Below are 144,179 nucleotides of genomic sequence, written 5' to 3'. Positions count from 1 at the left end.
CTCATACCAGCATGGTGCATAAAAATAAAAACGAAAACTAAATGCAAAAGACGCTCCAAGACTTCCACATATCGCATGAACGAAACGAATCCGAAAACATACCGATACTTGTTGAAGAAAGAGGGTATGCCTTCCGGTGCATCCCCAAGCTTAGACGCTTGAGTATCCTTGAATATTTACTTGTGGTTCCTTGAGAATCCCCAAGCTTGATCTCTTGCCTCTCTTCCTTTTCCTCAAATCGAGACCTCTTCGATTAGACACTTCATCCACACAAAACTTCAACAGAAAACTCGGTAAGATCCGTTAGTATAATAAAGCAAATCACTACTACTGTAAAAATAACAATTCATATTTTTTTTGCATTGTGTCTACTGTAACATAACTTTTTCATGGCTTAATCCACTTATAGAAATTGATAGATTCATCAAAACAAGCAAACTATGCATCAAAAACAGAATCTGTCAAAAACAGAACAGTCTGTAGCAATCTGAACATTCACCATACTTCTGTTACCCCAAAATTTCTACCGAAATTACGAAAAATAAACAATTTGTACAGCAATACATTGCAAAAAGAATCAGAACCATTTGACCTTCCAGTTAAAAATGTAAAATCGCGCACTACAGCCAAAGTTTTTGTCCTGCACCGTACAAACCAACAAGTATTGTAAACATCCTAAAGGCAAACCTTGACACATTATTTTTATAATACAATGAAATTGTACAAGGGGATAATTATTTTTGTTGAAAAGTTTCTGTAATCAAGATTCACAAAGTTTCTGTGAGCATGAACAAAGTTCAAGGCTAGCTCCCACTTCAACAATGCTTGTCTTCCTCACTTTCACTTTACTTTTTGAAAAGTTTTAGGGTTCCCCTCTTTATTTTTTTGTTTTTTAACTACATAAAAGCACTCAAGAGAAATAAATGACTCTCTAAAACTTCCGGGTTGTCTTCCTGGCAGCGCTTTCTTTAAAGCCATTAAGCTAGGCATATAGTGCTCAAGTAATGGATCCACACGGATCCCAAGGTATATCAAAGCCAATTTTAATTAACAATGATTTGTAATTTAGTAGTGAGCACAAGGTAACATATATCATGCAACAACAAAGTATAACTCTCTTCCTATGCATCGGCATGTCATAAAAGAATAATTCATGCACACATAGTAAATGCCAATGCATAGTATAAGTAGTTTCTTGCAATTCTATCGTGTTAGAAACATTGAGAGGTGGAGATAAAGTTCCTCTCTCATAATAATTGCAAGTAGGAGCAGCAAGCACATGCATATTACATTCATCAAAATTATCATGTGCAACGGAAAAAAAGCAACCCACCAATATAATCCTTAATAAGCACAAACTTCTCCGATATAGTGTAGTTTGGAGAATTCAAAAAGATAATAGGACTATCATGCGTGGGTGCATTAGCAACAATTTCATGTTTAACATAAGGAAATATCGCAAGTTCATCTCCATAAGCATAATTCATATTGGCATCTTGGCCACAAGCATAGCAAGCATCATCAAAAAGGGAAATTTCAAACAAATTCAAGGGATCATAGCAATCATCCTTCGGTAAGCACGAAGGGGAATTAAACAATGTATGTTGAAGAGTTACTCTCATTAGAAGGTGGGCACGGGTGATCAATCTACTCTTCCTCCTTTTGTTCTTTGCTCTCCTCATCATGTTTTTCATCCAATGAGCTCACAGTTTCATCAATTTCTTCTTCCATAGCTTCCTGCAAAATATTAGTCTCTTCTTGGACAGCGGAGAATTTCTCAATATATAGTTTAACATAGGCATTAGAAGCATAATTATCATAACAATATTCAAGTATGGAAAAAATTTCAGATTTGTAGAGAGTAGCATCATACTTTTCAATCAAAGAAGCAATTTCATAAGCTCCCTTAAAAGCAACAAATTCTTCAATTTGTTGAACATCATAGTAATTATAAACCCCCTTAGCATATGAAGATATGATTCCATTATCAATAAACTCACATTGGTTGGGAAGGTGTTTCTTAGGGTCTTCGGAACAACAAGTAATATCATATATTTCACATAAATTCCAAGCATAGCATTGCAAACAATGAATTTGATCTAGTAAAAGTTTCCCTTTTTCAGATATACGGTGTCGCACATAACAAGCATGCTCATCTAAAGATTTTCCCTCAACTAAGCTAGTTGGGGTTTCAGCACGAGCACAAAGGGATCGAAGATGATCCAGGTAAAAAGCTTCAGGAGTGTGATAGATTTTGAGTGGTTCTTCAACCATTGGTTTAGTAGGTACAACTATTTTTTTGGTATTTTGTTTCCTACCCATAACTAAAGATAGAGAACAACTTAGAACAGCAAATAAAAATTACTTAGTGATAAAGCAAACAAGCATACACGAGAATATTCACCCCACGCTATTGCTCCCCGGCAACGGGGCCAGAAAAAGGTCTTGATGACCCGCAAGTATACGGGATAGTTGTAGCCTCTTTCGATAAGTAAGAGTGTTGAACCCAACGAGGAGATAAAGGTAGAACAAATACTCTCTCATGTCCTACCTGCCACTGATATGACTCTACGCACGCTTGACGTTCGCTTTACCTAGAACAAGTATGAAACTAGAAGTACTTTGTAGGTGTTGTTGGATAGGTTTGCAAGAAAGTAAAGAACGCGTAAATAGAAAATAGGGGCTGTTTAGATAAATAAACAATAAAGTAAATATAGCGAGTGTGGAAAAGTGGTGGTAGGAGTTGCGGAATTCTCCCTAAGCAATTGACTACTTTACTAGACCGATAGCAGGTTTTATGTGGGAGAGGCAACTGCTAGCATGTCATCCCTGACATGGAATTCTATGCACTTATGATTGGAACTATTAGCAAGCATCTGCAACTACTAACGTTCATTAAGGTAAAACCCAACCATAGCATTAAGATATATTGATCCCCCTTCAATCCCGTATGCATCAATTTCTATGCTAGGTTGAAGCTTCTGTCACTCTAGCCCTCCAATACACAGTCCTATCAACATACAATTAACCCTATGGTGTGATCCACGCGCGCGCTCATATTATGGGCACCAAATGACAGCAACATAACCACAAGCAAATTAAATCAATCATAGCAATTCATCAACCACCAATAGGACAACGAAAATCTACTTAGACATCATAGGATGGCAACACATCATTGGATAATAATATGAAGCATAAAGCACCATGTTCAAGTAGAGGGTACAGCGGGTTGCGGTAGAGAGGACCGCTGAATATAGATGGGGGAAGGTGATGGAGATGTTCATGAAGATGGCGGAGGTGTTGGTGTAGGTCGCCGTGATGATGATGGCCCCCGACAGCGTTCCGGCGCCACTGGAAGCAAGGGGGAGAAAGCCCCCCTTCTTCTTCTTCTTCTTCCTTGACCTCCTCCCTAGATGGGAGAAGGGTTTCCCCTCTGGTCCTTGGCTCCCATGGCTTGGGAGGGGCGAGAGCCCCTCCATGATCGGATCTATCTCTCTGTCTCTCTCTCCTTATGCGTTCTCAGATTCTGCCCCTTCACTATTTCTTTTATATCCGGAGATCCGTAACTCTGATTGGGGTGAATCTTTCGCCCAGATTTTTCTCATAAAACTAGCTTTCTTGCGGCAAAAGAAGAGCGTCAACCGCCTTACGGGTGGCCCACGAGGGTGCTAGACGTGCCCTGGGGGGAGGGCACGCCCCCCTGTCTCGTGGCCACCTCGGGCACTGTTTCGTGTTGATTCTTCCTCCGGAAATCCCAAATATTCCAAAATAATTCTCCGTCCGTTTTTATCCCGTTTGGATTCCGTTTGATATTGGGTTTCTGCAAAACATAAACCATGCAACAAACAGGAACTGGCACTGGGCACTGGATCAATATGTTAGTCCCAAAAATAGTATAAAAAGTTGCCAAAAGTATATGAAAGTTGAAGAATATTGGCATGGAACAATCAAAAATTATAGATATGACGGAGACGTATCAACCTCCTTCCATACAAAGCTTCGAAAGGGGCCATCTTCAAACTGGCTTGATAACTGTTATTGTAAGAGAACTCTGCATACGGCAGATTATCGTCCCAACTAGATCCATAATCTAGCGCACAAGCTCTCAACATGTCCTCCAGAATCTGATTAACTCTCTCGGTCTGTCCATCTGTCTGTGGATAGAAGGCTATACTGAACTCTAGCCTGGTCCCCAAAGTCTCCTGCAACTGATTCCAAAACTTTGAGGTAAACTGGGTTCTTTTATCTGATACAATGGTCCTCGGAACTCCATGTAGACATACGATCCTGGTCATATATATCTTTGCCAACTTAGCACTGGTGTAAGTGGTCTTCACTGGGATGAAATGAGCTACTTTCGTCAACCGATGGACTACAACCCATATCGAGTCATACCCTGAACGAGTCCTGGGTAATCCCTAATAACCATGCCTATCTTGTCTCACTTCCATTCGGGTATCGGCAATGGCTGTAGCAAACCTGCTGGCTTCTGATGCTCTGCCTGCACTCTCTGACATACATCACATACGGCTACATACTCCGCAATATCTTTCTTCATTCTGGTCCACCAGAAATTGTCCTTCAAATCCAGATACATCTTGGTATTTCCTGGGTGAATCGAATACGGCAAATCATGGGCCTCCTGCAGAATCAACTTCCTGATCTCTGCGTCATTAGGCACATATACTCGGTCCTCAAACCATAAGGTATCATGCTCATCCACACGAAATCCATTAGCCTTTCCTTTGCTCATCCTTTCCTTTATCTCGGCAATCTCTTTATCAGTCTTCTGAGCTTCTCTGATCTTATCCATCAAAGTAGACTGAATTTCCAATGCTGGTACATAACCTCTGGGAACTATTTCCAAACATATCTCGCGAAGATCCTCTGCTAACTCCTTGGGTAATCTTCCGGTCATGAGCGTATTGACATGACTCGTGTGACTCAACGCATCTGCTACTACGTTAGCCTTTCCGGGATGATAGTGCAACTTCATATCATAATCCTTAATGAGCTCCAACCATCTCCTCTGCCTGAGGTTCAACTCCTTCCGCGTGAAGATATACTTCAAACTCTTGTGATCCGTGTACACCTCACAATAGTTTCCGATGAGAAAATGTCTCCATGTCTTCAACACATGCACTACGGCTGCTAACTCCAAATCATGTGTAGCATAGTTTTCCTCATGAGGTTTGAGCTGTCGTGAGGCATATGAAACAACTCTTCCCTCCTGCATAAGCACTGCTCCAAGTCCTCGACGAGAAGCATTGCAATACACTTGATAATCCTTGCGTTGATCTGGAAGAGTCAACACTGGGGCTGTAACCAAACGTTTCTTCAACTCCAGAAAACTGGCTTCACACTCCTCAGTCCAATTGAACTTGGTGTCCTTCTTCAACAACTCTGTCATGGGCTTTGCAATCTTGGAGAAATTCTCAATGAACCTCCGGTAATACCCTGCGAGTCCAAGAAAACTCCGGATCTCTCCAACTGATGTGGGTGCTACCCATTTAGTCACAGTGACAACCTTGGTGGGGTCTACTGCTATTCCTTCTCCGGATATAACATGTCCGAGGAATCCAACTTCCTTGAACCAAAAGTCACATTTGCTGAACTTGGCATATAACTGATGTTCCCTGAGCTTCTCGAGAACCAAACGCAGATGCTCCTTATGCTTCTCTTCATTCTTCAGGTACACCAATATATCATCAATGAACACCATGACGAACTTATCCAAAAACTCCATAAACACCTTGTTCATCCTGTTCATAAAATATGCAGGCGCGTTAGTCAGACCAAATGACAAAATGGTATACTCATATAGCCCGCCTTGTGGTAAAAGTTGTCTTAGGTATATCCCGCTCTCTAATCTTCAACTGGTGGTATCCTGATCGCAGATCGATCTTGGAAAATACTTTAGCTCCTTGCAACTGGTCAAACAAATCATTGATCATCGGCAGTGGGTGCTTGTTCTTGATCATCACTTTGTTCAACGCACGATAATCTACAACCATCCTTAATGATACATCCTTATTCTCCACTAGAAGTACTGGAGATCCCCAAGGTGACGAACTTGGGCGAATATAACCTTTATCCAGTAACTCCTTAATCTGCTTCTTAATTTCCTCCAAATCCTGGGCGGGCATCCGATACGGTCTCTTTGATATTGGCCCTGTGCCTGGCAAAAGCTCAATCAAAAACTCAATGTCTCTATCCAGTGGCATGCCTGGCAACTCCTCTGGAAATACATCAGGGAAATCCTTCACCACTGGTACTTCCTCATGTACAACTCCTGATAAGGAATTCACTTGAGTCCTCTTTGGCACATGCCGGGATACATATTTAATCCTTCTTCCTTCTGGGGTGGTGAGCAAAATCAACTTATTGGTGCAGTCAATGTTCCCTCCATACTTCGATAACCAATCCATGCCTAATATTACATCATGTCCTTATGACTCCAATACTATTAGGTCTGAGGGGAACATGTAGTTACCAATCCTTAATGGTAACCGATCACACCATAGGTTGGCCATATACTCTGCTCCTAGCGAGGTTACTAACATGGGTGACCTAAGGACTTGGGTTGGCAAGTTATACTTATCCACAAATCCCCTTGATATGTATGAATGCGATGCACCAGTATCAAAAAGAACGATTGCAGTAAATGACTTAACCAAAAACTTACCTATAACTGCATCGGGTTGCGCTTCAACCTCCTCCACGCTAACGTGGTTCACTTGTCCCATGTTGAAAGGGTTGGGCTTCTTCCCAGAGCTTCCGTTGCCATTTCCATTCTTTGCTTTAGAACACTCCGTGGCGTAATGTTCATTCTTCCCTTACTTGAAACAAGTAATGTGACTTAGATCCTTCTTGGCGGGCGTTGCTGGGTTGGAACGGTTCTTGCCGTTGCTTCCTCCATTCCTATTCCCATTCTTGGGGCCACTATGGTTATGCAAACTTCCTCCATTGGTATTATGGCCTCCATGGTTGTGGTGAATGTGTCCTCCCGAGTTCGGGGTAAAACAAGGCATCTGCTGAGCTCCAGAATTGTACTTCCCTTGTCCATACTTCCTCTTGCGGTTGTCAATCTGCTGCTACTTCCCTTCAATCATGAGAGCTCTATCTACCAACTCCTGGTAGTTGTTGAAGGTTGCCACCATCAACTGCATGCTCAGCTCATCATTCAGTCCTTCCAGAAACTTCTTCTGTTTAGCAGCATCTGTAGCAACGTCATCCGGGGCATAACGTGCTAACTTACTGAACTCATCCACATACTGCCCACTGTGCGTCCTTCTTGGCACAAGTTGCGAAACTCGCGCTTCTTCATGTTCATAGCTCCAGCTGAAACATGGCAAGTGCGGAATGCCTGCTAAAACTAGTCCCATGTAACAGTGTCAATGGGATAAGTGGCTGTGAAATTCTCCCACCCTGATGATGCAGGTCCATCAAGCTGGTGTGTGGCAAAATGCACCCTCTCCGCATCTGTGCATCCTGCAGTGGTCAGCTCCCTTCCAATCTTGCGGAGCCAATCATCTGCAACAATTGGCTCGGTGCTACTAGAGAACACCGGCATATTCAGCCTTAGAAAACGGGCTAAATGATCAACAGGTGGTGGTGGTGGTGGGTTGTTGTTGTTGTTGTTGTTCCCTTGGTTCTGATTATGGACTAGTAGCTGCATCAGGGTATTCTGCTGCTGGATCAACTGAGTGAGCTCCGGTGGGAAAGCAAATCCATTGTCACGTCTCAGAGGCATCTGATGGGTTTAGAAAAGGTGAGAAGACAGAATAGAATGAGGTCTAGAGGGAAAACACTACCCATATGCACATGAGACAAACACAATCATATCACTTCAATCAATTCACACAACGGCATACAATCGGTCTATCTATCATTACAAAGGTGCTCAGACTATATTATATACATGGGGGAATACTACTACTGATATGGTGGTCGACTAGAAGTTTTAATCGGTAGAAGACTCCATGATATCCTCTCCAGCTTCATCAACATAGTCATCATCGCTGTCGTCGGGGTCTGAGTCGGTGTCGTCGATGATGATGTAGTCCTCCGAACGAATGTCCTTGTAATCGTCGTCATCTCCTCCTGGCGCGGGGTCTCCCATGAATACTCCTAGCTTCCTTGTCAGATCATCATTCTTCTCCACGAGTATCGTCATTTCCTCCTCATATCCGTCGCGTGTAGACTTGATTTCCTCATCTAGCTTCGTGATCCTGGTCATTGCCTTCTTCAGATCTATCATGCCTGCGCACATCTGGTTCTCCTGGCGACGAATGTGCTGGTTTAACTCCTGGATGAAAGCTGCAATGGACATGTCCCTCCTGGTGCTGATCATCTCCCATTGCTCATCTCGGCTCCCACATATCTGGTAGATAGTATCCTTAAGATCCTTGTGATAAACTTCTCCAATGCGTCCCATGGCGATGTGGGCTGCCATGCTCTTTCCTAGACTCCAGGTTGGTGCATCAAAGGAAAACTCTATGGGCTTAGTGACTGGCATGAACGTCCTTCCTGGAACTTGAACTTGAATCATCCAACGCTCCTCTTCGGGTAAAGTGGCGACGTAGGTCCCGGTGAACCTTGGTATTCCAATGTTCAGGTACCTGGTAACTTCCTTTAAGTGTCGTCCAAAAGGAGTGTCTTCATCCGGTTGTGTAAACTTGTTCCTTGAGTCCGCCATCCTATAGAGTAGAAAAGGGAGAGGAGTCAGAAATGAGTAGAGAAGAGTGACCTATGGTTTTAGCTTAGTGGTCATCTCCTACAGTCAGCGTGTGCTCTGATACCATCTTGTAGCGACCAGACCTCAAACAGTCTAGTCTCTGTGCATCAGTGTCATCCCTGGATCGGTAATGTTGACACACACAATAATCGAGGATTTATAACAGAGTTTCAATCACACACTTATTACATCAAATATCTCAAAAGAGAATTTATTACAATAATATGACTTAAGGCCATCTAAAACGATAACAGTGGAAGGCTTGAAAGATAAAGTGAGTCCATCAACTCCAACGACATAGTTGAGTGCACCTTACTCGTTGTCTGAAAAGTCTGCAACATGACATGTTGCAGCCCAAAAATGGATCAGCACATGGAATATGCTGACAATGTAACACATAGAGTAATGAACAGAATAAATAATATCACTACATGCATATATGGCCGGTGGAAAGCTCTATGGTTACAGTTTTTGCATAAAGCCAATTTTCCCCTACAACAAAGGAATAAATTTTGTTTAACTATCATGGTGGTTGTTAAAAATTGAGAAGGTTCCTGCAACTCAATCCCAATTAAGCATCATCATTAAAACCCAACAAATTAATTTAGAGTGATGAGATCAACATGATAATCCAAGAACCAGATACTCAAGATGTCCATAACTGGGGACACGGCTAATCATGATTAGTTTATACACTCTACAGAGGTTTGTGCACTTTTCCCCATGAGACTCGAACACATCCATGATCGGAGGATCGAGACATAGCCTTTTTGAAGCATTAACTCTCTACTCTTGGTAGACAGTACCACCTACAACCCACTACATCTGCTAGTCTACCTCTTCAAGAGCTCACGCAACTTACTCAACTATGCCAGAGCCCATATTGGCTTGTGGCTGCACACGGAAGTTTCTAGCATGAAAAATCTTATGATCCCTTTGAGCCTGGGTGGTGAACCGTAGGATGATCACATGGGTACTCCGGAATATCCTAGGACAACATTGGATTCTCCAGGTGCCCTAACAACCACTGGGTACTCCAGGGTGCCTCAACCAATCCACCCAGATGTGTATCTAAGTAGCCACCTTAAGTTAACCATTAATTAACAATACTCACATCTGTCATGGAAACACTCAACCAATCCACGTCTACGAGCATAGCATAGCAATCCTGAGCATAACGTAGAAGTGACTCCCAAAGGTTTGATAATAACAGGGCAATATGTTCGACCTCATCATCTACTTCCCAAACCCACATGTTATTCAGATCCTAACCATGCAATGTTTGAGGGTTGAGACTAATGCATAAAAACTGGGTAATAAAGGGGTATGATCAAAGTGTTACTTGCCTTGCCGATGATCCGCAAAATCCAGAGACTCGTAGTAGCACGCTTCACACTCCGGAAATTCAATCGCAAACGAACAATAACATACATAAGCACTCAACTAGAAACACGGGTAAAACTCAAATAAGAGATCTAACCAGAAAGTTCAACTGAAGAACTCCAGTTTGGAAAAAGAATCAAATCAAACGGAGCAACGAAACTCAAACTACTAAAGAAACAAGATTCATTTACTAATCTGGACTAAAGTCAAATTTTACAGTACACAAATCTTGTTCAACTTGGTTAAACGGAAAGAGGGCTTCGAGACGAAGATCTAGGTGCTTGTTTCATCTGAATCGGATAAACGAGCAGAAAGATAAACTAAAACGAAGAACAGGGCAGAAATCGCGATCGAAAATAATCGCGAAAAAACCCTGGAAAAATAAAACGAGAAGAACAGGGTAACGAACGAACGTTCGCTGTCTGCGACTAACTGACGAACAATGTTCATTAAAACAAACGTATGGACGAACGTCCGCTATTTAACTAAACCAAAAAAACCGAACAGATCTGAAAAAAAACTACATCTAGGGTTTTGAAAAAAACCGATGGGTTCTCTCGAGAAAACTGGACGGCGACGGCGGGATCGGCAGCGGCAGGCGACACCGGCGAGGCGGGCGGGGTCGGCGGTGGCGGGGCGACGGGGCGGCGGCGGCTCGCGGCGGCGGCGGGGGGGCGCTGGCTGGCAGCGGCGACGGCTAGGGTTGGTGGGGCGGGGCGGCTGGGCTGGCAAGGCGGGGCCTCGGCTTAAAAGGGCCGGCCGGGCGCAGTGTCCAGATCGGACACGACCCGTTAAGTCGGTTCAATTTTTTTTAATAAATCGTCACGCTGACTTCATAGCGAAAAAGACAAAATTTATTTACTACTATAAGTCATTATTCACGCTATTTTGATCAAAAATTTGTCTTATTTGAAAAGAAGTCAAAGAGAAAATTTCTTTTTGTTGAAATTTTCTCACTAGTACAATGAAAGGTCAAGTTTATTTCAAAAATATTTTCAGAAAATTTCGACATTTTGTTGAATTGCTAAGTTTTTTTTCATATAGGGTATGTACCCAGGAACCAAACGTTTCCTCCTATAGACAGCTTATACAACAGACTGTCTTTCTAGATGTCTGTAACATTCGAAAATGAGAAAAACTCCACAAACTCTGTTACTAATTATTCCAAAGGCAGAATCATCATGCATGTAATTTACAGAGAGTCTTGTGCCACCGCCAACATGTGCAGTGACGGCTTAGAGCAACTCTAGCAGACCCTGTAAAATCCCGATCCGCAAAACGCGTTTGCAGTTCGACGTAAAAGTCATTCGTTGGTCGAGAACGAGCGCGGCCGATCAGAAACCGTAAATGAAACTGCATAATTTGAAAAAGCAAATTCGTGGGAGAAATTGCACCATAGTAGTTCATCATCACATACTACATATATTAGTTCATCACACGATCAAACACAAACATTAGTTCATACTACGTACTACATCAGTACTAGTACTAGAGGTAGTGGGGATCTCACGGCGGCGAGCTCGCAGCCATGGACGACGCCGTGGAGGAGCTCAATCCTCCTCTCCGGAGCTGCCGAGGTCGATGTACTTCTCCCTTTGCTCCTCGCGGATGCGCCACTACTCATCGTCCTTCTCCTTGGCGGCGAGGTTGGCCGAAACCGCCTGCTTGAACACGAGGTCTTCTAGCTCCTCATGGTGGCGCTGGCGCTCCACCTCCTCGCGCAAGCTCTGCTCGGCAATGGCAGCTGATGAAGTCATGTACCTAGGGTAGGGTCATGAACCTGACCAAGGTACCCTCCCCAAGGACATCTTTTAGAAGAAGCCGTCTTCCAGTCGACCAAGAGGAACTCCACTCGACAGACTAGAAGACACTCGACGAACCTAAAGACACTCGACCATGAAGACTCACTCGACCACCAGGAGTTCAGGATCTACTCTGTATCCAAATGGTCTGTAATTAAGTAGTCTTAATGGCCATGATGGCACTTTATGTAAGGCGTTACCTGTAACGCCCGACCTTAATGTACTTTAATCCTTTGCTACGTGGGCTGGCTGGGGTCTTGGCGTCCTCTATATAAGCCACCCCCCTCCACTGGTAGAAGGGTTCGCACCCCTGTAACTCTCACACACGTAATCCAGTCGACCGCCTCCGGGCTCCGAGACGTAGGGCTGTTACTTCCTCTGAGAAGGGCCTGAACTCGTAAAACACTCTTGTGTACAACTGCTCCATAGCTAGGATCTTGCCTCTCCATACCTACCCCCCATTCTACTGTCAGACTTAGAACCACGACAGTTGGAGCCCACCATGGATGACATTGTGGTCAAATCAGTCAGAATGTGGAAGCGTACATGGATGACATTGTGGTCAAGTCACGGAAAGGTTCCGACCTGCTGACTGACCTCGCTGAAACATTTGCCAACCTCAGGAGGTATGATATCAAGCTTAATCCATCAAAATGCACATTCGGAGTTCCTGGCGGAAAGTTACTCGGTTTTCTCGTTTCCGAACGAGGAATCGACGCTAACCCAGAAAAAGTTGGCACTATACTCCGAATGAAACGCCCCGTGCATGTGCACGATGTCCAGAAACTTACTGGATGCTTGGCCGCGTTAAGTCGATTCATCTCTCGCCTCGGTGAAAATGCATTGCCTCTTTACATACTGATGAAGAAGTCAGACAAGTTCGAGTGGACTCCAGAAGCTGATGCAGCGTTTGTAGAGTTAAAAACCCTGCTTTCTGAAGGAAATATGCCCTAGAGGCAATAATAAAGTTATTATTTATTTCCTTATATCATGATAAATGTTTATTATTTATGCTAGAATTGTATTAACCGGAAACATAATACATGTGTGAATACATAGACCAACATAACGTCACTAGTATGCCTCTACTTGACTAGCTCATTAATCAAAGATCGTTATGTTTCCTAACCATAGACATGTGTTGTCATTTGATTAACGGGATCACATCATTAGGAGAATGATGTGATTGACTTGACCCATTCCGTTAGCTTAGCACTTGATCGTTTAGTATGTTGTTGTCGCTTTCTTCATGACTTATACATGTTCCTGTAACTATGAGATTATGCAACTCCCGTTTACCGGAGGAACACTTTGGGTGCTACCAAATGTCACAACGTAACTGGGTGATTATAAAGGAGTACTACAGGTGTCTCCAAAGGTACATGTTGGGTTGGCGTATTCGAGATTAGATTTTGTCACTCCGATTGTCGGAGAGGTATCTCTGGGCCCTCTCGGTAATGCACATCACTATAAGCCTTGCAAGCAATGTAGCTATGTTAGTTACGGAATGATGCATTACATAACAAGTAAAGAGACTTGCCAGTAACGAGATTGAACTAGGTATTGGATACCGACGATCGAAACTCGGGCAAGTAACATACCGATGACAAATGGAATAACGTATGTTATTATGCGGTTTGACCGATAAAGATCTTCGCAGAATATGTAGGAGCCAATATGAGCATCCAAGTTCTGCTATTGGTTATTGACCGAGAATAGTTCTAGGTCATGTCTACATTGTTCTCGAACCCGTAGGGTCCGCACGCTTAAGGTTTCGATGACAGTTATATTATGAGTTTATGACTTTTGATGTATCGAAGGAGTTCGGAATCCCGGATGAGATCGGGGACATGACGAGGAGTCTCGAAATGGTCGAGACGTAAAGATCGATATATTGGACGACTATATTCAAACTTCGGAAAGGTTCCGAGTGATTCGGGTATTTTTCGGAGTACCGGAGAGTTACGGGAATTCGCCGGGGAGTATATGGGCCTTATTGGGCCATACGGGATTAGAGGAGAGAGGCCAAAAGGAAGGAGGCCTGCGCCCCCCCTCTGGTCCGAATTGGACAAGGGGGGCAGCCCCCTTTTCCTTCTCCCTCTCCTCCTCTTTTCTTCTCCAAGAAGGAAAGGAGGAGTCCTACTCCCGGTGGGAGTAGGACTTCCCCCTTGGCGCGCCTCCTCCATAGGCCGGCCGCCTCCCCCCTTGCTCCTATATATACGGGGGCAGGAGGGCACCCCAAAGACACAACAACAATTGATCTCTTGGATCTATTAGCCGTGTGCGGTGCCCCCCTCCACCATATTCCACCTCGGTCATATCGTCGCGGTGCTTAGGCGAAGCCCAGCGACGGTAGAACATCAAGATCGTCACCACGCCGTCGTGCTGACGGAACTCTCCCTCGACACTCGGCTGGATCGGAGTTCGAGGGACGTCATCGAGTTGAACGTGTGCTAGAACTCGGAGGTGCCGTAGTTTCGGTGCTTGATCGGTCGGGCCGTGAAGACGTACGACTACATCAACCGCGTTGTGCTAATGCTTCCGCTTACGGTCTACGAGGGTACGTAGGCAACACTCTCCCCTCTCGTTGCTATGCATCACCATGATCTCGCGTGTGCGTAGGAAATTTTTTGAAATTAGTACGTTCCCCAACAGTGGCATCCGAGCCTAGGTTTTATGCGTAGATGTCATATGCACGAGTAGAACACAAGTGAGTTGTGGGCGATACAAGTCATACTGCTTACCAGCATGTCATACTTTGGCTCAGCGGTATTGTGAGATGAAGCGGCCCGGACCGACATTACGCGTACGCTTACGCGAGACTAGTTTCACCGTTACAAGCACTCGTGCTTAAAGGTGACTGGAGGGTGTCTGTCTCTCTCACTTTAGCTGAACCAAGTGTGGCTACGCCCGGTCCTTGCGAAGGTTAAAACAGCATTAACTTGACGAACTATCGTTGTGGTTTTGATGCGTAGGTAAGAACGGTTCTTGCTAAGCCCGTAGCAGCCACGTAAAATTTGCAACAACAAAGTAGAGGACGTCTAACTTGTTTTTGCAGGGCATGTTGTGATGTGATATGGTCAAGACGTGATGCCATATTTTATTGTATGAGATGATCATGTTTTGTAACCGAAGTTATCGACAACTGGCAGGAGCCATATGGTTGTCACTTTATTGTATGAAATGCAAATGCCCTGTATTTGCTTTACTTTATGACTAAGCGGTAGCGATAGTCGTAGAAGCAATAGATGGCGTAACGACAACGATGCTACGATGGAGATCAAGGTGTCGCGCCGGTGACGATGGTGATCACGACGGTGCTTCGAAGATGGAGATCACAAGCACAAGATGATGATGGCCATATCATATCACTTATATTGATTGCATGTGATGTTTATCTTTTATACATCTTATTCTTGCTTTGTTTGATGGTAGCATTTTAAGATGATCTCTCACTAAATTATCATGAAGTGTTCTCCCTGAGTATGCACCGTTGCGAAAGTTCTTCGTGCTGAGACACCACGTGATGATCGGGTGTGATAGGCTCTACGTTCAAATACAACGGGTGCAAAACAGTTGCACACGCGGAATACTCAGGTTAAACTTGACGAGCCTAGCATATAACAGATATGGCCTCGGAACACGGAGACCAAAAGGTCGAGCATGAATCATATAGTAGATATGATCAAGATATTGATGTTCACTGTTGAAACTACTCCATCTCACGTGACGATCGGACATGGTGTAGTTGATATGGATCACGTAATCACTTAGAGGATTAGAGGGATGTCTATCTAAGTGGGAGTTCTTTAGTAATATGATTAATTGAACTTAAATTTATCATGAAGTTAGTCCTGGTAGTATTTTGCAAATTATGTTGTAGATCAATAGCTTGCATTGTTGCTTTCATATGTTTATTTTGATATGTTCCTAGAGAAAATTGTGTTGAAAGATGTTGGTAGCAATGATGCTGATTAGATCCGTGATATGAGGTTTATCCTCATTGCTGCACAGAAGAATTATGTCCTTAATGCACCACTAGGTGACAGACCTATTGCAGGAGCAGATGCAGATGTTATGAACGTTTGGCTAGCTCAATATGATGACTACTTGACAGTTTAGTGCACCATGCTTAACAACTTAGAATCGGGACTTCAAAGACGTTTTGAACGTCATAGACCATATGAGATGTTCCAGGAGTTTAAGTTAATATTTCAAGCAAATACCCGAGTTGACAGATATGAAGTCTCCAACAAGTTCTATAGCTAAAAAATGGAGGAGAATCGCTCAACTAGTGAGAATGTGCTCAGATTGTCTGGGTACTACAATCGCTTGAATCAAGTGGGAGTTAATCTTCCAGATAAGATAGTGATTGACAGAGTTCTCTAGTCACCATCACCAAGTTAGTAGAACTTTGGGATGAACTATAGTATACAAGGGATGACGAAAACGATTCCCGAGCTCTTCGTGATGTTAAAATCGACGAAGGTAGAAATCAAGAAAAAGCATCAAGTGTTGATGGTTGACAAGATCACTAGTTTCAAGAAAAGGGAAAAGGGAAAGAAAGGGAACTTCAACTAGAATGACAAGCAAGTTTTCACTTCCACGAAGATGCCCAAAGCTGAACCAAAGCCTGAAACTGAGTGCTTACACTGCAAAGGAAATGGTCACTGGAAACGGAAATACCCTGAATATTTGGTGGATAAGAAGGATGGCAAACTGAACAAGGGTATATTTGATATATAGGTTATTGATGTGTACCTTACTAGTGTTTATAGTAACCCCTGAGTATTTGATACTTGTTCGGTTGCTAAGATTAGTAACTCGAAACAGGAGTTACAGAATAAACAGAGACTAGTTGAGGGTGAAGTGACGATGTGTGTTGGAAGTGGTTCCAAGATTGATATGATCATCATCGCACACTCCCTATACTTTCGGGATTAATGTTAAACCTAAATAAATGATATTTGGCATTTGTGTTGAGCATGGATATGATTTGATCATGTTTATTGCGATACGGTTATTCATTTAAAGTCAAAGAATAATTGTTGTTCTATTTACGTGAATAAAACCTTCGATGGTCATACACCCAATGAAAATAGTTTGTTGGATCTCGATCGTAGTAATACACATATTCATAATATTGATGCCAAAAGATGCAAAGTTGATAATGATAGTACAACATATTTATGGCACTGCCGTTTGGGTCATATCGGTGTAAAGCGCATGAAGAAACTCCATAAAGATGGATTTTTGGAATCTCTTGGTTATGAATCATTTGATGCTTGCGAACCGTGCCTTTTGGGAAAGATGACTAAAACTCCGTTCTCCGGAACAATGGAACGAGCTACTGACTTGATGGAAATAATACATACCGATGTATACGGTCCAATGAGTGTTGATGCTCATGGCGGGTATCGTTATTTTCTGACCTTCACAAGATGAATTGAGCAGATATGAGTATATCTACTTAATGAAGCACAAGACTGAAACATTTGAAAAGTTCAAAGAATTTCAGAGTGAAGTGGAGAATGATCGTACCAAGAAAATAAAGTTTCTGCAATTTGATCGCGGAGACAAATATTTGAGTTACGAGTTTGGTCTTCAATTAAAACAATGTGGAATAGTTTCACAAACTCATGCCACCTGGAACACCACAGCGTTATGGTGTGTCCGAATGTCGTAACCACACTTTATTGGATATAGTGCGATCTATGATGTCTCTTATCGATTTACCACTATCATTACGGGGTTATGCATTAGAGACAGCTGCATTCACTTTAAATAGGGCACCATCAAAAATCCGTTGAGACGACGCCTTATGAACTGTGGTTTGGCAAGAAACCAAAGTTGTCGTTTCTTATGCGATGCTTATGTGAAAAAGTTTCAACCTGATAAGCTCGAACCCAAATTGGAGAAGTGCGTCTTCATAGAATACCCAAAGGTAACTATTGGGTACACCTTCTATCACAGATCCGAAAGCAAGATTCGTTGCTAAGATGGATCCTTTCTAGAGAAGGAGTTTCTCTCGAAAGAAGTGAGTGGGAGGAAAGTAGAACTTGATAAGGTAATTGTACCTTCTCCCAAATTGGAAAGTAGTTCATCATAGAAATCAGTTCTAGTGATGCCTACACCGATTAGTGAGGAAGTTAATGATGATGATCATGAAGCTTCAGATCAAGTTACTACCGAACCTCGTAGGTCTTCCAGAATAAGATCCGCATCAAAGTGGTACGGTAATCCCGTACTAGAAGTCATGTTACTAGACCATGATGAACCTACGAACTATGAGGAAGCGATGATGAGCCCAGATTCCGCGAAATGGCTTGAGGCCATGAAATCTGAGATAGGATCCATGTATGAGAACAAAGTATGGACTTTGATTGACTTGCTCGGTGATCAGCAAGCCATGTTAAATAAATGGATCTTCAAGAGGAAGACGAACACTGATAGTAGTGTTACTATCTACAAAGCTTGACTTGTCACAAAAAGGTTTTTCGACAAGTTCAAGGTGTTGACTACAATGAGATTTTCTCAACTGTAGCGATGCTTAAGTATGTCCAAATCATGTTAGCAATTGTCACATGTTATGAAATCTGGCAAATGGATGTCAAAACTACATTCTTTAATGGATTTATTAAAGAAGAGTTGTATATGATGCAACCAGAAGGTTTTGTTAATCCTAAAGGTACTAACAAAATGTGCAAGCTCCAACGATCCATCAATGGACTGGTGCAAGCATCTCGGAGTTGGAATATACGCTTTGATGAGTTGATCGAAGCATATGGTTTTATACAGACTTTTGGAAAGGCCTGTATTTACAAGAAAGTGAGTGGGAGCTCTGTAGCATTTCTGATATTATATGTGCAAGACATATTGTTGATTGCAAATGATATAGAATTTCTGGACACTAGTAGAAAACGGAGCTTTAAAACCGGTTTGTAAGAGCCTTTAGTGCCGGTTATGGAACCGGCACTAAAGTGTGGGCACTAAAGCCCCCCCCCCCCTTTAGTACTGGTTCGGCACGAACCGGCGCTAAAGTGCCACCACGTGGCGTGAGCTCGCGCCCTAGTATGGGGGACCTTTAGTACCGGTTGGTGTTACCAACCGGTACTAAAGGTTTTTTTTTGAATTTTTTTTGAAAATTTTGGAATAAAAATTTGATTTTTTTTCGATTTTTAATTTTTCTGAATTATTTGATGATTTAGTCTCTAATCACCTCTCTTAACTGCTCAAGTGTGGATCATTCATTCCAAATCATCTAACTTCCCCACTGGTCACCCATCCCTCTCACTACTCCAGCCCGAGCACGCTTAACTTTCGGGTTCTATTCTCCTTCGTTTCAAAATCTGCACTTGTTGTTTTCCTGACAATAGTAAGATGTCAATCCTATTAACCCTCAGGAGTTTAGCTTGAGCATGAAGTCACACATTTCACCGTTTGAGTTTGAAACTATTATTCTAAAAAAATAGTAATTATTTAGTAACGCTAATATTTCTTGAATAAGTTTGACCATAGTTTGACCAAAATTCAAAAAATTGAAATAATTATTTAGTAACACTAATATTCTTGAATAATTATGTAGTAACATTAATACTTCTTGGATAAGTAGTTTGACCAAATTTAACCAATTTTTTTTAAAAAAACTGAAATTTGACCATATCTTTTTTTCCTTTTCGAATTTGAGGATTCTAAAAAATTCCAAACAGGCCATAGGCGGTCTCCATCGGATGCGGATTTTCATGCTGAATTTTTTGATATATTGTACGTTTTTTTCCGACATCATATGCAAAAGTTATAGCCGTTTTACATTTTCCCTACACTTTTTGCAAAACATGTCCAAATTTAAGTTTTCAAATTTTCCTAACTATTAGATATAGTAATATAACTACCTCTGGAAGGATTTTATTTTTTGAAGTTTTTATCATTTTCTTTTGATTTTTTGAAAACTGAAATGGCGATACACGGGGGGGGGGGGTAGAGTTTGAAAATTGGCCCCTATAGTACCGGTTCGTGCCACGAACCGGTACTAAAGGCTTGTCCCCTTTAGTACCGGTTCGTGGCACGAACCGGTACTATAGGTTAGACCTTTAGTACCGGTTGGTAACACAAACCGGTACTAAAGGGGCTCGTGGGGACCCGGCCTGACGCCAGCCTACCACTACCCCTTTAGTACCGGTTCGTGGCACGAACCGGTACTAAAGGCTCAACACGAACCGGTACTATTGATCGCAGCCACGAACCGGCACTATTGATCACATTAGTGTCGGTTTTTTTACAAACCGGCACTAATGTGCTTCACATTTGACCCTTTTTCTACCCGTGGGATAGCATAAAAGGATACTTGAATAAAAGGTTTTTCAATGAAAGACCTCGGTGAAGTTGCTTACATATTGAGCATCAAGATCTATCGAGATAGATCAAGATGCTTGATAAGTTTTTCAATAAGTACATACCTTGTCAAGATTTGAAATAGTTCAAAATGGAACAGTCAAAGAAAGAGTTCTTGCCTGTGTTGCAAAGGTGTGAAATTGATTAAGACTCAAGACCCGACCACGGCAGAAAATAGAAAGAGAATGAAAGTCATTCCCTATGCATCAGTCATAGGTTCTATAAAATTATGCCATGCTTTGGACCAGACCTATTGTATACTCTGCCCTGGTTTGGCAAGGGAGTACAATAGTGATCTAGGAGTAGATCACTGGACATTGGTCAAAATTATCCTTAGTAGAATAAGGATATGTTTCTCGATTATGGAGGTGATAAAAGAGTTCGTCGTAGAGTTACATCGATGCAAGCTTTTACACCGATCCAGATGACTCTAAGTCTCAATCTGGATACATATTGAAAGTGGGAGCAATTAGCTAGAGTAGCTCCGTGCAAAGCATTGTAGACATAGAATATTTGCAAAATACATACGACTCTGTAATATGACAGACCCGTTGACTAAACTTCTCTCACAAGCAAAACATGATCATACCTTAGTACTCTTTGGGTGTTAATCACATAGCGATGTGAACTAGATTATTGACTCTAGTAAACCTTTTGGGTGTTGATCACATGACGATGTGAACTATGGGTATTAATCACATACAGATGTGAATATTGGTGTTAAATCACATGATGATGTGAACTACATTATTGACTCTAGTGCAAGTGGGAGACTGAAGGAAATATGCCCTAGAGGCAATAATAAAGTTATTATTTATTTCCTTATATCATGATAAATGTTTATTATTCATGCTAGAATTGTATTAACCGTAAACATAATACATGTGTGAATACATAGACCAACATAACGTCACTAGTATGCCTCTACTTGACTAGCTCATTAATCAAAGATGGTTATGTTTCCTAACCATAGACATGTGTTGTCATTTGATTAACGGGATCACATCATTAGGAGAATGATGTGATTGACTTGACCCATTCCGTTAGCTTAGCACTTGATCGTTTAGTATGTTGTTGTTACTTTCTTCATGACTTATACATGTTCCTGTAACTATGAGATTATGCAACTCCCGTTTACCGGAGGAACACTTTGGGTGCTACCAAACGTCACAACGTAACTGAGTGATTATAAAGGAGTACTACAGGTGTCTCCAAAGGTACATGTTGGGTTGGCGTATTTCGAGATTAGGTTTTGTCACTCCGATTGTCGGAGAGGTATCTCTGGGCCCTCTCGGTAATGCACATAACTATAAGCCTTGCAAGCAATGTAGCTAATGAGTTAGTTACGGAATGATGCATTATGTAACGAGTAAAGAGACTTGCCAGTAATGAGATTGAACTAGGTATTGGATACCGACGATCGAATCTCGGGCAAGTAACATACCGATGACAAAGGGAATAACGTATGTTGTTATGCGGTTTGACCGATAAAGATCTTCGCAGAATATGTAGGAGCCAATATGAGCATCCAGGTTCCGCTATTGGTTATTGACCGAGAATAGTTCTAGGTCATGTCTACATTGTTCTCGAACCCGTAGGGTCTGCACGCTTAAGGTTTCGATGATAGTTATATTATGAGTTTATGAGTTTTTATGTACCGAAGGAGTTCGGAGTCCCGGATGAGATCGGGGACATGAAGAGGAGTCTCTAAATGGTCGAGACGTAAAGATCGATATATTGGACGACTATATTCGGACTTCGGAATGGTTCCGAGTGATTCGGGTATTTTTCGGAGTACCGGAGAGTTACGGGAATTCGCTGGGGAGTATATGGGCTTTATTGGGCCATACGGGAATAGAGGAGAGAGGCCAAAAGGAAGGAGGCCTGCGCCCCCCCCCCCTCAGGTCCGAATTGGACAAGGGGGGCAGCCACCTTTTCCTTCTCCCTCTCCTCCTCTTTTCTTCTCCAACAAGGAAAGGAGGAGTCCTACTCCCGGTGGGAGTAGGACTCCCCCCTTGGCGCGCCTCCTCCATAGGCCGGCCGCCTCCCCCCTTGCTCCTATATATACGGGGGCAGGGGGGCACCCCAAAGACACAACAACAATTGATCCCTTGGATCTATTAGCCGTGTGCAGTGCCCCCCTCCACCATATTCCACCTTGGTCATATCGTCGCGATGCTTAGGCGAAGCCCTGCGACGGTAGAACATCAAGATCGTCACCACGCCGTCGTGCTGACGGAACTCACCCTCGACACTCGGCTGGATCGGAGTTCGAGGGACGTCATCGAGCTGAACGTGTGCTAGAACTTGGAGGTGCCGTAGTTTCGGTGCTTGATCGGTCGGGCCTACATCAACCGCGTTGTGCTAACGCTTCCGCTTACGATCTACGAGGGTACGTAGGCAACACTCTCCCCTCTCGTTGCTGTGCATCACCATGATCTTGCGTGTGCATAGGATTTTTTTTGAAATTACTACGTTCCCCAACACTTTCCACCCGGCCGGTGCTTGCTGCCCCAATCAGCAAAGAGCCTTTGCTGATTTACATTGCAGCCACAGGACAAGTCGTCAGTACTGTACTTACGGTCGAGCGGGAAGAGGAAGGGAAAGCCTTCAAAGTTCAGCGCCCAGTGTATTACATTTCCGAAGTCCTGACCCCATCCAAGCAACGATACCCTCATTATCAGAAGCTTGTATATGGGATTTATATGACCACGAAGAAAGTTGCTCACTACTTCTCTGACCATATTATCACAGTCGTCACCGACGACCCCTTATCAGAGATTCTGCACAACAGAGATGCAACCGGTCGAGTGGCAAAATGGGCGATTGAACTTCTTCCCCTAGATATCAGATTTGATTGAATTTCCTCGCCGAGTGGACTGAACAGCAGTTACCAACCCAAGTTCACTCGGAGCACTGGACTATGTTCTTCGATGGCTCCAAAATGTTGAATGGTTCCGGTGCCGGAGTGGTCTTGGTTTCCCCTCGAGGAGATAAGCTCAAATATGTATTCCAGGTTCACTTTGATTCCTCCAACAATGAAGCAGAATACGAAGCACTCTTGTACAGGTTGCGTATGGCCATTTCACTCGGCATCCGTCGCCTCATGGTCTACGGCGACTCGGACTTAGTGGTCAACCCAGTGATGAAGGAGTGGGACGTCAGAAGCCCAGCAATGACTGGATACTGCAATGCAGTCAGAAAGCTGGAGAAGAAATTTGAGGGATTAGAGCTCCATCACGTTCCCCGACTGAAAAATCAAGCAGCCGATGACTTGGTCAAGATAGGTTCCAAGAGGGAAGCCATTCCAAGTGGCGTGTTTTTGGAGCATGATCACATGCCGTCGGTTCAAGAAGATCCTTTCACTGAGGAAGCCCCGCAGCCAAAAAGTGCCACAGATCCGACTGAAGTCGAGGTCCCAGCTGTGGTCAACTTGATCATGGAAGTTCTGGTCATCACTCCCGACTGGACAGTGCCCTATATCGCTTATATTCTAAGGAAAGAACTCCCCGAGAATGAAGAAGAGGCTCAGGAGATCGTTCGCCGATCCAAAGCCTTCACCGTCATGAGGGGACAGTTATACAGAGAAAGTGCGACTGGAGTCAGCCAGAAATGCATAACACTAGAGGAAGGTCGAATGATTCTCAACGACATCCACTCGGGGACCTGTGGCCATCATGCGTCCTCTCGGACCATCGTGGATAAAGCATACCGAGCGGGTTTTTACTGGCCCAGAGCAAATGAGATGGCGAAAGAGATAGTCGACAAGTGTGAAGGATGTCAATTTTACTCCAACATGTCACACAAACCCGCCTCAGCCTTGAAGACCATTCCACTCGTCTGGCCTTTTGCTGTATGGGGGTTGGATATGGTTGGACCTTTGAGGACAGGCAGAAGGGGCTACACCCATGTGTTGGTAGCAGTCGACAAGTTCACTAAATGGATCGAGGCTAAACCCATCAAGAATCTGGATGCCGGCACCGCCGTCAGCTTCATCAGGGAGTTGGTATTTAGATATGGAGTTCCCCACAGTATCATCATGGACAATGGGTCAAACTTCGATTCCGAAGAGTTCAGAGCCTTCTGTGCATCTCAAGGTACACGAGTCACCCACCCTCAGTCGAATGGGCAAGCAGAACGAGCAAATGGTTTAATTCTCAAAGGGTTGAAACCCCGACTGATGCACGACCTCAAACACGCAGCCGGTGCATGGGTCGACGAACTTCCATCGGTGCTTTGGGGATTAAGGACCACGCCAAATCGGTCGACTGGGAGGACCCCGTTCTTCTTGGTCTACGGAGCTGAAGCAGTCTTGCCGAGTGACCTGCTTCACAACGCACCCCGAGTCAAACTCTACACCGAAGCTGAAGCAGAGCAAGCCCGACCGGACGCAGTCGACCTTCTAGAAGAAGAAAGAGAGATGGCCTTGATCCGATCGACCATTTACCAGCAGGACTTGCGTCGCTTCCATGCCAGAAATGTGAAGAGTCGAGCTTTCCAGGAGGGAGATTTAGTTCTCCGAGTGGGTCAACAGAAACCACACAAGCTTGCTCCTACTTGGGAAGGTCCCTTCAGCATCACCAAGGTTCTCCATAATGGGGCATACCGCCTTTACAATGTCGAGCACCAGATTGACGAGCCGAGAGCATGGAACGCGGACTTACTCCGCCCTTTTCACAGTTAAGTTTTTCACTCGGATGAGTTGTAATAAAAAGTACTCCTGTAGTATATTCATCAAAGACAAGAGTTTCATAATTTTCTTAGTAATTATCATTGCTTTTGCTCTCATAAATCTGTCCCCCAGTGGGTAGCTTAGCTGCGAACCCGGTTCGCCTAAGCTTGTAAAAAAATCCTACCGAGTGGTAATCCAGCCTTCCACTCGGAGGCTTAGCTGCGAATCCGTTTCGCCTAAGTAAACAAAATCCTACCGAGTGGTAAGCCAGTCTTCTACTCGGGGGCTTAGCTGCAGCCCAGTGCTCGCCTAAGTTTTCTAAAATCCTACCGAGTGGTAAGCCAGCCTTCCACTCGGAGGCTTGCCTGCGAATCCGTTTCGCCTAAGTAAAACAAAATCCAACCGAGTGGTAAGCCAGCCTTCCACTCGGGGGCTTAGCTGCAGCCCAGTGCTTGCCTAAGTTTTCTAAAATCATACCGAGTGGTAAGCCAGCCTTCCACTCGGAGGCTTAGCTGCAACCTTGTGTTCGCCTAAGAATAAAACACATCGTACGCTTCGCAAGGAGGACGAGGCGCAGGTCGACCCCTGCTTCCTCCTTCTGAGCTACATCACAAACACAACGTGCGTCCCGCAAGGAGGACGAAGCGCAGGTCGACTGCTACCTTCTCCCCCAAAGCCGAGCCACAAAAATCCTACCGAGTGGAGAGCAAACCTCCCACTCGGGGGCTTAGCTGCAGCCTAGTGCTCACCTAAGTTTCTAAAATCCTACCGAGTGGAGAGCAAACCTCTCACTCGGGGGCTTAGCTGTAGCCCAGTGCTCGCCTAAGATTCTAAAATCCTACCGAGTGGAGAGTAAACCTCTCACTCGGGGGCTTAGCTGCAGCCCAGTGCTTGCCTAAGTTTCCAAAATCCTACCGAGTGGAGAGCAAACCTCCCACTCGGGGGCTTAGCTGCAGCCCAGTGCTCGCCTAAGTTTCCAAAATCCTACCGAGTGGAGAGCAAACCTCCCACTCGGGGGCTTAGCTGCAGCCCAGTGCTCGCCTAAGTTTCTAAAAACCTACCGAGTGGAGAGCAAACCTCCCACTCGGAGGCTTAGCTGCAGCCCAGTGCTCGCCTAAGTTTCTAAAATCCTTCCGAGTGAAGAACAAGTTTCTCACTCGGAGGCCTGGTCGCAACCCAACACTCACCCAGACATGACGAGCACAGGTCGACGACAATTTGTGCTTCACTCCTACCTACAAAAGAGCATTACAGATGCTAGTATATACTCCAACCCAAAGAAGATGGTTGTCCGAAAGAAGCAAACATATTTCAATGGCAAATCAAGTTCGGATAACGTCCTACGGACCCAGAAGTGCTCAGGCATCAAGCATGTTAAAGTTTGGCGGTTACAAAAATCACTCGGCATTCTGAGGCAAATTCAAATCATCAAGCATAATAGTTTTTTACCCCTCCTGCGGAGGGCTGGAGGCGCAACGAACTCGTCCAGGTCAATCCCATCTGCGATTCGAGTGGCAGCCGCGATGAAGGTCTCCATGAAAGAACAGAAGTCATGCTTCCTAGTATTGGCCACCTTGAGAGACACCAGCTTGTCTTCTCTCACTTCTTTGCAGTGGACACGGACCAAGGACAGAGCGACGTCAGCACCGCACCGGGTAGAAGACTTCTTCCATTCTTGCACTCGACTCAGAATTTCATTCAGTTGAGTCATTAGCGACTCAAGGTCGTTCTGAAGCGTTTCTTTTGGCCAGAGCGATGTGTCGATGCACGATGTGGCGGCCTTCAGTCTTGCAAGGTAATTGACCACTGCAGCAATGCGGGACTCGAGGCGGAGCACGTTCATAGCAGTTTCATCCTTCACCGGAGAAATTATGGGATCCAAGCCAGTCTCCACTCGACTAGTCTCCTCTTCAAAATTTTGACAGAATTCTGTGGACACGATTCAAGGATAAGATAATGCCCTTACAGCAAGTCAGAAACTACTAATCGGAGATAAGAGGTTACCTTCGAGCATGAGGAATAGCTTCTTGGCGAGTCCTCCCAGATAAACCTCCAAGTCATTCTTCTTTCCTGCCAGTTCGCCAGCTTTGTCGTCCAGGACCATATTGGCATTCTTCAGTCAAGTGACTTCTTGGTTGGCCACGTCAAGAGCGGCTTTCAGATTAGTGTTTTCTTCTTCAAGTTTGTTGACAAAAGCCAACTTCTCTTCTGCAAGTCTAGTCTTGTCTGCAGCCGTTTTTTGCGCCTCGGCAAGGTCAAGATCCTTCTTCTTCAGAGCATCCCTCAGTTTTTCTGCGAAAATCACAATAAGATCAGATTCGGAGACAAGCAAGAAGCGAGGACAGTCGTCAAGATTCTCACCAACATACCTTTTGCCTCCTCCTTCGCCTTCGTGAAGTTCTCTTGGACAAGCTTCTGGTCAAGCTCAAGCTGGATACACTTGCTCTCCAATTCGGTATAACGAGAAACAAGGTCACAAGATTTCTGCGAAAGTTCAGTCGACAAACATCAACAACAGATCACTTCCGAGTGACTAAAGGAAAAATCGTAGTATTTCTAAGACTACAGCTGAATCCAAACATTCAACTGTAGTCTCTGGGACTACACCCAGTGGGTGCACTCAGCGTGCCCCCAGTAGTTCTATCAGCTAGACTCAGAGCCGATCAGTCGACCGGAAGCAGTTAACTGACTCAGAGTCGATCAGTTGACCGGAAGCAGTTAACTGTCAGCAAAAAAAATCAAATTCAGACCATAGCCGATTGCCAGCAATCGACCACGGTCTCGGGGACTACACCCAGTGGGTGCACTAAGCGTGCCCCCATCAGTTTCATTGTTCCACTCGACCATGCTCGAGAAACAAGTCAAGTGAGAAATTTCAAGACACAAAGACTACAGTCGACTGCCAGCAGTCCACCGTAAAAATTGACACACCCAGTGGGTGCATCACAAACATCAATATTTCCAGTCGATGTTCAACTAACCTGGACATTACTCTGGAGAGCTAAACTTGCATCATAAGCTGCTTGGCTGGCGGTTCGGATCGCCTTCACCTGCTCCATCATAATCCCGGCCTGGCGTATGGCCTCCTTGGCAGCGCTTGCTTGGTCCTCCGGGACGTGGTAGGTGGAGAAGAGAGAAGGCAGGTCAGCACTCGACGATGAAGGGCGGGGAATCGTCAACGGCTCCGCAAAGGACACGGTAGTCTGAGCGACGTTGCTCCCTTCTGGAATCTGTGGTCCGGGCGTTGACACAACCTGAGCAGCCTTGCCAGTAGTCGCCTTCCTGCTCCTCCTCTGCCTCAGGGGCGCTTCATCGTCATCGTCAGGGAGATTGATGACAATGCTAGGTGGATCTGCAGAAGAAGTTCAAAGTCAAAAATAAAAGACCCAATCGACCGGAAGTGAAACCGCGCAGATCATACCAGGATGAGAGGTAGAAGCATCTTCCATTTCTTGGTCCTCATGCCTGGCTGAAGTTTCAGAAGTAGAAGCTCTGCGATTTCAAAAATCAGTCTGTCAACAATTGAGTCGACCAAGAGTGTATCCACGATAAAAGGAAAAGCACGAGTTATGCGGTTACCCAGAAACAGTCGGAATTTCCATCCTCATCTTCGGTAGGGCCTTCGCCGGTTTTGTCGGGGCCGCTCGGGGTTGCTTCGACGCCTTCTCAGTCGGCGCCGGTGAAGTTGTCCGAGGGCGTTTCGTCGACTGCCCAGCAGGCACGACTCCCTTACCACGATCAGTCGTGGGGTCGTGGGCGAGCTTGGACCTCCTTTCAGAACGAGGAGGCTCAACTTCCTCCTTCTCTTCCTCCTCCTCTTCCTCCTCATCAGAACCTGCATCCTCGTCACCCTCATCGGCATCCGACTCCCACTCCTCTTGGCATTCGCCTCCGCTTCCTTCCTCCTCTTCGGCCTGTGCCTGCGCCCCGTTGGGCATCGAGTATACTCGATGGTTTCCTGAAAGACAGCAAGCAAGACAAAAATCAATTGACTGATCTACGACGAAACAGAACAGGCGGAGCATTCGGAGGAAAGTGGTCGTACCTTGTCCGCCTCATAAGATTGGTTGAGTGGAACGATCCTCCTAGCTCCACGAGGGTTGTCCTTGTTCCCTGTGATGGCAGTCATCCACCTCTCTAGTGTAGCATCATCGACCTCCTCTGGGTGGACCCGACTGGTGTCTTTAGTACCAGAATATAGCCACATCGGGTGGCCCCGGTACTGGAGTGGTTGGATGCGCCGCCGGAGGAAAACCTCTAGAAGGTCCATGCCGGTCACACCGTCACGAATCAACTGAACTACTCGCTCCATCAACATTTTTACCTGAGCCTTCTCCTCCGGAACTACTTTCAGAGAGGATGGCTTGTTCACTCGACTCATAGAGAAGGGAGGGAGCCCAGTCGACTGCCCTGGCGTCGACTGGTCTTGGCAGTAGAACCAGGTCGACTGCCACCCTCTGACTGACTCGGGAAGGGTCATAGTTGGGAAAGCGCTCTTACTCCTCATCTGGACCCCGAGACCCCCACACATCTGGATTACCTGAGTTCTCTCGTCATTGGGGCTGGCCCTTTTCACCGTCTGAGAACGTCAAGTGAATATGTGTTTGAAGAGGCCCCAGTGTGGCCGACAACCCAAGAAGTTCTCACACAAAGATACAAAGGCGGAGAGATAGGCGATGGAATTTGGGGTAAAATGGTGAAGCTGAGCTCCAAAGAAATCCAGAAACCCTCGAAAGAAGAGATGCGGTGGCTGAGAGAACCCACGATCTACATGAGTCGCCAAGAGGACACACTCACCCTCTTGAGGCTGCGGCTGCCACTCCATCAACGGGAGACTCGCCGCCCCGTGCGTAATCAGGCCTTCGTCGGCCAGGTCGTCGAGGTCCTTCTGGGTGATGGTCGAGCGGATCCAATCACCCTGGATCCAACCTTGCGGCAAACGGGACCGTGACGAGGATCCCCCTCGGCTGGTCGCTCTTCCCTTCACTTCCGCTGTCGCCGTTGCCTTCTTCGCCCGCTCCAAAGCCGCCGTCTTCAAATTCACCATTGTCGCCGACGGGACCAGAACAGAGCAGCGGCGTCGGGCAGTTGGTGGGCGCAGCAGATGAATCTGGAGGCGAGGGAGGAGAAAATGAGGAGGCACTGTTCAAAAACCTCCGCCGGTTTCCTTATATGGAGTCACTTCCGAGTAGGCCCAGGCGATCCTGTCAAATCCCGAAACAGTCGCACAAGCGATACGTGGCGAAAAAGGCGGTGCGAGAATCGAGGCATCCCTGCCTTATCCCATCCGAGTGTCGTGATCTTCTCCGCTTCGCGCGCTCCCCAAAATTTGGATCCCACTAAATCCGCTAACCGCAGGGCAACTTGTCAGACGGGAGATCTCCTGCGATCCGTCGCTCGGAAATCCCCAAGTTCATAAAGTTCACTCGACAGATATGAAGAATCGATCAAGGCGACTGAATGAAAGTTGACACCCTCACTTGAAAGTCATCGATCTAGAGCAAAACACCTTTACAGCACCAAAAAGCAGGTCGGAAAGATTGCCAACTCCTTCCTCACTCAAACCTCGATCCATTCGGGGGCTACTGATGAAGTCATGTACCTAGGGTAGGGTCATGAACCTGACCAAGGTACCCTCCCCAAGGACATCTTTTAGAAGAAGCCGTCTTCTAGTTGACCAAGAGGAACTCCACTCGACAGACTAGAAGACACTCGACGAACCTGAAGACACTCGACCATGAAGACTCACTCGACCACCAGGAGTTCAGGATCTACTCTGTATCCAAACGGTCTGTAATTAAGTAGTCTTAATGGCCATGATGGCACTTTATGTAAGGCGTTACCTGTAACGCCCGACCTTAATGTACTTTAATCCTCTGCTACGTGGGCTGGCTGGGGTCTTGGCGTCCTCTATATAAGCCACCCCCCTCCACTGGTAGAAGGGTTCGCACCCCTGTAACTCTCACACACGTAATCCAGTCCACCGCCTCCGGGCTCCGAGAGGTAGGGCTGTTACTTCCTCTGAGAAGGGCCTGAACTCGTAAAACACTCGTGTGTACAACTGCTCCATAGCTAGGATCTTGCCTCTCCATACCTAACCCCCATTCTATTGTCAGACTTAGAACCACGACAGCAGCCGCGACCGCGTCGACATTGGCGACGAAGTCCTCCGGCCGATGACTCCGCGGCTGCCGAGCTCCTCGGGCTCCTGCTTGATGGGGACCTCCTCCGGCTCCTCCGACCACTCCCTCTTCACGGGGAGAAGGCCCGCGCCGGAAGAGGAGGAGCTCCCGGCGTAAGAAGAAGATCTCGCCGCCGAGGACGAGCCCGGGGCCGAGGACGGCGTACGGCCGTGCCGACGGTTGTATTCGCCCGTCTCCCGGACGTGGAAGCTCGGCAGCGGCGAGAGGCCGCGGTTGGTCCACTTCCTCGCGCTGCGCTTCCTCGCGCCGTCCGACCGGACGCGCCACTCGCGCTCGGGATCGCTGCCGCCGCCGGATCTACTCCCGGAGCCGCGTCCGGAGCTCCACATGCGGCTCCACATGGCGGATGGAGCGGAAGGGGCTCGCCTGCGGCGAGAAATGTGCGGTGGGGAGTGGGAAATTGCGCAAGGAGGCGCCAGCAGGGGGATAGGATTTCGACCCACAAACGCGTCGCGAACCCGTAGATATACTGGTTGGGCGGGCGGTTTGCGGGCCGCGGTAAATATTTTTACGGGTCGAGCGAGTATACAAGCTCTGTTGGCTAGAAAATCTGGCCGAGTCCGTATACTCGCCGGAATTTTATGGGTCAGGGCCTTTTATGGGGTGTGCTAGAGATGCTCTTAGCTTCACGAGGCTTCCATGAGGAGGAAAATTTGTAAAATTAATCAAGAGGCCAATTTGGAGAGAGATGGATCAGAGAATGGATCGATCCCAATTCATAGCAGTCACATGCATCGCAAGCTGAGCTAAGTGATTTGTCCATCCTTTGAACAAATTGCTAGCTAGATCGGAACGCTGGACAAAAATCTGATATAGGATATTGCAGGTCTGAGGTTTGACGATGAACTCTGACCTACTCATGCTCTGGTGGTGGTGCCGGGTTGGGCCGCCGCGGCCGCCTGTCGCAGCCTTTGCCCCCTAGGATCATCCGCGCCGGTGACATCGCAGCTCCTCATCGACAACACATTAGGCTCGAGCAGCAGCTCGTCCGGCAACGCACAAGGTCTCTTCGTCGCCGCCGGTGAGGATTGGGTGGCTGGATCCTTGCATAGAGGAAAAATCAGACCTGCAGTTGCGGACCTCCTCGTACAACAATAATAAGCCGTCGATAGCGACCGGTTTTTCAGGATTACAGACCGTCTGCATTTCTACCGACGGATTCATTCCCTCTCTTCCTTCTCTCACCTCCACCTCATCTGAAATCATATATGGCTCTCGTTGCAGATAGCTGACTGTATAGCGTTGTACGTACATGCCCTAAGTATAGCCTGCCTGACGAACAAGACTACTGGTGGTCGTGGATCAAGCCCTCTCTGTCAGGGAGCCTACGCACGGCCTTTTTCTTCCTCTTCATTTCTTCAGTCAGTGGAGCATTTCTCTTAGATCAATCACGGGACGGCCGCCCGGCGGGCTAGTGGGCGGCATTTTGGTTGACAATTGCACCTGAAACGAAAAGCAAAATCGAGATTGATTAATTTGCGCGTACACCTGCCGGCCGAGGCGTACCTGCACTTGTTGACAAAAATCTACTCCATCTGTTCCTAAATATTTGTCTTTTTAGAAATTTCAAATGAACTACCAAATATGAATGTATATAAACATATTTTAGAGTGTGATTCACTCATTTTGTTCCGTATGTAGTTACTTGTTAAAATCTCTAAAAAGACAAACATTTAGAAAAGGAGGGAGTAGTACATATGGCCTAATGAAATTTACGCCATGGACCCTGCACCATCAAACAACTATTACAGCCGTCAGAATGAGTCGTCGACATGTCACTATCATCACTTCCCTATTGGAGCCAATTTGAGTTTGTCGATGACACTCGCAAAGTCTTTGTGCATGTACCCCTAAAGAACAACGTCTCATAGCAAAGTCACCGGCGCTCAACTCTTAAATCGTTCCGAAGCGTTGACACCATATCTAGAAATTGCGACAAGAAATCTTAACCTGGCCACGTGGCATTTTTGACCAATTCTTTTGCGAATAAAAAAACAATCCGTTCAAGAAAGAAGAAGATAGGCACGACTGCTGGAAGAGTAAGAGTAAGAGTCCTCCCCTACGCCTGGCGGCTAGGGTTTCTCTCCTCTTAGGCGATCTCCCTCGCCTCTGAGTCCTACCCGGCAATTCCACCACCGATCGACCTTGGTTCACGTCCGCCCTCGCCCCTCCCTGCTCTCGGCGTCTCTACACCGAGATAGCGACGGCGATGGCGTCCCCCTCCGACGCTCACTCCGCCACGGGCGGCAGCGGCGCCGCCGCGGCTGCACGATCGGATCTGGGTGACTTTCTGGAAAAGTTGGATCTGAACGACGATGACTTTGCGGATGTGGAGATCGATGAGGATGATCCTGAGATTCAAGAGAGTGTCCGCTGGCTTGCCCTGGCTAGGGTTCATACTAACAGGAATTTTAGCCCATCAGCCTTCTACAAGGACATGAGGGCGGCATGGAACCCTGCTAAGGAAATAAGATTTAGGCCTGTTGGCCCTAATCGATTCGTCGTCCAAGCATGATGTTTGGGGGATTGGGACCGCATGATGAAGCAAGGTCCCTGGCTCTTTCGTAAGATGGCGGTGCTTCTATGCCCGTACGATGGCTTCAGCAAGACGGAGGAGGTGGAATTCTTCCACATCCCCATCTGGCTGCAGATTCACAAGCTCCCAGACCCTTACTACAAGCAAAACATCATGGAAAAGCTGCTGAAGGATGCGGGAGAAATCATGGAGATGCGGTTGAACGGGAACACCCGCGGTGACTATGTTAGGGTTCGGGTGCGACATGATATCCGCAAGCCCCTCACAAAGTACGTCAACATCCTCCGCGCTAAGGAGCGCCAGATTTACCTGGTTAGATATGAGAAACTTGCTAGATTTTGTAAGTTCTGTGGTTTGATTGGTCATGATCACAAAGATTGCGGTCTGGGTATCCATGAGGAGAAGGATCTCAAGTTTGGTGAATGGATCTATGCAGATGCTCCCAATAAACCCAGGCAAGAGGAGTGTACTACTAAACCTACTGGATATGCGACAATGAAGGCTGATGACAAGGTGCCCGGTAGATCGGAACCTCAGCATGGTCCCTTTGATGCCGAAGTGTTGGACACAGCAACGAGCCCGATCAAGAAAACTAGTGTCAGAACGGATGGGGTTTTAGTCCCAAAAAGGAGGCTGGACTTGGAGGAGGCAGGGAAGCCACTGGGTGACAGTCCTGGAGTCCCAAAAACAATGTTGGCCACCACTGATGGTAAGGAAATTGCTCCGTAGGGGGCTGGCTCTCCTACCGGAAGTAACTCAAGCAGCAAGAGGTTGAAAGTGAATACGGTTAGTGACAACAGCGAGAGATCGGCGGCCTCCCTCGAGGAGGACCGCCGGATGCAATGAATATCCTATCATGGAACTGCCGGGGGGGGGGACCGCCGGACAGTTCGTGAGGTGTTGGCCCTCTCAAAAGCCAATAACCCCAAGCTAGTCTTTCTTTGTGAGACTAGGCAAGAAGCAGCTAAAGTGGAGAAGTTGAAGTGGAGATTAGGCCTAAAAGGCTTTCATGGTGTTAGCAGTGACGAACGAAGTGGTGGCCTTGCTTTGTTCTGGGAGGAGACACTGTCAGTGACAGTGCTCGAATCATGTAACAGATTTATTGATGTTCGAGTTTATGATGTGGGTTCTGGTACTACTTGGAGAGGAACCTTTGTCTATGGGGAACCACGTGTGGAAAATCGTCATCGCATGTGGGATCATCTTTGTCGTCTGAGGGCAGTGTCTCAAGATCCTTGGGTGGTGTGTGGAGATTTCAATGAAGCCTTATGGCAGCATGAACATCTCTCAAGAGCGACTAGATCAGAATCTCAAATGGAATCGTTTAGGGATTGCTTGGTAACATGTGAGCTACAGGACCTAGGGTTCTCGGGGCTCCCCTATACATACAATAATGGCCAGGACGGCCATCGCAATGTCCAAGTGCGTCTTGACAGGGCCTGTGCTGATGAGGCTCTGCGGGATCTTTTTCCGGCGGCCCGAGTTGTGCACTTAGCCACCTCCTGCTCAGATCATAGCCCGCTCTTAATAAACCTCGAGGGGGTGCAGGAGCCGGGATGTAAGCTGACTGTATCGAGGTATGAGATCATGTGGGAGCGTGATGTGAAGCTCCCCTCGATCATCTCTGAGGCGTGGGCGAGGCACCGGCCAGCTGGTGACTTGGGATCAATTGCCATCTCACTGAAACAAGTCATGGGAGATTTGAAGCAATGGAGCAAATCTACCTTCGAGAATGTTTTGAAAGAGATCGAACGGTTGCGGGGCCAGCTCTCTGACCTGCAGCTATCAGGAGCGGACCGAGCTCAACTCCGGTCAAAGATGTTTGAACTTGATGAGTTGCTATACCGGGAGGAGATGCTGCGGCTGCAACGGTCTCGTATCACGTGGTTGAAGGAGGGGGAGCGTAACACTAAATACCTCCACCGTCGGGCAGTGTGGCGGGCGAGGCGAAATCTTATATAGAGACTCCGGAAAGAAGATGGGTCCTGGTGTGTGGCGCCGTCGGAGATGGAAAGGATGGCATGCTCATACTTCAAAGAGGTTTTCACCAAGGATCCGACCCTGGATCCGACCAAGGTTCTGGATACTATCACCCCTAAAGTCTCGCTGGAGATGAATGAGGCCTTATGCAGAGCGTATACGGAGGAGGAGATATCCAATGCGTTGTTTCAGATTGGTCCGTTGAAAGCCCCGGGATGTGATGGTTTCCCGGACAGGTTCTACCAACGGAACTGGGAGACTCTTAAGGTGGAAATCGTGGCAGCGGTACAGGAGTTCTTTACTAGGGGAATCATGCCGGATGGTGTTAATGACACGACTATTGTGTTAATTCCCAAAGTGCAACATCCGCAAGAACTCAAAGATTTTAGACCCATTAGCTTATGCAATGTGGTGTACAAAATTGTCTCCAAGTGCATGGTAAATAGGCTTCGGCCACTGTTGGATGAGCTAATTTCTGAAAATCAGAGTGCCTTCGTCCCTGGTAGACTTATCTCTGACAACTCCACAATTGCTTTTGAATGTATCCACCACATACAAAACGTCAGGCAAAATTCTTCGCCATGGTGTTCTTACAAGCTGGATCTTTCAAAGGCGTATGATCGTGTTGACTGGAACTTTTTGGAGAGGGCTCTGTCCAAGTGGGGTTTCTGTGGTGCTTGGATATCCCGTGTTATGTTATGCGTTACATCTATGAGGTATTCTGTGAAATTCAATGGCAAGTTACTGGAGGCTTTCTCCCCCTCAAGAGGGCTCCGTCAAGGTGACCCCTTATCACCCTTTCTCTTCCTCTTTGTGGCTGATACACTGTCTGCCCTGTTGCATAAATCAGTGAGAGAGGATGGCCTACAAGGGGTCAAGATATGCAGGTCTGCCCCGGTGATTACGCATCTTTTGTTTGCAGACGACTCACTCCTATTTTTTCAAGCCTCGGAACAGCAAGCTAATTTGGTTAAGAGTGTGTTGAACACGTATTCGGCGGCGACTGGACAATTGATTAACCCATCGAAGTGCTCCATCCTCTTTTCAGAAAATTGTTTGCCATCTGTGATACATGAGGTGAAGTCGGTCTTGGAAATAACCCAGGAAGTTTTTGAGCCTAAGTATTTGGGCCTCCCGGTCCCGGAAGGAAGAGTACATAGGGGAAACTTTGAAACCCTCCAGGATCGGTTACGAAAGAAACTTATTGATTGGAGCAAACAATACGTGTCTGCTGGAAATAAGGAAATATTGATCAAGGCAGTCGCACAGGCGATACCTACTTATGTCATGAGCGTCTTTAAGTTACCTACATCGGTATGCGATGAGCTGACTCGCATGATCCGCCAGTATTGGTGGGGCGTTGAGAATGGGAAGAAGAAGATGGCATGGATGAGTTGGGACAAGTTACGACTACCAAAATCTATGGGTGGCATGGGGTTTAAGGATATGCGGGCTTACAATCAAGCTTTACCGGCCAAGCAAGCTTGGAGATTGCTAGATTCACCGGATAGCCTATGTGCATGGCTCTTGAAAGCTTGTTACTACCCGACGGGACAACCTTTGGATACCTCATTCTCTGGTAATGGCTCTTCTGCTTGGAAGGGCATACTTCATGGTCTTGACCTGCTGAAGCAAGGTGTTATCTGGAGGGTAGGCAATGGTGCTACCATACGCACATGGAGGGACCCCTGGATCCCTCGGCCATCGTCGTTTCGTCCTATCACCCCGAAGGGGACTTGTCGACTGAACCGAGTGGCCGATTTCATTGACGAGAACGGTGCTTGGCGTGTCGACCGTCTTCGGGAGTTTTTCTGACCAATGGATGTGGACTTCATATTAAAGATCAGGGCTTCACCACGTAACCGCGAGGATTTCGTTCCATGGTTCCCAGAGAGGTCTGGTCTATTCTCAGTAAGAAGTGCATATAAGCTGGTCACATGCTATCATAATATCGCTTTTGCCAATGGGTTGTCGAGCACGCACCCGGCTGGAGATCGCGTGGTATGGAATTGCGTCTGGGCGGCCAACGTTCCACAGAAAATGAAAATTCATGCGTGGAGAGTGGCGACTGGTACGCTTGCAACACAACAATGTAAAAATCGGAGGCATCTGGCGACCAGATCCCTATGTCCTCTTTGTGGGATTGAGGAGGAGTCTACTTTTCATGCTTTGGTGGCCTGCACACAGGCTAGAACGTTGTGGGTCAACATGCGTCGGAGGTGGCCTCTGCCGGAGGATGACGCTCTGGTTGATAACGGACAGGAATGGCTCTTGACACTCCTCAGCGTTTGCTCAAAGACAGTTGCAGATATGGTACTCCTGTTGATTTGGAGGATTTGGTAGGTTCGGAATGATCTGTATCATGGCAAGGAAGCACCCCCAGTATTGGCCTCTGTTGAGTTCTTGGACAGTTACTACAAATCTATCAACTTGGCTGGCAAGTTCACTGTGGAGGAGATCCTCAAAGGTAAAATGTCCTCGGCAGCCCCGGTGGCACCGCGCCACACAAGGGTGTCTCCTGCCCTACCATGGCCGGCACCACCGCCAGGGTCTGTGGCCCTGTCCGTTGATGGCTCCTTCCAGGCTGAAGACGGCTCTGCGGCGATCGGGGTGATACTCAGGAACCGCGAGGGGGCCGCCCTCTTTGCAGCTTATAGATATATTTTTCACTGCAACGACCCCTTGGAGGCGGAACTACATGCGATGATGCAAGGTATGGCGTTGGCCATTGAGCACTCCGAGACCCCGGTGATCCTTCAATCAGATTCATCCGAAGCTTTATCATGTCTCGCCACGGATGCTCTCCAACGGTCAGCGTATGGTCAGCTAGTAATGGAGATCAAGCACTTATCTGGTATTAGGGAGTTTGTTCCTCAGAAACTTAGTCGTGTTCAGAATAGAGTTGCCGATCGGCTGGCATACTATAGCCGTACGGAGCGTGCCACTGCTGTGTGGCTAGGCTCGATTCCTCCATGTATTGAGGATGTATGGCCTCTCGACTGTAACTCTATGAATTTGCAATAAAAACTCCCTTTACCCTCGCAAAAAAAAAGAAGAAGATCAATTTTGGGTTAAACCGACAACCTGATTGTGTGGCTATTCTGAATACAGATAGAAAGTCTTCGGTCATATTGGAAGCTCACTTCCGGTATTGGCGGGGGCAATTGCAATGTTATTAACCGATCGAAACTTTAATACAAGTTTTTTTGATCCTGCAGGAGGCCACCCAAGGGGAGTTTAGGTGCGACGTTTCCATGCACGTGTGCTGTGCTACACTACTGTATAGTGGACTGGCTGGTGTAACGTCTCCAGCAGAGAATAATCGCCCGAACAATTACATAGACTAGCTCACTAGCAGTAGTTGGCAGTGTGCCATTGACAGGAACTGCGAGTATGTAGTACTTGATGGTTCATTTGTTCCGTATATAAACCCCTTACAGGCACACTCCAACTAACATTTGTCTCGTACGTAGCCACTTAAAATCCGTTGGTGCTCCCGGAAGCGCGCTCCTGCACGCGAAAATTGTATTTCAAAAGTGCGAAAAAACTCCAAACAAAAAATCGGCGCATACATCTCGACATTATATGTGCACACGTCAAGTTTCAAAGAAAACCGACATTTTTTGTGGTTTGTGTAAAAAAGATAAAAGTATGTCTTGTGAAAAGCAATTTTAACATCCGATTTTGTCTTCTTCACACGCATAAGTTATCAGTTTTCGCGAAACGATTTTGTGAGCATGTACAATATCGAGATGTACGCGCCAAGTTTTTGTTTACAAATTTTTAAAGATTTTAAAATATGTTTCAAACACATTTTAAAAACTAGGAGTGCGTGCTCCCATGTTCCAAAACACCACTCTCCTTGAACTGTCGCTGCACTGTGTAGGTTATAAGGTATCGTCTTTTTCTTTCCGCCGGTCGGAATTGTCTCTCTCTGGTCTCTGCTCGTGTTCGCTCGTGCCTTTGCAGTCCAGTCAATGTGCGTACCAAAGTATGGTGGATCAACCACAGCTAAGCGAGCTAGCAGCCGGGGCATTTGAGTTGATAATTGCAAGAATGTAGTTGGGAGTTCGTTCATATATGCACTGCTGACTAATCTCTCATCCATCCTCCGGCCATCCTTTCTCTCTCTCTCTCTCTCTCTCTCTCTCTCTCTCTCTCTCATATCAAAGCATGAAAACAAAGTGTAGGAAACTTCAGCGACCTGTATCGATCAACAGAAAGCAGGTTAATTGCTTGGTTCTTGGCTGCTCGATCCATCCGTAGGGCTGTAGGAGTGTACTATGTCGTTGTAGATGCTCTTACAAAAGAAAGACTACAGCCAGCTTTATGTGAGTTCGTAAAGTAGGGCTGTAGGGCTGTAGGAGTCTACTATGTCGCAAAAATGAGAACTTGGGCGCCAAGAAGGACGTCGTAGGCTGCGAAGCGTTTTTTCCTCTTGGAGGCGATTTGTTGGCGATCTAGGGTTTGACCGCCGCCGCCGGAGGCGGCGGCCGCCAGCCCGACGTCTGCCCTCGCGTGAAGCTGGAAGAATACTCGGCGCGTTTCCTCGCATGCCTCTTGCTTGGCCTTCTGCCTGTCGTCTGATCTCGCGGGTCTATAGGTCCCTAGTGTTTGCGAACCTGCTGGCCTCACGAGAGAAGAGAAACAGCTGATTTAGCCTGGTTATTTGTTCTTGTGGTCTGCTACGTGGTTGCTTTCAAGGATCAGTCACTTGGTTAGCCTCGTGAAGCTGATTGTTTGCTCCGGCGCGCATCTCGCGAAGCCAGTGTTCTGTCCTGACGCAACTCCGCTGCCTTGCAAGGTGTTGTGATCGGTTTTCTGTCCCTCCGTATCATTCAGATTACGGCAGGTTTTGTTAGTCTGCTAAGTCAACTAGTTACGGAAACAATGAAGCTCGTAAGGTGGAATTGTCAGGGTCTCCTCGGTGCCCCGACAGTTCGCTCGCTTCTGGACATCCAAAGGCAAAATAATGCAGATGCGTTTTTTCTGTCTGAGACGCACCTGGACGAGGATAAGGCGGAGGCTCTGATGAGGAGGATGGGAATGGATCACAAGATTGTGGCACCATGTCTCGATGGCAGGAAGGGTGGTTTGCTATTAGTCTGGAAGAAGGAGGTGAGGATCTACTCCCGGACTACTACCTTTAGCTGCATTGATGTGTCGGTGGAGGAAAGTGATGGCAGAATGTGGAGGTTAACGGGAGTGTATGGTGAACCAAACTGGGACAACAAGGAGAGGACGTATCAACTCTTGCGCGATCTTCATGCTTAGTCCACTCTCCCGTGGGTGGCGGTTGGTGATTTTAATGAGATTCTATTCTCGTCGGAAAAGGAGGGAGGAGCCCCTCGGCAACACAGTCGGATGCGAGCTTTTCAGGACGCGCTCATGGACTGTTCCCTCGAGGATATTGGTTACCATGGTGATAAGTTCACCTTCTTCAGAGGAGGACTAAGGGAATGGCTCGACCGAGCGGTGTCGAATGCGGACTGGATGGAGATGCACCCATTATGCGGTTTGAGTAACTTAAAAATGGGTAAGTCGGATCACATACCTATCTTCTTGGATACTGAGTATTTGGCTGGTGTAGCTTCACCGAGCCCTAGCGCCAGTCACAAGTTCGAAGCGAGATGGCTAGCTGAAGAAGCGGTTGAGGAAGTGGTAAAAACTGCATGGCTAAAGGCGGTTACTCGTGGGCTCTGTCCTAAGGCCAGCGATAAACTTGCTGCTGTCCATAAAGAACTTCATACGTGGGATCACAAGGTTCTGAAGGGACCACGCCACAGGTAACGTTCAGCTCAGCGGGAACTAGATATGCTCATGAGAGAGCCATGTAGTTCAGAGGTGAACGCAAAACAACAGGATCTCTCGATGTTGATAGAGAATCTCCTAGAGCAGGAGGAGATATACTGGGCCCAGCGTGGTCATGCGAATTGGTTGCGTCGCGGTGACCGGAACACCAAATTTTTTAACCAGTTTGCTTCGGCCCGTAGACGCCGTAATTTGATCAAGAAGCTGGAAAATATTAATAATAATTGGGTTGAGGGTAATAACCTCAAGCCCTTGGTTTTTGATTACTTTCAGAGTCTCTTTAATACTGACGCTGGGCTGATTGATGATGGCTTATTATCCACTGTCAAGCCGGTGGTTACACCGCAAATGAACGCAATGTTGATTGCACCTTATACAAAGGATGAAGTAAAGAAAGCTCTCTTCCAGATAGGCGATTTGAAGGCCCCGGGACCGGACGGGCTCCATGCGATTTTCTTTAAACGGTTCTGGCATATTGTAGGTGATTAACTTACAAAGGAAGTGCTTGATGCAATCAACAAGAAGAAGATCCCGGATGGGTGGAATTCCATAAATGTGGTGCTAATCCCAAAAGTGGACAGCCCGGAGGTAATAACCCAGTTCAGACCCACCAGTCTATGTAATGTGATTTACAAAATATATAATTTCGAAGATGCTAGCCAACAGACTAAAGAAAATCCTGCCTGAGGTAATTTCCCCCACCCAGAGTGCCTTTGTACCAGGCAGGTTAATCACTGATAATGTTAGCATATGAGTGTTTCTATTCAATAAAAAAGAAAACCCATGGCTCTAATGGAATCTGTGCAGTTAAGTTGGATATGCTAAAAGCTTATGACAGGGTAGAATGGGGTTTTCTGCGACAGATGATGATAAAGTTGGGATTCCATACCCAATGGATAGAACTTATCATGGAGTGTGTTTCCTCGGTAAGCTATAGAATCAGATTCAATGACACTGAAACAGAGGAATTCATACCAAACCAGGGGCTTGAGACAGGGGGACCCTCTGTCCCCTTATCTGTTCTTGATTTGTTCTGAGGGGCTGTCGAGCATGCTATCTTTTGAGGAGGAAACGGGAGGTATTGAAGGTATAAAGGTACGCGGGGATGCCCCGTCTATCTCTCATCTCTTATTTGCAGATGATTCCTTGGTTCTGATGAAAGCCTCTAACCATAATGCAAACACTCTTAAGAAGGTTCTTGACACGTATTGTGCTAGCTCAGGACAGCGGGTTAGTACTCCAAAGTCGAGTATCTTTTTCAGCCCAAATATGAGAGTCAATGACAGAGAAATTGTCTGTGGAATTTTGGACATATTAACTGAAGCCCTGTCACACAAATACGTCGGCTACCAAATATGGTTGGTGTTGATCGTAGTGATTGTTTTCAGCACTTAGTGGACGGGGTATGCCAGAGGCTCAAGGGATGGAAAGAAAAAAATCCTCTCAATACAAGGTAAAGAAATTCTTCTCAAATCAGTAGCACAGGCGATTCCATCATATGCTATGTCTGTGTTCAAGTTACCTAACGCTGCGTTTGGATGTCTGTATTGGAGGCCTCCTTATTGAATTGGTTTCAATACCAATCCAACAAGGAAACTGTAATGGACATTTTCTCGACAAAGGGTGGATTTTATTGACTCAATATGAAGCATCAAGAGGATACAAACACAATGAGTACACACCCGGCCTCTGCATAGCTAGGATGCACACAGCCAATACCAACACACACACGCAAAAACACGTTGGCTAATAGCAAAGTCATACAAGAACAAAGCTATGCCTATGTGTGAAAAAAAACCGAAGCGATCAAATCCGCGATAGACAAACTACGACAATGACCTTATCCACACCAACTATCTCATGACACCACAAGAACGACAAGATTCTTCAACAGCAACGCCTTTATAAAGGGAGAGACGATCAAGCGCCGCCGTCACCGGATCCAACCACCAAAGGCCAGATTCTAGGTTTTCACCCTGAAAAACGGTCTCGGCATGTCCGAGCAATGCCTCCAACAAGGTAATGATGTAAGAACATCGCCATAGCCAGGTATAACCAAACATACCTAAGTTTTCACCTCGGAGCTCGAGACCGGGTGCTCAAGTAGCACCACCATCAAAGTCACCATGCGTTGTCACCACCGCTTTCTCTCTATCCCAACAGCCATGCGATGTGTGACCATCATCTCTGCACAACCATACCCTCTGTGTCAAACCGTTGTTCGTAGATTGCACCTCGCTGTCAGGACAACCACCGGATCTGGAGAAGAAAACTCTCGCGAAGACCTTTTAATGGCCACTGCAATTCGCAGTGAAAACACCGTCACAGGCCGGAGGGGTCACCACACGATCCAATACGGTGGCACCACAATCCGGGGTCGAGAGATCGACCGACGCCGGCACCAGACCGGATCGAGGAAAGGAGCCAGCGCGCCCTGGACCTGACGGAGTGCGTCCTTGTGCGAGACGGCAGACCAAACAACCGAGAGCTAGTGGCTGGATCGAATCCACCTATAGCCCAGGGATGTTGCAGTCACCTAGATCGCATCATCACATGTTGGACGGGCAAACCAGCCCAGCTTGGATCCATTATGTGATGTGTGTTGCCGCTGGGTATTTTGACTCATGTAGAGCACGCCGCACCTGCAACCGTTCGAAGATTTGATCCGTCGCCGGTGATCTGCGGCCTGCTGCTACCCGAGATCTGCACAAGGAACCTCGATCCGCCGTCTAGCCGCAAGAACGGGCCCCGCCGCCGCCACCAACGCACAGGCTTTGCCTGGCGCCGGCCTCCGGCGGTGGCGAGGGGGAAGAGCAGGTGACGGGGGTCGAAGGTGCTGTGGATTTGGGTCGCCGCCCGGGTCGCCTAGGTTAGGCGACGGGGGGGCCTTTTTTTTCCACCTCGACCTGTAATGGACATGAATACGAATTCGCTTGTTTGGATGCTCATTGAATTGGCTCATGGAATCTTAGTGGGGTTTCGATACCAAATCATGTTTGGATGGCAAACTATGGAATTGCATAGTGCTTTTGTTCTATATGCATCAAATAAAAATCTCAGCAATCTCAGTTCAAAAATGGCTGGCACGTGATTGTACTTATAATAAGCATTTACATATATACTACAACAAGAACATATTTGAAACGAGCTGAGTCCAAGAATGATAATATTACTGGTTTCAAAATTTAACAACATCAATTATAACTATAAGCCGGCTTAGTAGTGCAGCCTCCCAGTTCCAGATACTAAAGTTCAGATGCATACAGACCTAATCCCATTACCATCAAACTAGACAAACTCACGGAACGAAAGTTCAGCTCATGGGTACAGAACTAAATAGCCACAAGATCATACTGTTTATAGACCAGAATAACCCTATGCAGCGGCCGTTTAGTGCAGCTGTACTAAGCACAAAATCACATCAAGACTTGACTGCATAGCTTGTCGTCCTTGAGGTAAAGGACCATGCTGGTACCCCTGCCGAGCTGCTCCCCTGACAAAACTGAAGAAAAACAATAGCTAGCTAATTGAAAGATGTGCAGCAGAGGGAGGAAGGCCAGGTCCCAAGCGAGGAGGAGGGGTCCGGTGGCGTGGAGGGATGCCGGAGCATAGGTAGAGGATGAGGAGCGGCGGCGGACGGGTAGGTCCTGGTCGTGGCGGCCATGGACGGAGGACATGAGGCGGCAGATGAGACGGGGCGGCAGAGTAGATGGGGCGCCATGGGAGGAAAGGGGACGAGCTGAGGCGGAAGGGATGTCGGTACTGGCGTAGTAGGAGGAGCAGGAGGGTCGGAGAGAGGAGCTGCCGTGGGTGCCGTCGTCGGTGTGCCGCCATGGATTTGGTCTCGCAGGGGGGAAAGAAGACATGTCTCGCGTGGGGAGGTCGCCCCAATCGTTTTCTTCTGCGGGGGTTAGGCCAATTCGACCCAAATCGGAGCGGTGGAGGTTCGTATTGCGGGAGGCCTCGGCGCATGAGAGTGAATTATTGCTGTATCTGGACTCAATACAGATTGACGATCGGTGCGCATCCAAACAACTGAATTGGTAATAGCACAATACCAAATCCAATTCGAGGCCTCAATACAGACATCCAAACGCAGTGTAAAGGGATATGTAAATCGATCACCGATGAAATTTCCGGGTTTTGGTGGGGTGATGGAGACGAGAAGAAAAGAATGCATTGGTTCGCCTAGTGGAAAATGTGTGTACCGAAGAAAAAAGGTGGCATGGGGTTTAGAGACCTTCATAGTTTTGATCTTGCTATGTTAGCAAAGCAGTGTTGGCGACTACTCGAAAATCCCGATTCTTTGTGTGCATGAGTTCTGAGGGCAAAATATTATCCCAATGGAGATATTCTGAAATCTGGCCCCAAGAAAGGTTCTTCATTCACTTGGCAGAGTATTGAGCTGGTATTCAAACTTTCAGAAGGGGATGCATATGGCGTGTGGGTTCTGGTTCACACATTAACATTTGGGACGACCCGTGGATACCCACTAGTATGAACAGAAAGCCTACTACCCCTAGGGGGGGGGGGGTATTATACTAACAAAAGTGGAAGAGATAATTGACCCCCACACAGGACAATGGGATGAGGCACTTATTTGCAGCATCTTTTTCTCAGTCGATGTGCATAGAATTCTACAAATTCCTCTTCATGTGGAGGCCGTTGAAGATTTTGTAGCTTGGCAACATACAAGGACTGGGACCTTTTCCATGCGTTCGGCATACCATGTTGAATTTGAGCATCAACTCGGACAGCACTTGAATTGGACTAGCCCAAGTAGTGCCTCATTAAATGGAGTTTGGAAAGATCTTTGGAAACTGCGACTACCAGGGAAGATCAAACACTTTGGCTGGAAAGTGTTGAAGGGGGTTCTTCCATGCTATGGTGTCCTTGCTAATAGACATATTCCTCTGATTCCGCAATGTCCGACCTGTTCCATCAGATTAGAAGATATACAACATTGCTTGTTCACTTGTACCGGGGCACACACAATTTGGACGGAGCTAGGACTATCACAGGAGATTGAACGGGTGGTTTGCCAGGACCGATCGGGCTGTATTAACCTTGACAGACTGATCCAGATGCAGTCGTCAATACATAACATTCCTATAGCTGAGCTCGCCCTTGTAGCAATGTGGTTTATTTGGTGGCAAAGGAGAATCCATACAAAAGGTGAGATAGTTCAGATGCCTCAACAAGCAGCTATGACGATCCGGGTACTAGCAAGAATTTTTTTACGAGCAAACACTCCAAACTAGCCTACTCGCAAGCGGGACCATGTATGGAAGAAGCATGTTGTGGGAGCTGTTAAAATAAATTTCGATGCTTCTTTTCATGCGGATAGGTTCACAGGATCTTGTGGTGTCATTGCCCGTGATGACCACGGTGAGTTCCTAGGTGCAGCGACTCATCTATTACCGCATGTGGCGAGTATAGAAGTAGCAGAACTAATAGCTATTCGATGTGGGTTAAATCTTGGAGCAAATCTGGGGTGCACGAATTTGGTAGTCGAGTCTGACTGTCTCAATGCACTTGAGGCCATCTCTGATCCAATCACGTATATGGGAACATGCGTATCAATCATAGCCGAGTGCTCCATCCTGGCACTGGAGTTTGCTAGTATCAGTTTTGATCACTGTAGTAGAGAGGCCAATTCGGTCGCGGATGAGTTAGCAAAACATTGTATTAGTTCTGGCAAGTCTGAAGCATGGGAAACTGTCATCCCTGACTTTATTCTTCACCATTTGTAAACGATCTAGCTATCATTTGATGAATAAAGTTTATGATGGTAAAAAAATGCCGCAATAGAAATCCATACCTATAGAATTTATGTTACAAAATCTGCATTATCTTGCAAAAATTGAGTAATTAAACTAGATTTTATAAAGGCCCATATATAGGGATGTCGTTCCATATGCTACCTCACCCCCAAATCAAAAGGGGAATACACAAACAGGAGAACACACAAGCTTAGGCATTCCACGTGTGGAGTAGAAAACTACTCTATGTTTTCTCATGGTGCTTCTGCTCCTAGGAAATTTTGCTCATGCTGGTATTTGCTTGCTGCCTCTCCCTCTTGTCTCCCCTGTGGTGTTCTCTGTTTTTGCCAAGCCAAATAGCAGCATTAACTCTAGATCTCTGATAGAAAAGCGCATCAACACATCCTGATATATTAACAGTTCCAAGTGGAAACAAATCATGCAATTACAAACAAAACAAACATGATTTTTTAAATCCGTATTGTTCTATTTTACGACCAGGACGTGTATTGTTATTGGAGAAATTGCTATTTCCACACTGGCTTAGTTTCCTTAAAAGGAGCGGTCAAGAGGTTAAGGACTATCTATTTCACCAACCAAGACAATGAGCTTCACGAAGATGATGAGGATACATGACTAGGATGGTGAGGATAGCCAAGATGAAGATAGCGAGGATGATGACGACAATCGGGGTGTGGGGATAATCAAAATGATGAGCATGCCGGGGCGGCGGCCCTGGATGGTGAGGCTGCACGGGTGGCTCGGCGACAGGCAGTGTGGCAGTAGTGGTGGCGCCTTCTCTTGGCTATGTGGGTAGCAAGGGGAGGGGTGGCGGGTGGCCCTGGAGTCGATCGTTATAGCTTCGGCAATGGTGATCCCTTGGTCTGGATCTGGAGGCCTGGCGCGATGGGCCACGGCTCCCCCTCTAGGTGTGGGTCGGCAACCGTGAGTCCGCTAGTGGCACTTGTGTGGGTCTGAGCGAAAGCTCTGCGCTCCGGCGCTCCGGCGCTGATTTATAAATTTACTATGTTAAAAAATGAAAAGTTACCATCTCTTTATTATGAAACTATCATCCTCTTGATAATAAAAATATCATGCTCTCAAATAGTAAAATTGCCATCCTGTTAATAATAAAACTATCATCTTCCTAATAATATACATGCCATGTTATTAATAATAAAAATGCCACACTCTTAATCATAAAAATGGCATCCTCTTGATGATAGGAAATGCCATGTTAGAAATAATAAAAATGTAATTCTCTTATTAGTAAAATTGTGATTCTCTTAATAGTAAAAATGCCATGTTACTAATGATCGAAACAACATATTTTAATAAATATAACTGCCATCCTCTTAATAATAAAATTCCATGTTACAAGTAGCCATGCACTTAATAATAAAAATGGAACCTTTAAATACATTGAAAGTTTAGAAAATAATCTTCTCTAAAAACATGGTGGCTTTTAAATAGTGTGTTCTCTAAAAACATGGCAACTTTTGGGATTTGTAATGGCACATGGCAAAAAATAATAGGGATTTTTGTTCTTCCAAAAAGGGAAATTTGCAATTTTTAGCCAATTTTTTAATGCAAAAAACAAAATGTAAACAATTTAAATTAAAATACATAAAGTTGTTCAAGCACATGTGTTCACAAAACCCACTTTAGTCCAAGTGGTAAGCGAGCCGGCACTTATGCAGGAGGTCGCGAGTTCAGGGCAGTTCCAGCAAACGACTCCAAAATACAAATGTGCCACAAGCCCGGCACCAAGATCTTTGCCGCGTGGTCAAATGGCAAGCATGGCGTTCGCTAGAGTCTGCCCCCCAACGAATGGTCGCTGGATAAGATTTTCATAGATAAATAGATATCGGTATAATGAGACAGTTAATGAGTATAAATAAATAAATCTTGCCAAATCTGCTACCTCGAGGAGACTGCTAATGAGAATAAAGAAAAAATCTGGCTAAATCTACTACCTCGAGGAGACATCTAATGAGAATGTTAATACGGCATTGTACAAATCTGATTGGTCTGGCCAAAATTGAGTGCGTAAATAATAGATGCAATAGAAATCTGTACCTATAGAATTTATGTTACAAAATCTGCATTATCTTGCAAAAGTTGAGTAATTAAAACTAGATTTTGTAAAGGCCCATATATAGGGATGCCATTCCATATGCTACCTCACACCCAAATCGAAAGGAGAATGCACCAACAGGAGCACACACAAGCTTAGGCATTCCACGTGTGGAGGAGAAAACTACTCTATGTTTTCTCATAGTGCTTCTGCTCCTAGGAAATTTTGCTCATGCTGGTATTTGTTTGCCGCCTCTCCCTCTTGTCTCTCCTGTAGTGTTTTGTGTTTTCGCCAAGCCAAATAGCAGCATTAACTCTAGATCTCTGGTATAAAAGCGTATCAAAACATCCTGATATATTAACATTTCCAAGTGGAAACAAATCATGCAATTACAAACAAAACAAACATGATTTTTTAAATCCGTATTGTTCTATTTTATGACCAAGACGTGTAGTGTTATTGGAGAAATTGTTATTTTCACACTGGTTTAGTTTCCTGAAAAGGAGCGGTCAAGAGGTTAAGGACTATCTATTTCACCAACCAAGATGATGAGCTTCACCAAGATGATGAGGATGCATGACCAGGATGGCGAGGATACCCAATATGTAGATAGCGAGGATGATGAGGATAGCCAGGATGGTGACGATAATTGGGGGGGGGGGGGATAATCAAGATGATGAGGATAGCAAAAATGATTACGGTGATGGTCATACAATTCTCCAATTTTCTCTCAAAGAATGGATCCACTTACTAAGGATGAGACCGTCAATCTCATCGCGATCCTCAAGTGTGCACTACTTGGGAGGCCCTTTGTACACCATTCAACTAAGACCAACATCGTCAAACACATCATGGTATGTTTTGTATTATTTCCTCTTTTCTGTTCATAACACTATATGGTGAGATGTCTAACATTGCGTGCTCTATTTGCTTTTAATCACGGGGATATTAGAATTACCTATGAAGATGATTTTCATGCAGAACATCCCGGCCATCGGCAGAGGTGCAGTATGCCTTGGAGCAGCATGGCTTGTCACCACCGTTCACTACAAGACGAAAATAGATGACCGCATATTGTTATATGAGGCCGACTGAAGGGAGTTTCTGACGCAAAAGATTCGACTAAGGGCCGACACACCAGTGGTAATCACGATAAGAAACAACAGCAACAACAACTTGCAAATGATATGTAATCTGATAAACCCTTATTTAGTTTGTTAAGATGGATGTGATATATTAATGTTAGTTTGTTAAGTCAAACAAAATTGAAGTGTTAGTTAGTTTTTTCTTTGTTAAGAGTTATATAACTATGTCAACTATGTCAATTTACCCTGGTGAAGTAATGTGTATCAACGCTGTCGTGGCAGAGCCATGAAAAGTAATATTTTTGCCTGGCCGACTATGTCATTGGCAGGCGCTAGTTTTCAACCGCCACTGCTGCCATGTTACCAGTGGCGGGCCCTGTCTGCCACCACTGGGCTTTGGTGCCCACTGCTGATAGGCATTTCTGCATTAGTAACCTGCACTTGTTAAGAAATATCTAGCATAGCATAATGAAAATCTATTATAGCATAATGAAAGCTACGCCGATGACCCTGCACCATCGAACAATCGTTGTGGTCGTCAGAAAGAACCATCTATGTGCCACCGTCTCAACCCACCTACCACTTGGACCGAACTGGGTGTGGTGAACACATGTTCTTAAATAACATTATGTACTTGAAGTTCCATTGTTTTAAATTTGCTTTTCTCATTTGTAGATTCGGCTGCAAAACTCCATAATTTCTGAATTCTCCCTTTTCCGAAAGAATGAAATCCCTGTTTCTCTGCAATGTGCCATTACAATTCCTAAAAGGTCACATGTATTTAGAGAACACTTTTTTAAAATTTGCCATGTTTGCTAGAGGAGATTTTTTTTAATAACTTGCCATGTTTTTAAGAGTTGCATTTTTATTATTAAGAGCATGGAATTTTTATTATTAATAACATGGCATTTTATTATTAAGATTATTTCAATAAGAGTATGTCATTTTAATAATTACTAACATACCATTTTTATTATTCAGGTTATAAGAGGATGACAAATTTATTAATAAGAGCATGACATTTTTATTATAAGTAACATGTTATTTTTTTATTGTCAAGATGATGGTATTTTTATGATTAAGAGCGTGTCATTGTAATTATTGATAACATGGTATTTTTTACTATTAGGAGGATGGTTGTTTTATTATTAACAGGATGACAACTTTATTATTTGAGAGCATGGCATTATTATTATTGTTGGCATGACTTTTTTTATCAAGATGATGGTGTTTTATTGTTAAGAGGATGGCAATTTTACATTTTTATTGGTGTGGCATTTTGTATCATCATAGTAAATCTATAAATTAGAGAAATGGCAGTTTTATAAAGTAGTTTAGCACTTTTCAAAAAAAAACAGAGTGAAGTGTTTCTACAAATTTATGTGTTTCTCTGTTTTCCATTTGAAAATGTGTATTTTTTTCTAATGGAATTTTCTATCTAGAGATGGCAGTTTTAAAGTTTAGCATTGCAATTTTATTTTTCTAAATCACATTACTTTTTTATCACACTCATTGTAAATTGATAAATAAGAGAAATAGTTGTTTTATAAAGTAGCATGACGTTTTTCATAATTCAGAGCATACATTTTTTAAATTTTAGTTTTCTTTTGTTTTTATAAGGTTTTTTTGTTCATGGCAAGTTTTAATGAAAAAATAGTTAACTGGGCCTCTTAGGACAATCGCGGTTCACCCTAGCCAGCCCCTAGCGAACGAGACGAAAAGTTTGCTGTGAGCTGCTCCCCTGGCGAACAAAATCGCTCGTTGGGACCAACACCCTGGTGACTGGTCGCCAGTTATTCGGGTCCATGGGTGTAATGAGATAGCTAATGACAATAAAGAAAAAATCTGGCCAAATCTACTACCTCGAGGAGACAGCTAATGATAATAAAGAAAAAATAATCAGGCTAAATCTACTACCTCGAGGAGACAGCTAATGAGAATATTAATGTGGACAATTCTCATTGGTCTTACCAAAATTGATTGTGTAAATAATAAACGCAATAGAAATTTGTACCTATGGAATTTACGTGAAAAAATCTGGATGATCTTGAGAAAATTGAGTAATTAAAACTAGATTTTGTAGAGGTCTATATAAGGACGCCGTTACATAGGCTACCTCAAACCCAAACCCAAAGGAGAGAGATACACAAACAAGAGCACGGACAAGTTTAGGCATTTCACCTATGGAGGGGAAAACTACTCTATGCTTTCTCATGGTGCTTCTGCTGCTAGGAAACTACGCACATGCTGGTATTGCTCACGGCCTCCCCCTCTTGTCTCTCTTCTGGTGTTCTCTGTTTTTGCCAAGCCAAATAGCAGCATTGGTTTTAGATCTCTGGCAGAAAAGCGCATCAAAACATCCTGATATATTAACAGTTCCAAGTGGAAACAAATCATGCAATTATAAACAAAACAAGCATGAATTTTTATCCCTATTATTTTATTTTCTGGCAAAGATGCGTATTGTTACCGGCGAAATTGCTATTTTCACACTGTTTTTATTTAAATTTGCAAAGAACAAAGTATATTATGGGGTTTTCTTGCCCTAAAGTGTGCAAGTACTGCACGTATTCCCACAAGCAAGTTTGGGAATTTCTTTAAAGATACTGCAATGTGGAACTGTGTTTCCACGGTCCGTTGTAGCCAGTTTCAAAATTTACATGCTGATAGAATACGCTAGTATACGTCACATAAATTACATGGCGTTTGTATCTTCCTTCATTTCTCTGGTCTTGGCTTGGGTGGGGCTCTGAAAATACATCAGCTTATATGTAGCGTTTGACGACCAATATTTTGTTTCCTTGCAGAGAACAGCTGCAAAGAGCACCGTACATTGGAGACAGGCTGCCTAAGAAAATATTGTAGGGCAGCCTGCAACAGAGACTACGAAGGACATCGTGTCAGGAATGCTTATTGTACCGGCTTTTTCCCCTTCGTCTTTTGTGTCTGCGACGTCTGTGACGGCTAGAAGTATTACACATGTAAGGAGACAATGCAACATTGCATGACGGGGTTCATTTACACAAATGAATCATCAAGTTTGGCAATAATAAATTTTGTCTATGTAAACGTGTGAACATGATACTACCTAGTTAATTTGTAACGTGGTTGTTTTTGCATAATCACCATCATGTTTTATTCACAGATTCCGTGTGCCTCCATCCACAGGCTAGAAACCTTGAAACGAGTTTGACTTGTAGTAGTAGCTACTAACCCTTTCCTCTCACCCCCCAAAAACCCCGGCGGAGGGAGTCCAACTCCAAGCACCAAAAAGTTGCTCCCTCACCTTATTTCCTTAGTTAATTTCCAGCATTGTCTGAAAAAAAGGGTTAATTTCCAGCATTACCCCCAAAAATGTTAATTTCTAATCACATACCATTTGAGGAAGAACGCCCAAAATCAGCTGGTAGTCAATTGCTGCCTGTTTTAGCTTGTACCATGTTAGAAAAAAAATCTCAACGGGACACCTTAGTTTGGGACGTACGTACTCCTCCTATCGGGACATCAGTACAAATTTAGTAACTGATCAAGCTAAATCTAGATGGACAGGAGGCAGTGCAAACATTGACCACCGTATACGTTCACACTAAAGCACCGCCCGGTTATGCCTACAAAATTAGAAAGTTCCAATCTTTCTCTATATTATATCGTTTTAGATACACAAAGATTAATTGGCTTATATATAAAGAATATCTTCTTATTCTTCTGGGATATCTCTCTGAAAAGCTAAAAGATACACTACCAGGTGTCTACGAGACTACGACATATATATGCCAAGCGAATGTTTTTTGGTGGAATTTTGAGGTGGTAGCATATGGCAATTTCTTTCCTTTTTGCAGCAAAATTTTCTTCTTTCTAGAAACTGTCATGCACCTCTAAAGAAATTGCTATGCGTCTCTGAAGAAACTGCCACCAAAGTTCGCAAATGCCACCCTCCCAGCGAATGTCCACTGGGTACTGGGGACCTTCTTTTAGACAAATATTTTTTTGAGACAAAGATAGATAGATAGATATGGCGGCATAGTAAGTCTTGGATGGAAGATAAAGATAGGCGCAGATGCTGAATCCAGGCCATGGACTTCTTTCGTGAACAGGGACTGTATTGGGCCTGCGACAGATCTGCGTGCTTCACTGCACGGAGAGGCAGAGGGTCTCGTCAAAAGGTTGATGCATCACCGGCATCGGGTCTACTGTTCCATGTCATTCTCGTACCACGGGATCCGCACCGCTGGACTCGATCATGTTTGTTGTACTTTCAAACTCCGTCGACGTCCGCTGAGACCTTATCAAATGGACGTAGTTCTTCTTGGCGGTAACATAGGTGTATGTTGCTTTGATTTGGTCTGGGCCTTTGGCCGGTGCATCTTATAGGTACATACGCAACACTACTACGTGGAATAAAACTCGCTGATCAATCAAAAAAATGGATGTGAGAACCAAGTAAAACGTAATTCCATCTATCTAAGTTGAAATGAACAATACAACTAAATTCCACGAGCCACTTTGTTTCGAGTAATGATCCTTTCCGATCCATGAAATGCTATGTTTCCCTAGTATTTCAGAATCCACCAGTGCCCTATTTTTGATCAATTGATTGACCGACTCCACCAATGCCGTTGATTCATCTACTTATGTCAAAATATGGGGTTCACAATATTATTGTAAGCAGTTTCCCACATCTGCATAAAATCAATCTAAAAATGCCCTAAACCAAAACATATTAAACAAATGCTACCCCAAAATAATAAAACAAAATCACATAGCGTGGGAAATAAGTGTGAATACCAAAATTTGAAATTACCTCAAAAGTAGAATAAGCATGGCCCACCATGGGGCTCAAACCCAAGACCACAAGGTTAAGAGCCTTGCGCTCTATCGACTGAGCTTGACGCTCTGCATGTTTCATTTTCTATTTTTTTAAATAAGTAAGTTGTAACGTGATCCGACAGACAATGCAGAGGCATGTCGCGATAAAACGGTTGGATTGATAGCATGTTAGTTATCAAATAGTTCTAGCTTCATTTCATCTAGTATTAATGTGGTGCTACATATGGTGCCTCCAATTAATAAATATATATGGCTACTTAGATTCATAAGAATCCATAGAGTTTTTTCTCCTAAAGGGTTTATGTCCCTTACTTCAAGATGAAAGATAGCCTCGTCTCAGGGGTTTCCCTTAGCTGCCCGACCCAATCGCAGGTTTCTATGAAACTGGTTATAGAACCTTTTCGGCATGTTTTTTTTTCATTTTTCTGTGCTCTCTATTACGTGGATCTCAACTTCTCATGTCACTATATATAGGCAGGGGTGGACCCAGGAAAAAAACTTGAGAGGGGGCAATAATGTATTACCATATTCATGAATCAATAAGGTAAGCATCCATATAAACTAAAACATGGGCATGATCACTTCATTCACCACAAGGCAACCAAGTTCTTTGCAAAGTGAAAGAAAACTAACAATGTGAAAAAAATGACTTACATCAATATGTCAATATTTTATTCTGAAGTTATAAAACACATTCTTTTGATAATATAACTATAACCTGCAAGAAAAATATATTATGAAATCAGGGGAGAATGAAAACATTGAAGGATGTCAATATAACATAAGAAAAGTGCATTCACACATTACCTTTCGTTTCATCGCACGGTGATCTTTCACTTCGGGAAAACATTTAACTGACACTTCATTTGAAATTTTGTTCAACAATTCTTTTTCTACAAAGAGACAATTCTATGGTTCAAAAATCACCACTGGTTTTGTTACGAAGAGCATTCTTCACCATCTTCATAATCATAGATGATAAGTGATAGCTTCATACAGTATAAGTCTATCGACTAAAGATTATAAAATCTGCAATCCTATTCCTTGAGTGGATCCCTTGGAATCTTGTTCAAGTCAACTAGTGCTTGGAGGTCGTTGATTTTTGAAAAAACTCCTACACTAGCTTCCCTGCAGATTTAAGTGCCAACAACTAAAACATTACATGATTTTTAGAATTGCCAAACATCATACATGAAGATAAAGTGTCATGGGAACTATGTACTAGAATACATGATCCTATTAAATTTGAGTGTATCGGTTTGGACTAGCCAATCTTACTTGTAAGTAGAAATAAGCCCACAAAAATTTACAAGTTAAAGAAAAAAAAAGTTTGAACTGGCCTAGTCAATCGCAAATTTTACATACAAATTGATCAGACTAATATGGTTTCTAACATGGAAATTGCATACGGGCAAATTTTTTTAAAACCCTAGATGACATATACGGCTTGACTTACCTTGATGCCAATTAGATTGAGGGAATTGCAGAGTTGGTAAAAGGTTTGTGTTGTGGCATTGTCGTGCAAGGCCACGAAGAACAGAGAATAGCAAGTCATTGATTGCTGGGGGCGAGACAGCTGCACCACGCCGCCATCGCTGAGCGGCGAAGTCAGGTTTTCTGCGTCTCGAGCGTGATGCAAGGCCAAAGGGATGGATCGAGCGGTGAGGTCAATTAAAACATTTGAGTAAATATAAACTAATCCCTCCATTCCCAAATATTTGTATTCTAGAGATTTCAACAAGTGACTACATAAGTAGCAAAATTAATGAATCTACACTCTAAAATATGTCTATATACATCCATATGTTATAGTCCAACTGAAATGTTTAGAAAGACAAATATTTGGGAACGGAGGGAGTAGAATACAGGCTATTTTGAAAATAAACAATAAAGTGGGCTGACTGGGGGCAGCGTAATGGGCCGAGTGGGGGCAGCATAATGGGCCAAGTGGGGGCGCATGGAGCCTAGGTAGAGGATCGATATAGCGTGTGTGTGCCCCCCACAACACTCAACGTGCGTCCGCCCCTGTATGTACTAGATCGGCAACGCGCCTTGGCGCGAGGGTGCCGGTGCCAACGTTATGGTTATGCAAGTAATTATCAAGTTAGTAGTAATTCAGGTTTATCATACTTACTCAAACAGGATATAACAAAATAAAATTAAAAAGAAACATTCACATGTTATAGCCACTTGACAGGAAGTGCGCTTTGCCATGTTATAGCCATTAGAAGCAAGTGGTACATTCTTAATAAGAGAAGTAGCATGACATACGAAAAGAAAGACAATTTCAGTGTTATACAATCAACCAAAAAGGGTAAAATGTTAGTGCCTCTCAGCACATCGTCCAGATCCAGTGTCATGGTGCACACCATGGCTTCGCCATGAACCATATGAATGATGCCAGTTTCGCCATCGATATGATAATATGTACACGATTCACCAAATCCTCACCACCAGTCTAGGACTTTTAATCTCTTACTCCTGTGAATCGCAAGATTGACTGCAGGGATTTTTCTTGTTAGTCTGGATGTTGGAGGAAACACAACAGCCAATTACTTCTCCACATTACCCATATATATCCCCACCAAAAAATTGATGCAAGGACCGACATGACAAGCTAGAAACTAGTAAGTGGCCCATGATAAAAGTGTTATCCACATTCCACACCATAGTCAGTTTTGATGATGAGTCATAAGGAATAAGAGCATCCATCATGTCTATACATTATTCAGGCCTCATCCATGATGATCCAATAGAATTACACAACGAACTAAATATTTGCATCAGAAGAAACTGCATAAAATTCCAAATGATGGGCTTGGAGGTTGTAATAATTAAATGTGCATCCTTATTCTGATACAGGTGACCAAAATATATACTGGAATTCTTGTAAGATACATATGACCAAAATTAAAAGATATCATAGCTACACATAATTCAGTCCTCATCCATAATCTCTCCAATCCATGCATCCTCCAAGTAATGAGAAGTAACCAAGTAGCTCGTGACACAGGTTGAGTTTGAAAAGAATCTCTCCAATTTTGCAGCATATATAATAGAAGTTCATATCATTATGAAATCAGAGAGAGAAAGTGAGAGACTAAAGTAACAGACCTAAAAGATAGAAATATATTTTCATAGCAGCAACAACCCAAGCAATTAAAATTTGCCACTATAATAAGAAATCATAAGTAAAAGGAATTGTAGAACAGATACAGATGAAATGAATGTAACAAACACATGTAAGAAACTTGATAAGAAAGGGTGTGGTACTGGACACTGTTACCCCGGCCTACTCCTATGCAATCAGTGATGGCTTATGACTCAGATCAAGTCATGTCCATCTATTTGAGGATAAAATGCAAATAAAGGCAAAAAAATACAACCTTCATCCGGAAATACTTGTCGGAGAAATGGATGTATCTAGACGTATAATTAAAAGGAGGAAAAGGAGATGGAATACATTATGGATAAAATTGTACTATCTTTTCAGTTCATCTAAGTAAACCCCAAGAACCGAGTTTTAACTAATCCTGTAACAATAGGTATAGTTCAGGTGGAAAAGGCTTGAGCTTTAAGCATAATATGAATACCAATCTCAAAAGAAAGTACGGTAAGAAATAAGGGTCTCCGATATTCACTTGCAACTTACCTATAAACTACACATCTTTCCGACACTTGGGGCCCATAAAGCATCTTAGAGCAATCCTATATATCTCGAAAGATAATCATTCACCTGCATTGGCAAGTGAAAAGGCTTCATTAAGAAAATGTAACATCCATCATAAGTCCTAGACATAACAAACATATGGCTACTACTACTTAACTATCAAGACCTGGAACTTTAGGAGCTGTACCATAAGGTGCTTTTGTTGCAATTGGAGTTTCATTCATAAAGTTACTACCAAGCATATTTTAGAGTGTAGATTCACTCATTTTTCTCTATATGTAGTCCATATTGGAGTCTCTAAAAAGATAGAGGGAGTATAACTGAACAAAGACTAAACCAAATTGCTCTTCCAACCCTTGTACAAAACAGGAAGCAAACTGAGGAGTGTTACCCACCAAAAAAAGTCTTCAGTACCCTTAAAAAGAATATGCAGTAGTTGCACTATGGTATTTATAGTTTTGAAATACACAGCGATAAATTCTGAGAAATATGGCGATATGGAGAAATGATAAATTACAAGGAGTAAAACTGCACCAGACCAATCATGTTAAGGAGGCAGACAGAGGAGTTGAGAAGAATGCATGGTCGCGCAGAGTAGCAAAAAACAACCAAATATGCTGCTGTGTTGTTATTTTGCTATTGGAGAGAAAGATTTTTCAGTATGTGAAAATACAAATGCGTATACACATTTGGATTGCGAAGCTTACATTTGAGCGCGAGCAGCGTCGCATCCCAGCATATAAACAAAATATATATTATTGCGAGAAAAGTTACCGAGAATGGATCAGTTTAATGCATAGAAGCGAAAAATTGCCTTTATAGATAACATGGTTGTGTCCAATACATGACATATGCCCAGACACCACTAAATGGGTAGTGCAATTAGTTACACCAAATGCTCAGCAACATTTTGGCACCAAAAATAAACCAACACAACAGGGCACACATAATATATATTTCAGAGGTAACAAATGGCACACATAATATAAATAACTGAACCGTCATATGAATTTCTAAAAGTAAGATGCTTGTGATAGTAATGGTTCAGTTATGATAGACGATTCAGATGACATGTCTTCCAAATGCCGAGGTCACGAAATTGTAACATGGAGAGAAACGATATGTACCGTCCATCTACGACATATGTCAATAGCAGTGTATCATATAACTTTTTCTGGACATCTCGCTCGCTCGGGTGTTGTGACAAAGGACCTGCTGATGGTGATCACGTGCTCGCCCCGTCTCACCGATGTGGTAGGCCATGGCGAGCAAGCCTTGCCAGACTTGCTCGGGTGTTGTGATGTGAGGACCTGCCGATGGACATATGTTGTCAGCAAAAGAATTCAGTGGGTTTTATTTATAGTGAGAATATAATTCATGCATCGACCTTCTCATAGCTTATTAGTACAGCTCCACATGCCAGCCCAACAATCATCCTCGCCATAAATAAGTGCACCTAGCATCAATTGGCCCAACAGTAGTGCTACAAATAAATTGTGCCACTGTTAGAGCATGCCCCTATTTTTTACTCTAGCCAACAAATGAGAAAATATGGTAGTTCATCTTAGATTAAAGGAGATTTTATTTTGGTACATTACCATAATATGGTAGTTCGTGCCAGAGTCTAATTCAGTCACCCAATGAGAATTGATATTTATAGAGAACCACAATATTTCAATAATATAGTACTTTGACTAACAATGAAAATTACAGTCACAACCATACCATTCTGAAAACCCATATAGACTAAAATATTTTAGTAGTGCGAGCAGCACAAGTGGCAAAAAATCTGGAATGAGATGGCTACATAGTACTCCAATTTTTTTGAGTACTGAATAGAAAAGACCACAGTACATGAAGACAGAGAAGCATGGAAACACATTTGTAAATTGGGAAACAGATCTTAGAGGCATATCCTTAATATTATCAATCAAAAGGTACATGAAACTGAAACTTTACAAGAACATTTATATCCTAAGAGCTAGTTTCAGTTCCTATTAGATCTGAAACTAAACCAAACGTGAGATTGATGTCCAGAACAGCAAGCAGACTAACCAGATGTTTTCCCTGGACCTGCATTTCAATCGTTAAGGGGTAGGTATGCTTTTCTCCTCTCCGGCAGATGGTGATGCGTCCCCCACCATTGCGAGCCTCCTTGTCGCTGGCCTGCGTCGCTGCGAAGGAGTGGTGGCAGCGGTTGTACCTCCTGTTGATTGTCAAGGAGCAGCGGCTGCCAAAGTCCAGCTGCGAGACGACAAACGAATCAGGAAAAGACACACAACAGACAGCTAGGAGATGACCGGACGAGAGCAGAGGAAAGACTACATGCAATTGTGAATAATTATTAAGGTTGTTTCAGCTTCACCGAGACATGAAAAACTGGTACAGTAGTTTCTGATTTTCAGAAGACCTTGGTTATTTTCAGCTTTACATTACCAAGGAAACCTACATGTACCTACTCTATGGGCAACCAATAATAATATATAGTGCTATCTATCCATTTCCATCTTTGTACAGAAACATCAGAACCATTGAATAAATACTGATGCCACATACAAAAAGCATAGAAGATATAATAGACGATTGGAGCATTTTTCATGCTTGCCTTACCCTTGATGCCACAGAAGCAGTCTTAAGCCCGAGCATATCAACAAAGGACTCGCAAAGAAGGTGAGAACCTCACCATGGCAAAGCTATACCATTTCTTCCGCTTCATGGTGATGAACTGATGATTATGAGCTCCATACTCACCGCCGCTCCGCCTTGATAATCTCCAAGTTATCCACAGCATGGCACCTCGCATCAAAGAAATAATTTTAGAACCTGTAAAACCATATTTGGAACTAAGGAGACCTAACATTTTGTAAGATCGGAGTCGTTGAGAGCAAGTTTACTATCATAGCGACTGAAACTATATGCACATGTGCAGGAAAACAGCGGTTGTCTCCTAAATTGGCTAAAGCTAAAGAGGATAATCCATACTTGTCCATGGACTCAACATGCCGGAACTAAATTGGAAAACACTTGATACACACCCTTATTGGGATCGCGCCTTGGCGCGAGGGTGCCAGTCCCAACGTTTTGTCAAGCAGGTATATCTCAGGGAAGGATATCGTTATGATCCAGCGTGATCCATAAAATCATGATTTACGAAATAGCAAAGGATAACTTGCATCAACTGCGTCTCGCCCGCTTATGCAATGGGCCTATCCATCCCGTTGGTGCCAAATCCAAATCTAAGCTCAATTACTCAGTAAATCATCACATATATCCTGGTGGAAGAAATGATATGGTATTTCATCACAAAGCATAAACACCCAATTCATAACATATAATCAAGGGACGGTGATCACCCACAACAAAAAGTTCATTACAGACCCTGTCCCAACTTCATGGCCCAGCATGTAAGATATCAATATAATAAAACATTTGGTACATCACAAATGATAAAGATATATCAAAAGCAAGGTAAGCATTGTATAATCTATCAACATCTTATTTAATCTGCAAGCACGGCTTCGATTTTTATCTCTAATTATTTTGATAAATTATTTTGGACTATGCAAAATAACTATATAACTAAAACATCGTGACTTTGGACCAACCAGGCAAGCAAATAGGCAATTATGCCGAAAAGGCAAGCAAAAAGACTAAGAGAAATGAGGAAAGACACTTCGTACACAACTAAAAGGCACATCTGTCAAAAAGGTAATAGAAAAGACAAAGAGAAATGGGGAAAAATCATTTCTATACAACAAAAATGTACTTGTGCCAATGCCACAGGAAACCCGACACCTCATATATAAAAGAAAAGGCACTTATGCCAAAGGGTGTGTGGGTGCCATTGCGTGCCTAGCTACCACCATGCCTAGAAAATCGCCTCTCAAAAGAAGATCCACTAAAATGTAAACATCTAGTAAGTTGTCGGCGTGGCCACAAGGGACATACAAAGATCTTCGTAGCAGCATCTCTTTTGAAAGACCATCGTATGATTCATATCTCTCTTATCTCTCCCAGGTTGTTGCCCATGAATTTTTTCTACTTACACATTTATATAAATGATCGAGGCACGCATCTGCAACCTCAAATTCAGAACACAAATTGAGAAAAAAAATGTGCAGCCACCTAAGAGAATAACCATGAAAGAACACATACATCTCACCAAACAAAGAACTGGTTGTGAACTTGAGGCCAAGACATAAAACTACAACATAAGAGACACTAGGATCACCTGCGTCAGCTTGTCACTCCTCGCCGATGGTGTTATTACTTCAAGTAAATGACGAGAGTGGTCATGGCCTTCTTTCCTTCAGTTTCACATCACTATCTCATGGTGTTTGCACTTTGGGAGCTTGAAGGGCTGGCAGAAGAATATCGTTAGAAGCTATTTTGAAGGGTTGGCAGAAGAATATTGTTAGAAGTTATTTTCAGGAGTAAAACATAAGGATAGTAAAATCAAATGATCTTCTCTGACATATGGCCAAAACACCCTACAGAAAAATTCATCATGCATTTTGCATTTATTCAGCTAATATGATCCATAAACAAAATTTGCCCCTCCTTCTCTCCTCCACAATACCCACTAATAAGCACAAACAAATGAAAAGAACAAGAACACCAAGCACCCATGTGCAGATGAGAACAAAATCACAACCATAGTACCTAGTAGGATGCAGCCAAGGAAGGAAAAAAGCACCCAACATCAAACAAATAAGGCAGAAAAGAAAACCACAAAAATCCAACAAGAGGATAACACTCTGTCTCCACCAATAAAAGAAACAACAAAGGAACACACATTTGCTAGCGTGCACACCCGCACGGACGACACGCACGATATACCAAGCTCAGCAGCAAATACATACCGGTGCACCGGCACAAAAGCATGTCGCAGCATGCCATCCATTTATTACCGCATTACAATATCAGTATGAACTTGAAACCCCAACACAACTGAATCTATTTTAGCCCTCGTCTCTCACCAGATTCATATACTACAACCCCAATACAACTGAATATATTTTAGCCTTCATCCCTCACAAGATCCATTTATTCATCCAAAAATACAAATCAAATGGGGCACAACTGAAGTAGCAAAGCATCTTCTAACTATCACATGACAAAAATAACTCCAAGACAATTGAATCTATTATACCCCTCGGCTCTCATCTGATCTATATAGCAGAACTACAAGACAGTTGATGCCTTCATCTCTCACAAGATCCATCTATACATCCAAAAAATATGAATCTATCTAATTATCATATGACCCAGCTGTGAGGCCTGAACCCCTCCTCAGTAATAAAGAAATACTTTATAAAAAAATATAGCTAGATCCAATGCTCACCTAGACAACATGGTACCAATAAAACAAGAGAGATCCAAAACTAAATTACAGTCAATTACTTGCTTGGTCACATCGCTGTGGTATTCATCCAATTTAGTATTAGATCATTTAATAGATTCATCGGGTGAGTATTCATACTAAATAAAAATCAATACCACAACTAAATTACAGTCAATAGATCTGAAAAAGGGCGCTCTACTGGACCATGAGACTCTCACAATAATAGAACTACAGCTACTACAGACAACCGTGGAGCATTTTTATACACGGCCCAAAGAATAGTAAGATTCACTCACATGAGCCCTAGATCGACACTACAGAAGTACGGAATTAATAAGAGACCGATGGCTCATGTTTACCTTTCTCATTGGTGGCACCGTGGACTGAATTTTCCCTGTTGCTGTCGCCGACGCGGCAGAGAAGATCTTCCTCTGTGCGCTCTTGGTCCAGTGCATCAAATACAAAACAATGCAGTATGCAGCCAGATCCTCAAAGTAGCGAACAATTTGATAGTAAAAGCAGTGCATCAAATAACTTAACCCATGAGCATCTAGCCAAATAAGCATTATCCAGTAGAACTTAGCATCAAGTTCAGAAAGGCAGTTCTATAGATTAGGATTAGGAATACATTCCACAGCTCGAAAAAACATTCATAATACACCTTAGGGAAGAAGGACCATACGAAATTATAGCAAGGCCTTTATACAAAAGACCAACGATAATCAGGTAGCAGTACACATAAGCGTGCAATGCCCCATTGCTCCTCACAGCGAACAAGTACAGAAATCTTACTGGCATGACTCGTTAACAATAAAATAATATCAGAAATCCTCCTTTGAACTCCTCATGAAGAACCAATAGCATTGCCAAACCATCGTTTATCCCAGAATAACAAAGTGCAACTTACTCTTAACCAGATTAAATCAAGGACCAACAACAAACAATAAAAGATCAAAAACAATTTATATGCAATGAAGGTACGAGAGAGAACAAATCTTGACATAATACGGCTATAAACACTGGAGCATAAATAAGCAAACCCCTTTAAATACAAATAAAAAGGGTTTAGGGTTCATTGCATAGTGGGCTCAGATTTGCCTTTCCTCGATCACATAACCTACGCCCATCATCTCTTATCACCATATCAATCTGTTTATACAGTGGATCTGCCCTGGTTATCACTCGACAAGAATGACCATCCAAGGATAGAACAATAAGTATCACAAGATCAAAAAGGATTTTAGAGACAAGAGGGAGGATCCAACTTAATACCCACAGGTGCCTCGATTGCTCAAAGGCACACTTATTTCAGCCACGGTTAATCATCATCGCCCTAGCAAGAATGACTTCCATCCGGTGGGGCACGTGAATTATAGGTGGTGGCACGAGATATTTCACCGCGGGAGTAACTATTCATTGGTACAGGAGCACGGGCTCGATCTGACAGTCAAGGGTCAAGGACTTCCACGTACGCGATCCGAAGGCCGAAAACGCATCAAGGAAACGCAAACGAAAGACCAGATTCGTCTGAGCTCTGAGGAGGTCGGGGTTCTCCCATGGATCTTGTTTCCGAATCACCAGATCAATATGTTTTTACGAGGGTGAAACTGCCCTGGTTATCACTCATCAGAAATGACCATCCAAGGACAGAGCCACTAAAATAAGAACGTGATCAAAATGGCTCAAAGAAACGAGGGGGGGTCCAAATTAATACCCACAAGTGCCTCGATTGCTCGAGAGCATGCCTATATAATCCATAACTGATCATCATAGCCCTGACCATGTCCCATACAGTAGCCGAAGCAGAGCAGGGGGAAGATGGGGCTCACCGAGGGAGGCTGTAGCTGACACAGTAATCAGTGGGCGCCGGGGTTGCGCCTGAACGCCGTCTAGCCGGCGAGGAACCGCTTCCTACACCGCACATCCACGCCGCTGCATCAGAGTAGCGCCTTGCACCGTCCCATCGATGAGCACGAACACCACAAGCTCTGAAGCGGCAAAGGAGGCGAGGAGGTGATGTATAGCACATCTAGATCCAGGAGCACCACCCGGAGCTCTTGATGGCTGGCTAGCACAAGGGTGGGCCGGCGCGATCCCGCATCAACAACGTGAATTTGCATAACTCCATCCATGTTCTTACCATGTTTTCTGCAAAACACACACATAACTCAATCATGTTAAGAGAGCACAATCATAATCTTCTATCTCATATGAAGATTAAAAGGAACAACAATAAAGGACATATGAAACCAGTGGCCCAAATTTACACACATGATCAAGAAAATGGCAGAGTGGGTAGCATATATATGCAGCAATCCATCTCCATGCTCTTATCATGTTTTCTGCAATCGAGAGTGACGCCTACCGTCAGTAACATAACTTGCATAAAATCACACCTACGATTAGTAATACTGGACTAAACCTCACTATAAATTAGAGCCCGTTGATACTTAGTATAAGAAACTCCTACTTAATGTCGAACAATGATCTCCTCGACCACATCTCCGTCATTTTGTTTGGTCTGGCCATGGCGTAGATGCGTCCATGATGTACCTTTTCCATTTCCTCTTGAGTATTAATATTTTGCCAGACAGAGCCAAGGCCATGTTTCACAGCAAAGCGCTAATAGAAAAACAAATACAAAGAAGAATCTCTTCTTTGGAACCTAGCCAGACCTAAAGATCTTTCTTTGACAGCAAGATACTAACAAAACAATAAAGACCAGAAAATCCCTTCTTTGGAATCTAGCTAGAACTAAGGCTCCTCCACAAGAAGAAACAAATCAAAGAAGAATATCCTCTTTGGAACCTAGCCAGACCTGAACATCTCTCTTTGACAGCAAGGTAACAGAAAAGCAATAAAGATCAAAAAAAATCTCTGAACGTGTAATCAAGTTAGACCTAAGGATCGTCCACAAGAAGAAACTAAAAAATCTACGAGGCTAACAAATGACATTAATAAGAGCACAAGCAAGCACATGCCTGGATAACTGAGAATAGAAGAAGAAAACAGATCAACCTGCAGATTGGCGACCGAAGACGCAACAGGATGAACCGACCAGAGCCACGAGCACCCGCAGCGGACCAACGCCTGCAAGGGAAAAAAAGCAAATTAAGTATGAGCTCCAGGCAACGAGAACTGGGACGCTCGAAAACAGATCCAAGACCTAACTTTATATTGATGAAAATGATCTGTGCAGCAGTTGTTCCTGAAACACATTTATCTGTTCATTTGGTAGGCTTTGGTCCAGAGCTGCACAAAGCGATGGCTCCTGAAAGCAAATTAAGCCTAATAAATGATTTGTGTAGCTCAGGACAAAGCGATGGATGCAACCACACATGACGACTGAGATGAACCTGCAAGGGACCCAGGACCTAACGTTGTGCGTGCGCCTACACGCATCATTATGAGGGAGTGAACCAAGCTTACCAAATCGAAACACATCACGATTGAGAGAGAGAGAGAGAGAGAGAGAGGAGAAGACGAAGAAGAAGAATAGGGGCGGGAGAGGAGACCTTTATATGGTGCATCCATGGCGGCGGCTGTGTGGTCCGAGGTCGATGGTCGCATCCAGCTCGACGACGGCACAGATCCAGAAGCCCCCGCCATGGCCGTGGCCGTGGACCTTGATATGGTGCATCCATGGCGGCGGTGGTGTGGTCCGATGTCGACGGTCACGTCCAGCTCGACGGCGGCGCGGATCCAGAAGCCCCCGCCGTGGCCGTGGCAGAACTGGTCGCCGGCTAGGGAGACGCCAGCGGCATGGGTAGGGAGAGGGAGAAGGCGAAGGTCGCCGGTGGGCTCTGCCGAGAATAGCAGCGTGAGCAACGGCACGCTCCGCCTGGCCTCCTCCCGTCGATGACAGGATGGCGCGCTCTGCCGGGAACAGCAGCGTGGGCTTCCTCTCCTCCCAAGGGGATGTGGCCGCGCGAGCTCGACGGGGATGCGGCAGCGCGAGCGGCATGTCCTTGACGGCGACCGCGACGCGGGCAGAAGAGGCACCGTGCGGCCCCCATCTCTCTAGATGGGCGGCGTGAGGGCCGGGGATGGGTGCCCGGGCGAGCGGCGGCGGCGGCGCTGGCGGCAGGGCAGGGAGGCGGGCGCGGGGTAGGGTTTGGAGGGGGAGAGAGAGGTGAGGGCGCGGCGCGCGTGCGGGAGGAGCGGGCGCGAGTGGGGGAGCGAGCGAGGGAGGCGGCGGCTAGGTCGTCTCCAGAGGAGCCACTGTGATTTGTACCCCACTACGCGAAATGACCAAAATACCCCGACGGGGGCACGGTATTTACATTTTGCTGCCATTACTATTCATTCCAGCAGTGTTTACCTCAGATCCGACAGCCCAGATTCATCCAGATGTTGATCCGACGTTCAGAAACGCATCAAGGAAACCGATCCAACGGCTGAAAGTCACTGAGCTCTAAGGAGGCTGTGTGAGGCCTTCTTCTCTTATTTCTGGATATAGGTGGACTAGTTGAACGCGTGTGGCGATATTGCATGGTGAATATGGAGTTATTTCAGAGGGTTCATAACTGCATGGGTTGTATGTGGCGATTCTTGCACTAAGAAAAATGTGCACTCTCCTTTAATTTGCAGGTGACTCTAGCGCTCCAGCCTCTGTTCAAGCGCTCAACTACGTTCATCGAGCGGGACGCAGATGACCTCGCGGAGCGGGTGCCTGAGTTTGGTTACGAGTGTTAGAAGGGAGAGAGAGGATTGATGGAATAGTCGATGTATTGCTTGAGCCTCGTGGGTATATATATAGGAGTACAATGATCTACTTGGAGTACAAGACAAGCCAGAACAAATCCTAGTCTATCTCATCTTTCCTAATAATCAAGATACTCAACATCCCCCCGCAGTTACAACGGTAGCGACACAGACGGTGAGACTGGAGAAGAATCCGAAGGCAAGCCGACGGACACCCCCCACAGTCGTAACGGTCGATGCATCGCGGAGTCGTGGCTGGAGTGGAAACCGACGAGGTTGCTCAAGCAAGCGGTAGCCCTTTGTGCCGCTTGTCGATGTAGCCGAGAGCGTGGGTGGTGGAGCCGTGGTCGAGGTAGCCGTGCGAAGAATGTCATGGTCGATGTCGAGTCGGGGTGGCCGGTGTCGAGGAAGTCGCCTTGGAGCCGCGGGCGCAACGAGACGCAGAGTTAGTCAAGGGCGCAATGGTGTCGAAGTAGTGGTGCGCCAGGAAGTGAAGATGGTATGGACGAGGCGTCGCGGCGGGTTTGCCAAGCCCGCGGACACGTCATGGACGAAGGCATGCACCAGTGTTGCCAGCACCGGGCATGCGTAGACGGACGAAGGCGAAGTTGACGAAGCGTCGCACCAGGCTTTTCAGGCCCGGGGACACGTCATGGACGAAGGCACACATCGGTGTTGCCAGCACCGGCATGCATAGACGAGAGACCTGCACGAGCTGTACGCCATGTCGAAGAAGTCGAAGGGGCCAGCAGAGAAGAACACGACGACTGTTGTGGCGCCAATCGGCGCGAGGCCGATGTCACCCGCGGTTGTCAGAGTAGACGAAGTGGTCCGGGTAGATGACGGCGATGCTGGCGACAGGCTGGTGCTGGACGAAGATGAAGGAGGTGGAAGGGCGGCGGTGGCGGCTACGGGAGTAGCGGCGGCAGCGGCCAAAGTAGAGCGGCGGCGGCGGCCTGACGACGGCGGCGGCGGCTAGCTTAGGAGCGCGACGGCGGTGCTTGAAGTAGGCGAAGAACCCTGACAGCGTGACGGAGACCGGCGCGGACGGTGGCGTTCCCGCGCCAAAGGAGGCGGCGCGGCACATGCCACGGGAAGTCGACGCGCGGGGACGGCAGTGGACCGTGGGACGCGTCACTATGGCCCGAAGGGGCGATGCAGTGGCGGTGGGCAGGTCGGGGCGACGATGGGAAGACCTCGGGGCGGCGGCGGGAACCGCGGGCCGCGGCGCTACGGCCTAAAGGGGCGATGTAGCGGTGGAGCACGGGTCAGTGCAACCGCAGGGACGGCCTTGGGGCGGCGCGCGGGGACCGCGTATCGAGCACTACGGCCCGAAGCGGCGATGCAGCGGCGACACACGAGTCAATGCAGCCTCAAGAACCACGGGACGGCGACGCTGCGGCCCGTCGGGGTGACGCAACGGCAGCCTGTTGCTCGATCGGTGGAGGGGCGCGCTGAACTCGGGGACGATCTTCACTGGACCTGCGGAGGCGCGCGTAACCGACGGGCCATGTCGGTCGCGCGGTGTAGATGAGGCGGATCGCGATGGCGAGCGGGTGATCAAGCCGATCGCGCGCGAGGTCGGGGACGCCGCTCGGTGGAGGCGAGGTGGCGGCAGAGTCCGAGATGAGGCCGGTGTCGACGGACGGCATGGGACGTCATGCGGACGAGCTTGTCAGCACCGGCACCAGGGCCGCCAAAGCAGCGCCGGCGCCCGGGCAGCGAGGCCCGAGCGACCAACGGAGAAGCGGTTCCTGAGTTGAGGCAGCCGACGAGCCTGACGCAGCCGTCCCGGCATAGCCGAGGACGAGGCCGGTGAGGTAGACCGCCGGGCCGCCGTGCAGACGGGCGGAGGTGGGTGATGTGGATCGATGAGCGGGACGGCGCGCGAGCGACGGCTAAGATTGGTCATCGCGTGGCGTGAGGCCGCCGTATGTAGGCGATGCAGGTGTCCCGGTCGGAGCAGGGCGGTGACGGCCGACGCAGAGCGATAGGCGGGCCGGCGCACGAACGACGGCCTTGAGGGCTGCCCATCGCGCCAGGCCGCCGGGTCGGTGAAGTAGCCGGCCGGTCGCGCCGGTATCGGAGTAGAGGCGCGGGTTGTCAATGGCGGCGGCGGGCGACGCAAACCGATCAAGCATAGATCGGAAAACCAAAAAGAAAAACGGCGATCAAAACGACCGGCGAGAAAGCGAAAAAACCCAGAGCAAGGGCTCGAGAAAAAGACTCTCTAGGGCAGTCGGCCAACACGGCCGGCGAACGAACCGTAGGTACGGGCGGCGCTGCCCCCGGCGGCGGTCATGGAGGCCGACCGTCCTAGGTGCAGCACGCGGGTGCGGAAGCGGCGGCGGCTAGGGTTTAGAATCCAGAAACTGATACCATGTGAGAAGGGAGAGAGAGGATTGGTGGAATAGTCGATGTATTGCTTGAGCCTCATGGGCATATATATATATAGGAGTACAATGATCTATTTGAAGTACAAGACAAGACAGCAAATCTATCTGGTCTTTCATAATAACCAAGATACTCAATGACGAGTATGAATTTGCCGACATTGCCTGGTATCCGGGAGACTAGGACGAGCGGTGTTCCGAAGGATGACATGCTGCCCATGAACGCTTCTGGCGAGGGTGTCGTCGACTTCATCGGCTTCCGCCCCACCTCGACCCTCCTGATTCGAGCTAACTGACTGGCTGAGGAGCTGTCGGAGCAGGCGGGCGACGGCAACAGCAAGTGCCTGACGTCGAGGGTGATCCACACAACGCTCTGTGCGGCCAGGTATGGCCTAGCACGAAGGAGCGGCTGGCCGTTCACGGGGTATCCGGTAGTAGGGTGGCAAGATCGAATGCAGGCGTCAGGTGGCTGCTTGACGGCGCCGGAGGACGGACTCAGCACAACCTGCCCTTGGAACCCCCGCGTGAGGAGCACCGGCTTTTTCCACCAGACCGTCTTTAGCATGCTTGTGAGCCGCGCTAGGGCATTCATCAAGGAGGTCCGGCGGTTGCATGATCTAAACCCCGGGTCTCTCTGTGGCATCGACCTTTACAACGGCATCCTAATGCGCTATGTCAAGTCATCCACCGCGTACCTCGGTAAGTCGGCAGTGCGCGGGCAGTCGGCCGACATGGTGGAGTTCGACATGACCTACTACCGCAGCCGCGACCCAAGGAGGGCGCGCCTCTACGAGGACGTCCTTGAGGCTTTGTTCGATTGCCATGGTTAGATTCCACGAGTGGTTTCCGACCTCCTAGGGATTGGGTGATCCCCTACTTGTCACCCAACCCCCGCTGTTCTCCAATCCACATGAATCCCTATGACCATAATCTGTTCGGTTATTCCCTTTCTAATTCAGATATGAATCATTCCCTGGTCAACATCAGGTCAGAATCAGGAGATGGGAAAGAAGAGGGGGAGAGGAGAAGAAGGAGAAGAGGCTTACCGGATGGGAGAGAAGGGAGGGGTGGGGAAGTATACCGCCATCGTCACCTCTGGATGGCTGCGCCGCCGCCGGCGAATCGCGGGAGAGAGAGAGAGAGAGATCGGGGAGTCAGGGAGAGAGGGCTCGTACTTTTTCTTCTGGCGTACCGTCCCGTCCGTCGGGAGGGATTGGTTCCACGAGTAGAGAGGCGAGGATTATATCTCGGATAGTTCCACGTGGTTTGGGAGGGATTGGGCGGGGGCGTAGCCCCGACCGGGTTTAACCGAACAGACTTATAAAGCAGGCCGGGGTGGAATCCCTGTCGGGCCGAAACCACGGGGTTTGGCGGGGATTGGGCGCCAATCCCGGCGGAGGAGGGGCTAAGCGAACAAGGCCTGAGGAGATCGAGCAGATGGGGCTATTCAAGTACGGCGGGCTGCCACACTGGGGCAAGAATCGCAATGTCGCTTTCGTCGGCGCCTCGCGCAAATACCCCAAAATGCGCGACTTCCTGCTTGTCAAGGACGCCTACGACCGGGATGACCTCTTCTCCAGCGATTGGAGTGACATGATGCTCGGCATTGGTGGTGACACACCGACGAACATCGCACCTGGGTGCGCGCCAGAAGGAATGTGCGTGTGCTCGCAGGATGTGCACTGCGCGCTGGAACAAGGGTACGTCTGCAGGCCCGGCAGGGTCTACATGAATGCCAGAGTCTGCACCAAAGTGTAGTCTATTACTATCTTCATATCACAAGTAAGTAATGTTTTAAATAAGATCATTTATGTACATCTTGCCTAGAACTTTGCTACTCCCTCCATTCCTTGATATAAGGTTACAGTTTTTTGAGAAAAAAATTGAAATGTAAGGTGCATTGTGTTGCACCACTCGTTTGGATAAAAAAAAATTAGGATTCGATTACATTACCTTATGTTAGGCAAGCTCCTCTATTTTCTCATATCAATTAGTAAGATTTAATCCCGCCCAAAACTTGTGAAATTCTCCCTCCACGTGCGTTCTTTAATTTCCGTGCCAAAAACTATACACCCTATATTTAGGAATGGAGGGAGTATGTTTCAGTCACCTTTGTTGCGCCTGTTGGATTTGGACCAAGTCCACTGATTGATTCTATAATTGGAGTGACATATTTTTTTAATTACATATTTCTAGCGATTCAACCGCTTCCTAAAAAACAAATTCTCTAAAATACATATTTTTTTAACTACACAAAGCCTGTGAGAACTCAAACCAGGGACCTCGCACTCGAGGTGCGCATAGGTATCCACTCGCCGTCATGACTACTGGTGATGATACATAGCGCGGCCTATATAACAACATACAAAAACGTTCATATGTAAAAACATTTCTGAAAAGAGTGAAAACATTTCTTTAGAAAATTGTGAAGAATTTTGGAATGCTGAGTTCTTCAAAAAACAAATATTTTATGAAATTACAAAACTTTATTTAAAATATGTGACACAATTTTTGAAAATCCAAAACATTTCACATAGCATTTAAAAGCATTCAAAACATTCAAAAAACTTAATTTTAAAAATGTGACACAATTCTGAACATTTTTGACAAATCTGATTTTTTTTTATATCACGAACAGGTTTTTAGAAGCACCAGATTGAAACTCCTCCTCCAGCGAATCCGGAGGCAGTCCGGCTGCAATCCGAGCTTCGCGCCTAGCCTGGATCTCCTCCAGCAGCTCAAACTGCCGCGCCGGGGTGAGCATGACATAAGTGGTGATCTGCTGCCGAGCCATGATTATTGATGGAGGGCGAGCAGCACTAGTAGAAAAGAGGGCTTTGGTTCAGGCCGGGTGAGCCCATTAGTCCCGATTCATTCCAGAACCGGGACCCATGGGGGCATTGGTCCCGGTTCATGAGCCCAGGGGGCCGGCCGGGCCACGTGGGCCATTGGTCCCGGTTCGTCTGGACCTTTTGGTCCCGATTGGTGGGACGAACCGGGACCAATGGGCCTGGCTCCTGGCCCACCACCATTGTTCACGGTTGGTAGCTTGAACCGGGACAACAGGTTGCCCTTTAGTCCCGGTTCGTGCCACGAACCGGGACCATTGAGGTGCCTATATATACCCCTCGCCCGCGAGCAGAGCACTCCACTGCTCTATTTTTCTCTGGCCGGGGAGGGGAGGGCTTTGTGGTGCTTTAGCTCACCTCCTATGCACATGAGGTGTTTGATGAAATGCCCGAGCCACACTAGTTAGGCTTTCTCCTCTTGAAGCACGACCTCCGAACTCTATTTTTCCCGAGATTTGTCTAAGTTTATATCAGCGGCCCGTCACGCCCCGTCCCCGTCTTCACTGTCATCGATCGCCCGCGCCGATCTCGTCGCCGGCATCACCGTGGTGAGCCTCTTGTTCTTATCTTCTTTCTGAAAGAAAAAAATTCTTGCTTTAGATAGATACTTGTCTAATTTTCTTACTATTTTATTGCCTGTTATTATATAGTGCGATGGTTTTGGTATCCGACCCCGTCGGCCCTCGTCCTGTCTATGATTCGGATGTGGTATATATTATCTTTATAACTATTGCTTCATTTATTGTTTATGAAAATCATGCCGACCAACGTGACATAGATTTTATTTATCTAGGAGGTATGTGAACCGGAAATTCCAGCCGACCCTATTGTCGAGAGGTTAAATTTAGTTGAAGAAGAAAACAATTTCTTGAAGGAAAAAATTAAAAAAAATTAAGGAGGAGAAGATGATATTGGAGTTGCATGTTGCGGATGTCGTCGATGATCACAAGATCAAGATGGATGCAATGCGCTTGAAGATTAGAAAGATTAGAAAATATGCCATTCATACCGAGGCTTGGTATCATTATGCCGTTGGATCAATTGCTACCTTGTTTGCGATTATGATCACATTTGTTTTCGCATTGAAATGTTTTACATAGTTTCAATGTATGGTTTAATTAATTTAGATGCTCTCGAGAGCTTTATGTTATTAGATGAGAACTATGTATGTACTTTGGTTTTAATATGATGATGAACTTCTATTAATTTGGTCACTTAATTATCTATTCATGATGTTCTGTAATGGTTTTTGACACACTTAATTATATATAATGCACGCAGATGAACCGGCAATGGATGTATGGTGACAGACACACCTCCGAGTACATTAAGGGCGTGCATGATTTTCTCGAAGTGGCTGAGGCAAACAAGCAGAATGGTTTTATGTGTTGTCCATGCCCTAAATGTAGGAATACGAAGTCTTACTCTGACCGGAAAATCCTTCACACGCACCTGCTTTACAATGGTTTCATGCCACACTATAATGTTTGGACGAGCCACGGAGAAATAGGGGTTATGATGGAAGACGGCGAAGAAGAAGAGGACGATGGCTACTATGTGCCCCCTGAATACGGTGATGCTGCAATGGGGGAAGCTGCTAAAGATCAAGAGGAACCATATGATGTGCCCAATGATGCTGCAACGGGGGAAGCTGCTGAAGATCAAGAGGAACCAGACAATGTGGCCGATGATGATGATCTCCGCCGGATCATTGTCGATGCAAGGACGCAATGCGAAAGTCAAAAGGAGAAGCTGAAATTCGATCGCGTGTTAGAGGATCACAAAAAAGGGTTGTACCCCAATTGCGAAGATGGCAACACAAAGCTCGATACCGTACTGGAATTGTTTCAGTGGAAGGCAGAGAACGTTGTGCCTGACAAAGGATTTGAGAAGCTACTGAAAATATTGAATACGAAGCTTCCAAAGAATAACGAATTGCCCGACAGTACATATGCAACAAAGAAGGTCGTATGCCCACTAGGATTGGAGGTGCAGAAGATACATGCATGCCCTAATGACTGCATCCTCTACCGCGGTGCGTACAAGGATCTGAACGCATGCCCGGTATGCGATGCATTACGGTATAAGATCAGACGAGATGACCCTGGTGATGTTGACGACGAGCCCCCCAGAAAGAGAGTTCCTGCGAAGGTGATGTGGTATGCTCCTATAATACCACGGTTGAAACGTCTGTTCAGAAACAGAGAGCATGCCAAGTTGATGCGATGGCACAGTGAGGACCGTAAGAAAGACGGGAAGTTGAGAGCATCCGCTGATGGGTCACAGTGGAGAAAAATCGAGAGAAAGTACTGGGATGAGTTCGCAAGTGACCCTAGGAACGTATGGTTTGCTTTAAGCGCGGATGACATTAATCCTTTTGGGAAGCAGAGCAGCAATCACAGCATCTGGCCCGTGACTCTATGTATGTATAACCTTCCTTCTTGGATGTGCATGAAGCGGAAGTTCATTATGATGTCAGTTCTCATCCAAGGCCCTAAGCAACCCGGCAACGGCATTGATGTGTACCTAAGGCCATTAGTGGAAGAACTTTTACAACTGTGGAATGGAAACGGTGTACGTATGTGGGATGAGCACAAACAGGAGGAATTTGACCTAAAGGCGTTGCTGTTCGTGACCATCAACGATTGGCCCGCCCTTAGTAACCTTTCAGGACAAACAAACAAGGGATACCACGCATGCACGCACTGTTTAGATGACACTGAAAGTATATACCTGGACAAATGCAGGAAGAATGTGTACCTGGGCTAAGGAGTGATGTGGCGCAATGTCTTGTCAGTTTCAAGCTGATGTTCCCACAATCCTTCTTCAATATCATGACGCACGTCCTAGTTCATCTAGTCGACGAGATTGTCATTCTAGAGCCCGTATTTCTACACAATATGTTCTCCTTTGAGAGGTTCATGGGAGTCCTAAAAAAATATGTTCGTAACCGCGCTAGGCCAGAAGGAAGCGTCTCCATGGGCCATCAAACAGAGGATGTCATTGGGTTTTGTGTTGACTTCATTCCTGGCCTTAAGAAGATAGGTCTCCCTAAATCGCGGTATGAGGGGAGACTGACTGGAAAAGGCACGCTTGGAGGGGACTCAATAAAATGCATGGACGGATATTCTTGGTCTCAAGCACATTACACAGTTCTACAGAACTCTACCTTGGTGACCCCGTATGTCGATGAACACAAGAACAGTCTGCGCTCCAAACACCCGGAGCAGTGCGACGACTGGATTACATGTGAACACATTAGGACTTTCAGTAGCTGGTTGGAAACACGTCTCAGAGGTGACAAGAATGTTTGTGATGAGCTGTACTTGTTGTCCAGGGGACCGTCTTTGACTGTATTGATTTACAAAGGATACGAGATAAATGGGAATACATTTTACACGATTGAACAAGATTAAAAGAGCACCAACCAAAACAGCGGTATCCGCTTTGATGCGGCAACCGAGAGGGGAAAGGACACATATTATGGTTACATAATGGACATATGGGAACTTGACTACGGACATGATTTTAAGGTCCCTTTGTTTAAGTGCAAATGGGTCAATCTGTCAGGAGGCGGGGTACAAGTAGACCCAGAGTACGGAATGACAACAGTGGATCTGGAAAATCTTGGGTACACTAACGAACCGTTCGTCCTAGCCAATGATGTGGCACAGGTTATCTACGTGAAGGACATGTCTACCAAACTGAGAAAAAGAAAAGATAAGGAAGCGAATACATCATACGATGATCCAAAGCGCCACATAGTTCTTTCAGGAAAAAGGAACATCGTGGGAGTGGAGGGCAAGACAGACATGTCTGAAGATTATGAAAAGTTTCATGAAATTCCTCCCTTCAAAGTCAAGGCTGACCCAAGCATCCTGATAAACGATGAAGATTATCCATGGTTACGGCGCAATAAGCAAATGACACAAGCGAAGAAAAAGTGAAGACTTTCTCCCGCAACTATCATGATGATATCATGCCAACTTTGTAACAGACGAGTATGATACCATTGTCTGTTTTGTACATGCACATGCTATGTGGGTGAAATTATGATACCATGCCAACTTTCAACTTTTTCAGAGTTCATTTGAAATGCTTTAATGTCTTATGGTTCGGCCCTCGTAATACCATTAATCCCGCTTCGCTCATTGTCAACAATGTTCTCACCAAGAACACTCAAGAGGGCAGCCACGTGGGCCATTGGTCCCGGTTCATCTGGACCTTTTGGTCCCAGTTCAACGCACGAACTGGGACCAATGCGCCTCGCCCCTGGCCCATGACCATTAGTCCCGGTTTGTGCCACAAACCGGGACTAAAGGGTTGGTCCTCGTTGCGGTCAGAGTTTAGTCCCACCTCGCCAACCGAAGGGCGCTCACACCGGTTTGTAAGCCCCTCCCTCTCTGCCTTCTTGAGCTCCTCTCAAAGTGAAAATAGATGCCCTTATACCGGTAATTTGACCTAAATTCATACTGTTTCTCTGAAATTCATAGAAATTTATTATGAATTTAGGTTGAATTTTCTCTATAGGCGCATCTATGCTCATTTTTTTAGTAAATTAATCACAAACTTGTGATTCACACAAATTTCAAAGAATTCAAATTTTAACTATTCAAATTTGAAAACTAATGGCGCTAACAGAAAGTTTATAATTTTTCTGACCTAAAAGAAAAAAGAATTAAAACATAAAGCAAAAAACAAAAGAAAATAAATAATGCAAAAAATAAAACAAAAAACTGAAAAAGAAACTGCCACCTATTGGGCCACCATGGCCTGAATACGGCTAGAAACCCAACTTGGGCCAGGATTCAGGCCCGCAGAAGGCCCAATAGGCCCACAGACAGCATAGTGTGACATTAGGCCCGTGAGCCTGCATTTGAGAGGAGCTCGAGATGGCAGCCGGAGTGGAGCTTATAAACCACTCCGAGCCCCTCTCAACTAGCGAGGTGGGACTGAACTTTTGGCCGCGGGCAGCGCAAGGCCTTTGGTCCCGGTGGGTGGCACCAACCGGAACTAAAGGGGGCATTGGTCCCGGTTCGTGGCATCAACTGGTACCAATGCCTTCCTTTAGTCTCGGTTGGTGCCACCAACTGGGACCAAAGGCCGCCGCTTCCCGCCCTTCGGGCTGCCGAAAACTGGCCTTTGGTCCCTGTTGGTGGCACCAACCGGGACTAAAGGGGGCATTGGTCCTGGTTGGTGCCACGAACCGGGACCAATGGCTTTGCTATATAAGCAAACACTTAGCGTTTTTCAGTCATCTCTGCAGTTGCCCGCACCGAAGATGCCGCCAGGCTGCCCGATTCACACCCCGCCGACGCTGTCGCCGCCCGCGCCCCGCGCCGTCGCCGTGCGCCACCCCGCGTCGTCGCGGTCACCTCCCCGCGCCGCCCCGCGTCGCGCACCGATGTCCTTACTGCGCGCCACCCCGCGGCGGCCTGGTCACCTCCCCGCGCCGCCCCGACGCCGTCGCCGCCCCGCGCCGCGCCCCGACGCCGTCGCCGCCCCGCGTCGCCCCGACGCCATCGCCGCCCCGACGTCGTCCCCTGCCCCGCGCGCCACCGCCTCTGCCTCAGGCCGGCCCCGACCTCGCCGTCGCCGATGCCGCCCATAGTGAGCCCCCACGCCCTGCCCTGCCCCCTGTCGCCGCCGCCGCCCATAGTAATGCTTTTTTGCATATATGTTGATGATATATGTATGTTTTTTTGCATATATGTTGATGTAATGTTTTCTTGCATATATGTTGATGTATGGATATATGCTTTGTATGTATGTATGTATTTTTTTCAATTGTAATGATGTTTTAAAAATACATATATGCAAAAGTTAGATTTTTTGAAAAGTTTTATCTATATATGTTCTCTGATTTAGTAAGTATTAGGTTAGTTTCATTTTTAGAAAAGTTTTATATATTTAGGAAGAAGGAATATAAGGAAGAAGAAGGAAAAAGAAAAAGTTTTATACATATGCAAAAGTTACATTTTTAGAAATGTTTTGTATATCTAGCTAGGAAAGGAAGAAGAAGAAAAAGAATGAGAGGAAAAAGGGAAATAAGAAGAGGAAGAAAGGAGAAGAAGAGGAGAAATAAATAAGAAGAGGAAAAAAGAAGAAAAAGAAGAGGAGAAGAAGAAATGAATAGAGGAGAAGAACAATATTCTTCTTCTTCTTTTTTTTTTCTTCGATCTTCTCCTCTATTCCTTTCTTCTTCTCGTCTTTTTATTTCTTCTTCGTTTTCTTTTATTTTATCGGGTCTGTCGTCGTCGATATACCCCTCCCGATAACTTCAACACGAGGGGGATCGATATAACACCCTCCCCGATAATATTATTTTCCCATGTATGTATGTCGTCGTTGTCGATATAACCCCCTCTTGATAACTTCAACACGGGGGGGGGGGGGGGGCGGGGTCCCTCCCCGACAACATTATTTTCCCATGTATATATGTCTTCGTTGTCGATATTACTCCCTCTTGACTGTGATAACTTGTACCAAAACTCTCGAGGACACCCAAACCCTAGAAAAAACGATATCGGTCTCCTATCCCCTCCCACCGCGCCCCTACCCGACAAACTCTCTCGAGGCCACCCCCTCTCGCTCGACCAAAACTCTCGAGGACACCCAAACCCTAGAAAAAAACGATGTCGGTCTCCTACCCCTCCCGCCGTGCCCCTACCCTTGAAGTGTTGCCGAGGCCACCCCAAACCCAGAATAAGCTCGGTCTACGTTTGCCACTAATATATCCACCTGATGTCATGTTTGTGTAATAATTGCCATGTTGTAATATTTGCAGAAACAATGGAGCACATACGAGACGAGGAAGCAGAAGAGGTGTTGGGGGAAATAATCTTAGCCTGAGGTGATATCTTGTCGTATCTTAACGACAATGATGGTCTGGAAGAACAGGGTGAAGAAGCAGGCTACGGTGATCGAAGAATGGAGGAGGAAAGACATGATTATGATGGCTCCAGTGACCCAATGACGGTGCAAGAAGGAGACCGTGATGACGGCTCCGGTGACCGAACCGAGTCCGGCCAGGTATATATATTAGTTAATCCTGTGCTGACTAGCTAATTGATGCATTCATTGTTTTGGTATATGTACACATATTAATTAACTCTCATCTTTCTTCTTTTTACTAGCCCTCCGGATCGAGCACAACTTCGGTAAAGAGACGAGGCCCGAAGAAAAAGTTGCGCTCGGATGAAAGGTTTGACATCACAGCAATCGCGCGCGACGGCCAACCGATTGAACCCATCCGGACAAAGGAAGCATTTGCTGCTCAGTGCGGGGTTCTTGTTAGGGACAAGATCCCGATCAGCATCCACCAATGGTATAAGCCTAAGAACGAAGACCCTGAGGTGTCTTATGTCAATGATATGCAGAAAGATGATCTTTGGACTCAGCTGAAGGCAAATTTCACCCTACCGCCAGAGGAGGATCCGGAGAAGCCAGTTAAAGAGCAATTAATCAAGTCTCGTGCTCTTAAGAAGATGGCAGACCTATTCAGGAGGTGGAAGAATGAGGTGAAAAGGTTTGTCGACAAAGAAGAGACACCGGAATTCATTGGCAAATATGAGAAGATCAGAGATCACTGGCCTGCATTTGTGGCCCACAAGACATCGGAAAAGAGTAAGAAGATGTCGGCAACAAACAAGCAAAATGCTGCAAAGAAGAAGCTTCATCATCGCACGGGGTCAGGTGGCTACCTCAAAGCCCAGCCTAAGTGGGCCAAGGCTGAGAATGATCTGCTTGATAAAGGGATCGAACCAGAGACAATGAACTGGCCAGACCGTTGCCGGACTTGGTTCTTCGGGGCTGGCGGAACCTTGGACCCTGTATCAGGGAAGTGCCGTTGGACGGACGAGCAAATGAAAATACCAGTCAAGAGGCTTCAGCACTATATCGATGCAGCGCGGGAAGGGACGTTCGTTCCAGACAGAGAGAACGACAAGCTCACAATGGCCCTCGGGAATCCTGAGCACCCTGGACGGACACGAGGCACACCAGGCTCCGTTCCGTGGCACGCTGGGTTTCCGGACGTAGGCGGTTACAAATGCCAGGAGAGGAGGAAGAAAGTGCAGCAGACCGAACTGCAGGTGCTGCATGCAAGGATACAAGCGATAGAGGAACGAGAAGCAAATCGCAGCAAACGAACTGCCGAAGCTTCCCCCGAAGCTACCCCGCCATCTCAGCGGAGAAGTAGCGTGACTTCCACCGAGCTGCTTCAGCCGGAGCATGTCTTGACGGCTCCTGCTAGTTACCTCGTGGATGCTATCACGGAGTCTCAAAATTGCCACCTTATGACACAATGGCAAAACTTAAAAGTCAAGGCGGCTGTCGGCTCTGTTCGACCTTCTGAACCCGGCGCAACTTTTCACTATCATTCCATTCCAAAAGGATATGCTAGGGTGACGGTGGACGAAATAACGGAGGGATTTGAGGACCTCCAGCTTGACCACCCTACCGGTGAAGGGGAGACTCGGCTGGGTTCTGCTCTGAAGACTCCATGCCTATGGAGGAAGGAGTTCATCAACCTTCCGAACTGGACGCCTCTGCCTCCTCCTCCTCCTCCGGCGAGTCAGGGTACTCCTCCTCGTCCACCGCCTCCTCCTCCGGTGAGTGACGATCAGGACACTCAGCCTCCTTCTCGGGCGCGTGGCAGCACTCTGCCTCCTTCTCCGCCTGCGTCGGCGCGCCCGAGCAGCCAGCAGCCTCCTCCTACTCCGCCTCACCAGCAAGGACGGAAGAGACGCGCCGCCGCCCCGGCTGCTCCGGCGCGTCGTAGTCCTTCTCCTCCGCCTCATAAGCAAGCACGAAAGAAGACAGTCGCAGCCGCTCCGTCTGCTCCGGCGTCTAGCAGTACAGCCAGAGGCGGGAGGCAATACAGATACGGTCCATCTCTCAAGCCTCTAGAGAAGTTACCGTACGAGAGGACCGAGGAGGAAAACGCGAAGATCGTGCGGACCAAAGTGAAGGACTTCTTTGAAGGGTTGAAAGTAAAGAGACATCCACCTCCGAAGGAGAAGATAGATCCGGTGAAAGCAAAGCGCACTATCGATGCACTGAGGAAACCATCAAAGTCTCCGCCGAAAACCAACTATGAGCGCATTACTGAAAAGGCATATCTCGAAGCAGAGCGGTCGGGAAGTACTGTCAGTGATCAAAGGTTAAAAGAACAAGCAGCTGGGAAAAAAATTGCCCAGCTCGGCGAACAAGCAAAGCAATCGTGCCCCCCGCTCAATATGTCTAGCGACATCGTCGCTAATGCTCCGGGGACAGTGCCCGGTTATAGCAATCTTAGAGATTACCTGCCTGACGACGTACATTTTGATTTCTTGGAGGTGGACGAACACAGATATGAGTATGGGAAACCTCTCATCAAAGATGAAAAATCTCTAACAACGATGATGCGAAGATTCCATAATTGGTACATGAAAACCTGCAGAGAGTCTGGGGGACGAATACTTTGTATCTGAGAATTAAAGAGGAGCACGACCTCGTTGGAACTGATCTGTTACCTGTTCCATTTGAGGAGTTCTTCGAGTTCTTCAATCAAAAGGCCCTCGATAAATTAACGATCTTTTGCTACTGTCTGTAAGTACTATTTCTATCATTAAGTCTCTATATATAGCTCAGCTCTTTCATTGCATGTATTTATAATTAATTATCCTCACTATATTATGCAGATTGAAGATCGTTGAGTGCAAAAAACAAGAAATGTATGATATTGGATTCATTAACACAAATATCATAGATGAATTTCTGGTTACAAAGAACGCCGAAGAGGCCGAGGCCAACTTGCTACAATCGTTGATCAAAAATCAAAACAAAGATTTAATACTCTTTCCTTACAACTTCGAGTGAGTGTTACTGTCGTGTGCATATTCGGTTTTCCTTATTACTCGAGCGAGGTTATAATAATGTAATTGATGAGTTATGCATGCGTGCGCAACTTCCACTATGTTCTTCTGGAGATTAAGCTTCAGCGGGGACTAGTAACCGTCTTAGACTCGAGACGAAAAGATCCCGAGACCTATGCGGACATGACTAAAATGCTCAACAAGTAAGTTCAATCGATCATTATCGCACCATATCGGCAACTTTTTGTTCATTTCCTGATATCTCAAGTAATAATAATTATTTTCTTTGTCTTGCAGGGTTTGGAAACAGTTCACCGCAGAAGCTCCGGGACTGCTGAAGGAGCTGCGATATACATACCCGAAAGTAAGTACTACTGGCTAGCTAGTTGCGCGCATCTCCCGTTGACTCTATAGCTATACGTTCATCAATGCCGTTTATAATGCTTCATTATCAGTTTGTTTGACCTCTATTTCTCGTAAAGTGCTTGTGGCAGGAACAAGGGAATGATTACCGTGGATACTACGTGTGCGAGTTCATCTACAACGCGACTTTGAAAAATAAGCGGGGCTACTCTAAAATACAATATGAAATGCGTAAGCAATAATATTCACAATTTCATTTTATTACATCATCATTCTGTTGAGTTTCATTCATATATATGTATTAACCCCCTTCTTCAAATTAGACGTGGCAGATGCGGAATGAACTCCTACCACAAGATCGCATGAAAGCAATTCAGGAGGAATTGGCGGGATTCTTTCTTGACCACGTCATCAATAAAGCCGGAGAATACCATGTGGAAGTTGATTCCAAATGCTAGGGGATTGTAAGAAATCTTACATATTGTATATGTATGTAGCCAGTAGCGTCGGATAGATAATACGAAAACTTTTTGTTCGACCAATCTCTCGGAGAAGGAGAGGTCGATCGATCACTTATCTCGGTATGCATGACGAACTTCTGTACTTATTGGTTTCCTTCATTTTCTTACTAGCTAGCGTGTCGAGGGCCTCTCTATGTATAGTACGTGGCGTCGACCAAGCACGGATATAAGAGAGGACACTTCTCTCTATTAATTAGCTAGCTAACACAATATATGAAACACCTAAATTAACCCCCTAAAACCCCCAACCCCCCCCTTTCAAAAAAAACAAAAACCCCAGCCCCTGAAATGCTGACGCGTGGATGCCTTTTGGTCCCGGTTGGTGCCACCAACCGGGACCAAAGGCCCTCCTGTCTGGGCTCGGCGCACCGGCCACGTGGAGGCCCATCTGTCCCGGTTCGTGTTAGAACCAGGACTAAAGGTCTAGGGCATTAGTAACGAACCTTTAGTCCCGGTTCAAGAACCGGGACAAAAGGCTCTAACCAACCGGGACTAATGGGGTTTTTTCTACTAGTGCACATTGGATAGTGGTGAAGCAGAGGGGAGGGAGAGGGGAAATGGGATGGGCTAGGGGTGCGGTGCTGCCGTCCTTCTTGAATAGCCGGATCTGGCACCTCAGGCAGAGTCGGTCGGCGATCACATTGGACCGCTGGGTTTCAACGGGTGCCCACGTGGATCCCACACGTCAGTCTGACATGACGGATGCACCTTGTCCTTCTCATATCCGCCTTAGGTTTGGGATGGACACATGAGGTGTGTCGATGAGCCTGAGCGTATAGGTCCGGTTTGAGGGGCCCGGCTTGGTCACCTTTTTGTGACCGGTTAGAGAACGGACCGTCCGCCCAGGTGTATATTGGGGGAGGGGGATGGGTGAGGAGTCCGGCAATAGATGCTTTCAAACTCTAATCCTGCTGCTACCAATGGAACAGGTATTTGTTACAGATTCATAGTCAGCGCAAAGTTACTTAGGAGCAAACTACAGCGTCGACAATCGAAAAACAAATTTTTTTTTGGAGAACATTTTCCGAAAAACACGATTTTTTTGGCAATTTGAACAACTTACGAAACACCCGAAATTTTTTTAAAATGCGAACAATTTTTCATAATGCCGAACATACTTTCAAAAGCACAAAGACATTTTTAAAAATGATGAACAGTTTGTGAAAACACAAAAACTTTTTAAACCATGATTTTTTTAATTGGAACAACTTTTGAAAATATGAACAAAATTATACTATTCCCAAACTTTTTTGTTTTTTTGAGAAATTACTTAAAATTGTGAACAATAATTTAAATTCTGATTTTTTTGAGTAAATGAAAGTTTTTGAAAAATATTTACAAATTTTAAAATCTGAACCACAATTTGAAACTCTGAACTTTTTTGTATCTTTCTGAATTTCTGGAAAATTTACACATTTTCTGAAAAAAAATGATAAATAATGAATTTCAAAAAAACTTTAAAAAATAATTTATGTAAAATAAAAAAAAGAAACTGACAAAACGAGTATAAAAACTTTAAATCGAAAAATAAAAGAACAACAAATTTAGTAAAATAAATAAAAAAAACCATTGCAATGAACCTTGTAGAAGGTTTCCAAAACCCAAAAGAAAACGGATAGGAACTCTTCAAAAAACCAGGAGAACGTAATAGCTAAGACGGGCCGACCTAATATCGGCTTTAGCATGGCATCCAGTGCGAAAGCATGACTCACTTTGCCGCAGCAAGCGGAATATAGGGCTTTGTCTCGTTATAACAGAAAAATAAGCTCTTAACGGGCCCTCGCTTGAGGCACCCACATAAATGTGACGGCTTATCGCGAGAGGGAGGAATGGCTCTGAGCGAACGTTTACCTTTGTTTTGTTTTATTAAATTTATTTATATTTCTAAAATGGTGAATTTCTCATGTATAAATGTTCATGTACTGTCAGAAAACTTTTCGTGAAACTTTTAAAAACTGTTTATAGTATTTGAAAAGAAGTTCATGAAATCCAAAAAATGTTCACACACTTAGGAAAACAATTCGTTCTATATATATACATGTAGCGTAAAAATTTTGTGCACACTTCAATTTGTTTGTATCACTAAAGAAATGCATGTGACATTAAAAAATTGTTCGCGTGTTTCAAAAAATTGTACGTGACATTTTAAACACAATGTTTGTGCAGTGTAAATAAATGTTTGCATGATATACAACATTTTAAAGAAATATTCATGTGTTTAAGAAAATATTCGTGACATTCCAAAAAAATGTATACAATGTAAAGAATTACTTACGTAGTTTGCCATAAAAATGTTTCATTTCATTAATACAATGTTCAACATGTATTTGAAAAATATAACATTTATTCAAATTTTTAAAACAAAAATTGTATAAAAATTTAAATTTTGTATTTGTAAAATATTCCACATATATACTTAAAATCTATAATGTGTATTAAAAATAAGTAGACATGCGTTGAAAAGAAAGAAAATAAAGAAGAAAGTAAATAAACAAAAGCAGTGACGAATATAGTAAAGTGAAAGAGCGAAGAAACCGGTGAAGAAACAAAGAAAAGTACTAGATACGAAAAACACAGCGTAAAAGAGGGAAAAAAATCAAACGGGGGGCGCGACTACTGGGCTGGCCCAATGCCTCGTGGCCAGAGCTGAGGCCGACTTACGTCTCGCGTAGGGTGAGAAATAGTCCTGGCCTATTTCCCGATCCTGTAACTTTTCTTTAAAAGATCAAGGTCCAAGGAATGGTTGGGCTGGCCAACAGAAAAATGAGCTCCTAAAATGCTAAGGTCCGGTATCTGTTCCCTAAAATGATACGGTACGTGCACATGCAAATGAGCTCATAGAATGCGCACGTGTAAAGATGTGAAATGCTCAGTAGGTAGGTTGCTCGGTCAAAGTTAGGTAGTAATCTACGAAACAGGTTCTGGCCTTCCTTGCAGATCAAAGTGTTGTTTTAAAATCAAAATACCGCAGACATTTCAACATTTGAAAAAAATAACCACTTAAATTATTAAACAAAACAAGGGTAAATTATGTAAGAGCATCTACAGCTGCATATGACAAATATGATCGCTCAAACGCCCGTAGATGCGCCCGGGCGGTGATTGTCACTCCTCAAATTTGCGCAACTGCATTCGGACACCTCATATTAGAATTCTTAAATACATACAAAAACATGCAAAGAAAAAAAATCTATGTACTGCTAGATCACCTGAGCTACTCCTCGTCCGAGATGTCGATTATCTTTGTGCCCGGCTCCGGGTACATGGACGGCAGTTGCAACTCCGACTGCTCTACTCCGGCCTCCTCCCCTATCTCCGCGTCGAGTTCCGTGAAGAGCGCGTTGGTCGCTGCCCGCTCCTACCGGAGGAACTGCCGGTTGGCCTCCACATAGGCCTCATCCTGAATGGACCTCAGGATGGCCTGTTGCTCCACCATCTCCGCGGCTTGGACGGCGACGAAATGTGCCTCCGCATCCTCCATATTGAACCCCGGAGCAGGCTTCTCCGCCTCGTCCATCAGCTTCGGCAACTGCTCTCCCTCCTCCTCCTCCTCCTCCTCCTCCTCCTCCGGCTGCTGCTCCTCCTCCTCCGACTCCGGCGAGTTCGGAGGCAACCCGACAGCGATGTGGGTGGCGCGCCTCGCTGGATCTCCTCCGTGAGATGCCTCTGGCGCTCCGGCATGAGCATAGCGTACGTGGTGATCTTCTGTCGGACCATGACGATGCCGAAGAGCGTGGGGAGAGCGGGGGAGAGGAGGCGGATGGGCTCAGGTTGCGGTGCAGAGAGGGAGCAGGCGGATGGGCTAGGGCTGGGGCATGCCGGTCGACTTAAATAGCCGGATTTGGCTCAGGCGGCGAGCCGGAGCGGTGCCACGTGGCATTCACACCGCGGCGGCGGAGGAGACATCCGTTGGACAGCCAGATTTCCGGGCGATTCCGCATGGGACCACATCGTCCATCCTGCGTGACGGGGGCGCCTTGGCGCCCCTATATCCGCCCCATATTTGGGTTGCATATGAGGAGTGTCGGTCATTCTAAGAGTTTGAGGCGCCCGTCTAGGTCATATTTTCGTAACCGGCCAGTGACCCGGCGGGCCGCCCGGATGTTTGAGACTGTTTTAGGCCGCCCGGCTGTAGATACTCTAACCTACAAGAAGAAATGAAAGACAAAGAGAAAAAAACATTCTAAGGAACGAATAATTCTGTAAGTGCTGCACTGTCGATCTCCAAAGAACGGTCACCCGCATGACCATGACCAGTGGCAGCAGGAACTGTCTGTGTGGTCTACTTGATGGTGTGTCATCAAATTCGTATGTGAAAGGAGCTTCCAATGATATAATTTATACATTATATATTTATGGACTATTAATCTTATCAATAGTCGAATACGGTTTTGAAAAACACATTAGGCCAAAGGAGTGAGTACCAATATTTATCTCGAAGGGATGTGCTCATGTGCATATAGACACTGGTGTATGTAACTAGTGTCGTTTTCTATGTGTCGTTGGGTATCCCGCCTCTCTCTGCTCGGTGCTCTCCCGCACTCGTTTGTGCCTTATGCATCAGTCACTGTATGTACTAACGTATGATGGGCGTGCGGTATATGTAGTTGGTGGTTTTGTGCATTCATAAATCATGTAATTCCTTCGTCTTAAAATATGTGTCTGAATTTTATACTAACTTTAATATAAAGTTGTATTAAGGTTGAAATACTTATTTTGGGACAGAGGGAGTAATACTTAGCATAGGTGCTACAGAGCTGTGTTTGAATCACATAAAAAAGATTGAAACTTTGGTCTATCTATAAAGTTACTAAGCTCCCTTGAAATAAGCTCCTCTGGTGAATCAAGGGGTGTGAAGATTACGTGGGGCCTATGTGACAGTGGGCGGGACGTGCTGTTTGGGCTGCTCAATCCCTTGCATGTCTTTTTTTTAGGGAATGTCTTTTCTTTTCTTATGTACATGAGCATCAGGTTCCTTTTTTTTTGCGGGATCACTTGTATTACTCAAATAATAATGTCTTTACAATCATCAAGGGAAATACCCAAGACTTCGTCTGGACCAGACCCCAACCAGGTCATAGTTCGCCCCTCAACACGAGCAAATCTAGCCAAACTATCACTAGCTTTATTCTGGTCTCTCACAACATGAGTAATACAAGTTTGTCTAAGACGCATAAGAAGCCTAATTTCATTCACCAAAGCAGCATAAGTTGATCGGTCGACTCCAGCAGATGTTACCATGGCAGCTACCATGCTTGAATCTATCTCGACAACAACGGGCAATTCGGATCTTTGTATCGCCAGAGATAAACCTTTCATGATTGCCCCTAGTTCCGCTTCAACCGCATCTCTGCAAGAAAATAACGCTCTGCATGCCGAAAAGATGATCCCCCCAGTAGAGTTTCGCAGGATCATGCCAGCACCCGCATTGTCAGAATCAACAAAAGAGCCATATGTGTTCAGTTTTATCCAACCCTCATCGGGAGGCTTCCACTTACATACAGAAACTGAGCTCTGGGGGTTGATCGCTGCATACTGATCAAAGTTCAGATATCCTTTACCTTTAGCCGGATCCATACCTTGATTCATTTTGATCCCTGCTAATTCATCAAAGTATCTCCTCAGAAATCTGGCAGAGACATCCATAGCCGGCGCCGGTTTATGATGTATGATTTCATTCCGCACATACCAACTTCTCTAGAAAATGAGCAGAACCTTACACCTATCAAGCTCGTTTAATGAATCCAGCACATGCAGTAGCCACTCTCTTCCATTGGGCACAAATGACTCAATGGCTGGCAGTTTCCAGATCTTCGCCATTACCTTGTACAGATCGTGCCCCCGCTGGCATCTCAAAAAAGGGTGGAAATTATCCTCTGTTTCCGTTCCACAAACCGGGCATCTGTTGACAACCTCGAGCCCCCTCTTATTCTTGTTTTTCCAAGTAGGAAGAGCGTCAGTCGCTAAACGCCAAGCGAAGTTCCGAATCGTTGGAGGGACTGCACACTTCCATATAAGGTTCCAGCAACTTCTTCCTCCTGAAGACGACGTACTAGACGATGCCGCGTCCGCCCCAAATGCTAACTGAAACACAAATTGGTACGCCGATTTGACAGAGAATACACCGTGTCTGCCTGGTGCCCATGCAATCACATCTTCGGCAGCCCTTGGCGAAGCTCGAATTTTCAAAATCTCAAACACATCAGCCGGAAGAAAATACTGTTGTAGTGTCTCCACTTTCCAAGACCCATTAGCATTAAGCAAATCTGCAACGAAACGGATACGGCATCATCCCTGCAGCAAGACCGGCTTGAAGGAAAACGGTCTCAGTATCCAATTGTCCCTCCATACTCTGATATTCCTACCGTTCCAACTCTCCATATCTGTCCTCTTTTCAACAAGTCAAGACCATGATAATTGCTTGCCATGACGACAATGCATTGCTTGTGAATACCATATCCTCTAACTTGCCATACGGGTAGTACTTTGCTCTAAGAACCTGGGCACATAGGCTATCCGGGTTGGCCAGCAGTCGCCAAGCCTGTCGAGCTAGCAATGCTTGATTGAATAACCGGAAGTCTCGAAAGCCCACACCTCCCCTGTCCTTTGGCTGAAGAAGATGATCCCACCTCCTCCAATGCACCTTCCGTTTCCCCTCTAAAGATCCCCAATAAAAGTTCCTCACCATTCTAGTCAGATCATCACACACCGAGAAGGGGAGATTGAAGACACCCATAATATACGTTGGCAGAGATTGAGCCACCGATTTAATCAAAACCTCTCTCCCTGGCTGAGCCAAAAGTCCATCCCCCCATTGTAGCAATCGCTTAGTGAGGCTTGCCTGAAGGTTCTGAAACTTGCCCTTGGACATACGACCATCCGGGGTCGGAAGGCCAAGGTACCTTTCATCAAACGCCGTGCTTGTAACTTGCAGGGCATCCCGGACCTGCACCTGCACTGAATCGGGACAATCACTCCCAAAAAGTATTGATCATTTATCATAATTTAGCTTCTGCCCGGTGGCTGCACTATACTCCTCCAGGGCAGCCCGCACACGTTCTGCTTGGTATGTTGATGCCTCGAAGAACAGCAGTGTATCATCCGCAAACAAAACATGGGATATGCCCGGAGCTCTTCTACAAACTTTCACCGGAGTGATCTCCTCCATAGCCACCTTGTTTTTCAAAATAATAGAAAGTCCATCCGCCAAAAATAGGAATAAGAATGGTGAAAGTGGGTCACCTTGTCGAAGGCCACACGACGGTGCAAATGAATCCAAGAGGGTTCCATTAAACTTGACTAAATATCTCACTGATGTGACACACGTCATTACCCAATCAACCCATCATCGATGAGAGAAACCCAACTTTTGCATCACCTGCCTCAAGTAGACCCAATCCACATGATCATATGCTTTGGATAGATCAAGTTTGTAAGCACAAAAGCCTTTTGTGGGATCTTTTTCCTGCTTGATATAGTGAATACACTCAAAGGCTATCAAGGCATTATCTGTAATCATCCTTCCTGGGATAAATGCACTCTGCTACGGAGAGATGAGGTCATCCAACAAGGGCCTCAACCGGTTAACCAAACATTTGGAAATAACCTTATAAACAACATTACATAAGTTGATGGGCCTATAATCATACAACTTCGAAGGATTGGTAGTTTTAGGGATAAGAACAATAGATGTGGAGTTTACCCCTTCTGGCATAATGCCAGTTTGAAAAAAATCCTTGACCGAAGCAATAACATCATCCTTGAGTGTACTCCAATTCCTCTGGAAAAAACGAGTTGGGAAGCCATCCGGTCCCGGGGCCTTCAACGGGCCAATCTGAAAAAGAGCATCTGCAATCTCCTTTTCAGAGAAAGGAGCAACCAGCCTAGCATTGTCATCCGCTGTCACTTTTGCCTCCACATGGTCCAGTATTGGCGAAGGGTTTATAGATGGATCGGCCTTAAAGATGTTTTGAAAATACTCATTCGCCATCTTCCCCATCACCACACTATCTGTATGCACCACCCCAATGATGTCAGTGAGCTCCCGTATTTTATTCTTCCTCGCTCTCCAAACAGCCTTGCTTTGAAAGTACTTTGTATTTCTATCACCTTCTTTCAGCCATGTAATTCTTGAGCGCTGCAGCCAGAGCATTTCCTCTTGATACAAGAGTTCATTCATTTTGTCAGTTATCAACCTGATTTCCGCTTGATCAGCGTTCATGTGCATCAATTCTTCTAGTTGCATTCAGGACTTTGCCAACTCTCTCCTTATATTACCAAGTTTCCTGCTCCATAACCCCAACGAACTCATGGTCTTAGATAGAGAATCCCGCAGCTGCGCCAGATTCTGTGCACCGCCTACCACCTCCCATGCCTCCCGTACTACCTTTGGCAGCGTGGGGTCTCGTTCCCAAAAGAGCTCATACCTTCTACTACTCCTCCCCGTCGGACCCGGGTCTGTTGCACCTTTCACCAGGATAGCTATATGGTCCGAACAAGGGGAAGGAATGTGAACAACCGAAGAATACGCATACAGGTTCCTCCATGTGTTGGTTGCCACCGCTCTGTCCAACCGGACTTTAACATTACTTGCACCACCTCATTTATTGTCGTATGTGAATGGAACTCCAATAAACCCGAGATCAACCAAACCACAGATCTCCAAAGCATCCCTAAAGGCCACCATTTGTGCTTCGAATCTCGGTGTGGTAGACATGTGCTCAAAGTTCCACATAGCCTCATTAAAATCACCAACAACTAACCATGGCAGATCACTAACACTTTTCAGGTTCTGTAACGTCGACCACATTAGAGGTCTATTTTCCACTCTAGGTTCTCCATATATGCAAGTAACTCTCCACTGCTCAGCGTCCGGATGGACTCGTACCAGGGCGTCGATATATCTGTCCCTTTTGTCCAAAATCTGGACGTCATAAGATTCATGCCAATAAAAGGCTAGACCACCACTCATATTGTTACTGTCCACGCCGCAAAAGCCCTTCAGCCCCAACCTCCCGCGGCATCTTTTCATCTTGTCTGCCATCTGCCTTGTCTCACATAAGAAAACCAAAGTGGGGGAATGCGATTGACAAAGAGTCGCTAGCTCACGAACTGTCCGGGTATTCCCCCCTCCCCGGCAGTTCCAACTTAGGAGATTCATTGGGCCCGGCGGTCCTCCAAGCCGGAGGCCGCCTCATTTGACAAAAGATCATCACCACCATCTTCCCCTTCTCCTTGCTTCCGTCTCTTGACAACAGGATGTTTTCCCGGAGTGGAATTTGATGGCGTCGATTCTGATTCTCCACTCTCAATCATAAGCACTGTATTAGTTACCTTCCTGGCCAAGTTGGGCATCGTTTGGCCCCTTACTGTGATTGTGCCATCTTGATTAACTAGCCTCTTCCGAGCACCTCTACCATCCTCACCCGAGCCCAAGTGGGAGCCAACTGAGATGTCCATGTCAGCTAGCCCTTGGGTTTCCTCACCATCCCTACCTCCCCACATGGCTCCTGCACCTCCAGTTCTGCCCCCTCTCCCCCCATCAACACTTCTACCTCCACGGGAAGGGCCACTAAAGGCTCCACTCCCTCTCCCTGCACCTGTTCTACCACCACCGCCTCCTCTACCTCCTCCTGAACCTCCTCCTGCTGGTTCATTCGACCAATGTAACCAATCACTCCACTCACAGGAGGCCAAATCATGTATGCCGTCCCCACATTCCTCAAGTACATGGCCCATACAGCCGCAGAAGAAGCAAAAATCTGGTAGTTTCTCATAGCTGATCGGGTATTTCTTTCTTTCTTTGAGTGTGATTGGGACAAATCTTACCAGCGGTTGATTGACATTAACGAACACTCGAACGCGTAGATGACTCGAAGGATTTATCCTTCCTTCATTAACAATGACCGTGAATGATGGTTTGCCTACTTTCCTTACCACCTTCTCCGCTAACTCCTTCTTCCTCGTCAAACCATCCGGCAACCCCTTAATTTTCGCCCATAGTGGGTACATGTCTAGGTCATACTCAGCCACATTTGTGAAACCATCATACTCCACTAGAACCATCGGATCTCTTCTAAATTGCCACGGCCCTCCATCCATAACCCGCTGCCAGTCCCCCAAGCAATGAAACTGAGCCAAGAAGAGGTTTGGCCCCTTTATGTTGAAGGTTACTCCTTGTGCACAGGCCCATGCGTTCCTCATAGAGTTCAAGAGAGCTGCATGACTAAAGGGTCTCATAGTATGAACCCTAAAAAGAGCTAGCCACCGAACCTCCTTGATTAAATCTTCAACCTCCTCTGATAGATCCAGGTCATCTACCTCCTCCCCATGCAGATTCATACCATCAAAGACATCTTCTAGGGTTGGCCCCGATCCGCGGTGAGCCCATTCCTCCTCAACTTCATCCTCCAGATCATCCTCCTGCACGCGATCCGCCGCCCCCGCCGAAGAAACACCACCCATCAGGTTCCCTTGCACATTTGTTTATCCAGTCGAGACAAAAAAAGCCTGGTACCTCATATAACAAAATGAAAGACTCTCTAATCTTCTAGAAGAAAGACTCTCTATTCGTTTTTAGATTTCATGATTCCAAAATGTGAACTTTTTTTAGTAGACACATGAATACTTTTCAATTTGTATATATTTGTTAAATTTGTAAACACGTTCGAAGCAATACATGAACACGATTTGTATATGAACATTTTTCAAACCTGCAGGCATTTTTAAATCATGGATACTTTATTAAAATTTATGATCAATTTTCAAAATGTGTGAACATATCATGTGAACACTATAAAATTTCATGAATATATTTTAAAATGTATGAAAATATTTAAAAGAAATAATATGTATATTTTAAAATTTTAAGAACATTTTCTAAAATACCTTGTGAAATTACTTACACATTAATTGTTTTTAAAACTTAAGTAAAAAAGCAACACAAATAAAAAATAAAATAAAAATAGCCGGCCAACCTATATTAATTAATCGCCCCAATATATAAATTAGCAGGCGGGGCAACGCTTTTGGACTCTAAGAATCCTATTAACCCGGCGCTGGTCCGCAATGCGCCACTAGGTGCAGAAGGGAGATAGGAGAGGGGGTGATGGATGGGATGACATTGTCAATATTTTTGTGGTCGGTGCTTGTGTGAATTTCATCAAAAACATGTGCCATTGTCTTTCCCCTCACATCTAAACTCTGACTCCAACAAAAGCCATTGCAAGGGGAAACACCGAGTCGAGCATAATTAATGCCTGCAACCCGACGATCAATTTACGAACAAAAAACACTATTTTGACCTTTTTCATGTTTTAGCATGATTTGAACACCTTTCAAAAAAACTACTAACCTTTTTTATGACACCAACATTCATTGCTTTTTGGTTGGATGGAAAACGCCATGGTCCATGGTGTTTACCCCCAGCCAAAACGTCATGGTTTGTGGTGTTTCGACCTCTGCTTGAGACGCCAAGTCACACGGGAGAAACTTTAGGGTCAAAACGTCATGGACCATGTTGTTTTCTTTGCAACCCAAATGGCATTTATGTTGGCATCACAAAAAATGGTCATATGAGTATTTTCTTTTAAAAAGGTCAAATCATCCTAAACTTTCCTTAAAAGGTCAAAACAGTGATTTTTTATCTCAATTTGCATCCATAAAATAAGTAGTCCCTATAATTAAAGAACGGCGCGGCAAAGCGTGCGACAACTTCTAGTAGATGTAATCGCCGGTGGGATCAATGCTACATCCGGTTTGCCACGTGTCTCAATTAAAGAAGAAAGAAGGGCGCTAAGTTGTGGTGATGGCTCCGGAATTACCGTGCGGCGATGGAGGCAGGGCAAGAAAAGGGGGGATTTTTATGAAGAAGGTGTGGTGGTTTCCCGTGCTCTATGTTCCGTTCCTATCTTATCTGGCAGCGATGGCCACCGGAGCGCAAGAAGAAAGGAGACGCAGGGGAAATACACTTTGGTTTCTGGTTGTATATACACCCTATATAGGGAATTTATTTAATTTTAAATAAAAAGTCAAAATAGGTAAGAACTATTTTGACAAAAAACTTGACTTACTTTTGCACTAGTATATAAATTTTCACAAAAAAAAGTTGATTTCACAGCAAACAAGAAAAATTTTATTTGCTATTATAGGTCACTATTCATAGTATTTTGGCCAAAAAATTGTTTTTTTAACAGAAGTCAAAGAGAGATTTTCTTTTTGTGGATTTTTCTCACGAGTACAATAAAATGTCACGTTTATTTCAAAAATAATTTCAGGATTTTTTGACTTTTTTTGAATTACTAAAAAAATCATATAAGGTGTAGATGTCCCATAGACCAAAAATCTGTCTCCGGAGCCGCAGGTGAGATATAGGAGAAGTGGCAAGAGGAGGATGACGCACATGAGAGAAAACCTGTATGGCTGGTTGCTTCTCTACCGATGATGGGGAGAGGAAAGGAGACCGTGTGTGGGGCCCACATGGGACATGTGCCGAACGGAGGAGGCGGCCGAGTGTGTGTGAGATCAGCCGGTGGATGTTGAGCGATATGTTTCTATATCGCGCATCGAAAATCCTTCTTTTTTTTCTTTCTTGGAAAGCATATATGATACACAAGTGTAAAAAATGTTTTTATATTATGAGACGAAGAGAGTAATTAAGAAATTCTTGTCAAAAATTGTTAAGCTATATATAAAATGAACTATACATGTGAAATATTCTAAATTTCATTTCATGCACTGCTGACAAATCTGCATGACACATCTATTTCTCTCTTTCTCATTTGAAAGGAGAAAGGGAAGTGTGACAACAACCTTGTAGTACTCGCGATCGAAGTACGTATCGATCAACAGAAAGTAGGTTAGCTCCTTCTGTGGTCACTGCCCGCTACTTCTGTAGTCACGCCGGTCCCATGTCTTCACAAAAGACACAGCTAGCTTGATGGGAGTTAGGTTCTTCTACGACTACTCCACGTAGCTACTAGCTGCGTAGTGCTCCACATAGAGTCGTAGACGCAAGTGCCCAAGCCCAACCACCGGATCGACGAACGTATTGAATCAGTCGATCGGCCATGATCTAACTCAAAAAAATAGTCGATCGGCCATGAACATTTTGCATGCATGCATGGCATCCATCCAAAGTGCTACTGCTTGAGGTTAATACGCATGTACTTTTTTTTTCTAACACAGTACAATCAAAGTCGTTCACATATACAAGCATACATTCATCTCTATAAATATACGCACACACAACCTACCCGTATGAGCGCCTCCATAATACTGAACTAGCATAACATCTTCAGATTTTACGAAGTCTCCACAAACACTTCCCAGTCGACGGGAACGTCTCCTCTCACTGAACGAACATCACCATCCTGATATGCTGGGGATACCACTATTTTCCTAAGCATTCAATGAAAGGTTGGTTCGCTAATAGGCATGTATTCTAAGATGCCTTCCCAAGGATAATATTTGCAGCGTTTGCCGGTCGAGCTGTGCCACATATTTTTCTTTTCAAAAAGGAGGATAGCACCCCTAGCCTCTCCATCGGTTGATGCACACAACCATGACTTAGGCCACTCATGAACAACCCTTTGCAATGCTTTCGCGACGTCACAAGAATTGCCACTTAATTTCATATAAGAGCTCGGTGGTTCCAATTTGATGTGGCAAATCGACCTCGATAACATTCTTTGAAACTTTGCGGTCAAGCCCACTTCTTTTACCATGAGGTATCTTGGCCTACCGCTCTCCGTCCGGCAACTCAAGAGGACGGACTTCCAATATTTGAAGGACGAAATTGCATCAAAGCTTGTGTCTTCGGAAGGAAAGAACATCTCCTCGGTGGGTTGGTTATTTTTCCCCTGAGAGTGCTACACAATGTTAGCAGAATCTACAGGGCCTTCCTTTGGGTGGCGGCAAAAAAGATCACGAGCAGGAAATGCAAAATCAACTGGAACACTGTTTGTCGACCGACTCACCTTGGCGAACCTTGGTTGCTGATCTTCAAAATTTTGCTAGAGCACTTCGTCATTGTGAGAGAGAGAGAGAGAGAGAGAGAGAGAGAGAGAGAGAGAGAGCGCTAGCTAGCTGTGAGTGCTTGATCAATCTTCCTGTTTGGTCCACGTAGCGAGGTCGATGGGTACCAGCTAGTGACAGTGAAAGGAACTGCATGCGGTGTGCGTACTTGCTAGTTCGTTTATTCCCCATTAATCTCTTACCAACATTTGTCTCGTAGGGGTAGCCACCAGCCACCACTGTGCAAACGTGCACATAGTAGACTGACATATTGTGTAGCTCTTGTGTCTTCTTCTACCTGCCGTTGGGCACCCTCTCTCTGCTCCCCGTGTTTGTTTGTGCTTTTTTGCAGTCCAGTCATTGTTCGTATCAACGTATGATGGATCAACAGCTAAGCTAGCTAGCAGCCGGGCGGCGAGCGGTATATGCAGTTGGGAGTTCGTACGCATATGCACTGCTGACTAATCTCGATGGCTCCTCGATCACACATTTATTTCTCTCTCTCTATCCGATCTCTCTTTTTCATGTCATCAAAGCATGAACAGGAAATGTGTGAGAAACTTCCACGAGCTGCTCGTGACCGAGTGTCCATCAACAGCAAGTACTGCATAGGTTATTTGCTTGGTCACTGGCCGCTCGATCCACCTGTAGGGATGTACGAGTGTAGTGGACTCCTTGTTGGATGCATCTTGCATGTCGTTACAAAAGAACAGATAACAAGCTTGATGGGAGTTGGGCTCTCTATCTACTCTTCTTTGTGTGCGTGGATGTGGGCGATCAGATCGATGCACCACACGCAGCATGGTCGTGGTAAAAGCCTGGCTACACACTGTGCTTTGGGGCGGTTACAGAACGTCCACAACACCTTTCAGACGTGACATGCAACTAGAAGTAGAAAGCACTGTTAGAGCGATCGATGCAGCCAACATTCATGTATCTCGGGGCCGCATCGAACGCTCACCGGTCAGCCACGTCGGGAAGGACCCCTACGTGCCCAGTGGACGACACAAAGAGATGTAGAGAAGCGCAAAACAGAGCACATATACACAAAAATGCTAGACATACAAAGACTTACACGTTTTTACACGCTCCTTCCATCTAACAACCAATCACAACCCCCCCCCCCCCCCTAATTTACAGAGGGGGGTGAACCGCCCCGCTCACCTATTGACCAATCAAGGTTAACCATCCTGTAAAAGCCTGTAAATCGTTTGTACGTGTAGCATTGCTGACATATACACTACAGTAGAAAAGTATAGCGCTACTACGTACGTAGTGTCCAACCACCGGAAGCAAATGGCATGTATCCGCCATGCACCGAACCGATCGATCAATTGATATGAGTTCTAAAAACAAGGGTTTATGGGGGAAATGTTGGCTAACCTCTCTTTTTTTGCGAGAAAACTTTTGATCTATTCATCTTCAATCATGGCAGGACAATGAACACCAAAAATAATAAAAATTACATCCAAATCTGTAGACCACCTAGCGACGGCTACAAAAACTGAAGCGAGCCGAAGGCGCCGTCGTCATTGCCCCTCCCTCGCAGGAGCCGGGCAAAATTTGTTGTAGTAGACAGTCCGGAAGTCGTCGTGCTAAGGCCCCATAGGATCAGTGCAACAGAACGGCAACCACCGCCAACGAAGAGTAGCGTAGATCGGAAGGATCCAACCTGAAAACACATGAACATAGACGAACTACGACCATATCCGAGCAAATCCACCAAGGACAGATCCGGCGGAGACACACCTCAACATGCCCACAAATGATGCTAGACACACAATCGGGACAGGGGCTAGGTGGGGAGAATATTATTCCATCTTCAGGGAGCCGCCACCGTCTCGTCTTCCTGAGCAGGACACAAACCCTAATAAAACGCAAAGAAACAACTGAAAACAGAGTCCTCCCGCTGGCAAGGACTGAGATCCACCGCGCCGCCATGGCCGTAAGGCCACCAGAGATGAGGCGGACCGACGGCAGCGCCTGCAGGAGGCAGGGGAACCCTAGACTTTTCTTGGGGAGGAGGCGGTTGCGTCTCAGCAATTCTATGGCATGCTGAGTTGCACGAGAGAGAGAGAGAGAGAGAGAGAGAGAGAGAGAGAGAGAGAGAGAGAGAGAGGGAGAGGGAGGGAGAGAGATTGCTATCTAGCTAATGTATGTTATGGACCCAATGGTGAAAGGAGGACTACTCACACATAAGCATGGTAGCAGCAAGGATAACAAAGATGATCTTTGTTGAAGGATCCCCCCTCGACAAAGTATCGAACAAGCTTCTAGATTGTAACTCCTCGCAACAGAGAGGTGGTGGTGGCAAAAGAATCCTCCATAAATATGAAGGTATTTTAGGGTCAATACAAATGCAGATGTGTCGAGATGTGGTGCGATGAGGCCACCTGCCCCCTAGGCCGCGCCAACTCGACGGGTGGGTCCCACAACCCCTCGATAAACTTAGGCAACTCTTTCTTCGTCTCTTCTTGAAAGTTTGCGGTATTTTTTTTAAAATTTTGTGGCCCCGGAAATTTTATTTTTTCTGTAAAAGTGATGATACCGTACTCTTGGTGGATGTTTACCTGGCCTCATATGGAAAAGGTGAGTGTCTCTATTTCCATTTCCGCACGTGGGTACCCTAGCATTTCCTAATATATGGCAGCCAAGGCTAGGGTTTACAATTGCCGAGTCCGTCAGATTGTGGTAACAACACATTGATAGTGCGTCATACCTCCTAGTATTTTTTTTTTGGGAATTCGTCGTATCTCCTAGTTAATGTTTGTAATGATGACACATCGAATCCCATCTGAGTGGGCTTGGTCGAATGCATCCAGCCTAATGGGCTTCACGAAATGTGTCCAATCAAGTGTGTGCCTCCTGGACGTACTTGGGCCACCCCGGGCATCCTAAGTCGATTTGTCGTCTTGGTCCTAAGGACCCGCCATCATTCATTGCTTGCTTCATCCGAGCTGTCTTTTGCAACCCAATTCTTTCCAAGATTTTCTCTAGTTTTTTTGGTTGGGTTTTCCTTTTATGACTAATTTTGGATTTCTTTCCACAAATTTTATTTGTAAAATTTATTTTTATGATTTTCCATTTTATATAAGTCTTTTCAAGATATGCAATTTTTTCCTCAAATCTAAAATTATTCAAGAAATTAAAACAAAATTATAATTTTTCAAAAATATCCAAAATGTTCATGAATTTAAAAATCATTCTGATATTATAGATGTTCACGAATTTTAAGCATGTTTTATACTTCAAAAAATCAACATATTGAAATAGTAAAATTTAAGAAAATATTTAAACATTTAATATACGAACTATTTGAAAAACATTCACGAATGTTAAGAAATGCACTCAGGGTTAAAGACATATAGCTTGAAATGGCTGATTGGGCCGGCCCATAATGGATCGCCCTATGTGCGTCACGACCGATCTGAGGCACATGCAAACAAAAATGTATACCCTAAAAAAATGCAAACAAAAATGTAGCAGATGTGCATTATTTACTTTGTATTGGGAAATATTATCCTTTTTTGGCACAGGTCACAGGAGAGAGCACATCAGTGATCTGAATCCTGAATACAGGTATCCATGGGTACAAAAGATCTTTTTTTCCCTCAACAGAGACTTACTGTGTCATCAACCTTTGTGCTGATATTGTCACTTAGAAGTTAGAATAATGAGTTTATTTTGCTGGCGTATCCCTAGCCGGGGTTCATTTGTTGGCTCAATTATTCCACAAAATAACACTACCTCCGTAAAAGAATATAAAAACACTTTTGCACTTAGCACTAATTAACACCATATATAGGAATACTATATTGCTCGTATGGTGTGTCAGTGAAATATGAGGCGACAGCGGCAAAGAACAAAGAACGTGTAGTAATAAACTGCGTCCTCTTCCCCTATCTTTGCCCCAACAAGCTAGTTAGAGAGTCTGTTTTCGCTGCTACCTCTGCCACGCATGTGACCCAGCGTTTCACACCATTGGGTACGTGCATGTTTGGCCATTATTACAAAGTTATCTGCTACTCCGTCCGTTCCTAAATATTTGTCTTTTTAAAGATTTCAAATGAACTATCACATGCGGATGTATATAGACATATTTTAACATGTAGATCCACTCATTCTACTTTGTATATAGTCACTTGCTGAAATCTCTAGAAAGACAAATATTTAGGAACGGAGGGAGTAGTACTACTAGTAGCTTCTAAAAAGAGGAATGAAAGAATATACATACTTCAGATAGCCTGGAATTCATGTATAAGTATGTGCGTCGGTGTGCTGTTTAGAGAGAGAGAGAGAGAGAGAGATAGAGAGAGAGAGAGAGAGCCGTGCGTGCTCGATCGATCTCTCCGTGCAGGTGCAGTCGTCGTGGCGAGGTGGATCGGCCCATCGATTGGTCACTTGCCAGAGTTTAGGTGCAACGTCAATTTACAAGGTGTCAGGGCGTGCGTGTGTGCTGTGTGCTGGACTCGCTCGCTGCTGGTGCAACGTCCATCTCCAGCAGAGAAAGAAGAGAATCGTAGCCCGCATGAATCATCATCAGTGACAGGAACTGCATGTAAACTGTACTTGGTGGCTCGTTAATTCCGCGTCAATCTCCTACCAACATTTGTCACGTAGGGCTGTGCTAACTAATGATCTAATGTGCATTTGTGTGTCTTCTTCTATGTGCCGTCGGGCATCCTCTCTCTGCTCCAGTGTTCGTTTCTCCGGTTCTGCGTCTGCAGTACAGTCACACTGCGTACCGAAGTAGTATGATGGATGGATCAACAGCTAAGCTAGCCAGCTTCCGTTAGCTAGCAGCCGGGCGCGCGAACTGGGTATATGCATGCATGCACGCCTGGATCACACATTTATTTCTCTCTCTGTCCGATCTCTCTTTCTCATACCAAAGCATGAAAACAAAGTGTCGGAGAAACTTCAACGAGCTACTCGTGATCTCGAGTATCCATGAACAGAAAGTAGCTAGTATTTGCTTGGTCACTGGCCACTCGATCCATCTCTAGAGCTGTAGGACAGTAGTAGGAGTGTAGTGGACTCCGTGTTGGTTGCATCTTTGCATGTCGTTACAAAACAAAAGATAGCAAGCTTGATGGGAGCTGGGTTCTTCAGCTACTCTTCTTTGTGAGTGTGTGTGTGTGGATGTGGGCATGTGGGAGATCAGATCGATGCACGGCCAGCCGTGCTCAAAGCCTTAGCCATATGGTCTAGTGCTCTAGTACTTTGGGGCGGTTACAGAACGTCTGGAGCAACTTTCAGACGTGACATGCAACTAGAAAGCACTCTGTTAGAGTGACCGGCGCAGCCACCTTCACGGATCTCAGGGCCGCATCGAACGGTCACCGGACATCCTCGTCGTCAAGGGTCCCTACGTGCGTAGTGGACGACACACAGTGACGTAGAGAAGCGCAGAACAGCGCATATATGCTCTACGGTAGAAAAGTATTGTACGCTAGTCTAGCACTAGTACGCCGGTAGAGACAGGTTCCCAACCACCGGTCCACCGAACATACATATCGAACCCAATCGGCATTTTGCATGTCATGGCATGGCATGCATCGAATCGATATCGACATGAGTTCAGATCAGATTGTATGTACTTGGCCGGAATGGCAGAGACAACCTACCGGTCGATCAAGACAACATGCACACGTACTATACCCTGGTGCTGACCAGTGCGTTCGAAGACCAATAGGTAATATTCTATAGTGGTTTATGGAAAATATGTTGACTCCGTAGGTATGTATAATGGTTGATAAAACAGTTTTATCTTAAGCCCGTCAAGTAATTTAGAGAAGGCAATTCTTTTTACAATAGATGATTTTTTAGTCTTTTTTTAAAAAGGTCTTATCTCTGTTAACTAGATAACCCTAAATATATGAGAAGAGATGTTGTTACTAAGAGATCATCTTTTAATTATTAAGCGAAGACACATTTTTTCTTATGATTTCTCTCTCCTCTGTGCTCCTTAATTTTAGAGCCCTCCCATTTAATTGAGGTGTTCAATTTTTGATTTGGTTTCTGATTTTGACTGGGTCAACGATTTCTCAAGAAGTTTTCTCATTCAATTGAGGTGTTTAATTTTGATTCACAATTTATCTGATTCGCTATGCTCCTAATTTTGCAGCCCTTCAATTCTACTGAGTTGTCTAGTTTTTGATTTGAGTTACAATTTTAACTTCATGACTCCGCACGTATGTTATAACATGTGGTTTATGGAAAAATATGTTGACTCCTCACGTATGTACAATGGTTGATATAATAGTTTTATCTCAAACCCGTCACGTATGTACAATATGCAGCCCTTTATGAACTTCTATTTCAGATAAAGTTTATATGTAGACTAAAAAGAAACGGAAGGAGTAGTATTTAAGATCGAGAGGAGGGGGGGATATCAAGAGAAAGGTGGCGTGTGCCTGTGTCACCTGCTTGTGGTACGAGCGTGGTGATGAGAGATGTTGCTGCTAAGAATCACTTCTTAATAAAGAGAAGGCAAGCTATTTATTATTCCTCTCTCCTTCACCTTATTATTTATCTTACGTAGCACTCCTTAGATAGCACCATTATACACACTAAACATCCTTTTTGCATGAAGTGCTACTCCTTGTTTCTGGGAAGTTGTCATTTCAGACAAGAGCGAGCCAAACTTTTAAATTTTCACTAGCAACTTTGCTTTTCTGAAATTTTGACTACATATATCATGCTAACGTCCTACTACAACTGGATCTGGCAGCGGTGGCCGGAGTTAGGTATCAGCCGGTGTGGGCCATCGGACGAATCAATGAAGGCAGGTGGTGGCTATTGGGGGAGGGTGACGAACTACTAAATGTCAGATGGAGGTGCAACGGCGGGATAGGGCTACCCGCCGTCCATATAGGCGGCGCCGGAGGAAGAGGCGGTGAGCAGCGGGCCGACGGGGACCGGTGGCGAGGGAAGCTAGCTTTGGAATTCTACCTTCTATTGCGAGCTGGACAAACGAGAAGAGGGGCTGAAGTGAATGTTTTTTTTCGCCGGGGGTGGGTGGGGTGTGACATGGGGCCGGGCAGTGGTATTTTTTCAACTAAATATGCACTTGGGCCTCGATCGATCTCTCCGTGCAGGTGCAGTCGTCGTGGCGAGGTCGATCGGTCCAACGATCCGTCGCCAGCCAGGACAGAGTTTAGGTGCGTGCAACGTTACTTTACAAGGAGCCAGGCCATGCGTGTGCGCTGGACTAGCTCGTTGCTGGTGCAACGTCGATCTCCAGCAGAGAATTAGAGAAGAGAATCGTCGCCCGCATGAATCATCACCGGTGACAGCAACTACATGTGAACTGTGCTTGCGGGCTCGTTAATTCCTACATCTCCTACCAACATTTGTATCGATCCTAGGGCTGTACCTTTGACCTAATGTGCATTGTGTAGGTAGTGTCTTTTTCTATGTGCCGTTGGGCATCGAAACTCTCTCTGCTCCCGTGTTCGTTTCTGCCGCCTGCAGTCCAGTCACACTACTGTGCGTATCAAAGTAGTATGATGGATGGATCAACAGCTAAGCTAGCTATCTTCCGTTTCGACGAAATAACAGCAGCCGGGAGTTCGCGCGTGTATGCATGCACGCCTCGATCACATATTTATTTCTCTCTCCATCCGTTATCTCTTTCTCATATCATCAAAGCATGAAAAGAAAATGTGAGAAACTTCAACGAGCTGCTCGTGATCGAGTGTCCATCAACAGAAAGCAGGTTAGTCACTTTGGTTACTGGCCACTCGATCCATCTGTAGGGCTCTAGGAGTGTAGTGGACTCCGTGTTGGTTGCATCTCACATGCATGTCGTTACAAAAAGATTACAGCTAGCGAGATTGAGAAGGATGAGCATATATGTGACGCTGGATTTCATGAGATATTATTAAAAGGAAAGATAGATTTCAGGACTACAAAATGATTTCTAGGTTCTTCAATGTAGCTTTTTTTTTTATCAAAGAAGGGCTCGCCCCTTCCGATTTTCATTACTGAAAACCAACCTTACATAATTCGGAAGAAAAACAGCACAAACAGGTTCGAACTAATATGACGATTAGAACCGACCAAAAGGGCCAACACAGGCCACAGCCAACCAACGACCTGAGCCCCACCTAGGTCCAGCACGAACAAAGTCCACCATACATCTAACAAAGTCATCGACGTAGACCTAGTACACAACAGGCACCAAAGGACTAAAACACAGCAGCAGGAAGACGAAGATGTCATAGCCGATTCATCCAGGGAGCCTCGCCACATTGATCCGCCACCCCTGCCCAGCTGTGTACACCTCATTTGCTGCCCGTTCTAGAACTCTTGCCCCCAGTTCCAGCATTTTTCTTGGTGGCTCCTTTGTCTGCAAAATGGACCAATCAACCAACCATCGAACCATTAGTTTGATTATCTGGAAAGGATCATTAATCCTTTTCCTCTCAAAAACAATTGCATTTCTACTTTTCCAAATTGCCCAGAATAAAGCAGAAACCCCAATCATCACCATTTTCTTGTCTTCCTTATTGAATTTATTAATCCATCCCCCAAAACAATCTTTGACATTTAAAGGAATGGACTTCAGACCACAAACACATCTGACCAAACTCCAAAGCAAAGAAGCCGCAGAGCACGCAAACAACAGATGATCAATTGATTCATCTTGTCCAGAGAACACACATTCTTTCCCCCCTTTCCACCCTTTTTTGAATAAAACATCCCTAGTCAAAATACTCTTTTTATTAACTAACCACAAGAAGACTTTTATTTTTGCAGGGACTTTGATTTTCCAAAGATATTTCTGTGGAAATTTCAAGCCTGACGTAATCAATTCCTTGTATAAAGATTTAACAGAGAATTTTTTATCAGCAGTGAGGGTCCATTCGATCTTATCTTTCCCCCCACTCATTTTAATCCTTTCACATCTACTCTTTAAAGCATTCTACAGCTCTAGAGTTTCTCCATGCAAAGTTCTTCTAAATTTAAAACCCTTCCATCCTTTTTGGATGGCCTCGTATACAGTAATTTTATGATCAAAGAAGATGTCATATATCCTAGGGTAGGCCTCTTTTAAGGGCTTGTCATCCACCCAAATATCCTCCCAAAACCTAATGTTCTTCCCCTCCCGAGGTTCTTTCTTCACAAATTTGTAGAAGATATTCTTAATATTCAAAAGACTAGTCTAGAACTGGGAGTCTGCAGGGTTTTTTTCCACCAAAGCTAGACATTCATTTTTTCTATATTTTCCTTTTAGGACATCTTGCCACATCCCCTCCTCTGTTTCCATTTTCCAAAACCATTTAGCCAATAAGGCTATGTTCATTACTTCCAGAATCCCTACCCCCCCCCCACCTCTTTGGGTAAGCAGCATTCCCTCCAATTAACTAAATGATATTTTCTAATATTCTCATCTTCTTGCCATACCAATCTTGCCCTGAAAAAATCAGCTTTTTTAATGATTCCTTTTGGAACAGCATAGAAGGACAACATAAACAAAGGAATATTAGTCAGGCAAGCTTGCACCAGGGTGATCCTGCCAGCAATAGATCCCAGCAGTTTCCCCTGCCAACACCAACATCTTTTCTCAATTTTATCTGTCACACAGCTCCAATGTGTGTTCCTGATCCTAGAATCAGATACAGGCATTCCTAAATACTTAATGGGAAAATCTCCCATTTTGCATGTTAGTATTTCTTGGTAGAGCAATTGTTTTTATTTAGCCTTACCAAACAACATCAACTCACTCTTATGAAAGTTTATTTTTAAACCAGACATCTGTTCAAAAGCCCCTAGTATAAATTTGAGGTTTCTTACACTTGCTTCATCATCTTTGACCAGAAAGATAGTGTCATCGGCATATTGTAACATATTTACACCCTTATTATCATTCTTACTAAGGACTCCATTAACAATGTCTATTTTTAAGGCATTATTCATTAAAATAGCTAGGGCATCTGCAGCCACATCAAAAAGCAATGGTGACATAGCATCTCCCTGTCTCAAACCTTTATAGGTTTTAAAAAAAGGACCAATTTCATCATTGACCTTGACTCCTACATGCCCCCCTCTCATCGTTTCTATCACCCAATCACACCATTTATCAGGGAAACCTTTTTGTTCTAGCATCTGTATAACAAAGGGCCATTTAATTTTATCATAGGCCTTTTCAAAGTCAACTTTAAAAACTAGAGCATCTTCTTTATCTTTATGGAAAGTGTTCAGAGCTTCATGCAAAATAACCACTCCTTCCATAATGTATCTCCCCTTGATAAATGCAGTTTGAGTTCTGGAAATGACAGGTGCAACACATTTGGCCAATCTGTTCATCAAAACTTTTGTAATAATCTTGAAACTCACATTTAGCAAGCATATAAGCCTGAATTTTTGTATTTGTTTGGCATCATTGGTTTTTGGGACCAGAGTAATAATGCCATAGTTAAGCCTGGCAATATTAATATCCCCCCTAGCAAATCCCTCAACTAAAGTTTTCAGATCCCACTTAACCAGATCCCAAAAATCTTGATAGAAATCAGCAGGGAATCCATCAGGTCCTGGGCTTTTGTTTCTTTTCATACCAAAAACTACCTGATGAATTTCATCTAGGGAAAAGGGGGACAATAGCTCCTCTTTGTCCTGCGCAGTTATTTTTTCCATTTCTAAATCTCTCAAGGATATGTTAGACTCTTCAGGGTGTCCAAAAAGATTTTTATAGAATTTAGTAATATATTCCATCAGACAGATATCCCCTTCTATGATCCCTTCGTCTTGTTCTAAAGAGATTATTCTATTTTTTCTTCTCCTCCCATTCACTTTTGCATGATAGTATCTAGTGTTTCCATCCCCATCTTTTATCTCTTTGTCTTTATATCTTTGTATCCATTTCATTTCTTCTTGTGTCATGATTCTTTTAAGTTGCATTCTCAGTTCTTTCTGCTCAGTTCTTTCTGCAGCAGTCAGACCCATTCTCTCTGCTCTCTTATCAATATCATCCAATTCTTTTATGATTTCTATTTTAATTTTTTTGTACCAAGCATCCATATTTTTGTTCCAACCTTTAGCTTTTCTCCTCAATTCTCTCATCCTTAATTGCCATCTATCCAACACATCTCCTCTATATTTTTTATTCTAGGTTTTGTACATCAGCTTCTTAAAGCCTTCTCTTAAGAAGCACACATTCTCATATATGAAAGTATATCTAATTGTGTGTGTCTCCCCTGTGTCTAAGAACAGGGGAGTGTGATCAGAAATCTACCTAGCAAAGGCTTGTAATATAGCCAATGGATATTTTTCTTCCCAAGCAGGACACATCAATACCATGTCCAGCTTCTCATAAGTGGGCTCCTCCTGGTTATTGGCCCAAGTGTATTGTCTCCCATTTAGAGGAGGTTCCCTCAATCCAGCTTGTTCAATTATAGCATTAAACATAAAGGACCATTTTTCATTTATCATGGGTTTGTTTTTTTCTTTATTGTTTGTAATGATGTTGAAATCCCCTCCAACCAAACAGGGCAAAGGATTGTCATGATATAATCTAGCTAATTCAGCAAGGAAGCTAGCTTTTCCTTCCTTCTGTGCATCCCCATAAACTGTGATTAAATTCCAATGCATTTTGATATTCTTGTCAAACACCAGAACTCTTAGGAAATATTGTCCTTTTTCAATATGTTCAATATCAAACATCTCTTTATTAATGCCCACTAAGATTCCCGCACACATCCCTCTAGGGGGGTTCCAGCATCATTGGTAATTTCTCCCCCCACAAAGATTATGTAATTCATTTTTTGTGAAGTCTTGTTTGATTGTCTCAGAAATCCCAACAAAATCTAGCTTATGATCTATGATCATTTCTCTAATATATCTTTTTTTGTGATCTTGTCCAATGCCTCTCACATAACAGAAAAGTCCCTTCATTTTGAGTAATTTCTAGTTTTTTATGCCTTTTTCTAATCAAGTATCTCCTTTCTATCCACTCAGTTCCAATATACCAAGGTTAGAGACTAATTAGTCTTATTTCCCTTTTTCCTTCTCAAAACCCCAATCCCAATAGATTGCTTCACACAGCTCAATGCTAGTGAGCTTTTTTTGTCCCCTTTTCCCCCAGAGAATAATCCTTTAAGATTTTTATACTGTTGTTCCTCAATCTCAACATCAGAGTGCTCCAAATCAGAGCATAAATCATCTAAATCCACATCTCCAGTATTTATGTATACTGGTGTGTCTCCTCCCTCTTCCATTACTCCTTTTGCTCCTCCCACCTCTTCTGTACTTTCTCTTTTAATACTTTGGAAATATATCTCTTTCCTAGCTTTCTCCATTTTATTGATAATATCTACATTCTTTTCAATCATATCAATAGAACACCCTAAATCAATCCCTACCATGGAGCTAATTTGTAATAATGAGGGGTTAGCAAATTCAAAAACAGAATCCTTACCATAATTATCTCTTTCTTCAGCTCTGATTTTAGCCATCTCTTCTATTTTCTGATCTTCTTTCCCTTTGTTCCTAAGACTTCTTTTAATTTCCACTTCCTTCTCCTCCCCCTCTTTTTCTGTGACCTCAGCACCATGTAAATCTGCTATTTTCTCACCCAGGGTGCCAATTGATTCCTGACTGGCATTATAGCCAGTAGGTTCATTGTATCTCCCAGATTCAGATTCACTTTTTCTGAGTTGGTTTTCCTTCTCATAGTCTTCCAGATCCATGTTAGCCAGCTCCATTTCATACTGTTCCCTGTTAGCTGCCTCTTGATTAATTTTTGGATCTCCTCTCGTTGCTGGTTGATCTTACCCTGCATTGTGTATTGATTTTCCTCAAGCTCTTTAATTTTCTGTTCAGCCTTAGCCCACCGTGCATGGTGTCTAGCTCTATCCTCTTCTAGGGTCTTGATCTTGTTGAACATGATGTCATTCTCTTTTTGCCACTTCCTTTTCTCAGCACGCATTTCATCTTGCCATTGTATCATACTCTCTTCCATTTGTTTTTTCATTTTGTTCATTTTCCCATCTACTTCCTCACTTTGTTTGAGAGACAAACACCCCAATGAAATGCTTCTATGTTCATTCTCTTCCACCCTGGACCTTTTCCTGTTTTCTGTATCTCCATCCCCATCCTCTAAATTGTTTATATTTTCATTTTTCCTCTTATCCTCCTTATACCAGTCAACTTCCACCACCTTCTCCACTTCCACCCCAATCCTGAACATGAGTAAATCAGGGGCAGTAATTCCACATGGGGTGTTTTTTTTCCACATCTCTGATTCCATATTTGACCCTCACTTTTTCTTCATTGACTGTGTCCATGTCCACTTCCAGCACAGGCCCCACTACAGCAGAAACTTCACATATACCTAGAAAGTGTCTGAAACAGTCAGGCACCCTGCTCAATTTAACCCAAACAGTATGCATTTTCCCCATAGCTTGGTGATCCAAGGACCAGGGCTGGACCTTGATGACCACCCCTGTCCCAAGCAGATTGAAATCATTGAATTTAGCCAGTTCTACCAGTTTTGCCTTGTTGGGGAATCTCATCATGAAACCATTTTGCCCAAATTCCTTAACTCTTCACTGCCATCCCCAATCAAACATCTCTCCCATAGCCTTTGTGAGCTCAGTTTCATTAATTTTTCCTTCTCTAACAATCACCACCCCCGAAGGATTTGTGTGTTCAGCAACAAGCACATCTTTGTAGCTTTGAACCAGTAAGATCCCCAGCCCTTTGGCAGCTTATCCAACATATTTGGGGACTGGTTTCATCTGCTTCAGCAAATTACATTCACTGGTGATATGGTTTTCCCTTCCACAAATCAAACAGTGTCCCACCCTACACTCCCTGGTAGAGTGTCTTGGGTCTTTGCATTTACCACAGATTTACTTATTAACTCTCTCCACTCCTTTCCTGTTCTCATCCAAATTTAGCTGCCAATTGACTCTTCCTCCATGTTTCTTCATATCTATTACAGGATCTTGGTCACCCCTCCTATCAACTTTCTGCAAGGGATCACCCTTTTTCTCTTCTCACCTCATGCCCTCTCTACCAGACTGAACCTCCATAGATTTTCCAATTGATCTTTCAATTATCTCTTTCTCTCCTCCTCTCAACCCTTGCACTAACTGGGACAAAAGGGAAGTCAACAACTGCTGCTGATCACTTTGTTCTTTCTGTGCCACCATCTCTTTCTCCTTCTCTTTCTCCAATCCAGAGCTCTCTCCCTCATCAAATTCCCTCTCACTTCTGTCTTCCACCACCTCTTTCTTCCCTGTCTTAGCTTGCCACCTCAAATTTTCTCCCCTCTCCTCTGCAGCGAATTCCTCTTCATCTCCATCTCCTCTGCCACCCCCATTCTCACCACCAAATCTGCCATTACCTTTTCCCAAGCTTCCAAATCTGCCAGTCATAGCGTGTCTTCCTCCAGTCCAGCCCCCCTATTACTGTAGTTGAATCTATCTCTGGTAAATCCTCCTCTCCTCCACGATTGAATCTAGGACCTCCATACCCTCTGCCTAAGTTTCCGGCCATCTCTTTAGCTGGCGGCGGTGTGGTAGGAGGGGAAGGAAAACCTACCCGATGGGATTGATCTGCCCCCACTCTCTCACCCACCTTTATATCTGCCACCCCGCCCCCCCTTTACCTGGGTTGGGTTGTCCTCAAGCCCATTGGGCCCCCACCAAGTCAAGCCCAGCTCCAGGTCCATTTTTAAATCCCTCCCTACAGAGCCCCCAAAAATAATCAGGGGTCTCACAAAATTATCCTCATCAATCATCGCTTTTTCTTCCTCCATTGAAGCACCAGGGGCCCCAATTGGATTTTCATGAATTACTAACTCACCAAAATCAACCCCTTCTGGTTCAAACCACGGCGGAATAGGATGTATAACATCCTTTTTCATATGCTCACACACTATGTGTGCATCAAACCTACTACCCTTGTAATTATTAACAGCAAATTCTCTCTCAATCCCCTTCATATATCCCCTGTGTATCCCTTTATCATTTTTCTCAGACATTTCCTCGCAGTCATCTGCACTCTGGGATTTATATCCTTTTTTCTCATTGCTTTTATCTCGGAATCTAATGTTCCCCTTTTTCCTCCCCGTTTTAGCATCATCCACCTCAATCGAAGCAGTAGATACCAAGTATTTGGGATTTGGATACATACCTGCAGAGTAGAAAGCGGATACCCCCTCCTCCTCCGCCTCGGAGCCTTCGCCGGCCAGCAACCAGAAACGGTTCCCGGCCGGCGAGCGCCCTACTGGCAGCGGGAAAGGGCAATGAGGCGAGGCGAGCGCCTCGGGAAGCGAGGGGAACGGCGAGGAAGTGTTGTTGGGGTCGCCGGTGTCCTATTCCTGCGTCTTGGCGTCATCGTCACCACCACCTCGTCCTCCTCGATCTCGATTGGGAGCCATCTATATCCCGGAGCCGGAATCCCCATCACTACCGCCTGCAGCGGCGCCTACGGCTGCATCAGCGGCGGCGCCCTTGGCTGAATCAGACGGTAGCGGAGGGAGAGGAACACTTTCCACTTCTCTCGTCACACCGGATCCAGAGACTCCCCCTCCAGCATCTCCCAAAGGAGCACCCCCATCGCCGGCTGGCGGTCGTAGTTGGGGAAGCAGCGGAGGGTCTCTTCCCCCCTGAGCATGTCCCTCACCATCTCGGAAGCGTCGTTGAGGGCCTTCATTGTTGGGAACCAGCGATCGATCTCTTGGAGCCTCCCCATCAGCACCTCGTCGCCGGCAGCGAGTGCCCACATCTGCTGCTGACGCGTCGTCATCGAACCCTAGCTCTGCGGGCTGTGCTTCGCGGTGGCGATTTTGGATCGGATCTGCGAGAGGGGGAGTGGTGGAGGAAGTGGCGGAGAGCCGATGCGTCGGCCAAATAACCCCTCTCCCCTCGCCCCTGTCGCCATTACTCACCTCGGGAACCGCCACCAGCACGCCCCACCCGCCAGTCGCTGCAAAATGTGCCAAATGGCAGGGGAACTCCACCATCCTACCCACCCTGATCTCATCATCATCTGGCCAACTTTGCGCATCCACCACCACCCCCTCAACATCGACGAGCTCCAGACGCCGTCCTCGCCGGCGAATCGAGCCCGGTCAGAAGATCAGCAGTGCCGAGCCAAGATTAGGCACGTAGTCGCAGCGGACGTGCAGATCGCGCGAGAGGCGCGTGTCACACGGGAGCGCGTCGCACGGGAAGCGTGTGTCGCACGGGAGCGTGTCGCACGGGAGCGTGTCGCACGGGGCCATCTCCGATCTAAGCATTCTTCTTCATTCAATGTAGCTATGAGATTGCTTTTTTATACACTTTCCAATTTTATACAGCAATTGACATGTAACGAGTCCAGGTGCAGTATATATATCTGTCTATATCTATACCAATATAAAAAGACCCAAAGGGGCAGATCCAATTAATCTCGGTCATCAAATCATGTCAATGCAACAACCTAGACTGCTTCAATGTCGAGCACTCAACACGTTTAACGTGCAGTTAATTTCATGCCAAATACTCCCTTCGTTTCAAAATAGATGACTCAACTTTATACTAAAGTTAGTATAAAGTTGAGTCATCTATTTTAGTATAAAGTTGAGTCATCTATTTTGAAATGGAGGGAGTATAATGATAATCACATAATAACATGCAAATAAATAATATGCTACTTAATATCTGCATGCACTTAATATACTTCCAAATTAACGTACAGTTAATTTCATGCCAAATACGTAGTGCTAATCACACAATAACACACAATACACTTAATATAATTCCAAGTTAATGTGTATTGCACGTACACACTGACTAGTGATAAAAAAATGATCTAACAATATGTTTGTTCACCCGGTGACTAGGAATCATGTCCCATGTCGGAACTAGCATGCAAAAATTCCTTATTGTCAATTCATCTGTCATTTCTTTCATCATCGAACTTATCCCCATTGGTCAGCTCACACATCTTTTTTCTCCATGGGGAGGGGGGCGGGTCGAACTCCCATTATTTCACTCATTTTTGCTACATGTGAGTTGACAACTACAAAATAAAAAATATATCATGAGAGAAGAGGGGATAAAATATACATCACAACACTATTTGACATAATCTAAGCGTTTAAAATCAAACTCATGTGCAATTTTTGAACAATAGCATTGTTTCTCAGGGATCAACGAGAATTTTGGTAACTGGTCGATTTCGGAAATCCCGACATGAAAAAAACTTCATAGCGAATGCAGAAACTGATCAAAAAGCTAAATCTGCAAGGACAGCACACAGGAAAAAAACACCATATGCATACATTCACACTCAACCGCCGGCCGGCCGGCTATCCCTCCATCTATAGTTAGCAAGCTTCCAATCTTGCTCTATACTACTGCATATCCTTTTTGAAAAACAATCTGGCTAAATCTACTACCTCGAGGAGACAGCTAGTGAGAATACTAATGTGGACAATTCTCATTGGTCTTGCCAAAATTGATTGTGGAAAATAATAAATGCAATAGATTTTGTAGAGGCCTATATAAGGATGTCGTTACATATGCTACCTCAGACCCAAACCCAAAGGAGAGAGGTACACAAACAAGAGCACAGACAAGTTTAGGCATTTCAGGTATGGAGGGGGAAACTACTCTATGCTTTCTCATGGTGCTTCTGCTGGTAGGAAACTGCGCACATGCTAGTATTGCTCACTGCCTCCCCCTCTTGTCTCTCTTCTGGTGTTCTCTGTTTTTGCCAAGCCAAATAGCAGCATTAGTTTTAGATCTCTTGCAGAAAAGCGCATCAAAACATCCTGATATATTAACAGTTCCAAGTGGAAACAAATCATGCAATTACAAACAAAACAAGCATGATTTTTATATCTGTATTATTCTATTTTCTGGCAAAGATGTGTATTGTTATCGACGAAATTGCTATTTTCACACTGGTTTGTTTTAAATTTGCAAAGAACAAAGTATATTGTGCAGTCGTCTTGCCCTTAAACGTACAAGTAGGGCTGCAAACGAGTCGAGTTCGAGCGAGTTGGGCTGTCAGCTCAACTCATACTAAAAATCGAGCGAGCTCAAATTAAACGAAGCTCAAGGTCGAGCTGTAAAAAGTGGCTTGTGCTCAGCTTGTAACGATCTCGAGTCGATCTCAAGCTAGTTTCGAGCTAAATAAAATGATTTTTTTTTGAATAATTGAGGCAAAATTTCACATAAGATAGGCCACAACATAAAAAATCACTAAATTTTGACTTATTCTTTCTTAACTGAAGATAAGATATCATAGAGGAACTAGCAAGAGAAGAAAACAAAGGTGCATCTTCTCTCAAACTTTGGCAAAAATAATAAGATATTTAATGTATGGCTGATCACGCATCATATTGAGGCTAAATTTTCTTCGCACTTAATTAAGCTTCCATGTTTTGTTAATAAGTAAAATGGAGAAAAATCCCACACAACATATATGGTAATAAACTAACCATTTCTTTGTAATAAACATGAAAATTATTTAATATACTTATATGATATCGAGCTATCGAGCTAAAATTGAGTGAGCCAATATTGGCTCAAGATCGGCTCGTTTCTCGATCGAGCTACATAAAGTGCTCATACTCAGCTCATTTCCTTTCAAGTCGATCTCGAGTCGAGCCAGAATTCGAGTCGATCTCGAGCAGCTCACGAGCCTTGAGCTTTTCTTGCAGCCCTACGTACAAGTACTGCACGTACTCCCACAAGCAACTTTGGGAATTAGTTCGCAAAAAAAAAGCAACTTTGGGAATTTCTTTGAAAATACTGCAATGTGGAAATGTGTTTCCACGGTCCGTTGTAGCCAGTTTCAAAATGTACGTGCTGATAGAATACGCTAGTATACGTCACATAAACTACAGGGCGTTTGTATCTTCCTTCAAGGCCTTAATTTCTCTGGTCTTGGCTTGGGTGGGGCTCTGAAAATACATCAGCTTATATGTAGTGTTTGACGACCAATATTTATTTTCCTTGCAGAGAACAGCTGCAAAGAGCACCGTACTTTGGAGGTAGGCTGCATAAGAAAATATTGTAGGAAAGACTGCAACAGAGACTACGAAGGACGTCGTGTCAGGAATGCTTATTGTACTGGCTTTTTGCCCTTCATCTTTTGTGTCTGCGACGTCTGTGACGGCTAGAAGTATTACGCATGTAAGGAGACAATGCAACACCGCATGACGGGGTTCATTTACACAAATGAATGGCAATAATAAATTTTGTCTACGTAAACGTGTGAACAACATACTACCCGTAAACGTGTGAACAACATACTACCTAGTTAATTTGTAACGTGGTTTTTTTTGCATAAACACCATCATGTTTTATTCACAGATTCCGTGTGCCTCCATCCACAGGCTAGAAACCTTGAAACAAGTTTGACATAAACACCATCATGTTTTATTCACAGATTCCGTGTGCCTCCATCCACAGGCTAGAAACCTTGAAACAAGTTTGACATCTACATTAGTAGCTACTAACCCTTCCCTCTCACCCCAAAAAAAAACTACTAACCCTTTCAAATGGACAGTTGGTCCCGGCGGAGGGAGTCCAACTCCAAGCACCAAAAAGTTGCTCCCTCACCTTATTTCCTTATTTAATTTCCAACAGTTGCTAAAAAAGGGAGTACCATTTGACGAAGAACGCACAAAATCAGCTGGTAGTCAATTGCTGCCTGTTTTAGCATGTACCGTGATTAGAAGAAAAAAAAACTTCTTGACTGGACCTTAGTTTGGCACGTACTTAGAGGGTGCTTGGATACGTTTAAGTCCCATGACTAAAAGTAGTGGGACTAAAACTTGCTAGCCTCACCCATGCTTGGATCCAAATACTAAAGAGACTAAAATCAAGTTAATGAGCATTTATTATTCTTCAAACCCTCCAATCCAGAACTCGTCTGTGTTAAAGAAGAGGAATTAAATAAGGAGAGAGCGGACTAATCCATATTTTAGTAGGGGTACCCCTGACTAAAAAAATTTAGTCTCAAGACTAGTTTTAGCCCCTATTTAGTCAGGGGTGCATGGAACTTTAGCCTCTTAAACAGACTATTTTTAGTCAGACTAAAATAAGTCTCTTGGATCCAAGCACCCTCTTAATACTCCTACCGGGACATCAGTACGAATTTAATAACTGATGAAGCTAAATCTGCATGGACAGCAGGCAGGGAAAACATTGACCACCGTATACGTTCACACTAAACCACCGGCCGGTTATGCCTATGATTTTTTTTTTCATTTTTTGCGGGGAAGTTATGCCTACGAAATTAGCAAGTTTCCAATCTATCTCTGTATTAAATCCTTTTAGATACACAAAGATTAATTGGCTTATATATAAAGAATCTATTCTTATTCTTTAAGGATATCTTCTCGGAAAATCTAAACGATACACTACGAGGTGTCTACGAGATATATATATTTATCAGAAATACTAACAGGCGAATATTCGCTGGGAGGGGACGGCGAGCGAATGTTTTTGTATGGAATTTTTGAGGTGGTAGCATATGGCAATTTCTTTCCTTTTTGCCGCAAAATTTTCTTCCTTCTAGAAACTGCCATGCACCTCTCAAGAAATTGATATGCATCTATGAAGAAACTGCCACAAAAAACGTTTGCAAATGCCACCCTCCCAACAAACATTCCCTGGCTATTGGGGACCTTTTTTTGCACAAAGATTTTTTAGACAAACATACATAGATAGATATGGCCGCAGAAGAAGTCTTGGATGGAAGATAAAGATATGTGCAGATGCTGAATCCAGGCCATGGACTTCTTCGTGAACGGTGACTGTATTGGGCCTGCGATAGATCTGCGTGCTTTGCTGCACGGAGAGGCAAAGGCTCTCGTCAAAAGGTTGCTGCATCACCGTTGTGAGGTGTACTGTTCCATGTCATTCTCGTACCATGGGGTCTGCACCGCTACACTCGATCATGTCCGCTATACTTTCAAATTCCATCGACGCCCGCTGAGACCTTATCAAATGCATGCAATTCTTCTTGGTAGTAACATAGGTGTATGTTGCTTTGGTTTGGTCTGGGCCTTTGGCCGGTGCATCTGTTACGTACATACGCAATACTACTACGTGGGATAAAACTCGCCGATCAATCAAACAAATGGATGCGAGAACCAAGTAAAACATAATTCCATCTATCTAAGTTGAAATGAACATTACAACTAAATTCCACAAGCGCACTTTGTTTGCAGTAATGATCCTTTCTGATCCATGAAATGACATGTTTCCCTAGTCTTTCATAATCTACCAATGTAATATTTTTTATCAGTTGATCGACCGACTCCACCAAAGCCAGTTATTCATCTACTTATGTCAAAATATGGGGTTCACAATATTATTGTAAGCGGTTTCCCACATCTGCATAAAATCAATCTAAAAATGGCCTAAACCAAAACACACTAAACAAATGCTCATAAGGCTCCTTAGATTCATAAGAATCATTAGGCTTTTTTCCTAAGGGGTTTATGTCACTTACTTCAAGTTTCCCTTAGCGGACCGCCCAATAACAGGTTTATATGAAACTGTTTATAGAACCTTTTGTGCATTTTTTCTTTTTTTGTCTGCTATCTGTTGTTTCTTACGGTTTTCTATTGCTTTTTCCTTCCCATTTGATTCTGGTCTTCCTAATTGGTTTGAATAGTTTTTTAATTACTTTTTTTTGTCTTTTCCAATTGGTTTTCAAAAGAATGTCACAAAAAAAAATATGAATGGTGCGATTTTTTTAAATTATGTGAACATCTTACATCATTAAATCATTTTTTAAATGTCACGAACATATTTTTGAAATATGTGATTTTATCTAAAGTCGTGAATATTTTTTGAGTGGTGTGAACTTCTAAAAATATATGAATATGTTTTAAAATTTTAAACATTCTCGAAAATGTATGACCATATTTTTGAAATGGATGAACTTTAATAAATTAATGAACATTTTGGTGTGTAATATTTTATTAAATCATGTGAATATTTTTTAAATTGAATAGACATTTTTAAAAGATTACAAACATATTTTTGAGATGGGAGAACATTTTCATACACATAAACATTTTTTAACATTGCAAAAACAGTTAAAAAATATCACAGATATTTTGTGAGATGCACGAACATTTTTCTAAAACAGTGATTACCAAATTTAAACACTCCTTGAAACTTTTGTATACATGGTAAACATTTATTGTAAACTAAACATAGCAAATATAAATATGGTGCATTTTGTGGAATATAAATATAAGTAAAATAAAAACAAAAAAGCAAACCTCGATATAGAAATGGAAAGTCTTAAAATCTGGCGGCTGATTTCTCCCAAAGCGTCCGCCTCATGCTCCACCGTCAGATCTGTCTAATCATGATTTTCCTGGGGCGCGCTGGTCCTCCGCACATCGTTCATTTGCGTTGACTTTCTGCAGGTGTGTGGTGAGTGTGTGTTTTGAGCTCCATCGCTCTACAACCCAGTGTATTTATTTGTTGTCATGCACTAGCTAGTGACCCGACAAACTTTTCCTTATATAAAAAAAGTGACATTGTGATTATGCATTGTTAATCAAAACGAGTACCCCTCCGTCCGGAAATACTTGTCATTAAAATGGATAAAAGAGGATGTATCTAGACGTATTTTAGTTCGAGATACATCTCTTTTTATCAATTTTGATGACAAGTATTTTCGGACGGAGGGAGTATTAGTTTCCTTTTTTGAAAATATTATAAATTCATGTATTTTGCAAGCCGAGTAAGTGACACCAAAAAAGGTTGTCCACCTGTTATTACAAGACGGAAGCACACAATGTTGCTATCGAGGTGACAATGAATGTTGTTAGTCGGACGCTTGATGCCGCAAGGCCGGCCGAAGCTGCCGCAAACCAAGGGTGACGCTGCAAAATCTGCTGGTATGCTACAAGCCGGTGACACTGTAGAGCCGGTCGGCTATGCCTCAAGTTGGACGCGTGACACTACAAAACAGATAACTATTCGGTAGGGGGAAACACTCATGCTCAATCGACTGATAACTAGGCGCGCGCCGATTGCCTCCACAGCAATCGATCGACCTTTGATCGTGCGACACCCAGCAATCCTCACCACACGCACATGCTTTGCAACATGGTTCGTGTTGCAAGACAACCGAGCGCGATACAGGTTGTGTTTGCGGACCCATGAGTGTTTGCAATGCAAGCGCAATATGTGCCATGTTCCGAACCCCTGAGCGCAACATGGGCCAGGTTGCGGACGGGTGGGCTACAACTGAGGCACGTTGCAACACCCGTGCAACATGGTCATGTGTAAATGGTGGGGCCCGGCATGAATCTGAGGCATGTTGCAACGGTTAGAAAATGCTTGGACGACCGAGGAGTGTTTACAACGTGAGCGTAACATGATTCATGTTGCAAAAAGGTGGGTTGCAACTCAGGCACGTTTCACTATTGGAATCTAGTTATTTGCCGTCCGCTAGTTCTAGCTGACGGCAAAGAAGGTCTTTGTAAACGGACGGTAAAGAACTGGTTAATGGCAAAGAAGGTCTTTACCATCAGCCAGTTCTTTGCCGTCAGCTGGCTGACGGCAAAGAGCTGGCGGACGGCAAAGAGGGAGGTGGGCCCCACTAACGAGCAACTACAAAAATAACTAACGGCCAGCTCTTGCGGACGGCAAAAGGGGGCCGACAGCAAAGGGATTAACCTAACTAACGGCTACCCCCACCCCGCCCCTCCCTCTCTCTCTCTTTCTGTCTGCGCGCCTCTCCCCGACGAGACCACCGCCGCCCCACTACCCGCCGCCGCCCCACCACCGCCGCCCTCTTGCCCGGTCGCCCCACCACCCGCCGGCGACCCTCGCCTCGTCGCCCCACCACCCGCCGCCGCCGCCCCTCGCCCCGTTGCCCCACCACCCGCCGCCCCTGGCCCCGTCGCCCCACCTGCCGCCGCCCCCTCGCCCCTCGCCCCGTCGCTCGCCGTGGCCGCCCCCTCCACCGGGCCACCGCCGCCCCCACCCATCGCGGCCGCCCCCTCCACGGGTCGGCGCCCCCAGCCGCCGCGGCCCCCTCCACCGGGCCGCCGCCACGCCCACCCGCCGCGGCCTCCCCCTCCACGGGCCGCCGCCGCCCCCACCCGCCACGGCCTCCCCCTCCACCGGCCACCCCGACCCACCAGTGAGTAATCTTTTCCCCCTTTTTTTAGTTTAGTTTATTTTAGATTTTTTAGTTAATTTAGTTTCTGTTTTAGTTATAGTTTTACTTTAGTTTTGGTTTCATTTTAGTTTAAGTTTTATTTTTAGTTTAGTTTATTTTAGATTTGTTTTAGTTTTAGTTTAGAAGAAGAAGAAGAGTAGAAGGAGGAGGAGGAAGGAGGAAGAGGAGGAGGGAGAAGAATAAGAAGAAGAAGAAGAAGAAGAAGAAGAAGAAGAAGAAGAAGAAGAAGAAGAAGAAGAAGAAGAAGAAGAAGAAGAAGAAGAAAAGGAAAAGGAGGAAAAAAGAAGAAGAGCGGAAGAAGAAGAAAAAGACACGTTTTTATACTTTCTTATTTAGGGTTCCTCCACGTTTTGCAGTTTCTTTCTTTTCTGTTTTAGATATTAGATATAGTTTTAGATAATAAATAGTTTTAGATAGTTTATATATTAGAAAAGAAGAATGAAAAAAGGAAAAAGAAAAAAGGGAAAGGAAGAAGAAGAGGGAAAGGAAGAAGAGAAGAAGAAGAAGAAGAAGAAGAAGAAGAAGACGAAGAAGAAGAAGAAGAAGAAAAGGAAAAGGAGGAAAAAAGAAGAAGAGGGGGAAAGAAGAAAAAGACACGTTTTTATACTTTCTTATTTAGGGTTCCGCCATGTTTTGCAGTTTCTTTCTTTTCTGTTTTAGATATTAGATATACTTCTAGATAATAAATAATTTTAGATAGTTTACATGTTAGAAAAGAAGAAGGAAAAAAGGAAAAAGAAAAAAGGGAAAGGAAGAAGAAGAAGAAGAGGGAAAAGATGAAGAGGAGGAGGAGGAGGAGGAGAAGAAGAAGAAGAAGAAGAAGAAGAGGAAAAAAGAAGAAGAGGGGAAGAAGAAGAAAAAGACACGTTTTTATACTTTCTTACTTAGGGTTCCGCCACGTTTTGCAGTTTCTTTCTTTTCCTTAGTTGAATATTTTTATACTGCTAACTAGTTTCCTAGTTTGCTCACTGAAACAAGTTAAATTTTCTATGTTATAATGTTGTATGATAATGTTGTAAGGGTACTAATTGGTCTCTTCTGCTGCTTATCAGAGATGGGGGGAAGCCGCCACCGTAGACTCCGCTCTGCCACACCGTGAACTAATTGGTCTTCTTCTTCTTCTTCTTCTTCTTCTTCTTCTTCTTCTTCTTCTTCTTCTTCTTCTTCTTCTTATTCTTCTCCAAAATGACATAAGAGTTAGCTCTAAGTTAGCTCTAATATGCTTAGTTCACTCAAAGATGGCATAATTAGCTAGGTTGGCTCCATTTTACCTAAGTTGGCTCTAATATACTAAGTTATCTCTAATATGCTTAGTTTCCTATAGGTTAGCTCCAAAATTACTTATGTTAGCACAAAATGACCAAGTTTACATAATAAGCTTATAGTATTCTTCTTCTTCTTCTTCTTCTTCTTCTTCTTATTCTTCTTATTCTTCTAATATTCTTCTAGTCTTCTTCTTCTTCTTCATTTTCTTCTAGGTTAGCTCCATTTTACTTAAGTATGCTTACTTCTTATAGTCTTCTTCTTCTTCTTCATTTTCTTCTTCTTCTTCTAACATCTTGTTTATCATTTTGCAGATTTGATTTAATTTGCGGAAGCTTGCATGGATGGAGTGCTTCTTTTCTATTTGTGCTTTTATTTTGTATCAATGAACTTGCATGGTTGGAAATTGTTATATATGGATGGATGGATAACGGTGTTGGATGAACAATGTGAAACTTTTGTAATATGTAAGGATGCATGGAACTATATATGTGTTGGTTATGTATGTATATATGATGAAACTTATGTGTTGGATATGCTTGTTGTGTATATATGTATATCTATGTATATTTGTGAATTGCTGTCAAATTAAATGAATTAATTAAAAATAGGGTTGTACAGACTCTTTGTCGTTAGCTAGCTGACGGCAAACATGCCACGTGGCAGATACCTGTGATTCCTGGGACTGGCATGTTTGAGCACTTTGCCGTCTGCTGGCTGACGGCAAAGCACGCCGTTAACACCTAACGGCTCTCACCCCACCTCACTGCTGTCCACAATCTTTGCCATCTGCTGGCCACCAACGGTGAACGGCACAATCCTTTGTCGTTCGTTTTCATGAAGCGGACGACAAAGAAGGCCTTTGCTGGCACGTGTTCAGACGGACGGTTTGCCATCTGCTGGCAGACGGCAAAGGAGTTTGCCGTCCGTGATCCATGCCTTTGCCGTCCGCCATGGCGGGCGGCAAAGAAGTGGATTCCGGTAGTGCTTATAGGCAAAGGCAACATGGTCATGTTACTAATGGTGGGTTGTAACATGGGTCTGAGGCATGTTGCAACAATCAGAAAATGATTGGACAACAAAGGAGTGTATGCAATGAGAGCACAACAGGGGTCTTGTTGCAAAGGGGTGAGTCATAACTGTGGTGTGTTGCAATTCGAGCGCAACATGGTCATTTTACAAATGGTGGGTCGCAACATGGGTATGAGGCATGTTGCAATGGTCAGAAAATTCTTGGACGACTGAGTGTATGCAACATGAGGGCAACATGGGTCATATTGCAAACCACTAAGTGCAACACGGGTCATGTTGCAAAAGGTCAGCTGAAGGGCTGACGCACCTTAGATCAAATGGTTATCGCACACGGGATCCAAATGCTATGGAGGCGTCCGATCCGATTTGCGCGCTAGCCGCCGACGTTGGACGCACGACATTGCAAGGTTGATTGCCACTTTCCGCTGCTCTTTTGGTCCTTTCATGGCTTGGTGCGTGGAGCGGTGTTGGATCCAGCTTGGTTCTTCATCGGGCTCCTGGTTTGTGCTCTAACCCTTGCTCTATGCTGCTTCGGCAATGGTTCGACGACAAGATGCCTTTGAGGTGTGTCCCCAGCCATTGGTCATTAAGCGCTAGCTTTCTCTCGCCTCCAGAGGCGAGCTTCTATTGTCACGTATGTAGTCCATATAGTGTTTTGGGCTTCAGCACTTGACTGGTGTTCGATCTTAGCCATGGATCCAACATTGGATAGCACCGTCCCATCTATGCCGAAAAGTAGAGTGGGTTCCACGAGGGTCCCGGCCGATGATGCACTGATGGCTAGATACACTGTGGATGATATCAAAGAGACAACAACTTGTGAGCTACACATGAAACTGAAGAACATATCCATGAAGGTGGCGATCGTCTTTGCTTTACCAAATGAACCTGAAGCAACCATCCATGGCAATCGGATTCCAGCTGGCTATGCTCGTGTCGGGGTGGATGAAGTGATGTCGGGATATGACTCACTAGAGCTTGACTTTCCTGGAGGTCAAGAGGAGCATGCACTAGGAGAAGCCATACGTGGTCTCATTGTATGGAGAAAGGATTACATCGTATTTCCAAACCCGGCGCAAGGTAACTACTCCTCCTCCAAGTGTGTCGCGTCAGCCGACTCCTCCTCCAAGTCCGCCGCGTCAGCCGACTCCAGCCCACCCCGAGACAGCGCCCATTACGTGTCTGCAATATCAATCTTTGCTGCATGAGCCGACTTCAAAGCGGAACAGAGCACCAAGGAAGAAAGCCGATCCTCCTGCCAAAAAGAAGTTGGCTTATGAGATGATTGTCGAGGAAAACAATGCCCAAGTGGCTGCCCAAATGAAGGCCCATTTTGCGCCGAAACCGCCCCCGCCACCAATGGAGAAAATACCTGAGAAAGTCATACAACACTTTGTGGATCTTGCTAAACCAGCTGTGGGGAGAAGGCGATCAGATTATGAACGCTCTATTAGCAAGTCATAGCATGCACAAAAAGATAAGGAGTCATATCTTATGCTAGTTTACCACAAATGTTCACATTTTCTAAAAGAATATTCAGAATTTTCAAGAAATGATTAAGAAAACACAAAGTAATCCAATCTGCGGTTGTAGCTTGTTCTAAAGTAATCGCATCGCGTATTCACCACGATCTTTGGTCAGCCATAGTGGCTAGCTACATGTGTGTATAATGGCGTGATCGTCGGCTCGAATCCTAGCTTACACTTAGCATTTGTTTTTTCTATTTTTTTACACTGCTCACAGCTCCCGCGTGGGCCAGCCCAGTCAGAGTACTGCCCTGTGCGACATTCTGCCATAGAATGCGGCAGATAGGAGCCCCCCTGTTCCATGCCATTCTTGTACTGTCAACCCGTGCCACTGGACCCAGGTCATGTCCTTGTTTTTTCTAGGATAAATCATGTCCTTGTTTTCTTTTTTTGCACAACCAATCATGTCCTTGTTAACTCAACTCTATGCTATTGAATTATAGATTATAGATGGACTTTAGACCCATATAAACAATAATTACTCAAAAATCTCAAAGGTCTATGAGCAGTGTCATGACATGATGGAAAGTTTAGTACCACCGTGATTTTTGTGGAGAGCTGAGACCAACATATATGGGATTCTATTCCACATTCTATTGAAGTTTGAGAAGAGAATCGGTAAACTTGTGCTCCACTTCAACGCTCATCTCGTGTTGTCGAAACAGTCAGGCTCAGACCTATCTCATGCAAGTATGCGCTTTTATGTTTGCTGCTGGGAACCAACGGATGCGTTACAATTCCATATTGTGCGCTGTTGCTGACTCAGTCATGGGCCCACCCGATGGCTAAAAAAATACAGTTTATTTAATTCACATCTAGATGTTTTTTAAGGATGTCACATCTAAAGTACAACAAATATATAATGCAGAAACAAGAAACAAAAAAAATTAGGACAAAAAAATAGACCACAAACAGAGTGGAAATCAGTTTAGATGTGACATAACTATGTCACCTCTAAATGTGTCTTAGACAGACCCCAAAAAATATCGAAGGCGTTGACAATCCTACTCAGGGTCCATTTGTACCCTAAAATATTCCACAAAATAATTATCTACTGCATATGTATTCTGCATCACCCAAAAGCTTGGGTTAGGGCATCTCCAGCGCTGACCCGTAAGCAAACACGGCAGATTTTATTCAAGTTCGGCAATAATTTACATAAAAATGTCGATATTACGATCATTTAACTTAAAACCTAGAAAAAACCTAAACCCTATAACGGACGGCCACCTCGTAAGCGTGGCCGCCCTGTAGTGCCGCAGTCCCATCGCCGTCCATGTCGTCGTCGTCCCTCCAGCGGTGGTACGGCACTAGAGGGCCGCGGCAGCATGCCGCTCGTGGAGGAGCCGCTTTGCCTCTAGCTGCATGGGACGGAGGGTGAGAGTTGGTTTCTCGTAACGCATCATCTGCATTGAAGCGGTGACGCCCGAATGGTCAAGTTCGTTAATGCCGCCCTCCCGTCTGGTCAAATCACAGGCATCAATTCCGGCCGATGTATACTCTTGGCCAGAATGAATGCAGCGCGGCAAGCGGCGCAGGCCTTCGATGGAAAGCACGGGAGGATGGTTTTTTTACGGGCAAGGGCAGTTAGACACGGGCATGGCAGCGACGCGGACGCCCGCAAAGTCTTCACTCCCCTTCCCACTTTGTCTCCGGTTTACGGGAAAAAGTATGTGAGTCGGAGTGCCGTTGAGAGAGAGAGAGAGACTGTGCGTAGGTGAGACGTTACGTTACGCGAGGCCAGGGCCATGTATGCATACATGTGTGGACTGCTGGTGCAACGTCCACCTCCAGCAGAGAAGAGAATCGTCGCCGCAGAAATCATCCTCATTGACAGCTGTAAGATTTGGTATAAGCGTTCCTACTCCTCAAGGGAGCCGCATCGTATGTATTTATATTGAGGCCGAAAGAGCCTTGCCATAGCGTACAAGTCCAGAGAGAATCCCGACCTGGTTCGGTTTAGGTGATAGAGATAGCTACGGGAGGTGAAAGAGATAGAGATAGGTTTGAGATTACATGAGATAAACGGTTCAAACTCTAACACCCTCCCTTAATCCAAACTATCCTATGTTAAGATTTCTCTTGAACTCTTCAAAGGACATGGTTGGCAAAGCTTTCGTGAATCCATCAGCTACTTGATCTTTGGATGGAATGAATCGTATATCCAACTTCTTCTCTGCAACTCTTTCACGCACAAAGTGAAAATCAATTTCAATGTGTTTTGTTCTGCCATGAAACACTGGATTAGCAGAAAGATAGGTTGCTCCCAAGTTGTCACACCATAGACAAGGTATACGAAGTTGCTTGATTCCTAGCTCATGAAGCAAAGATTCCACCCAAATAATTTCAGCTGTTGCATTTGCTAGTGATTTGTATTCAGCCTCTGTACTTGACCTTGACACAGTGGCTTGTTTTCTGGCACTCCAAGAAATAAGGTTTGAACCAAAAAACACTTCAAATCCTCCAGTTGACTTTCTGTCATCAACACATCCTGCCCAATCAGCATCAGAGAATGCACTGACAAGTGTGGAACTGGAACGTCTGAACTGAAGTCCCAAACTCATAGTATGCTTAATGTATCATACAATCCGTTTGATAGACGTCCAATGTGTGGAGGTAGGAGCATGTAAATATTGACAAACCTTGTTCACAGCAAACGATATATCTGGCCGTGTCAAAGTCAAGTATTGTAGGGCTCCAACAACACTTCTATATTTTGTGCTCTCCTCTTCATTAAGAGGTTCTCCTTGATATGCTGAAAGTTATTCTGAAGAAGACAAAGGTGTAGGAGAGGGTTTGCAATCCTTCATCCCCATACGAGTTAGAAGTTCAGTGGCATATTTCTCTTGATTCAACACTATGCCATCTTGAGTCTTCTTAACTTCAATGCCTAAGAAGAAATGTAAATCACCAAGATCCTTCAAAGCAAATTCTGAACTCAAATCGCGCAACAGAGCATTAGTGGCATCTTGAGAAGAGCTTGCAACTATAATATCATCCACATATATGAGCACAAAAATCATTGTGCTTGCCTTATTATAAATAAAGAGAGATGTATCTGCCTTGGATGGAATAAATCCAAGATGCTTCAATTGTGAACTTAACCTTGAGAACCATGCTCTAGGTGACTGCTTCAGACCATAAAGAGCTTTGTCAAGCCTGCAAACATAATGAGGTGTTTGTTTGTTTTCATATCCTGGTGGTTGCCTCATATAGACCTCCTCTTCCATAACACCATGCAGAAACGCGTTCTGAACATCTAGCTGCCGAAGACTCCATCCTCTAGAAACAGCAATGGCTAGCACAAGTCTTATAGTAGCAGCTTTTACAACTGGACTGAAAGTATCCTCATAATCAATCCCATACCGTTGCTTGAATCCTTTGGCAACTAGACGTGCTTTATACCTATCAATATAGGCATCAGCTTTCCTTTTGATTCTATAGACCCACTTGCAGTCAATAATATTTTTACCTCTCTGACTTGGCACCAAGTGCCATGTCTTATTTTTCATGAGTGCATCATACTCTTCATCCATAGCCCTTTTCCATTTAGGATCTCCAAGTGCATCTCTCAACTTTGCTGGTTCACCTGAAACACATAACATGCCATATGGTATAGTACCATCTCTTCTTATTTTGGGATTTCTAATACCTTTTTATAGCCGGGTCATGACCCTTGAGGTGGTAGTAGGCTGTTCTTGCTGTTGCACAGAAGATTGCATAGATCGGCTGGTTGCAGAAGATCCAGGAGACCCATCCATGTGTGCAGACTGTGCTGATGTACTGGATCCAATAGACCCTGGTGTGGTCTGACCTGAACTATCAACGGCTGGGTCCACGGAGTAATCTAGAGCAGAAGATCTCGAGCCTGCTGCTCCTGTCCCCTGCATGCGCGCACCGGACGTCCCCTGCATGCGCGCGCCGGACGAGGGGAATCCCGCGCCGTCTCCTGTCAATGTGGCAGATGCGGAGCGGGCTGGAGATGCCTGACTCTCCTGTCGGCTGGTAGGCGCGTGATCCCGCGCGGATCTCCGCCCGTGATCCAAGACGGATCGGCGCACAGGCGTGGCAGGCGCCGCCGCATCCTCCTTGTGTTCCGCGCCTGCTGCTTCTTCTTCAAACACATCAAATATAGCATCATTTTGTACCGGATTTTGATCATCGTGGCCGTTTTGAATGCCGTTTTCTACATGCACCTGCACAGCCATAGTACCCGGAGTAGAACTAGAAGGAATATTGGCACATTGGTTAGTACAATTGTTATCACCCCCTTGATCAAACTCCGGAAGTAGAAGATTTCTTTTCGAAGAAGGGCACCGGCATTTGGATAGAGTGACTTGAAGGGAGAAACAGATTCATCAAAGACAACATCCCTAGATATGTAGATTCTGCCAGTAGAGACATCAAGACATTTGACCCCTTTGTGTATAGGACTATAACGCAGGAAAACACATTGTTTGGAACGAAACGCAAGTTTGCGTGTGTTGTATGGTCGAAGATTCGGCCAACATGCACAACCAAAGATGCGGAGGGATGTATAATCAGGAGTAATACCAAAAAGACGAGTGATAGGGTTCTCAAACTTGATAACTTTACTGGGTCTTGTTGGGGAACGTAGTAATTTCAAAAAATTTCCTACGTACACGCAAGATCATGGTGATGGCATAGCAACGAGAGGGGAGAGTGTTGTCCACGTACCCTCGTAGACCGTAAGCGGAAGCATTAGCACAACGCGGTTGATGTAGTCGTACGTCTTCACGATCCGACCGATCCAAGCACCGAATGTACGGCACCTCCGAGTTCAGCACACGTTCAGCTCGATGACGATCCCCGGGCTCCGATCCAGCAAAGCTTCGGGGATGAGTTCCGTCAGCACGACGGCGTGGTGACGATGATGATGTTCTACCGGCGCAGGGCTTCGCCTAAACTCCGCGACGATATGACCAAGGTGGAATATGGTGGAGGGGGGCACCGCACACGGCTAAGGAACGATTCGTAGATCAACTTGTGTGTTATGGGGTGCCCCCTGCCCCCGTATATAAAGGAGGGAGGGGGAGGTGCGGCCGGCCCCCTTGGGGTGCGCCTGGAGGAGTCCTACTCCCACCGAGAGTAGGACTCCCCCCTCTTGCCTTGGTGGAGAAGGAAAGGGGGGAGGGGAAAGAGGAAAGGGGGCACCGCCCCCCCCCTTCCTTGTCCTATTCGGACTAGGGGGAGGGGGCGCGCGGCCTGCCCTGGCCGGCCCTCCTCTTCTCCCTCATGGCCCACTAAGGCCCATTAACCCCCGGGAGGGTTCCGGTAACCCCCGCTGTTCCGGTAAAATCATGATTTCACCCGGAACCTTTCCGATGTCCAAACATAGGCTTCCAATATATCAATCTTTATGTCTCGACCATTTCGAGACTCCTCATCATGTCCATGATCACATCCGGGACTCCGAACAAACTTCGGTACATCAAAACTTATAAACTCATAATAAAACTGTCATCGTAACGTTAAGCGTGCGGACCCTACGGGTTCGAGAACTATGTAGACATGACCTAGAACCATTCTCGGTCAATAACCAATAGCGGGACCTGGATGCCCATATTGGTTCCTACATATTCTACGAAGATCTTTATCGGTCAAACCACATAACAACATACGTTGTCCCCTTTGTCATCGGTATGTTACTTGCCCGAGATTTGATCGTCGGTATCCAATACCTAGTTCAATCTCATTACCAGCAAGTCTCTTTACTCGTTACGTAATGCATCATCCCGTAACCAACTCATTGGTCACATTGCTTGCAAGGCTTATAGTGATGTGCATTACCGAGAGGGCCCAGAGATACCTCTTCGACAATCGGAGTGACAAAACCTAATCTCGAAATACGCCAACTCAACATGTACCTTCGGAGACACCTGTAGTACTCCTTTATAATCACCCAGTTACGTTGTGACGTTTGGTAGCACCCAAAGTGTTCCTCCAGTAAACGGGAGTTGCATAATCTCATAGTTACAGGAACATGTATAAGTCATGAAGAAAGCAATAGCAACATACTAAACGATCAAGTGCTAGGCTAAAGGAATGGGTCATGTCAATCACATCATTCTCCTAATGATGTGATCCCATTAATCAAATGACAACACATGTCTATGGTTAGGAAACATAACCATCTTTGATTAATGAGCTATTCAAGTAGAGGCATACTAGTGACTATATGTTTGTCTATGTATTCACACATGTATCATGTTTCCGGTTAATACAATTCTAGCATGAATAATAAACATTTATCATGAAATAAGGAAATAAATAATAACTTTATTATTGCCTCTAGGGCATATTTCCTTCAGTCTCCCACTTGCACTAGAGTCAATAATCTAGTTCATATCGCTATGTGATTTAACACCAATATTCACATCTGCATGTGATTAATACCCATAGTTCACATCATCATGTGATCAACACCCAAAGGGTTTACTAGAGTCAATAATCTAGTTCACATCGCTATGTGATTAACACCCAAAATAGTACTAAGGTATGATCATGTTTTTCTCGTGAGAGAAGCTTAGTCAACGGGTTTGTCATATTCAGAGCCGTATGTATTTCGCAAATATTCTATGTCCACAATGCTCTGCATGGAGCTACTCTAGCTAATTGCTCCCACTTTCAATATGTATCCAGATTGAGACTTAGAGTCATCTGGATTGGTGTAAAAGCTTGCATCGTTGTAACTTTTACGATGGGCTCTTTTATCACCTCCATAATCGAGAAACATCTCCTTAGTCCTCACTAAGGATATTCTTGACCCATGTCCAGTGATCTACTTATTAGATCAAAATTGTATTCCTTTGCCAAACAGAGCAAGGTATACAATAGGTCTGGTTCACAGCATAGCATACTTTATAGAACCTATGACTGAGGCATAGGGAATGACTTTTCATTCTCTTTCTATTTTCTGCAATGGTCGGGTCTTGAGTCTTACTCAACTTCACACCTTATAACACAGGCAAGAACTCCTTTGACTGTTCCATTTTGAACTATTTCAAAAATTTATCAAGGTATGTACTCATTGAAAAATCTTATCAAGCGTCTTGATCTATCTATATAGATCTTGATGCTCAATGTGTAAGCAGCTTCACCGAGGTCTTGCTTTGAAAAACTCTTATTCAAGTATCCTTTCATGCTATCCAGAATTTCCATATCATTTCCAATTAACAATATGTCATCCACATATAATATTAGAAATGCTACAGAGCTCCCACTCACTTTCTTGTAAATACAAGCTTCTTCAAAAGTCTGTATAAAACCATATGCTTTGATCAACTCATCAAAGCGTATATTCCAACTCCGAGATGCTTGCACCAGTCCATTGATGGATTTCTGGAGCTTGCATAATTTGTTAGCATCTTTAGGATTGACAAAAACTTTCTGGTTGCATCATATACAACTCTTCTTTAATAAATCCATTAAAGAATGCAGTTTTGACATCCATTTGCCAGATTTCATAAAATGTGGCAATTGCTAACATGATTCAGACAGACTTAAGCTTCGATGCGAGTGAGAAAATCTCATCGTATTCAACACCTTGAACTTGTTGAAAACATTTTGCAACAAGTCGAGCTTAGTAGATAGTAACACTACTATCAATGTCCGTCTTCCTCTTGAAGATCCATTTATTTAACATGGCTTGCTGATCATCGAGCAAGTCAATCAAAGTCCATACTTTGTTCTCATACATGGATCATATCTCAGATTTTATGGCCTCAAGCCATTTCGTGGAATCTGGGCTCATCATCGCTTCCTCATAGTTCATAGGTTCATCATGGTCTAGTAACATGACTTCCAGAACAGGATTACCGTACCACTCTGGTGCGGATCTTACTCTGGAAGACCTACGAGGTTCTGTAGTAACTTAATCTGAAGTTTCATGATCATCATCATTAACTTCCTCACTAATTGGTGTAGTAGTCACAGGAACAGATTTCTGTGATGAACTACTTTCCAATAAGGGAGCAGGTACAGTTACCTCATCAATTTCTACTTTCCTCCCACTCACTTCTTTCGAGAGAAACTCCTTCTCTAGAAAGGATCCATTCTTAGCAACGAATGTTTTGCCTTTGGATTTGTGATAGAAGGAGTACCCAACAGTTTCCTTTGGGTATTCTATGAAGATGCACTTCTCCGATTTGGGTTCGAGCTTATCAAGTTGAAAACCTTTTTCATATAAGCATTGCAACTCCAAACTTTTAAGAAACGACAGCTTACGTTTACTTCTAAACCATAGTTCATACGATGCCGTCTCAACGGATTTAGATGGTGCCCTTTTAACGTGAATGCAGCTGTCTCTAATGCATAACCCCAAAACGATAATGGTAAATCAGTAAGAGACATCATAGATCGCACCATATCAAATAAAGTGCGGTTACGACGTTCGGACACACCATAACGTTGTGGTGTTCTAGGTGGCGTGAGCTGTGAAACTATTCCACATTGTTTTAATTGAAGACCAAACTCGTAACTCAAATATTCGTCTCCGCAATCAGATCGTAGAAACTTTATTTTCTTGTTACGATGATTTTTCCACTTCACTCTGAAATTCTTTGAACCTTTCAATTATTTCAGACTTATGTTTCATCAAGTAGATATACCCATATCTGCTCAAATCATTTTGTGAAGGTCAGAAAATAATGATACTTGCCACGAGCATCAACACTCATTGGATCGCATACATCGGTATGTATTATTTCCAATAAGTCAGTAGCTTGTTCCATTGTTCCAGAGAACGGAGTTTTTAGTCATCTTGCCCAAAAGGCACGGTTCACAAGCATCAAATGATTCATAACCAAGTGATTCCGAAAATCCATCTTTATGGAGTTTCTTCATGCACTTTACACCGATATGACCCAAACGGCAATGCCACAAATAAGTTGCACTATCATTATCAACTTTGCATCTTTTGGCATCAATATTATGAATATGTGTATCACTACGATCGAGATCCAATAAAATATTTTCATTGGGTGTATGACCATCAAAGGTTTTATTCATGTAAACAGAACAACAATTATTCTTTGATTTTAAATGAATAACCGTATCGCAATAAACATGATCAAATCATATTCATGCTCAACACAAACGCCAAATAACATTTATTTAGGTTTAACACTAATCCCGAAAGTATAGGGAGTGTGCGATGATGGTCATATCAATCTTGGAACCACTTCCAATACACATCGTCACTTCACCCTCAACCAGTCTCTGTTTATTCTGTAACTCCTGATTCGAGTCACTAATTTTTAGCAATCGAACAAGTATCAAATACTCAGGGGCTACTATAAACACTAGTAAGGTACACATCAATAACCTATATACCAAATATACCCTTGTTCACTCTGCCATCCTTCTTATCCACCAAATATCCAGGGCATTTCCGCTTCTAGTGACCATTTCCTTTGCAGTGTAAGCACTTAGTTTCAGGCTTTGGTTCAGCTTTGGGCTTCTTCATGGGAGTGACAACTTGCTTGTCATTCTACTTGAAGTTCCCTTTCTTTCCCTTTGCCCTTTTCTTGAAACTAGTGGTCTTGTCAATCATCAACACTTGATGCTTTTCTTTTGATTTCTACCTTCGTCGATTTCAGCATCACGAAGAGCTCGGGAATCGTTTTCGTCATCCCTTGCATTATAGTTCATCACGAAGTTCTACTAACTTGGTGGTGGTGACTAGAGAATTTTGTCAATCACTATCTTATCTGGAAGATTAACTCCCACTTGATTCAAGCGATTGTAGTACCCAGACAATCTGAGCACATGCTCACTAGTTGAGCGATTCTCCTCCATCTTTTAGCTATAGAACTTGTTGGAGACTTCATATCTCTCAACTCGGGTATTTGCTTGAAATATTAACTTCAACTCCTGGAACATCTCATGTGGTCCATGACGTTCAAAACGTCTTTGAAGTCCCGATTCTAAGCCGTTAAGCATGATGCACAAAACTATCAAGTAGTCATCATATTGAGCTAGCCAAACGTTCATAACGTCTGCATTTGCTCCTGCAATAGGTCTGTCACCTAGCGGTGCATCAAGGACATAATTCTTCTGTGCAGCAATGAGGATAAACCTCAGATCACGGATCCAATCCGCATCATTGCTACTAACATCTTTCAACACAATTTTCTCTAGGAACATATCAAAATAAACATATGAAAGCAACAACGCAAGCTATTGATCTACAACATAATTTGCAAAATACTACCAGGACTAAGTTCATGATAAATTTAAGTTCAATTAATCATATTACTTAAGAACTCCCACTTAGATAGACATCCCTTTAATCCTCTAAGTGATTACATGATCCATATCAGCTACACCATGTCCGATCGTCACGTGAGATGGAGTAGTTTCAACGGTGAACATCAATATGTTGATCATATCTACTATATGATTCACACTCGACCTTTCGGTCTCCGTGTTCCGAGGCCATATCTGTATATGCTAGGCTCATCAAGTTTAACCTGAGTATTCCCCGTGTGCAACTGTTTTGCACCCGTTGTATTTGAACGTAGAGCCTATCACACCCGATCATCACGTGGTGTCTCAGCACGAAGAACTTTCGCAATGGTGCATACTCAGGGAGAACACTTCTTGATAATTAGTGAGAGATCATCTTAAAATGCTACCGTCAAACAAAACAGAATAAGATGTATAACAGATAAACATCATATGCAATCAAAATATGTGACATGATATGGCCATGATCATCTTGCGCCTTTGATCTCCATCTCCAACATACTGTCATGATCTCTATCGTTACCGGCACGACACCATGATCTTCATCATCTTGATCTATATCAATGTGTCGTCACATGGTCATCTCGCCAACTATTGCTCTTGCAACTATTGCTATCGCATAGCGATAAAGTAAAGCAATTATTTGGCACTTGCATCTTATGCAACAAAGAGACAACCATAGGGCTTCTGCCAGTTGCCGATAACTTCAACAAAACATGATCATCTCATACAACAACTTATATCTCATCACGTCTTGACCATATCACATCACAACATGCCCTGCAAAAACAAGTTAGACGTCCTCTACTTTGTTGTTGCAAGTTTTACGTGGCTGCTACGGGCTTAGCAAGAACCGTTCTTACCTACGCATCAAAACTACAACGATAGTTCGTCAAGTTAGTGCTGTTTTAACCTTTGCAAGGACCGGGCGTAGCCACACTCGATTCAGCTAAAGTGAGAGAGACAGACACCCGCCAGCCATCTTTAAGCACAAGTGCTCGTAACGGTGAAACCAGTCTCGCATAAGCGTACGCGTAATGTCGGTCCGAGCCGCTTCATCTCACAATACCGCCGAACCAAAGTATGACATGCTGGTAAGCAGTATGACTTGTATCGCCCACAACTCACTTGTGTTCTACTCGTGCATATGACATCTACGCATAAAACCAGGCTCGGATGCCACTGTTGGGGAACGTAGTAATTTCAAAAAATTTCCTACGTACACGCAAGATCATGGTGATGGCATAGCAACGAGAGGGGAGAGTGTTGTCCATGTACCCTCGTAGACCATAAGCGGAAGCGTTAGCACAACGCGGTTGATGTAGTCGTACGTCTTCACGATCCGACCGATCCAAGCACCGAATGTACGGCACCTCCGAGTTCAGCACACGTTCAGCTCGATGACGATCCCTGGGCTCCGATCCAGCAAAGCTTCGGGGATGAGTTCCGTCAGCACGACGGCGTGGTGACGATGATGATGTTCTACCGGCGCAGGGCTTCGCCTAAACTCCGCGACGATATGACCGAGGTGGAATATGGTGGAGGGGAGCACCGCACACGGCTAAGGAACGATCCGTAGATCAACTTGTGTGTGATGGGGTGCCCCCTGCCCCCGTATATAAAGGAGGGAGGGGGAGGTGCGGCCGGCCCCCTTGGGGTGCGCCTGGAGGAGTCCTACTCCCACCGGGAGTAGGACTCCCCCCTCTTGCCTTGGTGGAGAAGGAAAGGGGGGAGGGGAAAGAGGAAAGGGGGGCGCCGCCCCCCCCCCTTCCTTGTCCTATTCGGACTAGGGGGGAGGGGGCGCGCGGCCTGCCCTGGCCGGCCCTCCTCTTCTCCCTCATGGCCCACTAAGGCCCATTAACCCCCGGGAGGGTTCCGGTAACCCCCGGTGTTCTGGTAAAATCCCGATTTCACCCGGAACCTTTCCGATGTCCAAACATAGGCTTCCAAAATATCAACCTTTATATCTCGACCATTTCGAGACTCCTCGTCATGTCCATGACACATCCGGGACTCCGAACAAACTTCGGTACATCAAAACTTATAACTCATAATAAAACTGTCATCGTAACGTTAAGCGTGCGGACCCTACGGGTTCGAGAACTATGTAGACATGACCTAGAACCATTCTCGGTCAATAACCAATAGCGGGACCTGGATGCCCATATTGGTTCCTACATATTCTACGAAGATCTTTTTCGGTCAAACCGCATAACAACATACGTTGTTCCCTTTGTCACCGGTATGTTACTTGCCCGAGATTTGATCGTCGGTATCCAATACCTAGTTCAATCTCGTTACCGGCAAGTCTCTTTACTCGTTACGTAATGCATCATCCCGTAACCAACTCATTGGTCACATTGCTTGCAAGGCTTATAGTGATGTGCATTACCGAGAGGGCCCAGAGATACCTCTCCGACAATCGGAGTGACAAAACCTAATCTCGAAATACGCCAACTCAACATGTACCTTCGGAGACACCTGTAGTACTCCTTTATAATCACCCAGTTACGTTGTGACGTTTGGTAGCACCCAAAGTGTTCCTCCAGTAAACGGGAGTTGTATAATCTCATAGTTACGGGAACATGTATAAGTCATGAAGAAAGCAATAGCAACATACTAAACGATCAAGTGCTAGGCTAATAGAATGGGTCATGTCAATCACATCATTCTCCTAATAATGTGATCCCATTAATCAAATGACAACACATGTCTATGGTTAGGAAACATAACCATCTTTGATTAATGAGCTAGTCAAGTAGAGGCATACTAGTGACTATATGTTTGTCTATGTATTCACACATGTATCATGTTTCCGGTTAATACAATTCTAGCATGAATAATAAACATTTATCATGAAATAAGGAAATAAATAATAACTTTATTATTGCCTCTAGGGCATATTTCCTTCAGGTCTAATATTGATAAGATATGTTGCGGCGAGAAAGGCCTCATCCCAAAATTTGAGAGGCATAGATGCATGAGCCAGCAATGCTAGTCCTACTTCAACAATGTGTCGATGCTTTCATTCAGCAGAACCGTTCTGTTGGTGAGCATGGGGACAAGATACATGGTGAGAAATTCCAATCTTTTGAAAGAAGGAATTCAGTTTCTCATACTCACCTCCCCAGTCCGTTTGCATGGCAAGAATTTTAGAGTTCAGTTGACGTTCAACAAGACTTTGAAAGTTGCTAAAAACTTGAAAGACATCGAATCGCTTCTTTAGCAAATAGATCCAAGTAAATTTGCTATAGTCATCAATAAAGCTTACATAATAAGAAAATCTACCAACTGAAGTGGGGGCTGGTCCCCACACATCTGAAAAGATAAGTTGTAATGGAGCAGTAGATACACTAGTAGAGATGGGATATGGTAATTGATGACTTTTTGCTTGTTGACACGCATCACAAACTGACTCAATACTAGACACAAAAGGAAGTTTATTTTTACTAATGACATGCTGAACTATGACTGAAGATGGATGACCCAATCGTCGATGCCACTTCTCTGAAGATGGTTTGGTGACACTCCAAGCTTGTTTATTTGACTCTAACGAAGAAGAAGATGATATGATTGGATAAAGACCTCCCTCGCATCTTCCTCTAAGGATGACTCTTCTCGTTGCCAAATCCTTAATCACAAAAGAGTAAGGATATAAAGTGATGAGAACATTATTGTCAAGTGTAAAACGATGAACAGAGACAAGATTTTTTGATGCATGAGGGATATGTAAGACATTGTTTAGACGAAAATTTTTCTGAGGGGTTTTAACAATTGAGTTACCAATGTGAGTAATATCCATACCATCTCCACTTGCCGTGTGCACTTGATCACCGCCATGATACTTCTCCCGCATCGTCAATTTATCAAGCTCTCCTGTGATATGCTCGGTAGCTCCTGAATCTGCATACCAATTGGTGTCGATGCCATATGAGTTGGTGATGAGGTTAACCTTCTTATTTTCTTGACGATCTTTCTTGTACCGATCCCAGCAGTCCCTGGCGCCGCCAGCATGGTATTTGTAATATATCTGGCACTCGGGGTAATCATCCTCATGTTGCTGCTGATACTGCTGCGGTGGCGGCTAGCGTTGACGTTGCTGGTAGCCGTTGTTTCCACCATTGCGAATAGAAGGAGAAGGAGCACGGTCAGAACGACCACGCCCTCTTCGTCCGCGACCTCCTCTGCCCCAATACTGGCCGCGCCCCCTGTACACGGTGTTAGCTGACGAATGGAAGCTTGGTCCGTCGCCTAGCATCTCCATCCTCTGATCGAAGGCGGAGATCTGCGAGAAAAGGTCATCAACCGTGATGGAGTTTTTGATGGCGCCAACTGCTGCGACGATGGGATCATAATCCCTATCGAGTCCGGCGAGGATGTAGTCCATCATCTCTCCATCTGTCACCGGACGTCCTGCTGCCGCAAGCTCGTCTCCGAGGCTCTTCATCTTGGCGATGAAGGCATTGCTGGACATGTTGCCCTTCTTGGTGTTGGAGATGGCGATCCTCAAGTTTGTTATTCTGCGCAGCAAAGATCGTGGTAAGAGCAGTCCATAGATCAAGGGTACTTTCCTTACCAATAACTTGCGCGAGGATTTCTGGGGTGAGCGAATTCAGCAGGTAACTTAGGACCTGCTGATCTTTGGCAATCCATGGACCATACAATGGATTCGGCTCGATGGCCGTGGTCTTGTCCGCCTTGGCGATCTTCACTGTTTTCGGCGGCACTGCATCGCTGCCGTCGAGAAGACCGGTCACCTGCGCGCCTCGCAGGGCCGGCAGAACTTGCGCTTTCCATAGGAGGTAATTCCCCCTCGCGAGCTTTTCTGTTGGAGGCGCGCCGAGGTTGAGGCCGGCGATGCTGGAGCTCATGATGATGGCGAAGGAAAGGCGCTAGGGTTCTGGTTGTTTTTGTTGTGTCGCTAGATGATAGGGAAGAGGCTAGCTCTGTATACCATGTAAGATTTGGTATAAGCGTTCCTACTCCTCAAGGGAGCCGCATCGTATGTATTTATATTGAGGCCGAAAGAGCCTTGCCGTAGCGTACAAGTCCAGAGAGAATCCCGATCTGGTTCGGTTTAGGAGATAGAGATAGCTACGGGAGGTGAAAGAGATAGAGATAGGTTTGAGATTACATGAGATAAACGGTTCAAACTCTAACAACAGCAACTGCCTGAGATCGAACTGTATTTGGACTTGCTGGTTCGTTAATTCCGCATCAGTCTCTTACCAACATTTGTCTCGTAGAGGTAGCCACCAGCTAGCACTATGCTAATGTGCACATAGACATTATGGCTTTTTCTACCTGCCTTTGGGCATTCTCTCTCTGCTCCCGTGTTCGTTTGTGCCCTTTTGTAGTTCAGTCACTCTACGCCTCGATCACACATTTCCGTTTATTTCGCTCATCTGTCCGATCTCTCTTTCTCATATCAAAGCATGAAAACAAAGTGTGTGAGAAACTTCAACGAGCTACTCGTGATCTCGATTAGTGTCCAGCAACAGAAAGTAGCTAGTGTTTGCTTGGTCACTGGCCGCTCGATCCATCTCTAGGGCTGCATGAGTTTAGTGGACTCCGTGTTGGTTGCGTCTCGCATGCATGTATTAGGGCATCTCGAACCACCCGCAAGCGTCCTTACCATGCGGTCAGGATGTGTTAACATTGCGCTATCCAACACGGATCTGTATTGGTCCGCTCGACGATCTGGATGAACTTTCTCCTGCAAACCGGAGACAAACGTGGAAGGCTTTGCGGGCATCCGGACAACAGCCACGCCTGCTTCTAACCACTCTGGCCCACCCAAAATCCTCCTCCCTCGCGCGCGCATTCCCGCTTGGCGCCCACATTCATGTCGATATAGAGCGGCCGCTCCACATTGAAGCCGACCCAGAGCGGACGCGATCCCGCACTGGCTCTGTCATTGAAGCGGCGCGCAACCCGAGGGCGTCACTCGCCGCATGTCCGGCTGAAAACGTCTCCTCGCCGCACTCAAACATCTCCATTAAACTTGTGCGTGTGCCGAGAAACCTACTCTGGCCACATGTCTGTTCAAGAGCGGGTCAGCATTAACCCCAACGTTGGGCAAGCTCCTCCCATCAGCCGGCTATTTGAAGGAGGCCAGACGCCAGGCAAGAATTGCACCACTCCGTCGCTTCCCATCTCCTCTTTTCACCATTTTCTCCAGCATTTCGATGACATTCGACAAGCAAGAAGAGCAGTTCTCCGGGATAAAAGCCGGCTGTGTAGCCCACCGAGCCTGCCGGATACGAGCCAGGCAACTCGCTGCTCCACCTACCTCTCCTAGCCCAATGGAGCAAGCTGCCGTCCCAAGCTAGCATGTGGTTCAGCAACTCGCCTCTCCAAGCCAGCTCACGGAGGTGAGTTGCTCCAGGCCGGCACGCGGGGGAGCAAGGCGGAACGGGCATCATGGCTGCCATGGATGAGGCATCCACCTCCAACGTTGGCGGAAGCACACTCGATCGGTGGAGAAAGACGCAGAGATCAACGAGTCGATGACTGGCGCGCCTGCGACCGCCTGCCGCTGCCAACATTGATGAAAAGTAGAACACGGGAAGCCGACACCGCTTGGATCCCATGAAGGCCACAGCCGGCGCGTTGCCGACATGCACAACCGGTAAAGACCATCATACCCTCGCCTTGGCTGCACGAAAACGGAGTAGGCACCCTTCCCCTCCGGCTAAGCCCCCCCCCCCCCCCCCCCCGGGGTTGTCACTCCGACGAGTGTGTGTGTGAGAGAGAGTCCAACTCCAAGAATCAAATAAATGCTGCCCATTGCACCATTTTCTCCTAAATTAATTTCCAATGACATACCATTTGAGGAAGATCGCGCAAAAAGTAGCTGGTTGTCAAATGCTGCCAGCTTTAGCCTGTGCTGCCATAACAAAACTCCCCAATTGGATAACTTAGTTTGGCGCTCACTT

This window comes from Triticum aestivum, chromosome 3B (assembly GCF_018294505.1).
Source record: "Triticum aestivum cultivar Chinese Spring chromosome 3B, IWGSC CS RefSeq v2.1, whole genome shotgun sequence".
In the NCBI taxonomy this organism is placed as follows: Eukaryota; Viridiplantae; Streptophyta; class Magnoliopsida; order Poales; family Poaceae; genus Triticum; species Triticum aestivum.
Note: the sequence above shows the minus strand (reverse complement) of the source record.